The sequence below is a fragment of the Struthio camelus genome, chromosome 2, assembly GCF_040807025.1.
Source record: "Struthio camelus isolate bStrCam1 chromosome 2, bStrCam1.hap1, whole genome shotgun sequence".
NCBI classification, from domain to species: Eukaryota; Metazoa; Chordata; class Aves; order Struthioniformes; family Struthionidae; genus Struthio; species Struthio camelus.
The window spans coordinates 80,835,793-80,979,971 of NC_090943.1; the positions used below are offsets into that span (position 1 = coordinate 80,835,793).

General features: G+C 41.1%; 2 protein-coding genes across 2 annotated transcripts; one reads left to right on the top strand and one right to left on the bottom strand.

Annotated features, from left to right (window-relative positions):
* The first annotated feature begins 1,680 nt into the window (after nucleotides 1-1,680).
* ANKRD33B (ankyrin repeat domain 33B) lies at nucleotides 1,681-61,215 on the top strand. Its single transcript, XM_068933745.1, has 5 exons — nucleotides 1,681-1,812; nucleotides 16,750-17,211; nucleotides 42,170-42,299; nucleotides 49,518-49,658; nucleotides 55,086-61,215. Exons 1-5 carry the CDS (start codon nucleotides 1,681-1,683, stop codon nucleotides 55,934-55,936), a joined length of 1,716 nt encoding a protein of 571 aa, XP_068789846.1. The 3' UTR covers nucleotides 55,937-61,215.
* Nucleotides 61,216-75,145: 13,930 nt separating this feature from the next.
* On the bottom strand, nucleotides 75,146-123,263 carry DAP (death associated protein). The gene is made up of 4 exons (XM_068931420.1): nucleotides 123,033-123,263; nucleotides 117,057-117,153; nucleotides 80,525-80,567; nucleotides 75,146-78,047 (listed from the first exon to the last, which is right to left on the bottom strand). The coding sequence occupies exons 1-4, from the start codon at nucleotides 123,085-123,087 to the stop codon at nucleotides 77,928-77,930; spliced, it is 315 nt and encodes a 104-aa protein (XP_068787521.1). The 5' UTR covers nucleotides 123,088-123,263; the 3' UTR covers nucleotides 75,146-77,927.
* Between the last annotated feature and the right edge of the window lie 20,916 nt (nucleotides 123,264-144,179).

The window sequence follows — 144,179 nt, forward strand, 5'->3', positions numbered from 1 at the left end:
CAATCAGTTAGTAGCCTAGTCATCTTGAAAAAAACCATGCAAATCTGATCTAATCCTGCTGTGAGGAATTCCTTTCCAGAGATGTCAAGGTCACTAGAAGCTGCATATGTTAATGCCGTTGACATTTTTTGTCTTCAAGGTTGTTTACGGTTTTATGAAAATCTTCCTAAGATCTCTCCTTGACTAGTTAGCAAAAGTTACAGGTGGTAGGATTGTATGCATGTGGAACGAGTGCTCATTCCATTGCTTCTTTTTCTGCTTTTATCACCTGCATCTTATTTCCTCTAAATCTTGTCATTTTCTAACTTGATTTCCTGCAATGGTAATTTTTCTCTTTTGAAGACTTCTTTCTCTCAAGACAATACAAAGACATCTTTGAAAAGATTCATACAGAGAAGCTTTGCAAATCGACTCTAAGAAACTTAGTCCAACCTAGGAGTCCAGTACACTTACACAGGAAAATACACGAGCTCTTGCAAGCCAGCCACATTCTTAAAGACTCTCACTGTAGGAAAATGAGAAAATAAACTACTTAACTGCACAAGTAATTTCAGCTGGAGCCGATTATCCATCTGCTAATGCAGCGCAGCCAGGAAGCTTTGCCAATGACAGATTAAGGTCAAACAAATGATCATTCCTAGGAGATACGCTCCTTTTCTACATGTATTTTTCTTTCAAGATGTTCTGCAGTGAAATCCTTACCAAGGAGCCTTTAATAACATTATATTGGTATAAATTTCTCCTAGTGAAGCTAAGGCAAGTTTTAAAATAACATTGGGGTCCAAACAAGCCAGACAGACAGTGTGTATATGAGACAGACTCTGGTCTAAAGAGCTTATAGGCTGAAAAGGTAAAACATAAGAAAAACTGCAGAAAGAAAGTGTCATATTCATTTTATAGGGGCAGAACTAAAGCAGAGGCTTTGTGGGAACAGACCGTGTTATGTGTGCAGACACTTAAAGAGTAATGGCAACTTTAAAGCCTGTGTCCAGTGACAGAACTCCTCCATGATATGCATAAGGATACAAATATTTTCTCCTAACTGCAAGCTGATCACTTGATCACTTGTTTTTGCAGAAGCACTTTTTCCTGAGGATTTTTAAAGATCACCTTGAGACAGCGTTGAAAAATTCAGCCCGAACAGTTGCACATACAAAGTCTTCAATCTTAATGTGAAAAGCGTTAAGCAACCTGAATTACAAGTGCTGCTACCTATGCAGCTCAAAATGTAGCAAGTTGGAGGGAAATTTTCCCCACTGAAGTCCCTTTTGGCATGATTATCCACCATTCGCAGAACATACAGACAGCCGGGTAATTAGTATTACTCCGTTTTTTGACTGAGGTTAAACAAAGGTCATTCAGGCATGTCTCAGGCTAGGATGCAGGTCTTAAGTGCTGAACGGGTAGATCTCATTCACTCAGGCACAGTGCTTTTCAACTTCAGAGTTTTAAATCTCTGTACAGGCTGTCCTGTCTTTTACCACTGCGCCGACCATTACCAAATGCTCTTTTCTCGCAGCCAGAAATAGAATATATAGATTGAGGATAATAATACTGACCTCTTTTTGTGGAACACTTTAATATCTACTGATGAGAAGTGCTATGTGACCACTGTGTATCATTACGCAAGCCAAGCATCCCCATTCCAGTAATCCGCAGATGTCTCGCAAATTCGCAGTAATGGAGATGCGCATGGAGCCTCCTCTTAAAGAAGCTGCTTTGCAGAGAGGAAAAGAGCAGCAAAGGGTGTGCTCAGGGTGTCTCCAGCAGCTGAGTGCTGGTGGTGCTCCATCCGGGCTGTTCACAGCGCCGGTAAGGAAAACAGCAGCGTGTCACTGCCCAGTTAGGGACTGCATCGTAATGCACCCGCACAAGCGCTCAGGCTTAGAAATGTTTGCTATGACACTTTTGGATGGGGCTGGTAAAAACAGGAGTTGGCTGAAAGTGAACTCAGGCTGGCAGAAAGTCAGGTTTTGTTATATTTCCATTTTTTAGGGTAGTTTGGAAACTATTTTAGTACCATCTCTCCGTATCTTTTATTTTTCCTGGTAAAAAAGAAGAAAATAATGGGATAGTAGGAGAAGTGAGGTAAAGCCGGACTTTTTAAAGAGAATGTTTCGCTGTGAAGCAAATCTTGTGACACACACAAAAATTCTTTTTAAAGCAGATGAAGGCAAAAATTTTAAACATATTTAGACACCTCTCACACATGCTAAGCTACCCCTATCTTTCCCTTAAGAATTTTACAGGATTCCAGCTCTCTAGAAATTAGATATGTTCCAGCTGCAGTAGTAAACGATCAATATTTTGGAAAATTATATCAAGAACATCGAAAAGAAGGAATCAAGACCCTCCAAAACCAAGGAAAATACAGCTAGTGATCACTAGTCTGCTTGGTTCAAAGGACCAAAAAAGACATCTCTTGGGGAAAAGCAGTCATCAAAACATTTAAGGAAAATCTATTTTCAAAGAGGACACCAGAATTTTTTAGCACGCCAAAACAAAACACTTTTCCATGTTTTTTCCTTGGAGGTAGCAAACTGTGATTTAAAAATTTAAGGTAAATATAAACAAAAACATAAAAGCAACCTTCCTAAAAGCTAAGCAGTTTTGCCCAATTGTTCTGAATTCGGCAACGTTGTAAGGAACAGATAACGTTCCTTATAGTGGGAAAGCGTTACGCTGCCTTACTTACATCAGAAGGACCCAAGAGGCTGAATTTCTGTTGTGGAGGACTTGATATTGGTCACGGACTGCAGAGACCCCTCTCTTAAAGCCCAGCACAGATCAATATTTTTTCCCTGCTGCTGGAAGGTTGATAACTCTCATATGAAAGGACTTTATTAGGTCTTTGGGCCGCACATGGAAAAGCTTGCAACGCAGGAACTGAAATTAAGGGTAGAAAAAGAAAAGACACCAATAACTTGGTGGGTCGGAGATGCTGGGCTGCATATTATTTTTAGAAATATGGTGCTGTCCAGAGGGAGCACCCACTGTACTGCCATCCTCTAAATGCAGCTATCAGCCACGTGCGCTACTAAACTGCTGGTTCCCAACTGTTTGCTCAGTTTTAAATTATGCAGAGTTTTTACTAATTAATAGCCACCTTACCAAGTCATTCTCCTTTGATATCACTATAACCATCAGCAGGAATTCAGAAGGTGGGAGCTTTATCCCAGATTCCCGTAGAATTAGCTCAGGCAGGCCATGAGTGTAGGGGCTACTCCCAATTTGAGCACCTTTTTCTAGGAAATGCATCATAGTAGATTAATTGATTTCAAGGACTGCCACGCTTAAGCATTCAAAGATCATATACTCAACAACATAAATCACAAGATAACCTTCAAAATGATCATACTTTTAAATTAGCATGCTTCTTACTCCTTTTGTTCACCTTTTTAGTTTAAAAATGTGATTTTCAGATGAACAGATGATTCCAGGAGCTTTGACTTTCAGCAAGAAATTAGAGCATCATGAAACTCAGTTGCAAACTGAGCAAATTGGTTACACAGGACCTTGGCCTGTTCCTTTTATTCCCAGAGGGGTTTCCAACTAGTATGTATGTCCATCTCAAGAGTTACTACCACTGGACCTGAGAACTATACAAAGCTCATCAATATATCTTGCAGCACCACACTTTGCTCAGCAGGAACCTTCAGTTGTGCCAATACCCTTCCTTGGTGCATAGGCCTGGGCGTCACTCAAAGGCCAGCGCCATCCCTGACGCCACCTCTCCACTAGGGGCTGGAGGGTCCTCGTAACCCAGTGCTCCCTGGCCAAGCTGGAGAAGTTCTGTCTGCCCTTTCGTTCTTACAGGTGAAGTAGCCATTTCCTTCCCCTTAATTCATCATGCACCTCCTCCCCTTGGGAAAGTGTGTTTTAGAAGAAAAAAGGGACAGTCCGGACTGATACAAATAATCAAAGAAAAGGAAAATAAATTTAGATCCTTCCTTGCCTGAGGATCTCAGTCCAAATGCTGAGCAGGACCTAAACACAGCCATAACCCTAATATCTCCAGAGGGCAGTCATCTAGGATCATCCATCTGTCCCCACCCTCCTCCTATTTTAAAAACCGAGCTCTGAACTTGCTGAAAATACCACTCTTGAGTGGCCTGTCCCTCTTTCCATACATTTTCTGACCATTCAGGCCTTTTCCCCATGGGCTGTATTTCCTGACAGAAGTAAGGAAGAACAGGTAAGCCCTATTTCGGAGTCTGCAAGCTGGGCATTTATCAATATCGACAACCTAGAAAGCGGTGCCCTCCATCTTCCGTAAGAGCTCTGCGTTCTCCAGGTGAAATCAGGAACCGCTGCTAGCACCATGCCTCTGACCCACGCGGAAAAAGTCATCAGAGGTATTTGCCTCTGCTCTAGATTTCTAACTAGCTCTGATTTCATAGTTTCGAAAGCACGTATCTATTTGTTTAAAGAATGGTTTGGAGCAAGGCCGGAAGGGCCAAATTCGTCCAGCAGTGTTACAGACTACACACGCTAAAGAGTCTGCCAGCACATTTCCCAGCAGAGTTTGAAAGTTTATTTCGCTGCATTGATGGAGAAACAGGAAGATGATTTATTGGGGAGATACGTGGAGGCATTAAAATTCATTTTCTCTCAAATCTCTACTGACAAGTCGTGTGTATCCCTGCTGCCTCGGCTCTGGCTGGCCTGGTTCAGCAGCTGTGGTGCTACCCTCTGCCCGCGGAGGAGGTCAGCTCACTCCCTGTAGGACGCTGGTGTTTTGCTGGCGTGGGGGCTGTCCCATCTGTTCTCAGCGGACACAGCCCCACGCAGAAAGAGAAACCCTGCCTGCCGCAGCGCTTGCCTCCGCGCCCTTGGCGCATGCCCTATTCAGAAGGACTTGCTCCAAAAGCCATTTAAATAGAGAAATCCTACGGGAACCCAGCTTGGCTCTCGCTGATCTGCGTCTCTCACAATTCTGAACTGTTTAGAAAGGGTTGTTAATGCATTTGTCTTTGTCGCTAAGGGATTTGTGATTCAAAGGTGAACAAAGCTTGGGAGAAGAGCATGGCATCTGCCCCTGGGAGGAACCCTAAATCCCAGCCAACAACAAGGGCTTTCACTAAAGGAGAACAGTACCTTGCGTGCATAAAAACAACAGCACCTCACCAAACGTTATGACAAGTCTTCCTTTAAATGACATTATTTCTTAGTTATTTAAAGGGCATTTCATTATCTTTCACAACTATCATCCTAAAATTTAGAAACAAAAAACAAAAACAGGAATGCAGGGAATGCTTTTGATCCTTACAAAAGGAAAGGTTTATAGGTAGTACAAATCTAGAGGTAGGTATAATACAGGTAAGCAAAAGGTAAGTTTTTAAAACTAAGTGTTAGATCTCTATTTTGTTTCTATTTTCATTATTGAAACAGGTATTTTTAATCTAGTCAAGAATAAGAGAGAGGTATAGCAGAAGGCTTATTAAATTAAAGGCCACTTGATTATTTTTAATTGACTGTCTTTCTTGATTGATCAGATGGATGGTTCAAAAACCCAGTGTAACCTTTTAAAGACTCATCTCTTGCGGTTTAATTTTACAATATGCAGTACAGCATAGCACAATGCAAAATATTATTACAGCAGTGCTGACAGTTTTGTAACAGCTAGAATGGGTTCCCTTATCACAGTAACCATATCTGAAGATTTGTATCTTCACTGCTTCAAATCTCAGACAACAAAAATTAGCAACAGCCTTTCTTTTTTAATTATGTAGTAGCCTATTTTTCCTGAAACAGCCTTTTCTGACAGTCGATAATGAAATGAAAAAGATTTCAGCAGAGTTTACAATCAAAGCACAGCTCAATTCGCAACTCCCTGCTGGTGAAGCACATTGCTAGGTGATAATCAAGATACCATTTTTTTAAACCAGTCAACAGAAAATTAGATCAACTTGCATGCGAGTTGTAAATTATCTCCCAGTGTTTTGTAAACACACTCCCTCCTGGAAATTTCTAGGAAAAGTCAAGGTTTACTTTTCCTGTACGTATTCTAAAACGGCCTTTTTTTCCAGATCAATTAGTTCACACTGAGCATTTGTACTAATTACACTTCATTAGGTTGCTTGTAATGCTAATAAGCTTACCGGTGTAATGAGATTTTATATTAGTAACGTAAGACACCATGTTCAAGAGAAACGTGGACCTTTCAGGGAATGCCAAAATCCCACAGCTGCTGTTGGGAGGGCTCTCAGGTGTCTCAGCAGCAGTTCGGAGCTCGTGCTCCCCCATTAGCCCTCCACGTAGGGGGCCCGACGTGGTCAGGATGCTGCATGCGTGGGCCTCCAGGCCAGACGCGCCACAGCTTGGCCGAAAAGACATTGCAGATACCTGGCTCGGCTCTCACTCCTGTTCCAGGGAGCTTTCCTATTATATCTGCTGAAAATGGGAAAACCGCTTCCTCGGCCACACACCTTAAACTCAGGGAGAGGAGTAAAAGGGCCAGTTATCCTAAACTTATAAAAAGCAAGAAACAAACATGTCAATAATAAGCCTTTAGGAGTCCTACAAAGTCCAAGTATTTGTGCTATGCATTTGGAGTGCCATCTGGTCAGCGCTTTGTTAACAAATTACTCATAAGGAAAAACGGACCCCCGTCACACCCTGGTCACCGCTTTCCACTGTATTCTGGACTCCCTTTCGAACGGGATTCTTTGGATGCAGAAAAAAAATCAAATGCACACACCATTCAAAAGAGATACATTCACCCTTCCCCTTCTCTGCTACTGTCTTCTGGAAAAAAACAAGTTGTTCTTCATAAGGAAAGTACATGTTTTCGTCTTTGCCACAACCACCCACAGAGGAGAGAATACCTTTTTCTTTCACTGATACAACTTAGCTTTAAGAGCAAATAAAATGTTTAAAGAAAATGTCCTCCCAAGATCTCGACGGTACTACACAAGCACAAATAAACAGAAGGGTGTAATTTAAATACAGATATTTACTGCTGAGCATAAGACAAAACTCTGAAAACTAAAGAGATTCAGGCTGTCTTTGAAACAGCCCTAACCATTAAAAAAGAAACGTTTAACTTGGTTTCAACACTTTCAGCGCGTAAGCAAGTGTCCCGATTTGCAGGATTCCTGAGAATACGCAGTCCTTTTGATTTCAGTAGTTTTAAAAGTCTGCAATTTATTTCACTAATTTAACTGTCCAAGGAGATGCATAGAGTCTAAATTGGAGGACGATGACCTTGATCTCTCTGGTTCAGTTTCACCAACTGACAAGTCGAGATAACCCTGTTTGCCTATCTCGCTCTGCCTTCTGAGTATCAACTGCTGTTGTAACGCAATTTGACTATGGAAATTTTGTCCCTCAGTGCTTTTTTCTTACAGAGAAAGATAACGACTTTCTTACTGCTGGATATGCAAGAACCAACCAAAAGGAAGATCACGCTAGACTTGTAGGATGTTTCCAAAGAAGGAAAACGCAACTACGTGCAAACATGTATTTCCTTTACTGACTCAGTAACAGATTTTTTGGCTTATAAAGAAAATATTTGCAATGAGAGCAATGCAGGAAAGAGATACTATACCCTTCTGCGGGGTAAACTGGACAGGAGTTTAGTCTGTCAGAAAGCCCCTCTGTAGCATAATAAGCTTTGAAGAGTGACAGCTCTTCCTTTTCATAGACTGTACCATACAGAAGAGAGCTGTGCAAGGTAACAGGTCTGAAACCAACAGACCTGTACAGAACTTACTTGCTACAAAAATGTAGTCAGTGTCGTTTAATAGCTCTCTTAACATTTTCTGTAGCACATGAATGGATTTATATTTTCTTAAGTGGAAGAGTTCTGAAAAAGAGACACAACACAGAGATAGATATTTAAACTTACATCCAGGATGATCACATGAGAGATACGTTTTCTAAGGGGACATGTCATACAGATAATCTTTGGCTTTTATTTGAGCACCTCCTGGGACAAGTCCCACGATGCTTGTGATCTGTGAAAATTACATTGTGCAAACCCCAAGAAACAAGGAAACCACTGGGTCTCATTTATTTTCACCTGATGATGTGGCAATTTATACGATTCCAGCAAAACACTGAATAAATATTATCCTTGAGGAACCCGGTATTTCTGCAAAGATGAAACTGAGCATGATCCTGTCGGAGACAGTGAAAGCTATCACTGCACAACAGTGTGCGTGACAGGAATGTAATATAGCCCCACAGTTATTCTAGGAGTTTCCACAATGTTTTAAAAGTACTCGCATCTTTGTCAGGCCGCTGATTCACCAAATCACTTAACTGCTTGCACAAAGCTTTTCTAGAATATTTAACCATATTTACCTTTCAATGCAAGCCTCGAGTCAATCGTGTGGTTGCATGCGCTGATGAAACACAGCCCCGTTACCTCAGGAACGGGCAGGAGAGGGGAAGAAGAAACCCTCTGAGCAGGAGTCCCTGTTCATACAAGGAATCACATTTTCAAATAGTGGGTATTATTATTTTGATACAGTACAAAGAAACAAATGCAAGCTCTGAAATGTGCTGAAACATAGCGTTCAGTGCAAGTTTTATTCTAACGCACTCCAAATTCTCATCAGAGGACAGATAATAAAATGAGATGGTAAATATGAATAAGTTGTGGCAAAAAAACCTCAAGACCTTCCCTTTAACATCTTCACTTTGTAAAATTACTTCTGTTGCTGGTGTTGTATCAGTGTTCCTCCAGTACTGAATTGCATTAGACAGCAGCGGCCAACTCCCAGTTTGAATTAAACAAAACTGAAATAGAAAGAGGATTAAAAACATAAGATTTCAGAAATAGCAACTGGGTCACATATTAAAGCTCTCTCTGGGGTCTGCAAGAGGAAGTGAATTAGAAAGAATTCAGTACTTAATTCTTTCCAGTGAACTGATGCAGGACAGCAGTAAGGACAGATGGGCATGTATCTGGGGTACTTCCATGGCTTAAAGCAGAACCCTTGCAGACATCCTGTAGATTGTTGAAAGGAGTACAGAAAAATGCCATTAATCTTGTTTGGAAGCATGCAAAGGCTTGAAGGCCCCGGAGTTATACCAGAAATCTGCAGAGGATGGGTGAACTGAACTTAGGTTTCAGAAGTAACGCACCGACATGGTTTGTCCACACGGACAAGCATCAGCAGGGTTATTCATACCAGCACCAACATGATCTATTTTTGGTTGCATAATTTTACAGTAAAGAGGAACTACTTTCAGCAAATGTAAAGCTAAGGCACGTTTTATTCTGTGGATGCAGAAAGAAGTTCTTTTAGGGATTTTGGTGTAAGGCTAACATTTCTTATTTATTTTAGATGCCCAGAATGAACGGTACATTTTCACCCACATAGGTGGGGACTTCTATGCTATGCTAGAGTTTAAAAATAAAACAACAGTTCACAAATAAATTCTCATGCACGCTAATCCAGCTGAAAGACGGATGATCCAATAATTATAATCTAGTAATGGAATATATATGAGATTTTTTCCCTAATCATTTTTATATACATATTCATTTCTAGTATTGCACTATTTTGTTAATAGGTATTAAAACCCAAAATGAGAAAATTAAACCTATCATCTGAGAAACAGTTTGCTCTGCTATCCTCAATCCAGTGAAAAAAACAGCAACTGACATTTCAGACAATGAATCTTTCCACATCATTATGTGCATGAGTGTAAGGTTTGAAGAAGTAATATGCAAAGTAACCGGGAGGAAAAAAGTATTTTCAAGTGCAGATTTCGGTAATCCACTCTTCAGAGGTGGCAAAGCCCTAAAGAAAGATTTTTTGTGAACTTCTATTTTCCCTCAGGATTTTGATAAAACAAGGTATGAACAATAACAGTACATTTTCATAAGTTTTTTCCCAAGAAATTCTTTAAGACAGAAATGAAGAGAAATATGAAAACAGAAGTTCCATACAGGAGAGTTACTGGAAGCCTCAAGGATCTTCATCATTAACATCGAGTCTACAGTAACATGTATTGGAAGAGAGCAGCTACGTGTGAACTCCATCTCCATCCCCTTCAGCTGCATTCGCTCCTCCACATCCAGCCTTCCATCTACCTTCATCAAAATATCAAAGCAACATACAAAAACACAGCATTAACCTATTTGATATGCCTTACCAGAAGCCTTCTACAACAGTGCTTTGCAGTCCTGAAGAAATAGTGCAAAAAGAGAGTTGATTAAGTAACTTCCAAACTTCCTCTACTAGAGGTGAGCCCCAGGAATCAGTGCAGAGTGGACAGGTGCCTTGTAGAGGCTACTCACTGTCAAAGAACCCGGAATTTACAAAACATAAGTTAATCTTAAAATTAGAACACCAATTTTTTCCAGGCACAGCCAGTAAATGAAATTAACAGAAGCGGCATCAAGTCTTTACACGTCTTGGGTCCCTTCATTGGATTAGCTTGAGCAGAGGCACCAGCGGGCAGGCTCTACAGATGTCTTAAGCAGCATTTCATCTGACTGAGCACCAGCTGGGAAATAACAGCAACAGACAAAACACCAGTATTTAGCAAGATGATTGCTAATATTTCTTGTTCTCTGGCTTCACTCTCATTACTCAGCTCAAGCCTTTGGTTTCTAGGAAACATGCTGCAGTTTCTACCCATAGCTCCCTAGCAGCTATTACTTCTCAGAGCAGGTAGGGTTTCACCCCAAATATTGGCCAGAGCTTAGGAAAACTGAGGCTCCGATCCTGCTCCTTCTATAGGGCTTCACAAGTGGGGCAGCCCTCTTAGCAAGCGCCGTGAGGGTTACTTTGTAAAAGGGATCCCCTTTGCCCTGTCAGGTGAATACTGAAACAAATGAGGCCTTTCTTTGGGTGTTTCTGATTTGACCGGCAATGTCTCCTCGGTGAGCTCTTCAACTCGCTGCTTAATCTTCATCTTGAATGTCTTCTTCACACATATCTCATCAGCAGCAATATTCAAATGTGGTACAATAGCTGACTGCTTTGGACCAAGTTAATCGCATTCTTATACTCCACGACAGCTAGCTTTTTTACCATCCTGCTACAGCCTAGCAAAGTATCCAAATACAAAATATATGACTTGGTAAAACAAATGCCGAGTTGGATTCATTGGTCTGCAGGACCTACCAAGAACTCTGCAGCTCCAGAAATTAGTTGACTTACCTACACGCCTATATAGTGTAGAGTCTAATTTCAAGCAGCTGTTTTTTGAAACTGTGACCAGTCTGTTTTGAAAAGCAATACGAAGCTGGAGAGCAGTAATCGCACATGGCCCACTATGTCCAGAATTAAAAAGACCCTATCATTACAAAACAGCACCCCATCTCTTTTAGTGCCTTGTTTCCTGTAATGCCTAAATTTCTAATGCAGACATCCTTATGGCATCTGTGGTGAAGGATGCCTGCTGACCAGCTTAGTTTTCGGGTTTTACTGGTTCAGTCAGTTGACCAAATCCTGCCTGATTTCATTTTGCTTCGAATTGGTACTTTTTTAGTTAAAGTAGAAATACTGGCAGAGCATTTTTGGCACCCACTGACACATCTGTTATTTTATTTAAAAAAAAAAAAAAGAGTGTGTACATGCCAGTCAGTAGCAAAGGAAAGTAAAATAGCTAGGGGGCTCTTAAGCGTAACAGGGCGATATCACTGCTATTGTTTGTATTGTCGTGCAACAATGTAATACTCGATTCTTTTACGTAATTCCAGCAGAAACCTACAAAGCAATGGGTGTTGAGCCAAGTCACTACAGCAAATTCTGCCCCGTGTGTAACTGAGACTTTACAAGACCTTTAAATCACTGAAACCACTTAAATTGCTAAGTTGTGATCTGAACCTGGAAGATGCGTAAGCAGTGTTAAACGCCTTACAAACAAACACTATGCGAGGCTCAAATTCTTTGTTTCCCTAAGTTTCTACAGACAAAGGAGGAGAGAAATGCCTTCAGAATTTCAAAAGTGGGTACCCAGACATGAGGCTGGCAAAAATAAAACATAGGCAGGCTTCTTGTTAATCACGAATTTTGGATATCTAAATAATGGACACAAACAAAGCCAAATAATTTGCTTTTACAATGATGGAAACCGATGTTTTTGGTTCTGACTAGATCTCCTTGTTAAGAATACTCCTGAGATGCCCCGCGGTTGTGGCATCTTTCCTTAGGTTAAATTACAGAACGTGACAAGGACACGTAACACTCAGTGCATCTTCATGCTAATTTTACTTTTGCACCTGAGTCTCGTTCAAACTCCAACCCAGACTCATTCGTAAGTGAAATGACTCATGAACCTTAAAGAGGCAAATTGGGAGGGCCCAGTGCTATAGCCGCTAAAAAAACCAGTTTGTCCAGTGGAAGCGTTGCCTGCCTAGGGACAGGTGGGATCTGCTCTGGACATTTTAATTTCCTGCCTGGTTAATTCCCAGCAATAAATTTTGACGAGATGCTGATGATGGTAAGGACAAATGACACTGAGCTGTTTGCTTTAGGATGATCATCTTGTTTTCTTTGCTTTTATATCAAATTCCTGAACACCAGCATTTAATTTCAATGACATTAACTAGTACCTTTTCTAGATGAAAGGTTCGAGGCCGTCCTCTTACAAATGCCTTGAAAATAGCTTTTTTTTTTTATTTTTTGGCAATTCGAAAGCATTTTCAGACTTATTCTGTGGCCTTTCTTTCTTCACATTGTCTTCATTTGATTTTCACAGTGAAGCACAAATGACAAAAAAATCTGTTTGCCATACATAAACTGTCTCACTGGAAAAAAAAGAGTAACTTGGACACAATCTGTATTACATATGCAACCATACCCATCCATTTCGGCTAGTATTGGTCAGAGCTTCTGTGCTGACAGGATAAATGGTTGGAGGATCATCTCTGGAAGCAACGTTAAAATTTCTGTCCATTTAGATACATCTTTCTGTAGCAGCTTACCGTTCATCATCAAGCGACACAGGGATTAAATAATTTGAACTATAGTCTCAACAGTGGTGGTTAAAGTGATAAATTCAATGGGAAACACAGTGCCTGCTGTGCATTAGTCAGACACTTTATTTTCAAAGCTCACGAAATATAGCACTAGTCTGAAAGAAAGGATGAAAGTGTCAGGCTCAGGTGAGAGCAAACAGTTTTTATCTGTCTGGTCCCCGCAGAATCTGCACATCTTTGGGAGGAAACTGGTTCACTTCTGCTTCATTAAGAAGCTGATAAGCTAAATTGTGAACCCAGAAACGTTATCGCTGCCGAAGAGAAAAAAAGCATGAATTTTCAGAGTCAAAGGTGAGTTTGAGCCAAGGGACATGGCAAAAAGAATCATCATTGGATTCCCGAACTGAGCAGACTTCCCATGAAAAGCCAGGGGAGACAGAAAAAATAAAGAAGGCATTATTATTTTAGCAAATGATGGCTACTGCTGGACATCAGAGCTGTAGCACTGGGGCTGAAGACTTCACGGAGGAACCATTAGATAATTAACCTGGCTTGCATTTTCACTTTCAGGTAACGTTTTTCTGAATACTTTATGTTGTGGGAAGAGTATGCAAACCGTTTGTAAGTATCAACTTTTGGAAACTATTTGGAAAAACCGAAGGAAGCTCAAGAGTGGTACGAAGAAGAATCAGTATCATTTGGAGTCATGACAGGCAAGAAGAAACAAGCCAAATTACCTTCACTGAAGACATACTAGTTGCGCTTCTCTCCAGAAACAAAGTTCTCGAGAGAAAACCCACCTGAAAATCAATAAGGAAGGATACATGGCCTGGTAAAACAAAATATTTTCTTTCACAATCAGCAGGAGACAGGGAAAGGTGGGCAAATGCAGGTAGTCCCTGCTGAACTGATGTATTCTCTCCAGCTGCATCTTAATTCGCCCCAGCCTGCGAGGAAAGCTTTGGTAGGCAAGAGTTTGTGGTCGTTAATTCCACCAACGCAAATACATCAACAAGGGCAGCTTTGAAAGAGTGGAAACAGAAAACTGTATTTAATACCACACACTTCTGTACCAAAGGTGGAGCGTAACACCAGGTAACATCTGGTTTGGTGCCAGTGCCTACAGCCTGCTCCTAAGAGAAGCTCTGGTGAGATTTTGGCATGGCAGATTACTTCTTGGCGTTCAGATGTTACATTTAACTACTTTTTCTGCTTCGCAAGCATGGAGGATGACTTCATGCAAACTCAATTTTTGGTTAATGAAGGGATTTTTGACACTGCAGGTGCTTGTCCAGTAACACATATTTTTTCATTATTCCCCTTTCTGTTCCAGCTCCATAAAGCTGTGGCTCCCGAGTACTGTTATAAATTAAGTCCGACCTTTCAAATTGTGCTCCAGCACCTCCCTTCTCACTTTAACGGTGTGTCTTCCTTCGGGGGCTTGGGGCTCACCTCCTCCCCGGCTTTCCAAGTTCTACACTGGATATTTGGCAGCTTCAGACTTACGACAAAAAGCCATTAATCAGACACCAAGCACATCCGACTTGGAAAGAGAAAAAAGGAATATATCATGCCAAAGCAGCTCTGTCATGAGATGTCAGATATGAAACAGGCTAAAAACTGAATCACTTCCCTAGTAATTGTTGTACCTATCCACCCTTCAGGTAAAATGACGTTAGCATCTGACACAAAAACGTATCTTACAAATATTTTTTCCTGAATTGAAATAATTTGGTTTTGTTCCCCTCTAGTTAGATTTTTTTTGTTGCAATTGACTGCATATACATTTTACAGTAAATCTTTACGCGTGTGCGATTATTTTGTGAAAGAGAAACAAAGCAACTATATCTGAAGCCTCAGTTCTTACAAATGAGGTGAATTGTCACCTACACACTGCTTAACATGCATCAATCAAGCTTTGTGGATGAGCTAGTACCTCTTATTAAACTAAGGTTTATAACTGAAAAGACAACAAGTTTTTTGGAGCCAAAAGTCTGCATGAGCTCTAAGCTTTTCTGGTAGGTTCAGGTCGAGAACAACGCAAATGTCCCCTGTCAGCTGCCGCTTCTCAAGGAAAAACGCGCTTCTTCCCAAGTGCAAGTGGTACTCTAAGACATAAACATACTGCTGACCGGATCAACGGTCACACTGAGCAGAAAACAAAAGGTGAACTGAAAGCAGCCCTGGAGCTTTGGGAATTCAAAGCAAAATACTCAACAAACTGACCAGTAACAAGAAGAAAAAGCCAATGCTACAGAGCTATCCGGCTGAAATTAAAGTCAACAGCTGAAGCAGTTGATCTGTGGGCAGACGTGTACAGCAGTCTCAGGGAATAAGGTCCTTCCTTTCTTTACGTGTAGAAATGATGCGAGACGGGCAGCATCAGCATGAACAGTGCTTGTTAGCTATGATCTCAGAGGTACCTGGAGGTGAGAGAATAGTTTAATCCCATTTCTTCACAGATTAGCCTCTTTGCAGAAGCAGGCAATCAGGGAGCTATTTATTTCTAATTCTGATTACAGATCTCCTTCTGCTAGACTCTCCACTAACCCCACCGACTGATGCTGCCCGGAGCATCAAGAAGCCACTGGGCTTTTGATCACCTGTGTCGTCTGGTTCCCATGTTTTCCTGAAAAACTGTGAAGGCCAACTACTCAGGCCCCTGTGCTCGTATTTATCTTTCACTTTTAATTCATATCTTACTTTAATTAAAAAAAAATGTGCATCATACTGTACTCCACCTCATGCAGAAACATGAGCTTGTTTGTCTCCCTTGAAACAGATGAGGACTTGGACCCTGGACATTCACCTTCTGAAGCGTATGTACACGGTGTTCACTTCAAAGTGCTGTTGAGGAAACCAAATATCCTGTTTTGCTGGCTGGAGGGCATTCCCCACCGCTTCCCTGACAGAGAATTGTGCTAATCCATGGTATTTGAAAGGGAAAAAAGGTTACAGAAGAACTGTGACAAAGCAGGAACTCAGTTTAGACGTGCATTATTCCTCTCAATCTAATCTTTAAATATTCTCCCGAAAAAATATGTGCCTGACATCTCTGCGTCTGGTGAACTGTCGGTGCTGCGTTATGTGATTCGATGAATTACCATCTGAAAAGTGAGTTCTCCCCCTAAGCGTTCCAGTTCTGTATAACTATTTCCCTTGTTTTGAATGGCTGCAAAAGCCGAATCCTACACATTGTAGTTGTATTCCTGGAAACTCTCAGACACATCGCTGCAATCACGGCTGTCGGGAAGCCAGAACTTGGGCTAAACAGGTCGTTGCAGCCTCTTTCTCACCTGGCCCAGCTCATGGACAAGGCCCTGCCTCTCTCTGCCTGCCTCCTCCGGAGGCGAGCGGTCTCGGGGTGACCTCTTTTTGCAGGCGAGCACTAAGACTCAAGAGCTGCAAACCCGCTGCTTAGCCGAGACGAGCAAAGGAGGTGAGGGGAGGAATCAGGAGGCGCCCCCGAAAGCCGCCGCTCTCCCCTGCCCAGCCGCCGTTTCGCCGGGCGGCGCGGAAAAAAAGCGCCGCGGGCGGCTGCGCGCTCCCCCAGCAAATCGCTGCTCCAACGCGCGCCCCTGATGTCAGCGCGCTAAGCCCCAAGCCCCAAAGCTTCTCAAGGGGATGCTGAGCGGATTAAGGGCCAGGAGGTTTTTTAACTGTCCCTGCTGCTCTCGGCGGGCGCTCGGCGGCGGCGGGGCGGCCCCTGCGCGCCCCGAGCCGCGGCATCCCGAGCGCAGCGCCAGCGGCCCCAAAGCCGCGCAAGGGGGAAGCGCGGCGGGCGGCGAGAAACCCCCTTCCCGGCGGGCGCCCCCGGGGCTGCGCGGCCCCCGCGGGCGCCTATGGGGCGGCGGGGCCGCTAGAGCGGCGGCGGGCGCGGGCGCGGGGGCGGGCGCGGGGCCGGGCGGGCGCCCAGCACGCTGCTGCCGTCGGGGCACGGCGAGAAGCTGGCGGGGCAGCGGGAGCAGCCGGCCCGGCCGGCCGCCGGCGCCGAGAAAGAGCTGCCCGGCGCCGGGGTGGCGGGGGCTGCCGCCGAGGGGCAGGACGAGGAGGAGGAGGAGGAGGAGGAAGACTGCGAGGAGTACGAGGATTTCTCCGAGCTGCCCGACACCTGCAGCATCGCCTCGGACGACTCCTTCTACCCGCCGGGCGGGCTGGTGGACGAGGAAGAGGAGGGCTGGCCGCTGGAGCGGGAGGAGCGCCGCAGCCCCGAGGCGCTGAGCTTCTTCCGCGCCTGCTGCACCAACAACGCCGTGGTGCTGCGGGCGCTGCTCCGCCAGGGCCCCGAGGAGGACGAGGTGCGCGAGACCGACCGCAACCGGCGGGTGAGCAACCAGCGGCCCGCTCCGCGCCCCTCCGCCCCGCGCCGCCCTCCGCGCCCCGGCGCGGCCGTGGGAACCGCCGCGCTCGCTCTCCCCTGCGGGCAGCCCGCCTCTTCCCGCTCGGCACCTCGACACACCTCACGCTGGGGCAAAGTTCCTGTTGCCCTCTACTTCTCGGCCTATTTACTATTTTCTCACTTTGGGGGGGGGGGGGGGAAGTAAGCGCTCTCCGCGTTTCTGCAGTACCCGGGAGGGCTCACGGAGTTCCTCGCTAAAACCAGGCTTTTCACAGGTCCTGCCGCAGTTGGCTGGTGGTGACCTGCTTCCGTCGGTGTGGGATTTGAGTTTTGGGCTGTCCCTCACGTCGTTGTAGGGACGGAGGTGTATCTCCCCAAGTCAGGAGGCAAAACCCTGGGTGCAGCTTCCTGGGTAACACGTAGCTGGCACGTTTGAGTAACAGTATTAACAGATTAGCAACGGTCACTCCATTCGCTAGTGTTGTTGCTTATATTACAACTGAGAAGTTTTTACTTGTGGCTTGCATAAGCAATCAATGTCCAAAAAACGTTTCCAGTTGAAATTTCCTATGAGTAGTCCATGATGGGAACACTTTGAAAGGAAGCCTGAGCAACTTGAAAATTCTGGCAAAGTCAGTGCTATCTTTGTACGGAAAATAGTGCAAATAGTTGGTTTGAGGGCTGTTTGGAGAGGTCTTTTTTTTTCAGTCTTTGATGCATGTATGCATATATGCACGTTGGTTTACATCTCGTTATGAACTCTCCTAGAATCTCTTGAGCTTTCTTCGTGATTCCCTGGACTGTGAGGTAAGAGGGAAGAAAGAACCCTTTAAAAGCCTCAGGAGGAAAAAAGAGACTCTAATTACATATATAGCTAATGGTATGCTGGAGTGGGAGAAACTAGCTCAAGAAATTCCTGCCCTTCCCCTTCCCTCCAGCCCAGGCTGCTCATTTCCAGCCTCATGCTCCAGTTTGTAGTAGTTGTGCCAGTACTAATCTTTGTGGGAGCTCTTGTAAACCATAGCATCAGAGTGCTATAGATTGATGCTATAGCATCCTCCTCCCTAAAAAGGATTATTTTTAATGCAGATTATTGCAATAATCTGATTTACAGTAAAGCTCCAGAAAAGATGCAAATAAAAAAAAAGAGCGTTAACACATCAGGGCGGGGGGAGTAAACTATGGCCTGGAGGTAGGAATGAGCAGCTGAGGGTAGCAGTGCCTTAAATTGACTTTTCTGCCAGAGCCAACGTATTTTGTAGTTTAAACTCTTAGTAGGTAATGCGTGAGCCTCAAAACATGCGTTATGGATGTATATGAGGGCTAGGCCTGAACCTGAGCCGAAACTCAGCAGCCGCACTGTATGAACGCTAGCCTCCTTTCAGGCATGTTCATTAGACATGCCTAAAGCGTGCGGCAGTGGAGACAGTTTGGGCCCACCGTATGTGTGGCATAAACAGGTCAAGTGCCCCACAGCCGTTCTGTTTGAAAGGGAGGTCTTCCTAGCATGTCTTCATCCCCTGGAGGCAATGGAGCTGCTGGCATTGTGCACCTCAGGGCTGGCGTTGCACAGGGTTGCGTGAGCGGGTGTGAAGAAGCCCAGTGGAGGCATCAGCTAGAAGCCCACACTAGCTCCTTCTAGAGACCTTATCAGATCAGGGCTGTGAAAACAGCGTACTCCTTTGGACAACTCTCCCTTCCCTCCCCCTCTTCCCAAAAAGCAGATAATTCCTCCTCATCTCACCTGCCTTCCAAAAAAGAAACAAATTTTTTTTGCTTGAAACCTAAATGAAAGCTCATAGTATTTGTTCATAGTATTTGTTCACACTATAAAAAAAAATTACTCTACTTAAGCAAATACTCCATTTGACCTGAAATTAAACTTTGGCATCAAATTCTATTTTATGCATTTTTAACGAAAAGGAAGGAAAAGAGGTTCTGGATTCAGTGGCTGCTAGAAGCCTCATTAGTGATATGGGAGATGAATTCAACGTCTCCTGCTGCCTGAGGGCGTATGAACCCTCACGGAGACGCCCTGATCGCAGTGTTATGGCGCAGGACAGTCTAACTTTTTCAGGCAGATGTGAACAGGATGGAAGAAACCTTTCTGCAGGGAAGCTCCAGCTTCGGGTTTAGCTGCAGTTCTGAAATCCTCACAGCAGAAAATCCGGTCAAATTCACATTATTTCGCAATAATTAAGCCACATCTTTCAGTGGACTTTATCTGACAAAAGAAACATTTCACTCAGCTCTTTTAAGGCCCTTTCTATGGAATTTATGCAGTTCTTAAATTCCTCTGCTATATAAAATCGTCGCACATTATACATAGACAATTTTTTTCTTATAGCTCATTTACAGAAAGAAGTAGTATATGCCAGATAATACATCTACAGTACAGTTTCATTTTGATAATTTAAAAATTACTTTCTTTTAAATAGACAAAACCTATAGTCAGTTATGATAATAAGAAATACCATATTTTGATTCCAACAGTAATTAAACTCAAATCTAAAAACAAATCTAAAAATAAAGAACAAAATCCTAATTATTAAATTCTTAAATTAATCTAGGAGAAGACAGCTAGAGTTTTATGATTCTTTTTGTTTTAAATTTTGCCCTCTGCCCTAAAGCAGTTCTATGTGTAAATTTAAGGTTATGAAGAAATTATTTCTGAAAATGCTGAGCTACCGTCTGCAGGTAACCTTATTTATTTTTCTCCATTCCCTTTCATTGAAATCTGTCAACTCTCCCTTTGGAGACAAATTTCCAGTCCTGAATAGTGACTTTTCATATGGTTCCTACCGAGGCTTCATTTCCGCGTGCTCGTTTACGACCTGCAGCATCCCAGCTGAGGAACCACCTGCCAAGCACAGCCTTTCATTAGGTTCACCCTCCAGCAATAAACCGAACTTCCCGTTTATTAGTCATCATACACAGCCTGAAGACCCGTTCTTCTCCGATCTCATTTTCATTACTGTCAAGGCAATAACAGTTTATATATAAAACCTGTGTAAATTCCCCAAACGATCGGTCTCCCCGCCTACTGTTGCGATGCTGTCTGTGTACAGAATCCCGAACGACTTACCTGATATTGCTTGTTTCCGCTCCTTGTTGAAATCTAGTACCAAAATATTTGAAAAATAACTATGACAACTTATAATATATTAAAAGTAATTGCAGTTCACGGAGGACTGCCCCTCAATTTGTTTCAAAAGCTGATGTTTTCTACCTACAGAACGAAAGCAAAGACTTTAGAAATTTGTCGTGACAATCGAGAAGGCAATAAGGGACGGGAAAGAGAGGAGAAAGAAGGTGGCAAAACCCGTTCCCATAACAGATTTAAATACTTGCTGTAGCTCAGCCTTCAAAAGGTTTTGTGTTAATTATCTGTGCGGCGGAGTCTGTATTAATATGCTTTCTGTAATGCCATATTTTAGGGTTGATTCACGTACAAAATATTCTATCGTCTTTTTCGGCATTTCATTTTTTATGTAATTAATCTTTGGGTCTGTCGTCCTGTTCCATACAGGTCTTGGAACCAGCGCTAGGGAAATATATGCAATTAGTTTATTGTTTAAGTGCAGGAGTATGCAGGGGAGATTGTGTGTTTGTGATCTTAGTGCTGCCCATAAAAAGATGTGGACGTCAGAATTTGTCTTTGCCAGCGGGCTGCGCTCCTAAAATAGTGCTTGGCAGGGAAGGACACAGACCCAGTGGTTCCCACTTTCCTTTAACCATGGTGCTTTTAAAGGCAGAGGAGGTGACAGCAGGGACATCCTAACTACCAACATCGCAGGTATTATTTTGAGCTCGGATTGCCATAGCTGCCAAGCTTAGCACTGAATTTGCTATTGTCCATATCTTTTAGACAAACTCAATTCTTTAGAAAGGCGCCCAGCATGGAGCAGGTGTTTTTCACTTTGGAGTATAGGTGGACATCTCTGGGAAACTTCTAGACCTTCAGAGAGGCATGACATGAGTTGGCTTTCTTGGGTGTCAAACCCTATGCCTGAAATTTGTATAAATCAGAATTTAGGAGGAATTTAAGAAGTTCGTATCTTTGTTAACCACTACCCATTTCTTGAAATTGGAATAAAAATAATATGATTTTTTATATTTAGTCAAGAACCCCTAAAAAGCTAGAGGTTGTGTAACACTCTGTAACACCTGTGCTTGTCTGATTTTTTTTTTCTTACCTTCAATATATTACCTTCTAAGAGGAAAAAAAACTAGAACTGCAGCATTTTCTGGTGAGACATAAAGCTCTCCTGGAAAGGAAAGGCTTACCACATGCTGCCTTCCACATAGCATAAGTGATCCCACATCAGATAAAGGATTCAAAGAAGGTAATCTGCTACAATTTGGTGGGAACTCTTCATATTTTGCACAGGCAGTTTCGGTTGTCTCATACAAGGTATTGAAACAAAAGTTGACATCATGACATGAAACCAAAAAAGGGTTTTTTTTTAAAAGATGGAAAATAGTTTCTAAAAGACCCTAAAGATAAAAGTAGTCTATTTTAGGTCCTTGAAAATAATACAGAAACACCCAAGTACACCAAAAGAGTCCCTGGAAAAATATACAGAGACATATATTTAATTTCAAAAAGGAAGTAAGCAAGTGAGACAAGGCAAAGGGTATTAGACGGTAAAATGCAGAAACTGCTCACACCAAAGTGGCAACCCTTCAAATACGATGATTACGGCTCGAGGAAAGCCATCAGAAAGGAGCACGTAAAACATGTAAGATAGGAAGTCAATTGACTAAGAGGGGAGTCTGGTGAGCTAACGAGAGAGTGGACCAAATTTACATGGACAGGTGCTTGGTGGCATGTTCAGAAGGGTGTAGACAGATTAGATGTCCACCTGCCCCAGTCAGCGTTCATCTGAACAGTTAGGTGATTAATGCCTTCCTAAATCTGGCACAGAAACGTATCCTTCAAAATAGCTTCTTACCTGAAGATGAAATAAATGCATGGACCGTGATTTCTAAAGAGAAAAGAGGACAATTAATAAGGATTGTGAAGGTGCTCAGAAGTAATGAATGCAAATGCAGGACTTGATCAGGCCACTGGAAATGCACAATCAGACCTGCTGCATCCTCCGTGCAATAGACAGATAGTGAGGCATAATTTGTACTTAGTGTCATAAGCGACATTAGCTAACAACTGCAACTCATTGAAATCAATAGACACGGATTTGAAGACCTCATCAACATAAGAAAGTTGTAAGTTGTGCAAGTCTGATTGAGTTTCCACCAACGTAGCTTTTAGAGGAACTAAATGAAGAGCAGTTTCCTTGTAAAATTTTGACAAATTGCTTCATGCAAAGTGTATGGAACAGGAGAGATTTCTTTAGCTTGAATGTAGCCTAGATGCAAAGGTCATAGCAGCTTTTTTTTTTTTTTTTTGGTTCTAGTTTAGACCATGTTTCACGTTAATGTCTTAAATGGCATATTTGGACTTACAGAGCTCTTCAGCAAGGCAGGGATGATCCTGGTTACCCAGCTGAGCACAGGTTGATTCCAGATGTAATAAAATATGGCTACATTTAAAATCTAATGATATTCGAACAAGACTGGTTGTCTGGGACATTTGTCATTAGTAATTAAGACAGGTCTATCATGCTATCTTTAACAGAATGTATCTGTAGCACAGCTATGAAATATAAACTCAGTATGAATATTGGCACTAATTTTCTCATTTAAAGGTTACTACATTCCTTTCCTTGGAAATTTATTGAGGCATAAAATGCTGTCCAAAATCAAGTTTTAGGCAAATTTGGCGTTCTTTTAATTTGGTATTTTAAAAAGGTTGTTTGAAGTTAATGCATAGGCATAGCAGATATCTGGCCAGCCTCCGGACAAAAGGTTCCTGCTGATGATAGGACCAAAATAAAACAAGCTGTAGTCCTGTGCTGCTTTGTGGTGATTTTTCAGCATTCAGTTTTGAGCTGTTCAACCAGTTTCAGTCTGCACTGACATAGTCCGTGACCTTATAAAGAATCCCTGCGTTCTTTTGATCCCAGCAACTCTACTGATGCCTAATAATGGAAGCGACTGATCTCTGAGCACCGTTGTTCTTCTGCCTTCCCCTCCTCAAGGACAAAGCTGTCTAGTCTACAGGGGAAAATAATTAGTTTCCAGTAGCACTTCTCTCTGAGTTTTAGGTAGCACAGATGCTTGACCTTAGGGGTATTTCAAATCTTTGGGTGGGGAGTGCTCTTGAGTTAGGATACTAGAATTTGTTGTTCAGGCCTCATGCCTGACCTGAAGTAAAATGCATGCCACTATTGTTTTTCTGGAAGAAAATGAAAGTTGAAACAGATGGCACTGCTGAGAAGCATCTGATTGCTCTGAAAAAACTGGGTCCTGTTCAGTTGCAGTAGTCTGCAGGAGCTACAGCATCTTAGGAAAGGGAGTGGGTCCAAAAGTCCAAAAAGTCCAAAATGCTTCAACTCTGAGCTGAGTACCAGTAAGGGTCATTGCCTGGCTGCTTACATATGAAGTTCTCCAGGCAGGGTCTCTGAGGAAAAAAGAATAAATAAGCCCATCTTAGGCTTTGGATTCAGAACTTTCTTCTAAAAAGCACTGTAGGAGCAATGGATTTAGGATGAGGCTGTAAGTGGCAGCTGTTCCTCAGCTCCACACCATTCACAGTCAACAAGAACTCCACCTTGAGTTTCCTTCACATCCTTTGATCCTGGTAGTGTTGAATGTTCTGAGTCAGGCTTTGCTTTCTGGAGGACCAGTGTCACCGCGTCAGATCGAAAGGAAGGGCTAGGTATGCCCAGCACCTCCCCACTGGAGACTTTTCTTTCTTTTACTTCTTTTAGCATACTTTCCAGAGACCTGAGATTTGTTTGGCTTTCACTCAGTCTGGCTTTCACTGGGTTTCAGGGGACAATTCCAAAGGCTTTCAAAATATGAATTAGTGTTCACTTTGCATATGTGGCACAGGAACCACTCACTGCCATATTAATTTTAGCCACGTGGCGTTGTGTATGTGCTTGGGACTATTATAATCTATGGAAATAAATCCCTATAAATAATTTACAAGGAATACAAGGAATCAAAATATTTACTTAGATCTCTCCAGCCATTTCAGCAGGCACTATTGTGTTTAAAACCTGTCCTACTACTCAAGAAGAGATAGACTAAAAGATAAGAAAGCAAAGCCCTGTTACACATTTTGGTAATGATTACTTTGTAACAGAGATGAACAAAAGACAGGTGATTTATAGTACTACAACTGTGTGTTAGTGGTATTTCATTCCCCTAAGGCAGAGTGATAGTGAGACTGAGCAGTAACCCTTATATGACTTCAGAGGTGTTGGTTGCTAGTGTCCGATAAGCCTCGTGTGCGTCGGGTGTGTTTTAAATTACATTTCTTTAAAACACACTTTCCTTCCTCTCAAGAAAAATGATAGATGCTCAGTAACTAGAATTTGCTGTTAGTTTGGCAATAAAGATTAATTTGGGAATCAGCAGTCTTTTAGTGGAGGAGATTGCAGCAGCTAAGCACAGGCCTGTCCGCACATGGCAGGAGTAGGAAGTCTCCAGGGGTCAAGCGAGTGGGCAGCTCGGCTCACCTCCCTCCTGCTCAGGGGCAGCCCTCCTCCAGCTGCACCGGCAGCGTCCACACGCGCAGCACTTGGCCCAGGTCTTTGCTGAGCCCCAAGTGGTCCTCCTCCCGATTCATCATTTTCTGGAGGCTTTTCAAGTCAGAGTGCACGAAGTAGCATAATTTGAAAGGAACGGTGATATTTCCAGGTTCGTTACAGTTTTGGAAATCAGAACTGCACTGACACTGTGTGCTACTCTGATAACATCTGTTTCTGAGTGCTATACACTTATTTCAGATATGATTAAGAAAGCTTTCAAATAGGATGATGTAGATAATATGATGTTCCAGTTTTTCTCAATGGATGTTTCTGTGATTAATTTCAGTACCTTTTTCAATTCTCATGCTTATTAATACAAAAATCTGTCCTGGATGGTTTTTTTTTTTAACAGATAACGTATGCAGGATGTTGTCTGCTACCAATATTTCTGAGCGTTCTTCCTGCATTACATCCGTCTTGTCTTGCAGAATTAGGTTGAATTTTTGTGACTGAGATATAGTTGCATGAAGGACACCCGCTGAAAAGTGCTGGTAGTTTTCTACATAGAAAATAAAATTTCTGGAGTGTAAGAAAGCAATGAAGAACTCCCATTGATTTTACTGGGGACAGCAGTTCACTTTTAGTGCTTAAATAAATAAAGATATTCTTAGAAGGTTATCCTTTTAAAGTTTTTGAAATGGTATGCCATATAGCTTTGAATTTACCCATTTCTAAGAGTCACTCCAATGAAACAAAGATGAGAACCCTCCAACCTGGGCAAAATACAATTTTGTAGCATACCCAATGTGTCACAATAAGAAATAATTGAGTAGCATATGAAGAGGACAGTTGTCACAGAGCCTGCAGTCGCACAGCTGGCAGAGAATTAGCAATTCAGATCGTATCCACTGTGGGAAAAACCCACAGTGTGGAAATACTTCCCATTTTTCAATGCCATTATTTTCTATTATGTCTGCTGAGTTAGTTCCCCAGAGAATAATTTGAAAGCAGGCTGATTCAAAATGTGCATGACTCACGGTCAGGCTTTGGCTGCTTAACACATATCGCATGTATAATGTTTCAAGCCCGATCCTGTGATGGTTGTGAGGCTGATCTGGCAATATGTAAAAAAATCTCTGCCATGTGTGCAGGATTTTGTGCCTTTGGGCATGGCAGCCCGTCTTGCACCCGCTGCTGTCGGGAGACTCTGTGAACAACCAGCCCAGTTCAAAATTAGGCCCCCAAGGGAAGTTTTGCCTGTCTTACTCCTACAGGGGCAGACTTACATATGAGCTGGCGTTCCCTTTCTTTGGAAGGTGCTGAGGTTGTTCTGTGTATTTGGAAGTATCGTACAGGCTTGATAAAGGCTGGAAGAGAGAAGTTGTAGTCACAGCTCAGGTTCATAAAGGAATTCACTTAAACCATTTTTGTGCTTCCTATAAAGAGCATTAAATAGGAATAACCTTTTAGATGGGCTGTATAGAACAATGAACATTGGTCGGTTTTTGAAAAATGAGATACCACAAATATTAATGGAGCCTTGGTGTTCAGACTTACGGAGCCTATCCAAGCTAGTAAAAATTGCAAACATAGTAGATGAGTTTCCCAGTTACCCTGAGACAACCTTTACTGCATAGTAAATGCCTGGTTATATTGTGCCAGAAGAAGCCTTCAGCTGAGAAGCAGCAGCTTTTTTTTTTTTTTTTTTTCTTGCTGCCTTGCTGTAGGCAATTCTTCAATATTCGATTACGAGAACCCTGTCTGTCTATACGGGAAATTGAGCATCGTAATTATATCAGGAGACACTGTTCTGCTGTTGTTGTTTCAGAACAGCCAGCTCCCCATGCGGAAACACCAGTCTGGAATAAAAACTACTTGAATATTGTATATTCTTGAATAGCGAGCGCTTCCTGTGATTTGACAGAGGGAGCAAAACTGCCGTTTCATGGGTGACAAATAAAGAAACCACTCTGTTTCAAGGTCCCTGGGAACGGAGTGAAAATAGCTCCTTCATGCCGTGCTTTGAAACACCAACTCCCCTATCAACCAACCTCTCTGTCAGCGCCAACTGGTGGGAGCCAGGTCCACTTCTGGCTGCAGCCCTGTGGCCACCTACTTGGGGTAGGCTGAATCTTCCCTACCACCTATCTGTCATGTATGGGGATGGCAGAAGGGGTTTACCGTTTCAGTTTTACTTTGGTTTACTGTTTCTGGAATTTATCATATCTTCTCCTGCTTCTGAATGGATTACAGACTTAATCTCCCAACGCTGAAATTAATTCTGCTCATGAGAATGCACCAAGGCTACCCACGTGTAAAGATATTCACGAGCATAATTGCTTGTAGAATAGAACCCTTAGTCGCGCTAGAACAAAATAGAGTCCTGGGTACATAATAATCCTGTTGGTACCTTGCTTGAATGAACATAGCATGTATGCAATTTACTGAATTCTGATGTCCTGGTACATTTACAACATCGGTCATCTCCATACACGTTCCATTAAGTGCATTGGATCCATCACATGTATGAGGAAACTTCTGCCTGCAAGTAAGATGATTCAGTGTGGCACTCAGGACCTGCCTCACTGAGATACAACTGTTGCAAAAAATATAGTTGCTTGAAGACTTTGAAAAAGTTGCTTTTCAATTTTAAAAATATAAGCAGATACCGCAGTTCTTTCCCCCCATACATTACTGCCCAATCACCTTATCAGTGATACAACATGAATCAAATGTTGACCTATTTCGTACTGAAAAGATACTTCAGAAGCAATAAACAATACCAAGAATCCAAAGGAAAAAGAAAAAAGGGGAAGAGACATGGTAAATAAATGTCTGCCTTTCTCTTAAAATTTATCACCCTGATTATTTTTACTCTAAGATGCAGCACTGTGAAATGTCTTTCACTTACTATTACAATTTTGTCTTTCTGTGGACATTTTTAGATTGGCCTAGGTCGTGCTTGTTACAATAAATGCGGTTGATTTACGGGTTGATTCCAGAAATCCTTCTAAAAGGACTGCGTACAGCCACAGTGCAGGGGGCAGGCGGAGGGAGTTGTGCGCTTTTTAGTGTGCAGCGATGCGCTTGTCACTCTGCATCTCACACATCACATATGTGGCATAAACGGATCTCCCTCCAAGGACCTGAGTTGAGAGATAGCTTCAAATAAATCCTGCTCACCACCAAAATAGAGGGGAAGAAGCTTTTAAAATAGGCATCAGGTACCCAGTTCAGATTTTGAATACCTATCTAAAAATACCATATTTTCCACTTCCTTATGTAGTTTCTATTTCTAATATAGTAATTGCATCTCTTCTGAGTTATCACTAATTTAGTTATCACTAAATACATGATTGTGAAGTCTGCTTGTCCTAGTAGGATTTTTAGGATTATTGGAAGCAATATTAATTAGTATAATTGTTCTATTGACCACAGTTCTGTTGTGGAAATAACCAAAATAAGGTTTCCAAATATTAAGGGAAGAAGGTGTTTTTTGCTTGCAGGATTTTGATGCTAATGTGTGAGTTACCTTAGTTAAATACAGTAATCCTTTGTTTTGGGTATTTGCTATCGTTTGTATCTTTCTAGAGCTGGATTGAAGGAGTCTAACGCCGAACGTAGCAGGAAACATCCGGCCCGCAATTTTGAGGTAGAAACACAAAGCCCTGGTGTTCTGCCCTTAAATAGGCGTTGCAGTATTACTCAATAGCATACTCTCAGTTTATGTCAGAGAAATAGAAAAACAACTCGAAAATTTCCTATCTTTTTTACTTCAGTGCGACTTTTCTACGCAGACTTAAGTCACCCTAATTCCTATTGAATTAAAAATAAATGTCAGCGGAAAGCGACTGCTTCACAGCCTGTCCCCAGATCAAGGCATTTCGAAAGAGTGAGGAACATTTTAGTAGAAGTGATAGAAGAACCAGAAATGACTTTGAAATTTGCTGATATTTTCTCTGAAAAAAATTTAAAACTCTCTGTGTGCACTGGAATTTTTGTCCATAAGTAAATATTCAGGCCGGAGACATCTGGTGAAACAGAGAATCACATACTGATGAAATAGCTCATGCCACAGTTTCATTGGAATGGATGAAGATATCTGCAAAGTAAAATGCTATTAAATCAGGACTTTTCAAATGTGGGCCTAAAAACTATTTTCCCTGCACATGAGCTGAAAAAAGAGATGGAGACAGTTCACATCTCCTTTAATTACTGCTGCTGTATGAATCAATGTCTTTGTGTAGGTGCTAGCATTACATCTGAACTGTACGTCCTACCTGAGGTGTGGAAGGGGTGTTTGGGGCTGATTGGATAGGTGTTGGGCACAAAGTCTGATGAGCTTCTGTGGTGTGATTGAAATTCTCTGTCAAATAAATGGCACTGAGTGGAAGCACTGAAAACTATGTAGTTAGCATGTCACTTCTTACCTTCTCGTTATTCCTGTTTACTGCTGATGATCCTGGGCTGGTACAATAGTTAAAGGGAGCTTCCTTTGCTATTATGTTCTTCATCATTATGAACGGCAAGTATTGCACAAATATTAATGAAACCATCTTTACAATATTTCTGCAAGGTAAATATGTTTCATTTCTTAGCAAATAGGTTCCCCAGTCCTATGGGGTTGGGCACCACAAAAACGAGAGAGAATTACATTTATAGGCCACCTCTGCGCTGCTCTAACTGACTAATGTCTCTAGGCAACCAAGCCCATTTTAAGCCAAAGGTTTTCATTTTCCACCTAGAAAGCTCTGCGGCTGCTGATATCTTTACACCTCTAGCAGAAAAACGTGCCCCGTTTCCTGAGCTTGCCAGTCTTTTTGCTTAGACGGAGCTCACGAATAGCAACGAATCTTCCGTGGCAGCTTGTGTGGCCCAATGCAGAACTGCGCTGGTGGCAGGTGTCTTATTCTGATAGAAGAAGGCTACTGGTCATTTTCTGCTGTGGTGGCAAAGTAACCGAGAGGGCTCAAGGATACGCAGGCCCATTCGCTAGTTCCTGATTAGAAGAGCAGATGCTGGAATTTTTTAAAAAACTGAAACAGCGTTCTATAAAGTGGATATATTTTATTAATGACTTAGTGTTCTGTTATACAGGCAGGTCATCTCTAGTCATTCTAGAAATTTGAATATAAATTTGAAATGATTCCTCCCACTTTTTTGTCAGATATTTAACTCTATCTCTTTAAATTCAAAGTCAATAATTTATTAACGCTCCATCCCTCCCTACATTTCTGTATTACCTAGATTAATGGGATGTTTTCAGCAGCAGATCTTTGATCCAAATACAAGAGCAAAAATTGCTTTCCTTGCATGAAGCCAGACATTCAGCTGAGATGAAACAGTCTGATGTAACTGTGCATAAGAGGGAAAGATGGCACAAATAGCAGGTGGAACTTAGCTCTTGCCCTGAGGGCAATGGCATATGGTACAAACGTGTGCTGTGTTTCTTCTTTTCTAACTCCAGCAGCAGTACTTCAGTTGACTTGAGGTAGACAAGACTGTGATGCTGCTGTCTCTCCCTTGGATATGCTAAATACAATTTGTACCATAGCTGAGCTGTCTGTCCGTACCTTAATACCTTTTACAGCTGCAGCAGATGATGAATCCTTATTTAGATAACTGAGACAATAAAAGAGAGAAGTTGTATTTGGGATTGCATAGTTAAAAAAATGCCTTAGAACATTCCTCTTCTGTTTTTTTTTTTTATGTTTTCAGTTTAATCTACGAAAAATAGGGAGCTACCAGAGGGAAAAAGGCCTGTCTGGATAGATTAATCCACTCTCATGGTGTGTGTTTGCTCAAACGAAAAATCAGGCTAAGCCTGGTTCTAAGCAGAACCGTTATGGATGAGCCCCTTCCCTAAACGCGATGCTAACTTAATGTAATGCTGCTAGCTAGGACTTGAAAGTCAGCAGCAGAAGTGTGCTTGATTTAGTTGTGTGCTAATTTGATATCTTTCAAAGGTAGAACTCTCCCCTTTGTTAAAAAAGATGCACTTTTGATAGAGCAATGCTAAACCTATGAAGAAGTAACTGTTCCTTAGTGGGGAGTCTGATGTACGCTGGATTTCAAATCCAATGGTCATATGTAGTCTGTCAGTTGCTTGGTCATATGCACTCTATCAGTTTCTTTCTTTCTAAGACAGAAGGAACAGTAGCTTGATGGTTTTTATCGTAGAGGTAAGTTCTTGCTCTAACAAGTCGTGAACGCAAGTCATGAGATCACAACCCTGATCCCTTGATCAAAGTGTGTTTCTGGGGAGATAGTCTCTGCCTCTGGAGGCGGTTTTGAGATGTGCATGTGCACACCACCCTGTATGCTGTGTAGGTTACCGCATGTGAGATGCGAGGTGGGTGAGAGTTGAAAGGCCTGATTCATGTCATGTACAAATTAATTCTTCCAAAATCAAATTCACACGCACAAGTTCTTGTAGAAGTTTGACAGCATTTCCAGGCTTCAGCTAAGCCCTGAGACTGGCCTCGCTGTTTTAGAAGAATATTTATGGATATTCATTTTGAAATTTGTACAATTTTATTAATTTGATACAATTTTTTTCACATTCTAACATTTATCAGTCTAATTGTGCATGTACCAAAATGTCAGCACGCTGAACTGATGATCTTACTGAAGCTTCTGGGTGCTGGTATAGTCCAAACAGAATGTGTATGTGAAATAATCAGAGGACACAGTACATGCTTATCTGTTTCTGAACATCTATAGTCCAGTTTACATAAGAACTAGAAAAATGTTGCTAAAACTTAATCCACCACTGTTCTACTGTAATTTAAAATGTGACCATAATCATCAGTGTTTCTAACAGTTATCAAAAAAAACGAACAAACTTGGGCATAAATTTTACATTCTTTAGTATTAGCAATGCTGATTCTCTGTGCTTTACTTGAAGACAGCATATTCTGTCTGAAGGTGGTATTTTCACTTAGAATGGAAAATCTGCCATATTTAGAAAGTGTGAGTATACGGAGGCTATGGTCAAACAATGACCTCTTCTGTTTTCTTGTTGAGAGCCACTTTGTGGAGCATTAGTAATTAGCTCGGTGTAGGTGGGAAAGTGAGAGAGTTTGTGGGAAGTTAGGAACTGTGGTACTTTCCTCCCAGTTTCACAAGGCCAAATCTGAGGAGTAATGCTTCTCAAAATCCAAACTGTTAGCTTACAAATCACTAGCATGGTGTATGATGTTCCACAATAGCTGCATTGCATGGATCTGCATGATTACAGGGTTGCAACTTTTTAGGAACACTTTTTGAGAACCTTTTAGGTGATGCTGATCTATACGTACCAAAAGCCATATTAGGTCTCTGAGTGAAAAACATACTCGTCATCCACATCTGTCCACAACAGATGGCCTATTGCTCAATAAGTTTGTTTATTTTCCAAGGAAGAGTAGGAGACCTTTTCCATATTTGCATGTAAAGAAATCTTCTGCCTTAGTAGAGCTGTGGAGAAAACAGGAAGGGTTACAACCGAGATGAACGTCAGTCTAGGCAAAACCAGATACGTATCCTAGGTAAAAGGTATTTCCTTATTGTTGGAGGTTAATGGTAAGGGCTTTCAAGAACCTGGGCTCTTTGATATCTGAAGAACCACTGTCCCTTGCACTAGTTGATGGTAAGCTGAGGAGGCAAACTGACTTCTTTTTCTTTGTTCAAGCAAAAAGCAATGCTTGAGATGAAAATTATATTCATATCGGTGGACTTTTGCTTGAAAGAAATAAAATAACTCCTAATCTCCCCCTGAGCTGGAGGATCTTTTTCATTTCTACCAATAATGTTTCAACATACATTTCTTCCTCAATATCACTGTTCAACTTGCATTCCTGTGAACAGCTCCTACTGGCGGTTGTTATCATGTTATTTTCTTGACTGAAAAAGAGATGCTGTCTAATGCTGCGTGATAACACATGTAGAGTGAAGCATGGGTACGTAAGGGGAACCCAAAGATAAGCTCCTGTAGGCTACGTATTAAAACATCTCAGTCGTCTGAGACTCATGCATGGTCAATCTCACTTCATCTTCTGAAGGACTCTGGAACAGAGGGTACAGAGGAGTGGGACCACTGTAGTATAAATACTTGAGAGCGGCCTCCAGCTGCCCTCCTGTAGTGTAAGGGCAGCTGACGTTCTCCCCTCTCCTTGTGTCCACAGGGGGAGAAAGTTCACCGCAGTTTCCTGGTCTATCCATGTCCATTCCAAGATTAATAACGGTTATTATTAGAAGTATTATAGAAAAAGAAGCAATGATGTTCAGAAGACAGAGAAGAGGGGAGGTTGGGAAGAACAGACAATGAGACTGCTGTTTATCCTGTCATGTCATTGCAAAATTTACTGTCAAATGGCAGACTAAGATGGAGATGGGGCGTATTACTCTTGTAGCTTCTTCAGGTCACAGGGGCAGGAAATAGATGAGTGCTTTTGTGGGTAGAAGCGTGAGATGCAGACAGCCCTCCCGCTCTGATATCATAAGAAGGGTGTGCAGTTGTTCTTCCTTGTGAAGGCCTTTGCAAGGAAGAGCTTCCACCCTAATGGATTTTCCTTCAAGTTAGTTTCTTTTTTGACGAGGGAGACCCTTGTTTTCGGTGGCAGATTAACCACTGATGGACAAGCCATTTCCTGGACTCTTTACAAGATTGGGGTCTGGTGCGATTCCACCGCCAGCAGCCTTCAAGAAACACAAGCAAAACAAATTTCGTTTAACTCTAAGCCTCACCCATCCCGACAAAAAATACTGCTTCACAAGAAGACCAGAAATTCTGTCCTAAGCAGTATGGGTACAGCAAAGAGCTCTTTGTTCCTTTTACAGAAGTTGGAGGAAAGGAACTGAAAGTTCTTGGGAAGGGCTTTCTTTATATAGCTGCAGGAGCTCAGTGCCACAGGAGGGGGGCTTGCAAAGTCGTCACTGGCTCTCTGTCTCTGCAGAGAAATCCCCAAGTGAAAATGCACTGAGGTCTTTAAATTGTTGAGAGATTAGAAACAGTGATAGATTATGAGAAAGTTGTGTATTTCTCTCTCAGCCAGCACGACACTTAAACTTACTGTTCACAAAATTTTTGTGGATCATTATTTTTGGAGAGGTGTCATGAAAAAACTGTGCATTCAGACACTGTGGTTAGCCTCTTGCAACAGATATAAGCTGCAGTAAGCCCACGTCTGAAAGAACATGACAGAAAGGAAAACGTATGTATAAAACATGTAGAAGAAGAGTTGAATAGCATGCCTTAAAGTCAAAGGAAATACTGCTTGGTAGTCTCATGTCAGTGCACAGAATGTGTTTCACGTCGCTTCTGGATGTGCTATAAAATGTCTCCAAATGCTACAAACTCTTCTGTTTATCTTAAATGTGTGTGAATATATGTATATATCTGTGAATATATGTATATATCTAGAGGACAGAAATTACAGCAGTGTCCATAAGGCCCAAGACTTGGAGTTCAGCTCTCGATCAGTCTGTGAACTTTCCTAAAGGTCATAGGTGTTGAGAGAATGCATTGTACTGAAACGGTTGCTGCTTGATGCGTGAGGTGTGGGATGTGCCCCGTCTTAGCTGGTCTGCCTTTGAGTACCGCTTCGTTTAGCTCTTAGGGCTTTGGCCTTGCTGAAAAAAATATCGTACTATTGTGCTTCAATAATGCAATCGATAGGAAGATCATTACTGTAACTTTAGGTATACATTTACATTGCCTCCCCCAGTCGTCTGAAGTTATGGTGTGGGTTGCTAATGGTTAGAGCACCTTAATCTGTAGGCTTGGGATTTGTGGTGGAACTGAGTTTTCATCAGAACTCCCTTATTAAAGTTAAAAGTACCTCGTTTACATTATCTTCTAAAATCTGACTTCTCACTTCTTTCTTATGAATCTCTTCCCTTACCTCTAAGTCAGAGACGAGAATGACCTGAGTCTAGCACAAATGTTGAAAAATAAACATAGCAAAGGCGGATGTACAGATTTGGCTGCCATGTATCATGTATTATTACTGTCAACACTAGCAAAGTTTAGCACTACCGTTTGACAATATTAACACTGATTAGTAGGCGCTATACAGACAGTAAATTTAGGACTAGCAAGGCTGCATTATTTGTCAGGAATTGTCATTATTTAGTAGTTGTACCCAGCATGACAATCTAACTGAACTGAAAATATGAAATTCAACTGTGTGACTTCACCTACCGTATTCCCACAGTATTTTGTGTCCTTCACAGTCAGGCCAGCCACAGATAGGATAGGGAACTTTTTCCCGCAAGTGGAATCCTCGACTGATTTGCCATGTTGTTGAGTGCAGAGGTAACTTCCCTTTAATGTACGGCTAATGGAAATAAACCCACCTGAGGCAGCTCCACTAGGTGAACTGTCAGACCGTTTGAAATATGCATTAGTTTTGTGAAGCAGCACTTCCTTAAAGTTTCCCTACGCATTCCCTCTCCTGAATTACACCTCCTTTAGTTCGGCTGTGACTAGCGATCTCGCATGCATTGCGGAGCTTAATTTTGTCCTGATTTGAATACATCGGGTGTCACTTCTCTTGTCAGCTGCAGAACGCTCCCAGCCTCATCATCCTCTCTTTCCATGTGAGCACCTTTATTCTGTCTATTGCTTTTATTGCACAGTAGTCTACTATCACTAGCAACAGCAGTTCTTCTACCTGGTGAAACTTAAGACCGATGGTGTGGTGACAGGTGGCTGAGCAGCCAGTTTTTTCTCGCACACAAATGAGAGAGTTTTCCTCACAGGAAGACAGGGAGGATGCAGAGTGGTTCCCTGCAGGAGTGAGAAGAAAGGAGGATTGTCACTTTTTGTATGACGCTCCCGTTTTCTCTCATCAGGAGAGTCATGCCAGTGTTATTATCAGGCGAAAGCTTCTCTGGTTATCTGATTTACTGCACAAGCGGCACTGGTTTTATTTGTTGTGTAACGCAAGATTTTGCAAGCAGGGTAAAATGAACTTTCCTGAAACTATTTTTAGAGGTGATTACAGTAGATTTAGATTAGAGAAGCTTAAATAAGGACTCTTGCAGAGATGATACATATACTAAGCTGTACCTTTATACTGAAAGACATGTAGCCCTGTGGATACAAGAAGCGTTTGTGAAATAAGCGAAGTAGAGCATCTCTCACCAAATGGAGGGGAAAAGCTGTGGGTTATCAATCATCTGCGTATCTGAAGACGGGCGCATGTTTTTATACAGCGGCAAGGAGTTCACACGGCGAAATGAGTTTTGTGGTGCTGGTGATGCTGTCAAGTGAAGGCGAGGTTTTTGTGCCTTCAGTTTCCAGGCCCTGGAATGGACAGTGGCATTTAAGTTGGCTCTTGGAAACAAGCTTCTGCTTCAGGCTGCTGCGTGCCTTTGCAGAATCACCACATTTTACACGTCGCTGCCTCAGTCCACACTGGAATATGCTTTTGCACTTGTCTGACCACTTTTCCCGGGAAAAGCAGCATCTTCCCCCCCAGGCACCTATGTTTTTAAATTCCTGATTCTTTTTTGTCAGGTTCCGGATATAAATTTGCAGGTGAATAGGTTGTTACAGTTCTTGCTCTAAAAGGTCAGCCTAAATTATTTTGTGCATATAATATGAAAGCTTGTGTGCCTGATGGATTTCTGTAGCACGTAAACACCACTTCTCATGGGACTGCTGACCTGAATAATTACCTCATCTCCGTTGTTGTTGATCTAATCAGCTCAACCCAATATAATATAAGCTCAAGCTATTTGGAAAAGTTTCTCAGACTGCTTTATACAGAATGGAAGGTTTTAGATAAATTAGTAAACAGCAGATAGTGATGCTTAGCACTAAATTTTGGTCTCTTTTACTGTGATCTTACTTGGAATTTCTTTGTTAACTTGAGTTTCACACAGTTGCACTGTTCTAACTGAGAGCAGAATTTCCCTCAAGTAGGTTTGGGAGATTTTTTTTTTTTTTTAAATACTCGATCCGTTTTTTTTCTCTTTGTGTGACAGTGAATTAAAAAAAAAGATAAATGTTAACATTTGTGTAACATGACATATTAAATTTATAAATTATTATTATTCTAGTAAGTTAACAAGAAAAAGTTTAAATACAACTTTTTTATTTCTTTGCATTTCATTTTTCATCCATTTCTATTACTTAGCATTTTTCTTTTGTGTAACATGCTTTTAACTCAGACATAATTATCATAATTCCCCCTGCATGCATATGCTTATGGATTACAATGAATCATTACTTTATTTAATTCAATTACATGCTGTTTTAATCACTGCTATTAAACTACCTTTGCAGATTTGTCATGAATGCTTACAGACTCTACACAATGCCAAATGGACAGTTGTTTTTCAAGATGCTTATAAAAAGCAATAGGTAATGTCATTTTAGTCTTCTGTCAGACCCATTTTTTTGCCTGAGATAACAGGCCAAAATGTTCTAATAAGCTCTTTTCATTCTCCACCTCTTGGTGGAAAATAAGTTGCCCGAAGAGAATTTACTTAAAGCTACAATAATTGCATGCTGTATGTGATTTGCTCTGCTGTTCAACTTGAGTTCATTATTGATCCTCTGGCATTTCTTGTGATCTCTATTTTCCGTAACCATCTAGAGTACAAATAACTTTACATCTGTAATTCTTTTCATAAAGCCTGATGTATTAAATCGGCTCCTATCTGTGATCACACTTAACCAAACACATTGGTATGTCATTAGCCAGCATGGCTGAGCAAATCAGAGTTTATTTTTGCACCGGCAGCACTATTCCAGTCATACATTAAACCCAAGGCCCTTGAAGAAGTATCAGTTTAAAAGTAATCAAAAGCGCTCCAAGACTATGTTATTCTGTTGTAAGCATGCAAATTTCCAATGTTTATTTTGGTAGCAAATTTTAAACTAATATAATCCTATCTGGATTGTAGAGAAGCAATCTACAGCAAATTGTCATGTAGCCGATGTGATCAATGAGTCATGCTTTCTTGTTTGTCACACAGTGTCTTTCTGTGATACTTGGAAAATGACATAGGATCTGTTGCAAAACTCAGAGACGCCAGCAGCCCCAGTCTCCTACCATAAAGGAATCGCTTTTGCTATATTCCAAATGCATCAATGCCCATACATACATCAATATGTATGGCTATTCCTTCTAATGATTAATAATTATTATGTGGATAAGCCTCTAATGAATACGAACAGTCTGAATCGTTACCATGATTTCAAATGAATGGTGTTTGGGGACGTACGAAAGGGAAGAGAGGGAAGGGGAGGGCTGTCGCAGATGGAGAAAGGTAGACGTCTAGAGAGAGGACATCCAGTCAAGAATTATCTATATTTCATCTTCTAGAGCTTTCGCATGCAGTGAGTATGTCTGAGGACTGATCTGCCTGACTGAGCAATAGTGGGAGTCTACTTAAAACAATCCTGTTCCTTTTTTTTTTTCTCCACGTAGACTGAGCACTTCAAAATTGTACTAAGACCCTTCGTACTAGGAGCAGAATAGCTGATGCCTTGGTCAAACTTTAATGAGGCAAAATGTCTTATCCTTTATGAGGAGAACCAGAACGTCATATCTTTTATGAGAATAAGCAGATTATTCAGGTTCAGGATTTCGTAGCTAGAATTAATTTATCTAGCTTTATGTTTATCTTTTAAAAAGACATTAAGCACACAGCTGTACGTTAGGGCAGACTGCTGCGGTACAGCCTGCTGCTTTGCCAATTGCTTCGGGAAGCAGCTTGCTCGAAGCGATTTTTTATCATTTCTGTTTATTAATTGAGATTGTGGAAAGAGTTGAGAACAGATTATGGCCGTGGTTAATAGTATTTATCGGTAGGTAAAGTTAAAAATTCCAGTCTAATAACTCATGCTGCTGCCTCCTACAAAACTGAATTGGCGGCTGATTGATTGTGTGCCTGGGGCGATCTGCTCTCAGCAAGCAGAGTACAAGCAGAGGCGAAGGCAGAAAAGAAAAGAAAAATCAGCCTGCAACCTCAGTTTATCCTGTTGTCATGGCACCAGGGTTGGGGCGATAGCAGTCGTTTTCGTGACGGCGCCCGCGCCTCCTTGCGGGATGTGAAGGACTCAGGAGCGTCGCGCAAAGGCGAAGAGCCCCTCAGCCCGACGCTGTGCCACCGCCTACCGATGAAACGCCTCCCCGGAGCGCGCGCGTCCTCAGCTTCGCAGCCCTGCGCGGGGCTGGGAAGCAGCATCTGGCCGTGAAAATTGCTTGGTTTTGCATCCTAGGGAGATTACTCATGTGGTTTCTCCACCGGAGAGTGTCGGGTACGTTCAGTCGTATGTTCGGTTTTCAGAGTCTTGTCTGACTCGCTTCAAATTCATACATCAGTGCTTAAAAAATGATGTACGGTATTGCTGCCTCGCATAGTCCCACATAAAACTCCTACTCTCCAATGTGTTTCCTTATCCCTAAGTAAGCAGTCTTTGCTAGCATCTTTGGAAAATAACCTTTAGAAAATGTTTGCATCTGATTAATCTTCCTGGTTTGTACGCTCGGTGTCGAATTAGATGATCCAGCTATCGCTTTTATTCAAAGGCCTCGTTAGGTAAAGCTAACCCTATGTGTGTTTGCACTCAGATCACTTAAAGCTCGAGCAGCAATTTGTGGTGGGGTGGGAGAGAAATCGGTATTTGTTTTACCTCAATGGCACTGCTACTGCTTGTAGCTTGTTATTGTTTTTGTTATTCGCCCTACTGCTTTAAAGAGAGAAAAAAAGAGCAAATACACTTCTTAAAATTCAGTAAATATTTTAGAGCACAGTATCTGAAAACATGCTTCAAATACTGAGTGACAGTTTGTCCATTGGAGAGGATAACTTCTCTGTTCTCACGACTTGTTGAAAATACCAGTCTCTAAAACTTGCTGTGTCTTTCACTACACAATAGAATCCCCCTTCCTACTCTTAAAAACTTTAGGTCTCCGAATATTTGTATACTTAGTTTGCTGATATCATTAGGAGTTGCCATTTCTCTGCATGATTAGGTAGCGTTGTTAATCTGCAGCATTTCGGCGTTGTAGGGACCTCTATCCTGAACATTAGATGAAAAACGAAACTATTAAGAACTAACTTTATTTTAGTTCTTTACTAAAGGGATTGTATGTTACTATTAACCACTTAATTTTTTTTTCAAGTAAGAATGATTATATTGAGGTAAAAGTTGGGTTAATCTGAACAATCCCACCAGGAGAGTAGGTATTTTCTAATAAGTATTGTTTCAGGTCATGTGCGACTAAGAAAAAAAAATTATATGTATGTAGAGAGAGAGAGAGTTATATATCCTCTACACAGAATCCTCTATACAATCCTAAAAGAATGGTTTAAAGTATTACAGGTTCTCCACAAGGAACGTGAGATGCTCTTTATAAAGCAGGTGGATCCAGCGTACTGAAGCCCCTGCTAAGATGTCAGTTTATACATCATCTTTACACAGGATCGTAGCAGTCTGGAATCTGCTTAAGAGAAGTGGTCCGTCACTTCTCAGTCCACTTCTCCTCCATGTTGCTGACAGTCCGAGCATAGTTTGGGCCTGGAGCATTCACGTTAGGTTTAAGAAGACCTGAGCTCAGCTGATCCCTTGTAACACACTGAGCCCTGCCATGTCCAAGCTTTCCAGGGTGCCCAGGCTGCAGGGCATACACTGCGCGCTTGTGGATACAAACCAGGATGATCAGGAAATCTGGACCTGAGCATGATCTTGGTCTCTGGCTGACCTGATTGTGCCTGGGGACAGTTGTTGACCATTGCCCGCCTCTACAGGTACAGTCAGTGAAATCTTCAGTGGTGTGACTGGATTAATACTGCTAGCTTCAACAGGTGCTATGCCAGCTTATCCACATGGCAGGTCTAGACCGCTGTCTTTCTTAGGAAGTAAAATCAAGGGGAGATGGTTTCTTCAGAAAGCTTTTCACTACACATGCGTTCGACATATGACTGCAGTAAATGCATATGTTTCATGTTGACCTGCATATATGAGAAGCATCTTCTCCATGTCCTGCTGTGTACCCACTGCTGTTTTAACTTTCTCCAAAGGAAAAATAATAGACAGCAAGGGCCAAATTTGGATGCACCCTGTTGCTCTGCCTGCAACATAAGCAAGGGAGGTGTCTAAAAGAGGATTTTGCTCATATTTCTTTGTTCTAGTATCAGGTGGAGTATATGGGAAGCTGGCTGCTGCTCCAAGCCATACTCAGTCCTTGCAGATTCTGCAGGGGCCAAGGAGGGTCAGGGTGGGCCCCTCAATCTTTCACACCTAGCAAGGTTTCAGTGGGGTTTCTTTTATTCCTTTTCATGACTGTTATCTACTTCTTGCTATGCATTTGTGATTATGAACTTGCAGCATGTCTGTGTGAGGGCACTTCAGGCAGGCAGGGTTTCCAGAGAGATTGAGATTTGTGTCTCTGGCCTTGTCTTTTGAATAGTTAGATACCGACGCTGATCTCGACAAAAGTAAGAGTCGTGTGTGGACAATGAAGAGGAATTGCAGGAAGCACTGATTTATTTGTAGCTGTCCTGCTCTACACTCATCAGTCTGGCGCAGGTGAACAGTGGGCTCTACAAAAGCAATCCTGAAGAACAGGAGATAATGGTGTTAATCCTAGCGGTCAAGTGAGCTATCAGGGTTAAGTACAGTAGTTCCATTTAATTAATGGCAAGTGTATTTTGATGTATTTTGGGGAAGCTGTCGGTTCATGGCTTCTGAGTGAGACACTAGCTGGATACCAGGCTGAGTTGTAAGGTATACTTCCTGGCCTGTGCTCCTCCTGGAAGTTTTACAGCTTCCAGCTGTCATGAAGTACCCTAAGCAGAAACAGAAAATAAAATATTATTTTATGTATGATTATCTAAAAACGTGATTTCGTTGGAAAACTCAAATATCTAAAAGGGGCAACAGGCATTCTGAACACGACTCCTCCCTGTCATTTCCTCTTCCAGAGAACAAATGTTTGTTTTTCGGAGATAAATATTCAGGTCTGGCCCCATTCATCTTATCTACCAGATTCATTTTATTCTATTAAATAATTGAATTTATTTTCACTTGGTTACAGATTGTGTAGCCATACAAGTATAAACCATTTATAAACAGTTACTTTCCAAGTAGCATCATGTAATACCTACCCTCTTAAGTAAGAATGACAAGAGTTACTCAGGCAAAGGGCGGAGATAGATAAAAAATAATGTTTTGGGTCTGAATATGGAGTTGTCTGGAGCTAATCGCTGGACAAGATGCTGATATGATCTCAGTTCTTGGTTCAAAAACAAAAGAAAAAAATTAAAAAGCAGACAAATATGCTTCCACAATGAACTATTCTGAGTCTGGTAACTAACTGTCTCTTTTTATTTTACTTACAGAATGGTCTTATCGTTGCCTGTTACCAAGGTTATGTGGATATTGTAATAGCCTTAGCACAATGCCCTCATCTTGATGTAAACTGGCAGGACAATGAAGGGAACACAGCTTTAATTACAGCTGCGCAGGCAGGTAAGGCTCTTTGTTTCACCTCTTGCATACAGGGTCTAAGATGAAATGTGTCCTGTGGCTATTATTTTGAGGGGGGGTTGTCGAAGCCTGCAAAGAAATTAGACTGTGTAAAGTAATTCTGGCCATGCCTAATCCCAAATAAGTCTGTCATGAATTTTTTCTTTGAATTAATTAATCTGAAGCAATATTTACCTCATGGATTAAGAGAGAACAAGCCATTCACTTCTAGTAGATGTCATTAAATATTTTAACTTCGAAACAGAGATCGTGCCCCAAACATGCAGTCCTATACTACCTTGTTCCTTTCAGCTTTTTGCCCTCTATTTGCTCTGGCAAGCACAAGTCAACATTGTGGTCATATGGTGCGCTATATTAGTGCTCATAGCTATCTCTTTTTCTCATATTTTTTTGCGCCGACCTCAGTGGGCCTGCAGTAATTGCTGACTATACAAAAATGTATCATTATTCAGAGATGCTTTAGCTGCAGCTATGTCATTCAATCCCCCCCTGCCTAGCTAAGAGCAGAAAAATACATGCATATAGTCTCAGCAGGATTCAATTTTCAGCAGTGCTGATTTTAGAACAGGTTGACAGTGCTGACCTTAACCACGTTAATCCTGGTGCAGCCTGGAATGAGAGCAGAGTTCTTCTCTGGGTTTTCTTTTGTCCCATCCAGCATGGTAATGGTCTGTGAACAAGGTCTTTATCCTTTCTTCCTGGCAGTGGAGAATATGGGATGTCCATGAGAGTGAGGATGTTGGGCATGGGAGGGAGATAGTATTCCCTCCCTGATCCTGTCTGTTCTTCTCTGGCTGCCTGGAGGAAACTAATGGGCCTTTCCATCAGACAGGCATCACAAGTAGTAACTGCAGACCAGAGTGATTAGATTTTTGCTTTTAACTATTATTGCCACTAAACATCTCAAGGTGGTGCTGAACTTAGCTTTGCATTGTACCGAAAAATGAAGTCCACCACAGAAATCACTGTAAGATAAGTCTTAAACACTAGGCAAATTGCTACCAGAGTTGCCAGCTTCACAGTGAAGTCATCGTTACAGTAGCTTTCTAAAGAAAGTTGAGAAGTCTTCAAAACTCTAACCTACTTCTATTTATCTCCCCTAATATAAATTTGAACTATAAAAGGTTTAACATTAACAGTGACTCCTTCTAGACATTTATACTTAATGATAATGAGCTCAGCATTAATCCAGAGGGCTGACATTGACTTGACCCTGCCTGTCGGTACCTGCTGTTGATCTCCAGAGGAATGGGAAATAGCAGTAGTCAGCAGAAGCTTATACAAACTTGGAAGAGCTTGGACGTTTTCCCCTGCCTGTGACAATCCTGAGCTACAGTGTTGACACCAGTTATTTAATTCATTATCACTACATACTAGAGGTAGAAGTAATACCGATTATCATGTAGTTAGTGTTGCAGCCAGAGGAGTTACAGTGCAACAGATGCTGCTTCATTACTGCTGAGCTGGAAGAAGCCATAACGCTCAGCAGTGTATTGTAAAGGACGGAAAGCAAAGCTTATGTGAGCTTTAATGGAGATTTTATTCATATTTCACATGCAGAACTTTTAAAATGGAGTTTTAAAATGAGCCTTCCTTTTTTTCTGCAATTTGGGGCTGTTGCTGCTTCAGAAGTCTTCCGCGATCTGGTCCATTTTCTCTGGTCCTCACAGCTTTCAGTGCTGAGTGGGTAGACAAATACATCTGCTGAGTGCAGTGATAGGTCAAAATGAATTCTTTTGAGTGGTGTCCAGTTTGTGGTATGTCATCCCTTCCCACTGGGCAGCCTCAAGACTGCTTGATGTCATTATTTTCCAGGTATTATACTCCAGGCTGATAGAGTCTATTGCTCTTCAGCTGGTTGGGCAGTGCCAGCATTACCTGCCAATTCCTGGCAGTTTCAATAAGATGATATGGCACACTTACCAGTTCCTAAGTTGTGTGAGATATAATGAAAGCTAAGAAGCTTATTTGTTTTTTTCCTGAACTCACTAACTCTATGAAGCCTACAACTTAGCTTTAAAGAAGCTATTTGTATTTATTGCTGGTGAAAAGTATCATCAAGAAATGATGTCCTCTGCGTATCCTGCAAACACCATCCCAATCAGAGATAAGAGACTCAGCTCATTCCACAAAGTTCTTGGAATTCATGCTGAATCTGCCATTTATCAAGAAATGTTCTCAAGAGTTTGCAGCAGGAGCTGAAACTGAGATCCAAATTGCTTTTCTCTTGGGGGTCTACAGACAAGAAGAGCTTTAAAGGTCTACGGAACTGTGCTGAATTTGAAGCAGTGGCCCAAGAATGAAAGGTTTAGTTGATTATTAGCAATTTTTGGAGGCAACTGCTGGCTGAAAAGGTGTCATGGATATATTGGGAAAAGAAATTCTACTGACTTCTAATTGCATTTTTTTTTAACGAGGGCCACCTTTGCACAACCTTATTTGTGCAGGCTGGTTCTCCCTAGCCTCCCTGCTGTGTGGACTGCCGTTATACAACGTTTGAGTAGAAGATACCAGGAATTATACTCCCTGGTTTCCTCCATTTCTTCTCCAAAACCATGGCATTCTGAATGGTGAAATCTTCAATGAAGAGAAGGTCAACAGGAAGTAAAAGCACAAGAACAAGTCTCAAAGAGCAGCAGTTATCACTAAGTAACCTTTCTTTTTCAGTCAGAAAACCTTCAGAAGTGCAGTGAATCACCTGGCTTATTTGAAGTATAGGAAGTGTTGCTGAGTAGTTGGAGTCTCTCCACAGCAGGTTTCTTTTGATTCCTCCGCTGGGATGCTCAGAAGGCTGCCACCTGGAGCCTGTGCAGGGTTGTATTCTTAGAGCTTTTAATATATTTATGAAATCACTAAACATATCATCTATTAAGTATCACATTCTTTTTAGAATTAAGTATCTTCTGTTAGTGTGGCAGGAAAGGCATGTTGTTGCATGTGGTTGTTTGCTGTATAGTATTTGTACAATCAATTTCAGAATGCTTTCAGGCTTGCTAGGTTTTTTAAAGTTCATGGAATTTTGTGGAAAAATGATTTCAGAAGGAATATGGATTTCAAAATGCCTGAATTTCCACAAGAATTAGGCATTCTGAATTTCAGCCTGTCCCAGTAATAACCAAAGCAAACACTTAGTTTTGAGCTACAGTTCCATACTGTTGTCCCCAAAGCCAATCTTTAAATGTAGAAATGCGTGGCCACCTTGCCACCCGCTTCGCTTGTACTCCTCTCTTGTACAAGCAATTGCAGAGATTTTTTGTTTGTTACTGTAGCATTACCAATCTCTCTGCGTTAAAAATTGCGCATAGTCTTTGTATTCTTTCTTTTCTTTCCACAAAGAATAGGAGGGGAAGCCAAAACAGAAAGCCAAAGTGTTGAGAAATTCACAGAGCACAAAGCCAAGGCTTCGTCAAATATTCAGTCAACTGATCTATCCACTGGCCTGGATCCTCTCTCCAAGTCATTAGAAAGTAGAAATATTGGAAAAATTACCCAGTTTCAAACTGAATAGCATATTTTTCCTAACTATGTGATATTCACTCCTCAAAATTACTGCCAGAACAAACTCTTAGGCCATGGAAAGAACAGTACTTTTGCAAAATAAAACAAATTATTCACCAAGATCACTGCTGGTTATAGCAAAATTACTGTTTTTCCTGTAGACGGTCTAGTGGCACATTCACGTTATTTCAGGCAATTGTACGGTCACATCAGCTGGTTCCAGCAAGGACTAGCATTTTTGTTGTGATCCGCACGGGCTGTTCATTGCTCAGGGCCGTCCCATGCGGCCTGACTCCAAAGAGTACCTGCAGGGGATGGAGGCTGTGGTCCCGTGGGATCGCTCCCTGTGTTTCAGTGCCTGTGTCTGTAATAACGTGAGGTACAGAGAATAAGGGAGACTATAGGGAGGCTTTCTTATTTGGGGTAGATGCAGTTAAAATCCACACTTGCTCATGAAATTTTGTAACTGCTTACCCAAGCTGCTCAAATTCGAGCATCAGTTGGAATTGAATAGAACTGTTTTAGATGCCGGCTAAGGTCTTAGGAGTAAATTCAGTTCCTTATATCCATTTGCTTTTGGTAATTTTAGATTCACATTTTTCCAAGAAAGCATCTAAAGCTGAAGCTTTTCTGAATGGGCAGATCTGAATAACATACGGTGGAGGGATCAGTGAAAAGCAGTACTTTCTTAATAAGCTTATTAGTACAGAAAAATAGCCAAAACCAAAGTACTCAACTTAGGGTGTAAATTTCAGTTTGAAAATTGGCCTGTTTCCTTGCCCTGTCTCTCAGTATTTCTTTCAGACATGGGATCCTTTCTCGAAGAAAGCTTGCATTCCCAAACTGTCAATTTGTGACAGCCTGCAGCAGACGGTGCCCCAAAATTGGTGATGCAGCTAAAGCAGAAGCAAAAATCATTAAATGGCAGTCCAGGGGCAGTGCAGAGAGGATGGGAGATTGATGGAAATGAAAGCGAAATAGCAAGAAGTAGAAAGAAAGGAAGGAGAGTGGCAACCAAAAAGGGAAAATGGAGGGAAATTGTAGTAAATAAAAATTGTTAATCCTCAGTCCTGCTGTTGACTGGGGAATAGCTACATCAGTGCAAGTGTGTGGTAACTGGCATACAGTGGTGTTTAGAGAGAGTTGCATTTGCCCATTTTTGAAATATATGCTTGGTGTCCTAGGGACCTCCCTGGAGCAGTGGTGTACAGCCTTGAACACAAGGTCACAGATTAACCCAATTTCTTTTTATTAACGAATATAGGAGAGCTCAATCACCTAAAACCATAAAAGATCATAAAAGATAAAAGATCATAAAAGATACTGGGCATCTTCAATTGCATTTGTCTGGCAGAAAGCATTCACTACCTATAGACCGAGTATAGACCATTTACAGGCACAATTCACTGGCCAAATCATGATGCTACATGACAGAGCATCTTCCTTATTATGCAGATTATCCTTCTGCCTCTATTTCATAGATTATTAGGTAATATTGTAGTCATTATATGTATTTCCTCTGTGGCAGCAATTAAGTGAACTTAAGCTACGTGCAGACATCTGTCCTTGTCTCTAAATACGGCTCAGAGCACAAAGAGCCGTACCCTTAGCACGCTAGCTACGGTGGAAATACATCTGGCTTACTAACAGCAAGTGCCTGATATGAATTCAGCATGACTAAAGTGGCTAAGGCCAGGCTAGTTTATTTTAGAGCTGCATACAGCTTTCGTAGCAGACTTTAAATCACACAAGGCTCACCTCGTTTACGATTTAGATAGATACAGACTTTTAGGTCACCCAGCTGCAGGAGAAGTGAAGCAAATGCTCTGGCCTTAAATCCAAAGCGTGTGACACAGTTTGAGCAAAAAACCTGGCAGCTCTGAGTTTTCCTTTGAATTTGATATTTGTTTGAACTTGAAATTTGAAGGAAAGCTCAGAGGACCGAAAGTCCCGCAGATTAAAACTGAAGTGGTTTTTCAGGAATCCCTGTGACGGGAAACTTCTGAGGAACACAAACCTTTTTTTGTTTTGTCTTTAGTTTTCTTTCTAATTTTATTGCTGATTTTTTCTGTATTGTTTGAGGACACTTGTAGTCCCCTGGTGAGTTTTGCCTGAGCAAGGACTTTCAGGATTGACTCTTAGGATCATCCCAGATTTCCAAAACCTCTCTCACTGTAGCTACACTTTTGGCTACAACAAAGGGAACAACATCTCTAGTCATGTAAGAAATGATGGAAAATCTTCCATCTTAGTATTTCTGCTTGTTTCAGTTGCTGTTTTGAGGTTAAAGAGCAGCACTGCAGCTATTCCGAAATTTACAGGGGGAAGGACACTGTACATTGATGGAGCAGAGCATATCCTGCAAAACATTTTGAGCACAAAGACCCTCCTGGTAGTAACTGATGCCCTGTTGGGATTTGATTGGACGCCATAGAGCCAGTGAAGCCGAAGCCTCTGGGTTCAGTCAGCAGGACTGGGTCACTTGATCCTGCTGCAAGCCCAGGTCACTTTTGCTTTGTTCAGCGTGTTGCCGTTTGCCGTAGCTTTACATTTCTTTTGCATCAGACACCGGGAGCTCCTTACCTGGCTTTCTCTGCCTCTGCCATTGCTGCACTGTCTCTACATCTGCCCCGGCTTCGGGAAACTTCCCAGTTACACAGCAAGGTAGCAGAGCCCAGGAAATTATAGGAGATGAAGAGCAAGACCAATAAAACATCTCGGAGTTAAATACCTTTCAAATTAATTGGCGGAGATTTTCTTAACTTGCTTTATAAAGTGAATGCAGGACTGTGTTCGTGCAAAGCAACTGCTGATGAAAACTGCACCAGATGTGCCGCTGTAGACTTTAAAAATTGTTCTCTGTGAATTATAGTCTGCCTCAGTAACATTTTTAGATGAATCCGAATGACATGCATCACAGAATATTCAACTGGACTGCAAAGTGAGATGAGAGAAAATTTTTACAGCTCATAGTAATTAAATTGTGATTTTTGCAGCTGCCTGACGGACTGCATTATAAAGCATCAAAACAGTGTAAAATGAATGGCAAGTGAAGGGAAAGCTGTTTTGAATGAGTCATAATGGCACTGGATATTTGTCTTGTTCCAACAGTCCGATTATAAAGAGTTGATGTTTTAATCGGTCTTCCAACCACTTAGCCAGAGACATCTTCAGCTATTCAGAGCACCCTGGCTGACACCAGTTGTCCTGGCTCACAAGGCAAACAAATGGCAATGCCAGTTGCTTTTAGAAGCAGGACTTAAGTCATTTGTTTTACCACAAAACCAGGAGAACAGCCCCATTGTCCTGTTGCTGGAGAGGTGACAACTGGCTTTACACTGCCAGAGGGAAAAATAAATAAAATAGCTACATGGGATTATATGCAAAACATTTCTTGGTCTAGTATCAACCAAGGCATGGTTTGTTAGCGCTGTTGGCTGGTACTACCGCATGTAATCACTGTTTAATACGCACCACGATTTTGAAGCTCAAATTTACTAGGAGAGTGAAAAAGCTAAGCCTTTGCCATTAGGTCCCACTGGTAATGGGCCTTCCATAAGCTGCAGAAATTCCCCTGATATCTTATTAATTTTCTGTATTTTTCAGTTCTCAAACCTGCAGCAGTGATTAATATTCAGTTTTATCTTCAAACTGTCCCTTAATTTGGTGGTGCATTTTCTCTGCTTTTTCCTTTCCTTCAAGGGCACATCACCATTACAAACTACCTGTTGAACTATTTTCCTGGACTTGATATTGAGAAGAGGAATGTGTTTGGATTTACCGCCCTGATGAAATCTGCGATGCAGGGCCGCACTGAATGCGTCAGAGCCTTGATGCTGGCAGGTATGCCAAGGGCTTCACCTTCTCATCATCATCAACCTGTAAATACTAGATAGTCCTGTGTGGAAAAAAAAAAAAAATTGACTCAAGGTTTTTACTGTCTCTCTTCACACCTGAGTACAGGAAATACGTTTCTTCCAGTTGGCCCTTGACTCGTTCACTGAGTTTCCAGCTGTGTTCCTAGAGGGGTGAAGGGTTCCTGGAGGGGAAACTCTCAAGGGCAAGAGACACTGGGACAACATCCACTAAAGGAGCAGGACCAGACCACGGGCAGGGCCAAACACTGTAGTGGTGTTTTTGCAACAAGATTGTGTGTTTTTCTTACATGAAATAAGGAATATGTAAATTAGTAGTTAATAAATAACAAATAATTAGTACAAATAAATAAGTAAATACTATAACTATAGTAATATATATTATTATAATATAGTTGCAGATATTTAACACAAACCGAATACTATGGAAATAATAACAGACTGCATTGCCATTAGCCTGGATCCAGCATCTGACAGATCCATTTCATTACAGACTTGAGATCTTGAAGAAGTACTTAATTTCAGCCATTTTGCTGTCACAGAAGCCTTAACCCTTCAAGATGTGGATGTTTTAAGTAGACAGGCATTTATCAAGCATGGTGATATTACATTCATCCATTTTCATAATATCCAGCTTCTAGATGTCGATATGACATAGAAAATGATCAGATAACTGGGAAGTTATTTTTTGCAAGGTTCTCTAGCCTCTTATGCTGGAATTAGCGTTTTGAAATCAGATCATTCATTTTGCAGTTACATTTTTATGAAGAAAAATTGTAAAAGGACTGTTAGAGCTAGAGTACTGCTCGATACAGATGCTCTTTTCTGAATGCACTTCGCGCACATGCCAGCTCAGAATTTTCCAATGCTAGTTATAAATTGTCAGTTAAAATGAAACTTCGATCCTGAGACCTTATGGCTTGTCAGATTGACCTTCAAGTATCATGACTTTCTATTATTGTCACTGAAGATTTGATGGAAGCTTGTTCTTTCTGTTTTGGTCACTAGAAGCTATGCCCATCTTTGCTGCCCATCTTTGCAGGTAACTCAGTCTTAGTTATTAAACTTTTTGTACAAAAAGGGTCAGCATCAAAGTTTAGTAGGTGGTTGCTGCCTTTCGGATCTGAACAGCCACCTTCTCCATCATGACTCTTCTTCATATTTCATATATGAGCAAAGAAAACATTGAGAGGGGAAACAACCTTGAGCCAACCAGGAAAATGGCTTTGTTAGGCTCCATATAGGATTTACTTACGTCAAGTTGTACCTTCCTGCTTGTGCATTAGAGACAGCGAGGACATCAAAGAACATCTGTCAGCTAAAGAGGTATAGAGCTAATATACTCTGAGTTCCCAAACTGCAGTTTATTTATAGGTTTTAGTGGGTACTTTGCAGGCCTGCACGTTTTCAGCTCAAAATATGGCCCCCAAAGAAAATGTGGTAAATTACCTGCAGCCATTTTAATGTGTGGATTTTTTTTTTTTTTTAGCACTGCACAGTCTGGTGAAACATAGGAAGGGAGCTGTTTGTTCAGAATGGATTTAGAAGTAGTGTGTAGTTTAAGGGATAACGAGTGACTGCTAGTTTGTTGAAGAAGATGAACGAATTGTTGTTGAAAGATTTTGGAGGAAAAGAAACAGCTCCCAAAGTTCCAGTAAAATTCTATATTAAAAAGTAAGACATGGATACATAGGGAGAAAACATCCACAGTCAGCCGTGAGCCTGCCTGCCTAACCTCTGACTTTTATACAGCTACAAAACAGGTGTGTGTATTTAGAAAGAATTAAATCAAGGCAGTTTTAAAATCCAGTGTCCTTCTAGTGGCTTGGGTGAGATCTCTAGGGACTGGCACCTCCTTATGGCAACGCAGGAGGTCCGTAAAGGACAATAAGTCACCTTCCAAGCTGCTTAAGTGGTGGTTCAAGAGTCAGACAGGGCAGAGGAAGAGGCAAAGAGCAACAGACAGTTGCAACTGGATTTTCCAAGCGACTGCTCTTTCTGACACTTGAGCTCCTGGAGGGTGGCCAAGGTCAATCACTGCAAGATTAAGGCACTCGGAGATACTAGACGCTTGGCCATAACGTTTACTCTTTCAAAGTGAATCTTTAGCGCATGTGAATTTGTGATTTCTGAGCGCAAAGGGAGCAAGAGTCGCTTGGCTGTGTTTCATCACAGGCTGCGACGTTGCCCGCTCCTCAGTGCTGTCAGCATTCGGCAAGGAGCTTCCGCGGGTGGGAGCATGGAAATGCCAGCCCTAGTTCACATCTCCAGCCCAGCCATAATCTCCAGTGTAAACTCAGTGCTGCCTTGCTGAAAGCGTTGGAGAGGTTGTAGATTCAGAGACTCTGGGGTTTAAATACTGTATATAAAATAGCTCGCTGGCAGATGCGTGCCCGCCTTTCACTCCCAGTCTGAAAGCTCAGCACTTCCCAATGGGCTGGCCACTCCTGCTGCCGGCTTTTCCCTCTCCTTTGTAAACAGCTGCCCTCAGCCACTTGCACCAATTCACTCCTGAAAAAGGTCTTCTGTGGTTTTTGCTTTTTTCCCTCTGTTCTGATGCTTATTCCTGAAGCTCCTGCTAGGAGCTGCCTAACCCAAAGTCCTGCTTATTGCAGGTCTTCTAAGTTTTCACTAAATGACCCACTGTGACTCTTTGCACTACTCCTTTCTCTCCCCTAGCCTGCTAAGCAAGATAGGCAATGTTACTTGAAGGTGCGCTATGTCTAGTTCAGCATTTCCAGGCCCATCATAGTATTTTTGTGGGGAATATAGATTGGCTCAAATCCCAACTGTCAGTCGGAGCGTCAGTGGGAGTCTGAAGGGGAATCACAGAAGCTGATGTTCTTGAAGTTATCTCTTTCCCTGGGTCCTTTTGTATTGCAAGGCCAAGCAAAAGGAGCATAGTTTTCCCTCAGGAAACCCCAGTAGGGTCTCAGATTCAGCTGAGCTGGACAGCTGACACTGTGGTTGTCCAGTGCAAACATATCAGAAAGGATGTCGGTTTTGCAGCTCAAGGGACATTAGACCTTTTTAGTCAAACAACATACTGATATCCCAAAGTGGCAGGTATATTGAAACTAGTTTTGTTGAAAAGTGGTGTTCAGGGCAATTTTCCTGGAAAAATCAGGGCACGTGGCTGATGCAATTTTTCTATAAGAAAACCTGTAGGCCGCACTTACGTTGGAATGACAATAACAGTGCTATAACATTTTAAAAGGGACATGACTATGCATGTCTCATCCAGATGAGACATTCTTCTAAATGACAAGTTTGTTTAGCAATGTCTCTGGATTTGTACAGAAACCATACCACTATAACAAACAGAATCACAGAATCACAGAATGGTTTAGGTTGGAAGGGACCTCTGGAGATCCTCTAGTCCAACCCCCCCCTGCTCAAGCAGGGTCCTCTAGAGCATATTTCCCAGGATCGCATCCAGGCAGGTTTTGAATATCTCCAGCGAAGGAGACTCCACAACCTCTCTGGTCAACCTATTCCAGTGCTCAGTCACCCCAACCATGCCTTAGAAGAGATTTTCTGATACAAGGTATGAAGTCAGCATTGATTTCTGTTGAAGGAGCTGGGATAGAAAGTTTAGGTAGGATGGGTTCAAACCAGGCTAGTCAAGCAGGAGGAGAACACGGCTTAACATCAGGGTCTTGGTTCCATCCACCCTTCACTGATATTTGTCTGTAGCTTTTGTTGCCATGAGCTTCTTCAAATCTTGCTGCCTTTGAGCTCTCACAATCCCTTTCTCAGTCCACAGCTAGTGAACTCTTTTATTTTATTAACTCTTCCTCCTCTTTGCTGCCTCTCTGCCTTCCAGTCTGGGCCTCATGCTTGAGTCCCTGAAGTATCCCTATACTTGGTCTCTGAATGATCCTTTCTGCAAACTTCATTTAAACTGAGATCATGCTCATCAACCTCTTTGCTTAGGCTGTCTCCCTCCATTCACATTGACTGTTGGACTATTTCTCTAGCATCCTCTTTTCAGGTATTTCCTCAGGGGCTCAGGAATCAGCTGGCACATAATAGAGTTAAAACCGAACTTCTGATCGCTTTCCCCTTACTCCTTTTTCCTATGATTTTTCTGTAGTGACAGAACTTCATTTGTCTGGAATGTTTTACTGGAGCCATTGTAGACTGGTTTCTGGTTGCCATTCCTGATATGTAGTCCCCCTCATGCCAGTTTGAAATGTTGTCATCAAGATAATCCATGCTGAGAAAAATAATTTATCATGATGTTTCTCTGGCCCTTTACTCGGGTCTCACTGTCTGGACGATTCCATCTTCCAAGGCAATGTGACAGAATATCTTTTCTTTTGTGGTGTAGGTCAGTTTTCTGTTGGCTGTTTGGAGTTGGTGCTTCAGCCAACAGAAAAGTCCTTCAAGAAGTCAGAAGTTGTTCATATCCCATCTTAAAACTTAAAAGAAACTCAGAAAGTAGCTACAGGGTTAGTGATATATGAAAACTGCAACTGAATGGTTAAAGAGCTCAGTTAGATTTAAAGCAGCTAGGCAAGGGGCCAGTGCCTTCCCACTGATTATAAGGCAGTTTTGTAGGACATAATCTATATTCTGGACCATGCAAAACTCTTGTGGCTAGTTCACATGGGGAATAATAGCCAGCTTTTGATAACAATTGCTTCATTTGCTCAAGGGTGGAAGTCTAAGCTGCAGGAGACGAGCTGTTCTGGGGTCAGATTGCAGGTTCATCTACTCCCTTATCCAGGCTCTGACATGTATGGAAACTTTCCTTTTATCTGATCACCCTTGTCACCATCCTACTGATGGACACAATTCTACTGTGTCCTTTCAAAGAAGAGACAGAGAACTTGAATTGTACACATATTGTTTTCTTTCTCTTTCTCTCTCTCTCTCTTTTTTATGCCCTCCTAGTAATTCCTTGTACTCTATTTGCTTTTTTTGGCCACTGGTGAGCATGGAGTTGATGTTTTCATGGACCTCTTTATCATTAGTTCAAGATCTCTCCTCTGAGTGGCAGTGATCAGTGCAAAGCTCATTAATCTGTAAGTGAAGGATTTTTGTATATCGAATTGTTTCTTTCCGTGCTCATCAGTCTTTCTTACAAGCCTGAGTGAATGGATTTTAAAATGGCAGATGAAATTCAACACAGCTGAAAATTCTTTATGCACTTTATGTGCATTGTTTTAAGAGAATTTCAGATATATAACTTTTTTTTTTTTAAGTATCCATCAAGATTTCAGAAAATCAAGAACCACAATCTCTCCTTATTGCACGTTTTAACACAAATATTGTAGTATGTCGTGTGGGATATTTTCTTGAAAGGATCTGCCTGATGCAACTCTGATCATGGCAACAGAAATACGGACACTGTCATTAATTAACATCAATTATTTTTCTTTTCTTTAAGGGGCAAATGTTCACGCAACAGACCCAAGCCGTAGACTGACTTCATGGGAATGGGCTTGTTACACAGGAAGGTCAGAATCTGCTTTCATCATGCAAAAGCTGATGGACAGGCCATGCCCAGAACAGTTTTGTGATCAGTATAAACCAGAATGGCCAAAGATGAAGGAACTTCTTGCTAAGGCTGCAGAGCCAAAGAGCTGTTTGCAGAGGATTTCAGAGTGCATGAGATCAGCAGTCTCATTCCGGGCTTTCCGTGGCCCAGAAGAAGATGGGGTCCTTGATCACATGGTCCGGGTGACAACAAGCTTAGGCAGTCCTTTTATTGCTCTGTCATGCAGGACTGTGTGCCCAGGAAGCCCACCTTCTGTGGGAAAACGCAGACTGGCCGTGCAGGAAATCCTTCGGAAGCAGAGAGCCGAGCAAATCCGATCTCAGGACAAAGACCACGTTAGCAGCTATGAGAAATTATTTCAGAACTCCAAAGTCACGCTGATCCCCAAAAAGAAAGACCGTCGAGCCAGTCTGCAGCCCGCTAGCCTTGTGGTACCTCAAGTGAGCACTGTAGCCCTCAGGAAAGCAAGCCTCTTGCCGCTCCACCTTTTGAGACGGAGCAGTGTGAGACCAGGATTTGTCATCCCCAAAGTCCGCATCAGCAAGGCACCTGCACCCACCTACCAGCCAGAAAATGCAAGACGGAGGAGCAGCGCTAAAGATGACCCGTATTTGCAGATTCCTAAATGGAGATACAAGGAGCTAAAAGAGGAACGGAAGAAGGTGGAGGAACTGGAAAAGAAAAAAGCAGCAGAGGCTCAAAAACAGAGGCAGGCATCTCCTGCCAGGTGCAGGACCTGATTTATTGGCAACTGCACGTAAGGTTTTATGGCCGTTAGTCTTGTTATCTGGGCAAGATAACAGACTGCATGCCACCGCGCATGCGCATTATGCCTGGAGCTGGAATACTGAATAATGGCCGTTAATGGTGCAGTACCAGGGCATGGGCTGTGCCACAGTATGTCTGCTGGAGTGCGAAGGCACTTGGGGGTGGAAGACATAGGAGAGTTCACCTGTCTGTTGTTGATAACAAGTTTAAATGGTGCAGTCCCTTTGTGGTTTGCTTTCTTCCAGTTCCAGGTGAATGACTGAGAAAAACCTTGACATGAAACGAGCCTGTGTCTGAAAGGATCATATTTTGTGTTTGTTCATTTTGTAACAGACAAAATTAAGGAGTTGTGCTCTTGACACTAGGTATTCTTTCATCCCCTTGTTTAGGTAGATGTGTTGCAAGGTTTTATAGTAATGATGAGACGTTTTAATTATACCACGGTGTTCGTGGCTAGTGAAAATCCAGGTCTACAAATTGATCTGAAGATGCTAAGCACTTTATGGCATTTTAATTCCAGTGATCAAAATTTAAGATAGGATAGGTATTAAACTCTGCAGCTCTACACAGTCTGTACGGATGCAGTTCTTAATGCTGTTCTTTGTTCTATTGAATATAAAAAGGGCTGTATATGAAATATTTCTGCAGTTTGAGGTGTTGATATCCTCCGCAGGTATAAATCAGGTGCAGGGCCTGATTTCTATTAGACCATCAGAGAACATGAGCTAATTTTGGAATGCTGCGGTCACCTAAGATTTACCTCTCCCATTAAGTTTCCTTCTATCTGCTCTCTGTTGTCTCCTCTTTAGTCTCAGGGAATTTTTTGTCATTGCGTTTAACTGTGAAACAAGGGAGCTGGTGAGCCATAGGCAGGCTTTGTTGTTGTTGCTGTTGATATTTAAGTTCCTGTTAAAAAACAGACCAGGTTTATTGTGAACTTCACCTCTAGGACCTTTCCAGGTTATAGCCACGACAGGATAATCATGCAATTTCCAGAAATTGAAGCATGCATGAAGTACAGCCATGTGCTGTGAAAATCCAGTCAGAGATGCAGGATCAGACAGCTCAGCCACTAGGGATTGGAAACTTTAGCCACTCGTCACTGTACACTTTGATATTATGCATCTGAGTGCCTGGAGACGACAGTACCTCACTCCTCTGTCTCAACACAGGGAAAAAAAGCGTTCCTCAATGCTGAAGTTAGAGCAGGAACAGGCCATGCTCTTCCACAGAGGAAGACTGCCATGTCTGTCATCCTGTCACAGACTCTCTGGAGACCATGACGCTAATCGGACATGGGGGACATACTGCCCTCACAAGATGAAGGCCTTCAGAGCAATTCTCCCATCCCAAGCTTGATCTAAACTGCCAAGTTGGTGAGAGTAGCACTTGGTACTACAGCAACACATCACTGCTTGATATGCACGAGCACTCTTGCAAGTGGTAATCCCCACTGGTTGCTGCAGGTCCTTTTGGTCCATATGAGGGCTGTCTTTGGTTTTACTCAAAGTCAGTCATGCTAAACCCTGGCAAATCCTGGTAAGGAAGGGCTCTATACTTGCTGCTTGCTGAAGAAGGACATATTCATAAAAAGTAGAGGTCAAAGGCAAACAGCAGATCATACAGGAAATACTCAGCCTATGTTTTTGCTCAATTTGAAATGAAATGTGCTGTTGTGTGTCCTGCTCATGGCATCACTCTGCTGGAGTCTGAGTAGGCCTTAGCTGCTGCTGTTGACATCAGCTCAGTGCATTTCATAGGCACTAATCTTGTGCTGGATTTCGTCTGACGGGAATATAAGGCAGAAGCTGATACTCACTTCATTTGGGGAGAGGGAGAATAACGTTTTAGCTCTCTGTGGCAAAGCCGTCAGGATGGATTTTTGTTGTTAAGACAAGTGTATTGAACGGTTTAGCTGGTAATTTTTGTTTACTGCCAGCCCAGTGTACTTAATATTTAGCATTCGGATTCAGCAAAAGCAACCTGTGCTGCAAGGTGAACCCTTGAAATTGCACTCTCAGTATCACTTGCAGGAGACATACAGTTGACAGGTGCTCTCAGGGATTAACGCACCAGATGTTAAAATTAGGGGCTGATAATGAAGCCTGTTTTCTAACCCTTTGTACTTTATGATATATGTGTGTATAAATATGTGATATTTCCATTAAAAGAAGCACAAGCTGTGAAACTTATTGGAGACCTTATTCTTCAGAGACATTTGGGGATGTTGCCTTTCGCTTTTCAGCAGACTGAAAGTTCACTCCCTTTCACCAGCAAACTAATCAGTAATATCTGAAAGCAGTTCAGTTTGCCTGAAACGAGTTGACTTCCATGCCTCGTGAATATTTCCCTACGAATAAAAGAAAAACACAGCATTTGTCCCTGCATTGGGCTTTGGTTGGCTGTGTCTCTGCAGAGAGGAGCAGTTGCTTATATGACCTGCACATTTTTTACTGCAAGTAGACAATACCCTGGTGTCACTAGAGATGGGGGTGACTGAATTTTCTGTAGCTGTTTAAGGCTTTAAGCTTCCTCGGTTGGGAACTGCAGGCACAGAGCTCTCGAGGGCTGCCCCGTGCGTGATGCTGCATCCTGCTGCCTGATGCTCATGGGGGCAGCCTGATGGGCTGAATTACTTCTGCAGTAAGCAAGAGGGATTTAAAATAACGATGATGGAAAGCGACAGCCCAAAGGCTTCCCGGCACATGCTAAAACACTATTGTGCTCGCTTTTCCCTTGAAAGCTATGGTGTGGCAGTGATGAGACTATCAACCCCAGTGGAAAGCCTTTCAGACAAGAACACAGACTTACATGCAATTGGCTCTCTGTGCCGCTATACAGTACTCATTTACTTTTTATGCCAGCAAAAACTGTTCCTTAGGCCTTGACAAAAATCCTCACTGGGCATCTATCTCCATCTCCTTTTTTCTGGAAATTTTCTTAATGGTCCTGCATGCTCATGTTGTCCTGTTAAGGGACAGCACTTACAGCTGCTGGTAGAAGACACCTTGCAGAGAAAAATGGCATACAGATTTGTAATATCCTCTGAGGACTTTTTTCTTTTAAATATCTGCATTTCATCAAGAAATTTCCAAAAACTGTAACTGAAATTAGGATCCAATATGCCAATTTGGAGCTCCCCTTTGGAAAGACTGAGCAAGCACCAGGGTGCGGAGCTGCCTAATGATGCTCACTGACTTCAGCCATAAAGTAGGGCAGAAAGAATTGTAAGAAGTGGGAATTGTCTTACATTTTTCTTTTCTTCTCTTTTAAATTAACAGAGGTAGCATTACAAACCAGGGCAGTCATTTGGGTCAGCCATAGAGCCTCTTCATTACTTTGCTAATTACCCAGCAAGAGGGTGTATTCAGCAGAGATACCGGCTGATGAACCACCCAGTAATCATCTCAAGGCAAGCAAAATTTGGATTGACAGTTCTGCACACTCTCTGTATAGTAAATTTTGCAATTAAATCTTTGAATTCCAAGTCTCTGAAACCTGCTAAAGAAACATTATTAGAAAAGTACCCTGGGCAATTGCAAGAGTGGACAAGTCAATGACGGGGGAGGAAGGAAGGAAAATATGGTGATGGTTATGCTGTGTCTTTGATTTAAAACAGGATGGGCTTTTGACTCAATTTTTTCCGACTACTGTGTAGACAAGAGGTAAAAGCAGCAATAAAGGCTTCGTCTGATCTGCCAAGGAACGTATTATTTAAAAAGAATATGATTCAGTATGAGCCTCATTCAATGACTCCTGTTTTTGGAAATTGGCTTTCCTAGTTGTTTTGAGTAGCTGCTTTGGAACACATATGCGCACTTTCCTGACTGCAAGATATTTGGTTTGTACACCATATGCAAGCAGATTTGCTTACTTAATTTGAGGTAATGATACGCATATTAAAATGCTTTAAGCTTCTTTTTGTTTTGTTAATGAAAATCCTGCAAAATGCCACAGCAATCAGGAGAAGACAAGTGTTAGTGTTACCAAAAAACCTCCCCACACCTTCAGTCTTTGGAATTATCAGTTGCTCTCGTGTAAAGTAACTGCAGCAAATATCCCACAAAGTAGTATAAAACAGAAGAAGAAAAAAAAGGAAACAACCAACATGAAGAGAAGCTTTTTCTGAAGGGCTGAGGTATCCAATTGCACCTATGTGTTCAGCAGGCTACCTCTTTGTGTGCTAACATGGATATTAAATTTTACAAGACAAACTGATTTTGTCCTTATTTATGCCAGAAATAAATGGGCTAATAGCTTGGATGAGGGCTGCAACATCTCAGCGTTCCCCTTTGAAGCTTTTTATCGAGCAATAACTTTGGACAGAGAGCTGTAAAAGACTCAGTGTGAGGTTTACATGGGCAAATGCCTTCAACAGTTTATTGAAAATAAGGCACCTAAATAAATCTATCACCCAGCAGGCTGGCCATCAGGGCTGCTTTCTAGACTGTAGATCTTCTAGTCTTACCAAAATGTTATGGGTTAAGGTGACTACGAGCTCAAAATAATAATTAATCTGCTGTTTTGAGAAGCATCGCTTCAGTATTGCCAGCAGTGATGGTGTATGTTCACATAAGTTCCCCTATTGCCATGAAGAGGTAAACAAATTCTTAGAGCTTTTTAACTCACAAGCAACTTCCCGTATGTCATTCTATGAGCACCTGTGCTCAAAATGTTCAAGACTACCAAGCTTGCCCTGTCGGCCAGAGGAGTTTGATACACAGACAGCCCACAGAATAGTCAAGAGGCCATTTCTAGGGCAAAAAAACACAAATCAGGGCTTCAAATATGCTGTGGCAGAGAAACAGGTTCCTCAGAAATACCACTTTCCAGCTGCAAAATTCACACAGAAATAGTTCTGCATCAATCCCGCCTGCTGGATTCTTCCCAGGATCTGTAAATATTTTCCATTTGACAACCTGGATTTGCAGAATGTTGCATGGCAGATGCGAAGAGCCAAAGCGCATGGCTTTGGAGAACAGCAATTTTCTTCTGCAGATTTCTTATGTAAGGCTAAATATGGCATTTAAGGAAAATGTCAGCTGTAGACCCTTTTGCCCTTGACTGTAGAACTGCTGAACACTGAGAAGCACAAATAACTCTAGCCAGAGCCACAGAGTGTTTTATAATGCTAAATAAGGACATCCCAAACTTGTCAAACTGGGTGCCCGAAACGAGTGAATACCTTCATTTCCTAGCTATTAAATAACTATATAATTAAATTATATTAATTATACATTGTAGTAAATAAAAGCATACTTATAAAACTACTTGTAAGTAACATAATCATACATATATATCATTTTATACATAAATTATATAATAAATGTTATTTTTATCATCTTATGTGTTTATATATAAACATACTGTTTTAATATATTTTATATGTGTATATATTATGTATTATTTAATATTCCTATAAAATAATATTTATATATTTTTAAATACATACATATAAAAGGCCTCTTACCTCCCAGGGAGGATGTGAAGCACTCAAATACATTAGTGATGACTGCTCTGCGACAACTAGCAGTAGTTAATTTTTCTCTAAGAGTCATTCATTCAGGGCATAACAGGGAGGCTACAAAGAGAGAGCAGCTGCCTGCTGCCTGAATACGATGAAGCTTTTGCGTGGAAAAATCTTCTGTGAAAAATCATGCTTGGTCATGTAATTAAAGTTAGTATGCATATTAATTTTGCCTAGTCAGGTGTGAATTTGGCACCTCTCTCTCTCTGCACATTTGCAATGTTCGTGGTATTCTTTTACATCTCCAAAACTGTGTAAACGTTTGTGGCCAGTTAGCACGCCGAATGCTACTGTTTTGGTCTGCTCTAAGGAAAGCAGAAGAGATTGGGGAAGGAAGGGCTTTCTGGTGGTTCCTTCTCCCTTTCCCATTGTAGCAGCTTCCAACATGAATTACAGTTTGCTACTTTGCACGCGCTCCCTTGCCACAACCCAACAATAAATACAACCCCTCAAGAGGCGGATGTGCAAAATCCATGCTAGTGGGCGCTCCCCGAAATGCATTTAGTGATTTCTCATAAGGCACCAATCAAACTGCGAACACTTGTAAGCGTAGCTCAAGAAACAGGCCCACGAACTGTACAAACATGCCCACTCTGTGTGTGCATATGTATGCGTGTGTGTGTGTGTGTGTGTGTGTGTGCGCGCGTGTGTGTGTGTGTGCATGTATGCACACGTGTGTGGTGTTTAACTATCAGCGCAGTAGTAACCAAAAATCAGTGCAGGGCAGCATTAGCCACCACAGATGCTTTCGGCATGAGCATCCGCAGGCAGCCTTCCACTGACAGAGGTGATAAAATATTTCCATTCTCACTGCACGCGGCAGAGGGAGCGAAGGTTTCCTTGCGCTTTTTGCCCTTATGTTGAAGCGAGAGTCTTGCAAAAGGCACTTGCGTTGGGACGTTCTGCATTACCCTGTGGCAGTGTTAACTAGAAACAAATCGGTATGTGATTCGGTTAAGTAATTGTCCCACGAAAAGTGCTATTCTGACACAAGGTGAAACAGAGTTTCAAAAGGCAATGCAAATTTAGTTGTACAGGCAACCGACATGTTATATTACCAGCTTGGCGGCTTTCCCAGGAAAGCATGGCAAAATAGTTGTCACTCAGCTTTTGCCCAGGTTTCCATGCAAGGGATCTTATAATAATCTAATAATTAGTTAAAATGCCTTACACACGTTTGCTTTGACTGCCTGACATCTCTTCTCAAAAGCTGTGTTCTCAGCTTCCCAACGTGTATTGTTATGAGCAAAATAAAACACCACTGTTTTGGAGAACGGGAGAACTGCACAGACCAGTCAAATTGATTTTCCTTTGTTTTGCTCTTGAAAATTCGTTCCACAAGCTCAAACTATGAATGCGCTCACGTTGCAGATATTTCCATGACTGTTTTTTCACTTGTGGCTTGCGAAAGCTGTGGTTTGTGTCCTTCATGTGCTTGATCGCACTGGCCCCTTTTTACATTCACGCCCACACTATGCAGCGCTTGCATGTGGTTTCCCAGTCGAGATGAGGCAGCCTCCTGTAAGATCCTGTTTTGGATCGCTTTGGACCAGTTACACACTCAAACTGAATTCTCCGCTTTCTTAGGTAATCACCTGCCCAAACCACCCACCCATTTATGGACCTCAATAGGTTCATGCTTAAGGTTCCCATGACCGACTAAGCTATCAAAGAAAGCCAAAGATAAAATGCAGGGCCTAAACTAATACGGAAAGTTGCCATTTCGTTGCACAGAGGGGCTCACGCTTCGCGTGTGTCAAGTTCTCGCTTGAGCTTTGTGCTGATCCCTTCTGCTTCGCTTGCAACGTGCTTTTTTCCAAAAGGACACCAAGTTACTTGTGTCTCTTCTAAAGCTTTTTTATTGGTGAGCTCTTTCATACCCGACAGGGTCAAATGGCACCTCCTGGAGCAGCTCAGTGCCTTTTACTCACCTTGAGCTAATTAGCAGTCTTCCTTTGAAACGCCTTGCAACTACCAGTGACCTTTCCTCTCTGGCAGTCCACAGCACCCTGCTACAGCTTGGAGTTATCATTCGGGAGCTTCAGACTCTGGCGTGCAATGCCGGGTGAAGAACCGTATCGTAATAGTTCTCCTTGGAGAACTGCTCTGTTTTTCCGTCAAGTAAAACACTGGCTTAATCTTTAATTCAAGGCTGTCTTTGGAGGATCACAGCCCCGGCTTAGGAACAAAGCGAGCCTGACAACAGCACTGTCAGAGGCAGACGATGAAATATGAATCTGTGCTTTTGTGACCTCCAGGCTGGATTATAGTCACTCCCTCTTTGCGAGTTTTCCCAAGGCCTGCTCTTTACAAAACACAGCTTGTACTGAATTCATCTGGTGGGATTTAAATGTGTGATGCAGACAAACAGCGAACCTCCCTGCCACCAATAATACAGCCAGCACAGTAGTCAGCCATGTTATTTGGACGTGAACTTCAACATGTTTTCTGCTGCCTTCAGCTTCAGTTTTAACAGTGCTGCCAACCGTTATCTTCAGGTTTCACAATCAACAGCCCCATTAAGATGCATGAAGAGTGCTTCTGTCTCAGAGATACTGTTGCAGGCTGCCTGCAAACTCATATATCAATGCACTGGTGACATTGCTGACATTTTAAGACAAGGTGAAGAAAACTGTGGTGGTGGGAAGGAGGGGAAGCTGGAGCTCTTGAGCATGAAGCTGCACCCAGAGCTTTGCAGCAAAAGCTGTGCCTGTGAAATAGCTTGGGTGCTGCTCATGCCTTTCCTAGCATTCCCTAGAATGTGTTTCTGCTAACATTAATTATACAGGCCTCTTTCCCTTGACTGAATATCAGCAAAAGCTGGGACGCTTACAGGGCAGGGAGCTATTTAAAGGCTTTTTCACATCTGTTTTCACAGGCAAATCTTATGAAATTGTTACAATAACTGCCAGCATTTTACTGGTAAGCAATCAGTTTTCATGATAGCAAGGACTTCCTCTGAAGTGGGCTAGAAATTCAAATCTCTCAAAATCTGAGTCCATATTCTAAACACCATGCTCTAGGCATTCGTGTAAACATTGCTTTCTGAGGGACCTAATGGGCATGTACATACTTTTTATGCGGTTACTCATATGCATTACCAGAAAATCGTGTTCTGGCCCCTCTACAGTGCTTCACGCTGTCTCCTCACTATTCCCATCTTGTCTGCAGCACCCGCAGGCAAGACAGTGACCACACAGCACCTGGCTGCCCCTAGCGAGGTACCTGCAGTCCTTGCTTGCGCTCTGGGCTTCGCTGCATCACAGGGCTCTACCATGAAGTCCTGTCATCAGTGTCCTCCTTGGATTTCACCACTAAGCTCTTAAAAACATATAAATCAGATAGCAGCCTGGGCTTTCAGCCCAGCCTGGCCTCCTCTGGAGCTGGGCACCTGCCCCAGGCTGCCTGACTCACCTCAGCCTCAACGACTGTGAAAGACAGGCAACGTGCAGAGAAATGCCAGTGGCAGCAGCTGGCCAGACTCCTCCATTGGTAGTGTTTGGCTCTAAACCACACAGACCCACACTGAAGAAGCCTACACACCTCATGTTCTGGTCCTTCAGGCTGGTCCCTAAGAAGAAGGGCTGTCCTGCACCTTTCATATAACTGACTTGGACAGAATGACACCCAGAGACTAACCTCTAACAGGAGAAGTTGTTGAAAACCCTCAGAAACACTTTCTGATACGTCATAAGCTCTTTCAGGGTTTGTGGGTGTTTGTCGTTTGGCTGCTCAAAGGCTTGAAAAGCCATTTCTTTGAGTAACTGTTTGCTTTTTTTCCTGATGTACAAATCTCTGTCATCCTCAGGCACTGTCAAGTCAGCTGACTCCAGGGGGGATTTCAGTGCAAGCCAAAGGTGCCTTCTCAGCATCTTCCCTCGTGAGAGGCATTCCTCTAGGAGGCCCACAGCAATAACACACAACCAGGGGTGTCTCTCCAGCTCTTCCAGTAGTGCAGCTCGAGTGAGGATAAGTTACAGGGAAGTGGAACAGGGCTGTTTGGGACAGGCATCACTAGAAGACACTGCGAGGTAGGCTGCCTACCTCTTCCACAAAAGCTGAAGGGAAGGGAGGAGAAGATGGCATCTGTGTTACAGAAATGATGAAGCCAGGCAAGCGAAAGCTGCTAGTCACTCATGCATATATTTTCTCTTTGGTATAGTTGTGGCACCTGCCAAGTATATGCTCATGACTTGCTTATTCTGAGTGCCTTAGACAAAAGTAGTCCTGGCTTAATATGTGAGCTGTATTCATTTAATTTTTTAACTGGACCTTCCTTAAAAGATCCTATTTTTGTTCCTCCCAGCCCCAACTTCAGCAGGGCCAGCACATGTCCAAGAATGCAGCAGCATTTCTCTTTCAGAAGATCAGCGTTAGATTGGCCCAGCGGCTACCATGAGCTTACCATGAGTAAACAGCATACCCAAATTCTGCCTGTCTGCCAAACCATCCCCGGGGGGGATCCAAAGAGGAAGGCCTACCTGACTGTTAGCATTCAGCGGAGGGTTTACTTTTAAGGAGTGAAAAGATGCGTGCTCAGCTTGAGGTCTCACCATGGATGCTCTGCTAGCCACTGCTTTGAGACACCAGACCATACCTGGACATGTTCTCATCTCTAGGAAGCCTAGCCCACAACAAAACAGTACCTGCCAGTATAGTGAACTTACTCTAGGAGTTTGCAAGGCACAAGTGGGAGCCAGGCCGGAGCATGGGTATGACAGCCTGTCATTGAGGTCAAGAGTGGCTGAGCTGGGAAAGGAGACACCAGTAGACGGGACACAACTAGGTGTCTCGCTTGCTTCCTTGACTCCGAGAAGCTCCAGGCAGAATGTGTATAGCTTACAAGTTACATCCCTCCTCCTACCCCTCAGTCGCTGGTTTTGCAAACCAGGTGGTGGAATGTGAAAACCTTTTTCTTTCTCTCTTATAGCTATTAATGCGAAAGGCTATAAAGCCAAATAACTGTCCCACCCAGATCTGTGTTGATCCCGTTGAATTTATGCCCCAACCAACTCCAGCAGATGTAGTCAGCAAGTTGCATTTGGGGTAGATTAAGGTTTTAAGAAGTAGTTCTGTTAAATTTGCACAGTAAGAACAAGGCCACCTCTCTCTTCACATTTGAAGCTGTATTGTTAATGCCAGCAAACATGTCTAAAAATACACAGGGCTCATATTCATTTCTTGTAGCATATATTATCCTTTAGAACTGTAAAGCACTCAAAGTAATATTCTCCATTTACATCAGCACTAGCATTTTACCTTGAGTACATATTATAAACTAGCAAAATACAGTGGCCCATAATGAGCACAAAGATGGCATCTTTATTTAGGCACTTTTCCGAGTAGTAGCAGTAGGTCACTAATGCTATTTAGAGTTGCCTCTCAGGGTAAGTAGTACAGCTCTTATTCCTAAAGAGCTGCGCTTTAATCTTTTCATTACATAATCTCAGCTCCTTATAAACAGCCAAAGAAGTATCTGTATTTTCAAAATCATAAAGGATGACAAATCAAGAATGAAGCCTCTGCCTAGTTCTGACTAATAAAAGCACTTCAATAATACCTCGGGGCTAAGCAGATACCTTGCCAATTGCTTTGCAATCTTGTTTGGTTACAAGAAAAGCAACACCTGAATAGAGCCTGAATCTGGGAGAAACTGCAGAACAGTAACCTTGGGATTGCTTCTGTAAATTAATATGTTTTTAATAGCATTCCTCAAAGAACGACTTAGGTTTCTCTTGAGGAATACAGTAACCTTCTCTTAGGCACTGCAAAATCAGGGCATTTCCCCATGGTATTAAAATCAGGTAATACTGAATTATGCAACATGTATACATAAAGATATACATATACTCCTGTATGTTACAATAGTGATTTGTTTTCCTTTCAATACAGTAATCTAATTTACACCACAGCATTTCCTTCAACCATTTTCAGACTGACTCAGGCTTTCACCACTATCATCTTTGCTTTCAAAATCCCTATTCCAGCAAGCAGTACTGCAGAGACAAGTGCTTGCTACTGCAAGGAGCTCTGCTGAACTCCAGCCCCCTGCTTTTGAAGTCCTGAGAGCTGCACAAAGGCAGCTCGGGATCATTTGTTGCACGGCAAATTTCATCTCACTCCCTGAAGACAGGCCATAGTGATTCTCTTCACATACACTTGGCAGTCAGCAGAAAGCCAAGAGACCAGTAAAAAAAAAGCGGTTTAGTAGCCACCAAGTACCAGAACTGAAGACAGGACGTAAAGCTGTCTAATACTGACACTCTTCTGCAGAGCTCCGCAAAAACTCACATAAAGTAAAGGATCTGCTCCTAAGTCGTCTTTTCCACCGCTTTTTAAGGTTGATATGCCTTACAGCATCTGAGGAGATAGACGCTGGGTGGGCCCTACCTTGGTTCACGTGAAAGATCTAGTTTAATAGTCCAATCCTGCAAAATAAATCTGAAGTGAGCTTTACACCTTGGAGAGTATCACCGAAGTGAACAGGACCCAGGAACGCTAAGTACAAATCCTCTCTCAAAGATTCGGAGCCTTCACAGGATAAGAAAAAGCTAATTTGCACTAAAGTAAACAAAATCTGTAGGAGATCTGAGGAGAGCTCTGCTTAGACTCCGTTGCTAACATTTTCTATACCGGGGGCTGGCACAGGTTTCTGCCTTTTAACGTGCTCCCACTGAACAAAGGACCTGCTCCAAAGGCCCCACCACGAGACAGAGTGACTTATATTGCGTGTACTGACAGCCAGGAAAAAGACTATGTCTATAAACAAACTAAGTATATGAACCTAGGAGAGAGGAATAGTGTGAGTCATGATAAATACTCAGCTCACGCTCTACACTTTCCATAAATATTTATCTTAGAAACAATTGGCTAACGGTGAACCAGCTATTAGCATGTAAAACAGAGCTCTTGTACTATAAAGTATAGGTTTCCAGTGTGGACAGTCTAGGAGCTATTTGGCACAGCAAAAAGTGAAGCTGTGTGTTTAACAAATGTCCTCATAACAAGCTCAACGGAAAGACTTTCTTAAGGTTTCAGCCTTTCATTCCAGACCCCTCCAGCTGTCACAGTTGTCACACCAGCAGTGTTTATTCTGTTCTGGATGATAAATCAGACTGTAAAAAGAGAAAGAAAAAAAAATCTTGCATTTGCTATTCATTATGGTTTTTTTCCCAGCGAAGAGGAATTGAGTACGGACTCAGCTTCTAATGTAATTTTTCTTTTATTAGCATCTCAGATTTAGCAGTGAAAAGCTACATTCAAAAAGGATGTGAAAGGTGTCCATTCAAACTATGTGCTCCATGAAACCTGATCTCACATTGCTTAATGCCTCTGGGATGAATAAAATATCAGATCTTAGATTCTAAAACTGACTACTCTCTTTCTTTGTAGGCACACACACTAGAATATTAATTAGGTCTCATTTCAACTAAAATATGTCTCAATTCCACAGCCTATATAAATATACACCCAGGGCTGGCTTTTACAGCGTAGAGAGATAATATGTATTTCTTTATACTAAATCTTGTAGGTAAAAAGAATCAGAAATTTGTTAAAATACACATTTGCATTGATAGAATAGGTTTGCATTCCTCATCTGAAGTTCTCCTCCATGAAAATGATTCAAGGACATGTACATTTACAAATCAATGAATTGTACGTTCAGTATATAATTAGTTGGTGGAAATTGAGGTCACTGAGCAGCACAGGAAATGCTCCAGTTCTTAAACAAGATGATAACTGAGGTTATTCTCTATCATGGTCTTCTAACGACACTTTCATAGAACACTACTGAATTCGTTTTTGTGCTGATTGGCTTACTATTCCATTCTTAACACTTAAAAGAGTTTACTGTCGTATTCACAAGTCCTACTTACCACAGATTTTAATACTTAAAAAAAATAAAACTAAATGTGCAATATTCCCCATGTATGTGCCCCAATCTGTTGGCCTTCAAGAGACAAAGTTACAAGACCCTTCGCTTCCTCCAAGTCCTCCATTACTGTATCGTGAACTCACTGCTGATCCAACATACTGCTAGTGCTAGCCCTGCTCTGAGCAGCAGGTTGCTCTAGAGCACTCTTGAGGGTCCATTTGAGCAACATTTCTTCATTCTCTGATATCAGACCCCAGAAACAGCAGAAAAAGGGGTGAAAAAGCCCAGGTCCATGCATCTCCTCTGCAGGCTCAAGACTGTAACAGACCCAATCCCTACCACCGTCCCCCATCTCCTGGGCCTTCTCTGGCAGTCGAAAGCTGCCAGCTATTCTATATCATCTGCTTCTCTCATGAACTACTTGTGTGGGCTCTCCCTTTACTCTTTCACCAGTCTGCTAGCTTAGCCCTAAGGAGTCCCTTAGCAGGAGCTCACTGTCTGTGGCTCCTGTTTGTGAAAAGCTGCTTTGAATTCATGGGCATGATCAAAGTTGTTTTTTTTTTTTTTTTTTTTTTTAAGAATCATGAAGTCTGTAGAAGTCAAAAAAGTGGCACGCTAACCTTCACTGCAGAGAGTGATGCATCACTGCAAAATGAAAGCCTAAATTAAATGCACATGGCTTTAGAAACATGAATTTTTAAAATGTCAGGCAAAGTTTTCAGATAAATACAGGAGGTGCACAAATAAATGTAAAACAGGAGAAAACTGCCATACCTCTTTCTCCAGACCAACTCCTCCAAGCACTGGCACATTGGGGTAATTTTGGTCAAAAAACCATTGAACATATCCTGTGTTTTCAGTCAAATCTGAAACGGAACTCCGAGTTATTTCAGCCTCTGGCAAATGCACAGATTAGTAACTAACCTTTGCTTTCCATTTTAATTAAATTTCCTGTTTTGCATTTCAAGAGGCATTTCTGTTTTAAGAGGAAATTCAGGTTAGTTGCTGCGCTTTTCAGTTCATTTACTCCCCCATATATAGAAAAGTGATATCATTATCCTCTCTTACGTGGTGCACGTGTCCATCGACACATGAGACAGTCTATCCAAAATGACTTGTAGGAAGTTATTTTATCTGCTTTCATAACCTGCCACTTGTTTGCTCGCCAAAATGAAGGATAAAAAACATTTTGCTTTAGTCACAACACTGTGAGAGAACAGTAAAGGCAATATATGAGTCCTCACTATTGGCAATATAGAGCTCACAGCTCGTTAAGAGCTAAACAATTTTTATAATCCTTATAATCACTGTGGATTACAAATGTTTTTCTTTCTAAATGCTGTGAGCGCTCGATAAAATGCTAGCCACTCTTACTTTTCTAAAAATATCTCAACACAAGCTGGGCAGCAGAGATTGTGTTACCGAGGTGCTTTCAAGGTCACTCACAAGATATACGCTTGCAGTGGGTTTGGTATCCGTGTTTCCGTTCTGTCCCTGGCAGGGCTGGAAGTGCATTTTGCAGGAATGATCAGCATCCATATGTGCCCAATAGCTCCAAGCAGTAAAAAATTACCTTCTCAGAAAATTGTATTCCTTTTCTCACCTCAGCTCGGGATGCTGAAGGAAAGGGGAGAGTCTTTGTAACAGAACTCAGAAGTCTTCATTCACGGACTGCTTTGTATAAACCCACCTTTTCCATCTCTCCTTTCTGGCTTCCTCTCTAAACACCACTGCTATCATTTAATGAGGAGACACAGAGAAATAGTATTTAGTAGATGCAAGTTTTTCAGGATAAGGACAACCAATGAACAGACGTTCCTGACAGAGATCCACATACACAGCCACAAGCAAAATACAAACCTCCACGTTCTCAGGAAAAAAGCGTGCATCGGGGGTGACAGAGCAATTCAGAGGAGAAAAGGCAATGCTCTAGGATAGTCAGACACCTTTATTAATTGTACATAGCATTATCATGCACAACACTTACCTGTAGCTACAGCTACAACACTGGAAATTTAATTTTACCCATCTGTTGGAGAAGCCTGATGAAGATTTACCACTGCAGGCTCGATTTGGTTTCTTTTCGTCCAGGCTCCTCCAGCCACTATCATCTGGATCCCTCTTTTGCTGATAGATTGGATAATGTTAGGCTAATGTCAGCTCTCATCAGCTATATTTAAATGTCTTGTTTCGTGAGGGAGGAGGTTTGTGTGCAAAGAAAATGAACTAAAACTGAGATTTCTCTTCCTAATTCTTTCCATCATTTTGGCAAGTGCTCTGATCAGCAACATCTATTACAGCTATAATGGCAATCGAACCCCTACTGGCACCCCCACCTTTTCCCTGTTGCAATTAAGAAAGGTTAGACAACATTAATAAATCCCAGTCCTAAAGGCATTGGCCTCGACTTCAATCTCATTTTAAATTTGATATACTCAAATCTGAAGGGGACATGAGAAGTGGTTTATAACACCCACAACTTCCTCCTCCCTGAAGATAATGACTATACAGAACGTTATTCCACAGGGACAAGGACATATGCCCATACCATCCCCTTTACCTTTCTGTGAGATAGATTATTATGAATATTTTCGTTACATAACCAGGAGTATGTGACAATCATACTACCACAGGTAAACGTACAAGTCTTATGTTTCAGGTCATCCAATGAGAACAGGGTAAACTATGCTGTTGAAATTAGACATAAATAAACGCTAATTACAAATAACCTTTGCAATGCTGCAGATAACCAGGGCTGTGGGGGTTTACTACAGGCCATCTGATCGGGAAGAAGTCGTCGATGAGGCCTTCTACAGACAGCTGGAAGTAGCCTCACGATCACAGGCCCTGGTTCTCACGGGAGACTTCAACCACCCTGACACCTGCTGGGAAGGGAGCACAGCCAGGCACACACAGTCCAGGAGGTTCCTGCAAAGCATTGATGATAACTTCTTGACCCAGGTGGTGGAGACACCAACGAGGAGAGGTGCAATGCTAGACCTTGTACTAACGAACAAAGAAGGTCTAGTTGGAGATGGGAAGGTTGGGGGCAGCCTTGGCTGCAGTGACCATGAGACGGTGGAGTTCAGGATCCTACGAGGAGGGAGCAGGGCAATGAGTAGGATCGCAACCCTGGACTTCAGGAGAGCTGACTTTGGCCTCTTCAGGGACCTACTTAGGGGAATCTCATGGGGTAGGGCCCTCGAAGGAAGAGGGGTCCAAGGAAGCTGGTTAATAGTCAAGTATCACCTCCTCCAGGCTCAAGACCGGTGCATCCCTCTGAGAAAGAAATCCGGCAAAGTGGGCAGGAGACCTGCATGGATGAGCAAGGGACTCCTGGCAAAACTCCAGCAGAAGAAGGAAGTCTACAGAACGTAGAAAAGGGGACAGGCCACTTGGGAGGAATACAGGGACGTTGTCAGAGTGTGCAGGGAAGCGACAAGGAAGGCTAAGGCCCGTTTGGAATGAAATCTGGCAAGGGATGTCAAGGACAACAAGAAGGCCTTCTTCAAATACATCAATAGCAAAAGGAAGACTAGGGAAAATGTGGGCCCGCTGCTGAATGGGGCGGGTGCCCTGGTGACAAAAGATACAGAGAAGGCAGAGTTATTGAATGCTGCCTTTGCTTCAGTCTTCACTGCTAAGGCCAGTCCTCAGGAATTCCAGACCCTGGGGACAAGAGAGGAAGGCTGGAGAAAGGAAGACTCTCCCTTGGTGGAGGAGGATCAGGTTCGAGATCTTTTGTCCAAACTTGACATCCATAAATCCCTGGGCCCTGACGGGATGCACCCACGAGTGCTGAGGGAGCTGGCAGATGTTATTGCTAGGCCACTCTCCATCACCTTGGAAAGGTCCTGGAGATCAGGAGAGGTGCCTGAGGACTGGAAGAAAGCCAATGTCACCCCCGTCTTCAAAAAGGGCAAGAAGGAGGAGCCAGGAAACTACAGGCCTGTCAGCCTCCCCTCCATCCCTGCAAAGGTGATGGAACAGCTCCTCCTGGAGGTCATCACTAAGCATCTGGAGGACAAGAAGGTGATCAGGACTAGTCAGCATGGATTCACCAAAGGGAAATCATGCTTGACCAGTCTGATAGCCTTCTATGACGGAATGACTGGCTGGGTAGGTGAGGGGAGAGCAGTGGATGTTGTCTCCCTGGACTTCAGCCAGGCTTTGGACACTGTCTCCCATCACATCCTCCTAGGTAAGCTCAGGAAGTGTGGGCTAGATGAGTGGACGGTGAGGTGGCTTGAGAACTGGCTGGATGGCCGAGCTCAGAGGGTTGTGGTCAGTGGCGCAGAGTCGAGTTGGAGGCCTGTAGCTAGTGGTGTCCCCCAGGGGTCAGTGCTGGGTCCAGTCTTGTTCAATATATTCATCCATGACCTGGAGGAAGGGACAGAGTGCCCTCTCAGCAAGTTTGCTGATGATACTGAAGTGGGGGGAGTGGCTGATACCCCAGAGGGCTGTGCTGCCATTCCGAGGGACCTGGACAGGCTGGAGAGCTGGGTGGAGAGGAACCTCCTGAAGTTCAACAAAGGCAAGTGCAAGGTCCTGCCCCTGGGAAGGAATAACCCCATGCACCAGGACAGGCTGGGGGCTGACCTGCTGGAAAGCAGCTCCACAGAGAAGGTCCTGGGAGTCCTGGGGGACAACAAGTTAACCATGAGCCAGCAATGTGCCCCTGTGGCCAAGAAGGCCAATGGTATCCTGGGGTGCATTAGGCAGAGTGTTGCCAGCAGGTCAAGGGAGAGTCCAGCGGAGGGCTACAAAGATGATGAGGGGACTGGAGCATCTCTCCTAGGAAGAAAGGCTGCGAGAGATGGGCCTGTTCAGCCTGGAGAAGAGAAGACTGAGAGGCGATCTCATCAATGTGTACAAGTATCTGAAGGGAGGGTGTCGAGGAGATGGGGCCAGACTCTTCTCCGTAGTGCCCAGCGACAGGACAAGAGGCAATGGGCATAAACTGAACCACAGGAAGTTCCAGCTGAACCTGAGGAAAAACTTCTTTCCTGTGAGGGTGACAGAGCATTGGAACAGGTTGACCAGAGAGGTTGTGGAGTCTCCTCCGCTGGAGATACTCAAAACCCGTCTGGATGTGATCCTGAGAAATATGCTCCAGAGGACCCTGCTTGAGCAGGGGTTTTGGACCAGATGATCTCCAGAGGTCCCTTCCAACCTAAACCATTCTGTGATTCTGTGGAGCTTGGAATAAATATGGACAGCAAAATCAACAGCATGCCTGACATCATGCCCATGTATTTCCCCAAAATTTTAATGAAAGAAGTCATTTAAAAAAAATACAGTACATCATCATGTGATTGCAGATCCTAAGGCTGTTAACATTTTAGCAGTCCCGGGCAGTAAATCTCTCTTTATTTGTACTGTGAGGCATCAGATATACTCACTGTACTACATACGCACCACTGATATACTAAATACAGGATGTCAAAAATATCAGAAAGCTTCTAAAAACAACGTGGTCATTTCATTCTAAAACCTTTTTGTGAACCACTTGTGCTAGGGTATGTAAAATGTAATGTTAACTGCAGTCTTAAGAGAAGTAACAGCAACTCCCCTTCTGGTTGGTAGTGCCTAGCTTTATTTTAAATGAGATTGGACTATTCAAAACAGCTCATCCACTGTGTCATAAAACTTCCCAATAAATATCACTAGCTATAAAATGTTGATTAGTTGTTCTACATTCTGAAATAAAACCCCATAAACCCCATAAAACCCCACCCTGCAAATTTACATCGTGCTTGCAGAAAAATGAGCCCAATATACAACCTCAGAGCCGTGTTTTATTGTTGCATTATTGCCATATTGACAATTCCAGAAAATTTATTTAATAATCATTTCATGGTAACCTCTAAACATCTGCTAGGCTTCTATGTTATTGTAACATGTTTATTTATTAAAAATGTATCGATAATCACCAGTAGACAATCCAGATCACCAGTTACAATTCTTTATTTTGGGGAAGGTAATGCTTTGGTAAGGACACCTATGCATAAACATGGATACCTTCCAACAATATACAGTATACTTTCATACAGAAATGTTTTCTAATCTTATAGGAATTGCTGCACCCTAAAAGCCACTAAAGCTATCTTGAGAGTCATATTCCATGGTAATAACATATCCATCTAAGTGATCAAAGACCAAATTCAGATATTGTCTATATAGATGCTGCATATATAGAATTAGCAGCCAAAACATCCATGTTCCTAACTTTTAATATTGGAATTAAAATGTGGTGTTGCTTTCAGAAGGTAGGAAGATATTTGTACCCACTGCTACTAGATATAGATGAGAGGTATCCAGCCCATCTAGTTCCGTGCATCTGCACTGAGGTATGTGTCTCATCTTCCACTATGGGAGTAAGATGAGCTCAATCCCTCTCGACAGGAGACGCTTCCCTTTGGTCAAATAACTCGTACCTACGCTCCACCGACTGCTTTGGCTATATCACCACTGGCTACAGACTGGACACCACTTCAGATGCAGACACAGCACTAGGGGATCTGAATACACCCAGCTCATGACGAGCCAGCAGCTACACTGCATCAGGTGACTGTGATGATTTGCTGTTGCACTGGCCCAGCAGACTGACAATTATTGCCTGTACCATTCATGAGATACCACTGTTTGCTGTCCTGAATCTGCAAACACTCCTGCAAGCAAATTAGCTCATGTAAATATTCCACGGGGTTCAACACTCTATCTTTATTCATCAGTTACTCGTGTGAATCGCTTGTATACACTCATGAGTGGCCACCAAGAAGGCCTCAGAAGAACTGCCACCAGAAACAAAAAACGTATTTTACAAATTATGCATATTCTCATATACAATAAATGTAATAAACAATGTTCATTTCTTAAGGCAAGTACAGTTATCTAATTAAATTGAAAATAAGGACTGCATGTAAAGATTGTACAGCCTTCCTTGGGTGCAGAATACATTTATCTGTGCATATGAGGTGAAATACCCTCCTTCGCAAAGCATCCTTTCCATTTCAAGCCTACTGAGAGATGGACAGGCCATGTCCACCGCACCCACAGGGAGTGAGTGAAACGCGTCATATTTCATATCATTTTGGTTTTTTCTTAATCAGCTACTCATGGGAAAATTAATCTGCAGATGCTTTAAAAAAGCATATTTTTAAAACTCTCCTCACTGTTCTTCCATACTATTTGATTTTAAACATAAATGAACTAAATAAGCCCCAAGTGACCCCAAACTTCCCACTAATTTGCCAGATGACTGACTGCAGCACTAGCTCAAGTACCTGCCTTTTTGAGGTTGTTAAAAGTTTTATAAACCTAGAGAGTACAAAAGCCTGCAGTGTATTTTCATTCAGTTAAAAACTGAAGTACACTTTAAAAACGTAGGTTAAATGTTTAAAAAATTATTTTTACCGGTTTTATAAAGATGACTTGTGGAAGGAAGATAATTTTGAACAATGCAATCAAAAAGATTTAATTACATGGCAAAACCTAATCAGATTGCTCTGTTTGTGGGGTAATTTTTTTATTTCACTTGTATCATTACTTTCCTTATTCACAACAAAAAGATTAGGAAAAACATATGGTGCACAACAGAGGTTGGGTCATAAAGTCAAACACATTTACTAGTGATATCTCTTACTTTCCAACAATAACTTCAAACTGCAAGTTAAAAAAAAAAAATAGATTTTTCTCCAGTTTATTTTTAAGTTCAATTCTGGAAGGTCTTGAACTCCTTCAGCTTGCTATTGCAATTCAGAAATGATCACCTCATAAAAATACAGCCCCCAGTGAGACAAACGAGATCACAAATGGGTTGCATACAGCAGCAGTGTTTCTGAAACACTGATTTCTTACCCCTGTTCATACCCACGAAGCTGAAAATGTGCAAAGCCTGCATGGAAGAACTTCAACAAGACTGGGTGAGCGCAATGTAAGTATACGGAAGATTCGGCTCGATTTCTCCCCACTTGAGAATATATTTGGACCCTTTTATCATCTTATTAGTTGAAATCAGATGGAACTGCTGCTGAGGTATTACAACTTAGGATACTGAAGTCCGCAAGGGTCTATGAAATCAACGCAATCACCAATTTCTGCGTCAAACATACACAACAAGCTCTCTCCAGATAGCAAAAGTACCAGTACCCATGGGTTATTCTTCCTTACTGGTTTAGCATTCATTAAAAACTACATTAACTATGTGCTATTGCGATGCCAGAGCTAAAAGTAAAAGTTTTAAATTCATTAACTGTAGTATTCATTTTGAAGTTTTGCCTTTGCAATAAAAGAGTCTTATACAAAAGGTAAATTGGAGAAACTGAGTAATATCCCTGATGAGCAAATACCTAAAAGAGAAGGGGGAAATTTTCCACCTGGGATAAGAATGGAGACATTGTTCAGTTGTTATTAACCCTTGAGAATTAAAGTAAAAGAAACAACATATTATTTCAGAGGCCAATTTTACTGATTTGGTAGTGTGAATCCTAAAGGGTTTTCTTCCTCTCTTGAAAACGTATTCATCGATGGCATTTTAGCTGAGACTTTGATGGAGAGTTCACTTGCGAGGTTGGTGGATATGCTGGTTGACATGCTGCGGATGAGGGAGCTTTTCCACAGAAGGATGTGGTTTCTGGTGAGCCACCTGAGCTGCAGCTGGAGGGAAGTCCTTATCACCCTGTTTGAAGAACACACCCGGAAAAAATTAAAGAAATCTTAAAAGCCCATGTCACAGTCAAAGTGGACATAAGTTTTTTAAAAATGTAAAATGCAGATGGGAGACGGCGTTGCATGGTCTTCTGAAGTTACCCTGCATGCATTCTATCTTGCCATTCTTTTAATCCACTTCAAAATAACACTTACACAAATTTTACTTCTTCCTATTATACAAAGCATCTTAGAACACAGTACCTTGAAAGTGACCAGAGAGAAAAAACACATTTCTATCTTTAGCATCTCATAGCTCCTTGTGCTAAGTCATTTTTACTGGCTCTACATGGTCAGAACTACTTGACATGTTTGCTTTTCACAAAGCAAAAAGAAATGGGAGATTATTTTAAAAATAAGGTAAGGCAGCTTGAAAAATTACCTGCACAAGAAAATCAGTTGTAGGAATACCAATTCTGCAAGAAGAAAGGCATGATCTAACACTACTTTCAATTTTACAGCTGGCTAGCTTTTAAGTTTAATATGTTCTTTTAACAAGGTCTGCTACTGTTACTTCTCACTTGCTACTGTCCTACCGTATCAGTCACTGTATAATACTTCTGTCACCCATTAAGAACTATCTTTTGTCAGGTCAGTCCCATGAGGTTTTCACACAGCAATGGGAAACAACTATTAGCAGTGCTCAGTTACAGAGAGACGAGAACACAACTTCGCTGCTTAAAAATTGGGACAAACATATTACAAATCAGAAACATGCTGTATTTCACAGGTTCGCAGGGTGACAACATTGCACAATGTTGACAATGTTGCTGATGTCTCAGAATGTCTCTTTCACACCTGGCCCCAATTCAACCTATTCCTAATTCTTCCTTTCTAGTCTGACAACATCTTTTTTTTTTTTTCCTCTTGATCACTAGGTTAATGTTGCACATTTTTTCTTTTTTTCTCCTCTTTCGTAAAGATGTTTTCTTCTCAGACTTGACGTTTTCTACCTTCTTTCCCTTCTGTGTGGTTGTTTGCCTCTTCTATACCTCTCTGACCCTTTGCACCCTGTTTTCTCAAATAGGTGATGTGAATACAGCTCTTTTATGACTTGTGGGGACTGTAGCAGTTGAGCAGATGACAGCGCCAGACTGCAAGTGTTAGCCAGATATGTATATCTCAGAATCACACAATAATTCAGGTTGGGAGGGATCTCAGGATGCCTCTAGTCCAACCTCCTGCTCAAAGCAGGGTCAGCTATGAGGTCAGACCATGTTACTCAGGGTTTTATCTTGCAAACCTCCAAGGATAGAGACTGAACAGCCTCTTTGGGCAACCTGCTCTACTCCCTGACTGTCCTCACAGTGAAAAAGTTTCTCCTATGTCCCGTCAGACCCTTCCATTTCATTTGCGTCCATTGTTTCCTGTCCTCCTGCCATGCGCCACTGTGAACAATCTGGCTTCATCTTCTCTGTGACTGCCCATAGGGTAGGGGCAGGCTGCTGTTAGGTCCTCCCAGAGGCATCTCTTCTCCAGGCTGAACATGCCCTGGTCCCTCAGCTTCTCCTCACAGGGCAAGTGCTCCCGCCTCGACCATCCTGGGGCTCTTCACTGAATTCACTTCAGCTTATCAACATTCTTCATATAATGTGAGGGGTCCAAAACTGGATGAAGCGGGGGGTCCTAAAGAGGACCTTATGTGGTCTAATGAGCACTCAATAGAGCGAGTTAACCACTTCCTTGATCTATCAGCTGTTTTCCTGTTAATGCAGCCCAGGATCTAATGCCTAATAGGCATCCACCTTGGTGCAGATGAAGGTCAAGGATATACACTAGCTTCACACTGTCACTAGTGCCTTTCTACTACCCTGTCTTTACCACCTACGTGATCTGACGCAGCCACAATATCTTACAGGCAACCACATTACACCCTAGTGATCACCATCACGTAAGGCCAACACAAAAACCCTGTCACAACGCGTAAGGCGTGAATTACTGATCACACAATTAATGGCTAGTTAATACTAATGTTTTAGCTTATGGATTTCCAGGCCTTGCTTACTGTTAAAATCTAGGAAACAACTCCTAGAATTCCAATTACCTCAAGGCACATATGGTACCTCACTATTTTGAAACATGCATCATCGCAGGCACAAGCATCCCTCCTCATCACAGATCAAGCTATAGCAGCAGACTTGCATGTAATTGCTTTCAAAGAAAATGAATGTAGTAATATTTAGCCTAGATATGGAAAGAAGATCCAATAATCTTTAAGTGCTTAAATTAAAAGTAAAACAGTAGAAGTCATTTCAATAAATAATTTCAATTTCACACTAAACCAAAAAGAACGCTCAAAGAGATTTAGACACATATACAAAACATAAAGCACTTTCTCATAAAAGAGGAAGGGGAACGAAGAAGATTAATCTTGCTCTGATCAGTGATAATTCTGAAAAGCCTACAATCATTTTTCTACGTCTGAAAGAAATTTAACAGTAATCTTACCCTTGCAACGACACCAGAGATGAACACAGTTGGTTTAGGTGGGCTGAAAAAGATAAGAAGGATTATTTTTATGTGTTGTTCAGAAGGTAAAAATCAGAAGTAGAAGGTATATACAATAAAAAGTGTCATTCTTGGCAATTAATGAATGTTTCAAATAGACAAGACAATTTCTCTTCAAATGTCCCTTGCCATACTACTTAGTATACTTCAGCCACAAACACTGATACAGACCTGTGGGGTTTGGCTGCTACTACTTCAGGTTAATTGATAGAAAGCAGTAGAAGGCTAGTCCAACAACACTGTTCTTTACTTAAAGCTGAGAGTCTTGGTTGGTTTGTTTGTTTGCACTGTTTTCTCAATTCTCAAATTACATATAAAAGCTGCCAGCAGTATTTTAGGCTTAGTATATTTGTATTGCAAGAGATGATGAAATTAGTAGATGGACTAAACTTCCTGCTGTGATGGAGAATAAAACAAAACCCAAGTTTATTTCTGTCAGTCAAGTGGATTAAGATTCTGAGTTTCAGAAAAATACACACCCAATACTTTAATCACAGATTTTCAAGCAGATATTTACTTACTCCAATACATGGGATAATCATGTCTGCAATAAAACAAACAGTAAAAACCATAAAGCAAACTCTGCCCTTGTTTTTTTCACATGCAAGCTTCCATTCACGCTAATAGGAACAGGCTCAAGGACAAAATTCAACTCTGAAACCCGGTCAACATCAGGGATCAAATTCCCAGGGCCGCTGATCTACTAAACCAGCAATGCCTGCAGGGAAGCCAAAATGCAGACAGGCTGCCACGCATAATACTGTATCTTCATCCTTGGTAGTGAATGCTGCCATAACATCTAAACTCTAAATGCTCAGCAACTAGGTCTTCTGGACAAGTAAAACCATGTATTCATATGAAGTCTGTAGCAGGGTCAAGACAAGCAGTTCCCCAAAATCTTTGCAACAGATGTACATCTGTACATTAAAAACATACAACCTGAGGCAGTGCCAAGGGGAAGGAGGGTGTGGAGGCAAAGTCACACCTCCCTCTGAGCCTGTCCATAACCAGGGACTCACAGCAAGTGGTTCATTAACATGTTCAATGAGAAGGGTCCCAAACCCAGGATATTACAGCTGACAAGGGTTGGACAACACAAACCAAATGATTTATTAGGGGAATGATATTGGTTATTATGACATACTTTACAAGTACACAGCTTGTAAAGATTTATTAATATGATGCTATATGATGTTAAGGTGATAGCACACTATTAGATCACGATATAATGGTCTAATAAATATCGTCTGAGCCCTGATTAAATCATGGTATTGCTACATTCCCCAATTCTTTAACAAGAACCATCATCCCTTCTAGAAATTCTTAAAACATCAGAAAGACAGAATTAGATCACTTACAGAAAAAGGGAGAAAGAAAGGAAGTTACGCTTTAAGAGACTTCCATTTAAGAGTACCAGTAATATTTCCTGTAATGAGAAAGAATATTTTGATAGCTGCATTAGCACTTCTTCAATATAATTTTCTGTCAGTATAAACTAATAATAAGCAAAGATCAATACTCAAACACTTTTGTTTTACCCTAATTGTACCGAGCCAATTAGTATGTTATATTCTAGAGAAGATTTCCTGTATGCTGACTGACAAAATCAAATAAATAACTCTGAGAAAATACAGATGAACTGCAGTGGCTGAAGGTTCTGTTTATAAACTTAACACTAGGACACCATAAAGGAAATGAACAGTAAATGGAGAAAAAAGTGTGTTGCAAGTTATCCTTTAATTATACATGGAATGTGACTTTAATCACACTCAGAGAAAGTTATTTATTTGACATTACGTTATTAAAAAGTTTTTCTTATGCTCTTACCATCACCTTTCAGTGTTCACAGTGCTCGGATGATGCATAAAATTCCAATCAGTATTTCCTGAAATGAGCCTGTATTTGTTCAACATGGTACGGGTTGTTTGCTTACCACCATACACCGAATCCCTACTGCCAGCTTCTCAAACCATGCCCTTCTGTGGACCCAAATGAGCTCCCAGGAAAACAGTTTCATAACCATACTCCAAGACATCTAGTGTGACTGTAGTATTCCCGTATCACTCACTATCTTTCGAATCCACCAAAAACAGAAACGAAAAGAGACAATATGTGTAGGCTATTATCGCCACATTTGTGAAACAATTTCAAGTGCTTTAAATTCGATTGGTGATTTATGTAAACCATAACCTACATGTCTCGTATTTTATAAGCTGTGATGGTTGCTTTGAGGATATACTTAATCTGATGAAAATCGGTTTGACAGATGTTGTTTTGAAGATGCAGCACTCCTTTGTCTAGGCGTCAGTAAACAAGAAAGCAAAAAAATATTACTTTCTGACTAAAAGGCAATTCTTGTATACATATAAGGCTTTAAAGCCATTTAATGGGCACGTTTATTTGAAGTTAAATAATAGCCACAGCTGATATTGTGTAAAGAATACATGGGTATATTTGGCAAGACTGCTTTGAGTGTGTGTCAATACTTTCAGAACGAACACTGATTTTATTATAACATATGGAGAAAAAGAACACATCTGTTAAGATCTGAACGTTCAAAGAACTTATTCTGATTTTAGATGTGCGACGCTGTTAGGAACTGCACCTGTTTAACATCTCTACTGGATACATTTATCCTGACTGTATTCAAATAAAATAAAGACTTCCAGTAGGTCAAATATTAAAGCTTAAAGAAAGTCTTTATCTGAGATTGCAAGTAAATCACAAAGAAGATGGAACACTTGAAAAGATCATTAACTAGATGAAATGAGGCATTAATAATACTAAAATCTTACATCTTCACCTCAGAGGGATTGGCGGAGCTCAAGTCTGACAGACATACCATAAAGACAAACACAATGACATTGGAATTACTGCAAAATTTCCTACAGGCCACAGAGAATACACAGGGAAGATGATGATTTATCCTACTCTGTTTAAAAGAGAGAAACTGAATAAATCAGTTTTCTCAGTAGTGAATTTTATATTCATTAACTGTATCTTTGTACATCCCGCAGCTGCGGAGGTGAGCGATGCCTGCCAGCCCTCTCCTGCTTGCAGCACCCGAACTGCCCGTCACGCCATTACCCGGTGGACAGGGTCCAAGTCCAAGGCCCTGCTTCCAGGGGCTGCTGGAGAGGCAGCTCTGATCCGGAGCAAGGACTATTACCATCCTTCAAAGTGCAATTGGGAACAAGAGCCTATATTTAAAAAGTTGATTAACTAGGAAACTGAACTGTGCATGTGCATCTCTGTTGTCTACATGAACTGTAAAAGCTCGTGCAGGGGGAACAGCTCTCGCGGCCTGCAGCGCAGAAAGCTAGCGTGCTGTGTTCACTGAGGATCACAGAATCAAAAACGTATGTTAGGACAAATCAAGATTAGAAAAAAAGCCAATGGCAAATATAGTATCTCATAGTATTACCTCATTTAAAATATCACATTCAGTCCAGGACCATCATAACAGAAGAATTAGAGCAGAAATAAAGATGGAAGAAATAACTGTGAGAGCATAGACAACCTTCTATATGAGGTACGAGCTAAGACCTATTTGTATGTAATGTACAAAATAATGGATAATTTTGTTCCCAGTTACTGTCATTACAGTTTAAGTAGGAAGCGTCAAAGAAAACAAAGACATATTTAAAACTTATAATAGCAGATACCTTTAAAACATCATAAAATTAAATGCACAACTTCCTGAAAATAAGGCAATACTAAGATCAAGAGCTTAGCAAGGTTCAAAAACAGAATTAGACATTTATATGACTTAAACATGTTCACATCAGTTAGGATAAAAATGTCTAAAAGTTATACAAATCTTCATGCTCTGGGGCTCAAGTTCATCTTAAACTGATATGGACTACAAAGAAATTTCTTCTGAGCAGAGGCTAAACTTTGATATGTCATTATCCCTTCTGCGTTCAATTAAATATCACAAGAGATTGTTTTCCTAATACATCTGATTCATCCAAAATTCATCTAAGCACTGTAAGTCGGCGTAGAAGCACGGTCTCAAGATTCCCAATATGCCAACATTTAAACAGGTTAGCCTACTTAAAAAAAGGATAGAGCCACACAGATGCAAGTCTTTTGCTAGGCTACGAGAGTTTTAGTCAAAATAGGGACAAAAATGTAAGTGCATTAACATTTTAAAACTACACTAATCTTCCACACGTGAATAATTAGTATGTTTGTCTTTTCATAAAGGTGGGAGTTGATTGTTTGCCTAGTTATTGGTGATCATCTTCTACTGTTTAAGGGGGCCTGGCAAACTGAGACATATGAAAAAATTAATGCTGTGAGGTGCTTTTCAAAGACTTAGGAACCACAAATAACCTGACAATTTTGAACTACCAAAAAGTAACAGTGGAATCTGTAATGTGGTGCTTTCCTTGTCTTAATCAAATTGTCCATTGGTGTGAACAGAGACCTATATCTGGCCTCTTTAGTTATGGGTTGTAAGGGACAAATTCCTGTGAATTGAAGAGGCACCTAAATACAGGCTCAAGCTCCACTTCGTAACTCTCAACCACAGGGCAAGCAGGCAAAGGCAGCGTGCAGACACCATACACGTTGCCCCTCAAGCACCCAAAACCAGCAAAAATGTGCAGAACCGAGCAGCTTGGATTTTAACTGCCTTGCTCCTTTTCCAAGTAAAGATATCATTCACTCTCTCATTAATCAGTTGCTTAGGCAAGCAAAGTGAAAAACACACTTTAAATAGTATGAGTTGCTACTACCCACCAAGTGTTCCCCAATTAAAGCAGGCTGAAGTTTGGCCATTTTACACTTTGCCAGAATATGTCCTGCAATAATATTCAGTGTATGAATCGAAAGTTCTCCAGATGTTCTAAGCAGACGTTCATCTTCAATCAACAAAATTTTAGACTTTAATCCTGCCTTATCTTTCTGGAATAAACAGTATTCTAGCAGAATTCTAGCATTCTTCCAACCATCTAGCTTAATCTTCAAGGTTGCTTGGGAATTCATATTTTCTAGTTACAAAACATGAGAGTTAACCATTCCTAGTATCAGCTTAGTGCCTCTTTAAAGACGTCCAGACACATCTGCATAGAGGTTCTTATTTGAATTTACTTGGTTGCCTTTGATTTTGGCATTGTCTGTGAAAATAAATTGTGAGATGATTAAAAACACATTTCTCGGCAATAGGGTAAGAATAATAAGCACACTGCTCATCAGCTGGCCTGAAATATTTTGCAGTTGGTTATAATGCATTTAGGTTATTAATTTTCCGGGCAGAAAAGTAATAATTAGCTTGGCTGACTACCAGAGGGAAATGTTCCAGTTGATTGCACAGGGCCATACAATATCTGATATTCTATGATAATTTATCCTGTTGAGGTCGTTTATTTATCTGCCATAGCCATGCTTTCAAACCTTTAAGATCACCCACAGGATGGCACTGTTGAACCTCTGAGAATTGTTTATGGTAACTACAGAACAACCTCAAAGAAATTCCAGGTGCTGTGGCAAACACTAATACAAGGAAAAGCAACGCTTCCCTTTGATGTAAAATCTTGATGAAATGCAGTATATACACACAGACAAATTCATACACATAGCTACAGTCACTATTTTTGGAAAACAATTTTCTTGTCCCTGTGCATTAGTCTGCATTCCAATAAATCCCATGAGATAGCTTCCACTCTACTGAATTGCTCCTCTTCCTATGCAGGCAAAATTAATGAAGTTTCACGAGTCTTAAGGAAGAACTTAATGCCCTATCAGAACATTTTAATGAGTATTTGTTTTGCTATTCAGATACAAGCAAATTGGGTGTCCTAATCTTCTAATGAGATGGTAAATCACTGCCCATTATATTTAATCGCAACTGATTGACATTCATTGTTTCTACATTCACTGCCAAGTTATTGCAGCGTATGGCCTGATTAATCTCACCAGTCTCTCATTCATCTTTGTTTTCAGTGCATGCATCAGCCATAAAAGAAATTTCTTTCAGAAAGATATTCATCATCTCTTATCTACGTTGTTGTATATGACATCGCTATCAGATAATAAATTTCTTTCATTTCTTCCTCTGATCACAGAACAAAGATTTAAATATTTCACCCTTTCTATAGACTCAGAGGATTTATAAATAAACCATAACTCTCCTGCTGCTGGATCATTAATTAGGGTTCAACTCTGTCATCCCATAGCTCTCAGTGAACACCAACAACAAACTCTGCACAGGCAGTAGCTGCAGCATTAGCCCGCTATAGCCACTTAACTGTGGAAAAATGATAGCTGTGAAAATCAAGTAAGTAGTATTTAAACAGCAACAAAACTCAAAAGCAGCTCTAAAATAAAGAATGAAGTAGGGCAGGCTTTAAACACCCGCAAAAGGGTCAGCATAGATCATGACGCACAGGGGAGAGAGGACTAAGTCTTCCATGTACTAGTCACTTGCTGAAGTGCATCTCTGTGTATGTTCCCATGACAGTAATGTGCTTCCACCCTGAGGACAAAAAGACAGGAGGACTTGTCTGCAGTGTCTCAGCTACCGGGACCTGTTATCCAGTTGCGGTGCTGCTGCAGCTCCTCCATTTCGCAGCAGCTAGAAGATGGGGTGCAAATGGAAAAACGCTGTGACACACTGCTAGGAATATATGATGGCAACATAATGAAGGAGATGCAGAAGGTACAAGGTAATGAGAAGGCTAAAATCTTCTCATTTGTGTCCTCCTGCTCCGGTAAATTCATGGTCATCTCAGAGACACGCAGCAGTGGCCCAGAACGTCCCAGCTGTCTGGACCACTGAATCCCTATCTGAACCTTGCTTTCCTATCTGTCTCAAGCCCTTGTGCATCCAGTAGATGTGTACCTTTCACTCTCCTACTGCTTTGCACAATGAAACGCACATGCTTCTTATTACTCCAAACCATAACCTTACGCCAGGCACAAAAATGCAAACATGGATGCATGTGTGTGCAAGTGTACAAATCCTACATCATGTTCTACATGCTCAACACTATTACGAGGAGCCTCCTTAATCCAGTTTCACACTTTTCATTCTTTATAGTTTCCATTCTGTAGTAACAGCCCTGCTCTGCCTGGAAGCTCTCCAAAGCAAATTCAGCCTAAAACCAGCATGACTTGCATGACTTCCATGCATGTTCACAGCTCCCCCTGCAGCAGAGGAGATAATGACCAAGTTCATGTACGTTTTGATGAGCCACCTAGCACAATAAAGGTATAAGGGCATCCTGGAAGCTCAGTATCAAATCCCATCTGGAAGGTTGCTGTGCAAACTGTACTGGCCAGGAACTTGCTTTTGTTTAGACTCTGCTGAAGTTATTGACACTCTTCTCCTTATTCTCCAGTGGTAAGTGGCATTTCCATAGGGAGAAATCCTATCTTAAGGATAAGAGACTAGTAAGTCCTTGAACCTGAAATTCCTCTTAATTCAGATGTAGAAAACAAGTAAAACATTCCATTAATATGCAGTCTTATATTTAGAAGTCATAAAGGAGCAACAGAAGACAGAACTAAAGATTTTTTTTTCAACTTAATAGCTTATTTTTAATACTAAAAAACGAACTAGTCACTAATAAACTTAGCCAAGCTAGGTTTTTAATGTGACAAAAGACAAGGAACAAAGTCCTCTAAAAGGGATTCTGACAGGAATGGGTCTTTGCTTAAGTGAACTTTGAGAAATTATATTCCTCCACAGAGAAGAGGTGTCAGTCAGGTCAATGACAGGAAGCAACCACTTCGTTCCTCTGCTGCCACTGCTAAGCTTGCTGCTGAACCGTGCAGGGAAGAATGGCAGAATTGTCATTTTTCATCCGGAAATGTCCTGCCTCCTGAACAGAATCAAAAGCAAAAGATTGCTTCTTCCTTTCATACTTATCTTAAGGGCTTAATCCAGGGGGTCAGCATTTGATATTACTAAAGTCAGCTGCAAAACTTCTGCTAATGGCAAAGGGCTTGAAATTTCGACAATAAGAAAATACACAGAAAATAACCCTGAAGAACTCAAGAGAAATGGGATTTAAAAGCTTTACAATCAGAGGATTTCAAGAAGAGTTTTTAGATGGTAAACTCTCACTCAGTGTGAAATAAATGTCTAGCTTTGTAAGTGATAATAAAAGCTGTGACAGTGTAAATGGATAACAAATCAATGTGCTGTTAAATCTGAATATGGTTATATAATAGCTCATTTCAACGGGATGTAGAAATCTAAGGCAACTACAAAGTCCTGAAAGTCAATACCACTAGTGATTTTTCTCTTAATCTAACAAAAACAACTGCTAATTTTCTAGTTCAGTCTGTTAGATCTGTCACATCTCAGTGTTTCTTTTGTTTAAATGGCTTTTAATTGCTTTACTAATAGCTAAAGCACTTCATTTCCTTAAAGAGATATTGTAGTACCTGAAAAATAACAGCTAACCACCCACCCGTATTAACTTTACCATACAGAATGAAATAGCCACTTGTTCATATAGATCAGTTTCTTTGAAGAATGGAAGGAGAACAGCTGTGCACAGTCCCAGCTGGATTTACCTTTAATAAACAGCAGTACTGCTGTTAGTATGCTATACCGGTAGTTCGTATTAGTGGTATTTTAAACTGGTAGCTTCTATACAGAGGACAACAGAAATAAAAAGGATTGTATATATCAAATGACTGAAATGGAAAGATGGTGGAAGCTTCCTCAGAGACAATACTCCTGTGACGATGACACAAATCTGACACACTTTACCTTTCCCACTACCTGGTGGCACAGTTCTGGCTCCAGAGCTCTCTAAAGTTACGTTCTCATAGTTCTAGCTGAAGGGTGCCCTCAGCAAGAACACAGTTTCTCCAAAATAGCTGCCTAGCGGTAGTACCTCTGGCCATCATCTGTATATTATAACAAGTGACAATATAATAACGGGAGTTGCTTTAAGAAATCATTATCTTCAACCTTTGCAATCAGCAACAATGTACAGAACTAAAATGTACTTCTTATTTCAAAAATAAATTGCATCTACCTGAGCACCAATTTAGGTTAAATTAGCAACAAGCGCTTTTCTGAAGATCCCTTGATGCCTTTGTGTGTTTCGAAAGGCCACTTCTGTCATCCTATGTGTACTCGGATACAAACTGTAACATTTTAATTAATAGTTGTTTATTTCCTAATGAACCAGGATATAGCTTTTATAGAACTCTATTAACATGCAAATGCAGAGATCTCTCCTGATACAGTAGGTCATTTTTACTCTGAATAGTTCAGAGTAATGGAGTCCCAGTTACATCAGTGTAAGAATTAATAGAAACATACGACATCATAATCCCAAATTTTCAAGCAATTAGAAAGCGGAAAAAGTAATTGCCACAATAAGTACACCTTCAGTAATATGCACAACCAAGTGTGTGCATTCGTAAAGGCTATGGGGCCTGACTTTTCATAATGTGATGCAACTTACTGACAGCTTTTTTTTTTCCCCCCCCAAAGTTTCACATTTTGAAAAAACATTTTGTAAACATAGCAGATATTTCCACTACAAAAACATATTTCCCATTTTTAATCTCTCGGTTATTTTTCTTATTTCCTTTTCCCCCATTCCTAACAACCCCCCCCCCCACACACACACACACCCCTTCATTTCTACTACTCCCATATCCCCATTCCATATCCCGCTAGACAGCTAGGGCTTTCAACTGGGTTATACTTGTCTTTATTTTAAGAATTCAGTATAAAACACCTCTCACCTCTCCATCTAGTATTTATCACAAAAGCAAGTGGTTGAAGGGAGCTCACCATTTGCAGGAGCAGGAAGCAAAGGAAAATTTTTAACTTTTTTTTTTTTTGGTAGAAGCTGCAGGGGAGCTACTGATCCTATCGCCCTGCTCTTCCCCCAACATCTCTAGCCACTTCTAATGCCCAGCACATGCTTCATAAAGATAGAAGGAGTACTTCTCAAACTGATAGTTTTCTGCTCGCTTTTAAGCTACCACCCTAACTGTGCACTATGACAGGTTAATTAAAGTGTTTATATTTTAAGGAGCGATGGCTTAGGATAACAAATCCCCTAACCTGCTGCTTTTCTGAAAAAAATCTCTCTGTAACTTGCAACATATTCACTTCCTATGTAAACAGAAAGTACCAGGAATTTGGAGCTTGTAGTAAAGAAATTTTGATGCAGGCTGTACTGTGAGATGGCATGCTCTCTGGTTCAGCCTAACTCCTCTGAATTCATATCATTTTAGAAAAAGTGGAAAACCTCTGCAATGAAAAGTCTCAAAAATACTTCAGAGAAGTCCTATTATTCTGGATCTTAACTTTCTTTCTTTATGTCAAAAACTTAGCGAGAAAATTATTTATAGATATACTGGCCTGAAATGGTTATGCCATAGAACGGGCTCAAGGAGAACGGAGAAAGGACTCAAATGGTTAACCTGATTGCATTAGGAAAGTGTATCGTGAAAAAATAAATAGCAAGAGGGGCAGAAACAGATATTTTTATAAGTGCAATTTCTCCTGTATCTGAGAAAGGTCTCGCATTCCATTAAGGCTCTAAATTTTGGGTTGATATCTTACAATACAGATAAATCTTAAAAATTGGACACTGAAGAAAAGTCTGGGTTTTCATTAACTGAAAATTAGGGATATTATTTGAATTTATTATTCAGATAAGGCAAGAATTCTGAAACATAAAATAGGAAAGGTCAACGGAAAACAACAAGGCTAGGTGCAATCGTAATATATTTTGAGAAACGGTGTCCATCACTGGTTACTTCGCCCCAGTCTCATACTGATTCCCAGAGCATGTTCCATATGGTAGGTGCAAATGAAATGTTGAAGCAGGACTGCAATTCAAACTGCTCCTCAACTCGCATGATGCTGGGATCCTATGCAAATCTAGTTTCTTGAAGGGTTAAAAAAAAAAAAAAAAAAAAAAGTGGATTGCTGAAGGTTTTGGGTCAAAATATGACAGCTACATTTGCGAAGCCAAAATAAGAATATAAGAACATAAAATAATACAATTATCTTTATTGCTTGCCTTTGAATTTACTTATAATCCTTCTCTCACATTCTTTTCTGAGATGGCATTTTATAAACTGGTATATATAAACTTCCCACCAGCAGACAAGTTTGCGCATTCTTTTCAGGTCAAATACCTAACCGCTCCTTTTGGGTTCATTACGACCAGAAAAGCAAAAAAGATCAGGTGTAAAGAGAACATCCTTAATTTATTAAAAGATCAAACAATTTTCTAATCTTCATTCTCTACATTTACGGAAAAATTTTATATTGACCAATGTGGCATACCCGTTATGAGCCTGCACATTCAAAAGAGAAGACAGACCTCTTGTGTATACCTGCTTTCAATATTTGCTGCTATGACATTAACATTGGCAGAAGGGTATTGGGCTCCTGTCATATTTATTTAAAATCTTTATAGAGAAGTTGTCCATGGAGATGTACCCTAGGCAGCCAGACGACAGCAATGCTATTGCTGTAATGTAATGGCCAGCTGCAAACCGAGATTTAATTTCATTTTTGTCTACCAGAGGGTTCTCTTCTAGCCACTTCCAGTTGCAAGGAGGGAAATTTCTCAAAATTTTACTGTAGTGATTCTTTTTCATTACTGTAACATATCAAGGGAAGTAGAAAGTAAAAAAACTGTACAGGAGCTTTAAGCAAGAAAGGATTATGAAGCTCTCCTGTACAGAACATCTCCTGATGCAACATGGAGAGGATACTAGCATCATCCACAATTCAGAAAATCCACAGTGCAATCACGCTACTTGATTTGTTAGTGTAAATAAGAAGAGGAAGGGCTCATTTCTCCCTAGGACCAGATAGCTCAGGAATTTTGTGATTACTGTGCAGGAAGTACAAGGGGAGAGGAACCTGTAGGGCCAAGAGGGGAAAAGGAAAGAAAGAAAAGAGACTGTCTTGGGATCTCTGCCTTCGGCAGTACTGCTGAGAAATATCAGGAAGAATTTCCTACAACACAGTGGAAGAATAAGCTCCTATGACAGGCCTAAATGACAGGACAGGAAGAGATATCCAGGTAGGTGTTACTTGCTACAAGAACTAGGGACTGAAACCCACCATGTATTCCCACTGGAAAGTAACCAGGAAGGTCACTGAAAATCCAAACATCAAAAGCGAGGACCACTAACATCCTGCTAAGCAACAATTAAATTGCCTGCTAGGTCCAAAAAGGGGGTGAAGATCTCTTATCCGGATAACGGTGGAGTGGGTTGAAAAGATGCCTCATCCCAATGCCAATGGCTGTTAGCAAGGGGTGTAGGAAGGGAAGGTAACTCTCTCTCCTTCGCAGACATACATAGCCCACCAAAAATTCAGCATGGTAAATGTCAATACAAAAGGAAACACCCACATGTCCAATGCTAGTTTTGCCGGAAATTTGAAAACAGGGAGTTCGATCTACCTTTGACCTCAGTGTTTTGGAAAATACAGCCCTATGCTGCAAGTTAAGAAACTTTGTTGCTTAACGTAAAAATCATTATTGACTTCAACATATGAAGCTTTGAGACATTTTGATCTTTCATTTTACATTCATAATATACTTTTAAATACTAATCAGTAGAATTGTTCACCAGAGATTTTATGTCCAAAATCTGTTGCTTGAATTCCCACAAACTCTATATCAAAATTTTTCATGGCTGTCAGCAGCAACAAGCTACAGAGAATCCTGATGAGGTGGAGGATTACACCTTAGCCTTTGATCCTGCTGCTAAAATTTAATTGATTCACCTTTCCAAATACAAGGGGGTGTATAATCATAACCATAATCATATGCATATATAATTATGCATATATCATATATGCTTATATGTATAATCAAATAATTATTAATCATGAACGTACCTTCTGTTGTAGATAAGATAAATAGAGAGGGTATATAAAAATACAATGCAAAATGCTACTGACTGGCCCATGAAGTATTCTGATGTAGATACAGTAGGCTATCAGTAACAGGCATATTGCCATGGGCTTACCACCTGAGGCAAAAAGACAAAGAAATCAGTTATGACCCTGTTAAGTGTACAAAGAGAGACAACAGTTGCACACAAACATTCTTTTTCCTCTCCCTCTGCTGTGTGGATGGGCTGACTTCATATACATGCAGATAATCTCCCCCACAAGTGTTGTTAATGTCACACGAAGAAATAATCTGTTTTGTAGTCTATGCAGAGAGAACGAGCACTCTCACTCTACTGAAAGAGAGCACAAGGCAGGCATTTGCAACTCCAGTGAAAACAGTGATAAATCATCAGCAATAAGCAATCAGCAGGCTTCTAGGTATGAGGTCTGGTGCCTCGGTTATTCCCAGAACTCCAGCTTCCACATAGACCACTGGAGATCCTCAACCTTTTATGACTCACAGGGTTATGACTTGAAGCATTTGAAATAGGAAGCCCCCACCTGTTAACAGTAGGAGAAAAATGCATGGGAAAAATCACACAATTTCACAATCTGTCCTGTTCTGGCATGTTATAACCCTGATGAACGATGGGAGTGATATACCTATACTTCTGTCAAAGGCTCAAAGTTTGACGTTACGAGAGCCAATTAACTATTAAGTGTACCCTGAGTCCTTACAGTAGTTTTATCTCAATCGTTGTTAGATCTCAGAGAGTGGCAAGCAGTCTCCTATAACCTTCTCATCAGTCAAAGAACGTTCAAAAATCCTCATTTTGATTTTACTTTTCTTGGCATATGAAGCGATCTGATCAGCTGTTATTAACATTCCTTCTAGGTGTGTGCCTAATCTTTAGGAACAAATAATTAAAAACTTAAACCATGCTGAGAGGTGTGACTACTCAGATGTTCTTTTTGTAAATGGAGATGCTTTGCTTCCTGATGGGAAGACTTGCAATTATTTCAGGTAGGTCAGCTTTTCGATCAGATCGAGACACTAGCGTAGCAATGTGAAGCTGTAACGTGGCAGTGTTTACATCCTTGGAAAATCTCAGGAATCCCTGTGTGATAGCTCAGCTATTGTGCACAGAAAACAACAGTCTCAAAAGCAATTTCTAAACTCGGAAGTCTCGATGTTTACATTAATATAACCAGGTATATTTTTCAAAAGGATTAGGCATTCAGTCCCATTTGATTTAAACAGAACGCTGAATCTCTGAAAATTGAGTCAAGAGTCTCAAGGAGGAAACTTACACTTGAGAGATCACTTCTGAATTTTCAGTGGAATCTGCAACTTGGCCCCTGTAATCACTCTCAAAGTAGCAGGGTGGAAAGGGAAGTATCTCTCATCTCATCTACATTATCCTTGAGAATAACGTGAAAGGAATCTGAGGATGAATGCACTGATTGAAGAGGACAGAACATAAGCAAGAGCTGGTTGCCCACCACCTCACACATGACACTGATTTCGTTCCTAGTCCTATCAATATTTTTCAACAGCTAACCATTTTTGTTTATAAACTATTTGGCTATATTTATAAGTAAATACAACACTGTAAAATAGGGACTTGACAGCTCAAGAGATCATAGTCCTCTTAAGTACAGAACAGGCAAAGAAAGCACAGGCCAACTCAAACACCACTGCTAACGTGACCTTATCCCTGTCCTGCGCTCCAGGGTCTTCCCTGGTGGTTTGTCCGACTGCTAGCTTAGGCTCTGTTAGCAGTGCCAATAAATAAGACAGTTGGCCAAAGATAACACCTGCATCACGACAGTGCTGCAGTGGTTCAGGGCTCAGGGCAGGATCTCCAGAGGTTCAAATGCCCATGGCAGTTTGCAGCATGTTTCACTCTGAAGATCACTGGCTTTTTCTTCTTTTGCGGAGCATACCACCATATATGCATATTTTTTGCACAGATACACATAAACACACACTCTTGTCTCCCAGTGGTACTTTGTTGAGTAGAGCTCATTTGCAACAGTTTGGTCCAGCGGAGCTCTAGAGAGAGCCAAGAGGTAGCTCCCAGTTGCCCCAATTTGTAATATCTGGGGATGCCTGCATGAGGCTTCACCCCAAAAAGGCCACGCAACTCCACGGCATCACCCAGTCCCTGGGATTTGCTGCTCATTTGGCTCCTCCTGGACAGCGGCACGTAGGACAGGTGCTTCCTCTCAGATCACCCTTACTTTATAAAGGCCTGTCACGACACTTTTGGTGGACTGAAAGAGTTATATTACTCCTTTAATCTGCTACAAGTCTCTTAAGCCTGCTCAGAGTATTGTAAACACTTGGTTCTAGCCTGCGAATATCCCTATTTACAGAGTTCATAAAGCAGAACTGTCTTAAATGATTCTGCAGCTCATTTTGGAGGACTACAAGAACTCTACAAGAACCACCAAGTCTAAGGGACACAAAATACACTGAAATAACTAATAAAACAAATTACCGGGCTGTAATTATGGAGAAGTCCATTCAGGCCAAAAGTTACACAGATGATCTTCTGGTGCTTATAAATACGAGGAAATTTCTTCTTTCCTTTGTTTGAAACAAAGGAAATTCTTACTCTACTGGGAGTTTCTGTTAAGCGCTTCAAGAAAACAAAAAAGCTATTGCAGGAGTAGGACTGAAATGTCAAAATTCCCAATATGATTTTTACTCCTAAAAATGTTATTTTCATTTATTTCAGTGAATTGGTTCCCAGCTTTTAACTTAGCAGAACTGAATCTTTTCAGTGCCAAACACAGAGTCCCATATAAAGCAGTTAAAGTTGAGTATTTCAAAAAGTTGAGTAAAGTCCGAGTATTTCAAACCTCGAAGTTGAGACGTGTACATCACATCATGCAGTATTATGGTGCAATAAATACCAAAGATAATTCCTGAACTATACACTCTTGAAGTGATTATGACATCCACGACATTTACTTTTTTATGCTTTAGGATTAACTACGTTCAGTCCTCTCCAAAAAGCAGCAAAACAGCAAATTTCAGCAATAGTATGTCTGCCCCACTAAAAAAAGCTTAACTTTATGACCTCGTCTAAATGACATTATCTACTCAGTTTTTACAAAGTGCTGTTCGCACAACAGAATTCAATTTCCTTCTTCCTTGCATTTATGAACTCGACTTCTGTGTAAAACAGAAAACATCCTAGTCTCCTCTGCCTAGAGCAGCAAACATGCAGTGGCACGTTGAAGTTTAGTAGCACCTAATTTGGACCTTGTTACACAGATAAATAATGAATGGGTCACCTGTCCTAAAAGGCACATTTTTGTCAAGTTTCATAGGAGGACCAAAACTAGTCTGATAAGCTGTCAGGTTAAGCCCAGGACTCTTACCCTGCCAATACATACTTCAGAAAGATATTCTGCCATGCCGGGAAAAGATTGTAGAGAGAGGGGTATACAGTTTTGCTGACCTTCCTTTCACAGCTTGTGTCAAACGTTGTACATTCCACCTCTAAATGCTCCCGCAACAATTTCTGAGTAAAGTTTTCGGAGAGGACTGTCTTTCTAAAATATATGATCCAGTTCACTCCCATGTTATTGGGGTTCATAGTGTCTGCTTATACAGAAACTGCCTCCAACATGTTAATTATTAATCTGGTCAGCCTGGGCTATTTTTCCAGTGCCTTCCAGTGATAAAATATATTATTAATGAGTACAATAACCTAATAATGGTGTGTCAGATATGAGACTTTTGGGGAATGGAAACTTCAAAAATCACTGTATGGAGAGGTATTTGAAGTGATGGGTTAACGTAATGCTAGAACATACTGTTATCATTGATGTAAGTATTAGATCAAAGGTTGGCTGGTTGCTGTTTAACCTCTCTCTCTGTGGGAGAGCAGTTGTCAAGGAGGAAGAAGTCAAGTCTCAGATTGTCAGGGTTAAAAATAATTTACAAATATAGAGCCTTAAAAACCGCAGTTTTGAGAGTGGAGAATAGGGAACCTCTAATAAAAGTGGTGCCATAAAAATAACACACGTAATAAATATACATAAGCATACAACTAGAATTGCTTAGTAACTGGCCCTCTTTAGTGAGTACTTTAGTGAGTTTGAGATACTTCACACTGCAGCTCAGACACAAGAGTAAGTAACATACCCTTAAAAATGAATACCTTTCACATTGACGTTTCCTCCAGTCGACATGATTTTCATACCCAGGAAAAAAATTCACATTTCCTAAATCAGTCTGATACTCATACTTTAAATAAAAAGTTTCTCTCACAGTAGGACATAGGGGCAACTTGTTTCAATGAAAAACATAAAGCTTTGAGTAAAAATTTCTGCCCACACCAAATTATTGCTGTTTCCAAAATAGTCTAGATCTTTAGACTTCATTATTTGAAAAAAAAAAAAAAAAAAAGGTACATTAAGGTGACTTCAGGCACCTTTTTCTTTTCTGTGTACTCGAGTACACTAATCCTTTGCCAAGAAACTTTTAGAGTAACACCATACCTTCAGGAAAGACAACAAGGCTATTTTAAAATTAGGCATAATAATGATATTTAAATAATGAAGTGATGTTATTCTTCTGCTCCTCTTCAGCAGCGCATAAGAAAGAGAAGACTTCAGTCAAAAACACTGTAGTGACAAACCCATCAGTGTATTACAACTACTCAATATTGGGTCTCCGAGGAAACTCTTGGTGTGAGAGACTATTTAAATGGTAGCAACTATTAAAAGACTATTTTAATGAGTACGTGGTGTGTAATAACATTTCTCTGGAGTCTCCCTTGAAAACAGACTGAAGCTCACAGCTTGGGCTCTCAACACTACAGGAACAAAATTCATGCTGCTGAACTGATGAAACTTGCAATATTGCTCTTCTATTCTCTCAGCATAAGAAACTTTAGAACTCATTATGAACCTTGAGATGATGTTTCCATGACCTAAAATTGTCATCAAGCCACAGACAAAATAAGCTGTAAGATTTCTTTTCAGAGTCTAAAATTACTAGCCACTTCACTCGAGAATCATTTTGATCCTGTTAACAGCTGGATGGAACTCCCATCTGCGCAACCGAGAAGTACTGCTGGAAGTCAAAGGCATTAGACAGCACTAAGTGACGTTAATCAAAGATGTAAACCATACTCTCTCTGCCCAGCAATGTTTTAACAGTGTAAGTTGATCCCTCCGGAGAAGCAGACTGGAAGCTGGGAAGTATACTGCACAGGCAGGTTAGCCTCAAAAGGTCATTTCTCTTCTCATTTCTCACATGCTGGCATCTGACGACGTTGTTTATAGACATTAAAATGTCAATTACCAATCCTAACAAATGACCAAAATATTTTCTAGGGGTCAGCCTCATTCTGCTTAGTCCAACTTCTACCAGCTAAATTAGCATTCTCCAGACAGTGTGACCAATGAACAAACCCTTACAATGGGAGAAATCTCAGAGGAGACGGGCAAGGGCCATGTGCCCGTGAAGCTTGGGGACAAACGTGGGGTGTGACTCACCACAGCTGGTGCACAGAAAGCTGAATTTATCTCAATCCCAAAGGGACTGAAGGTTGGCCTTTGTGTTAGATAAAGTCCATAGACATCAGTTGAGTGGATCAACTAGTTGTATAGATGTTGCTTCCGAGTTAATCAAAAGAGTGTGAATGTCTCCCAGAGCTAGCCAGACCAAAAAGGGTGTGTGTATGTGTGTGTACATGGCTCAGTCCAACATATGGTATAAAAACTGTGCAACTGACAAAAGAGCTTTGAAGAGAGCAATAGGCTTGAACTGGCCTCAACCCGCCTATTCCTTCCCAGCAACCGTGGACACCCAGCACAGTGACGGTGAGCATATTATAGACTTGTAATGGGAATCACACTGGTATTGTGATTCAATTCTATATTGCAATTGCTGTATTCCGCTAAGCGTAACTTACATTTACATTGTGATTTCAGTATATTGCTGTATCACTCTGCTAAATCAGACATGCACATAACATCAAATATCTTCAAATAAGTAAATCTGATACAAAACATTATACCCACCACATGTGGGATATCTAAAGAACCTGGTCAGAGAGTATTGGACTTTGCCAGACAGCTATTCCTGCACTACGCTTCAGCAACATTAGTTCATCTGCTGATGACGGATCAACATCTGTCTCAACGAGAATGAATCCCTTCTCCATGGCAGGAAAAGCTCTCCAAGACACTGAACTACTTAGTTACAGCAGATGGATGATAATCTCACTCTCTCTACATTACCTATTCTCTTAATTGCAAAAAACCTGCAAAAAACAGCTGCCTCTGTTTTTCCAAGATACTGTAAGATCAGTGTACTGATTAGCTAGGGGATGGGATGTTTTCAGGAAACATGTGGTTCTTAGAATTCATCAGCTACGGAAGTGAAAAAGAAGGGGAGGAAAAAAAAAGGGGGGAAGGGGGGAACGACCTTGAAGAGATGTACACCAGAAGTTACCGGGTAGGAGTGACATGACGTGATTCACTAAAGCACCTCTAGCTATACAGAGTCAGACCACATTATTTCTTAACTTTTGAAAAATTCATCCTGATACTTCTTGAAAGATTCATGCATGACTGACAGCAGAACGGAGACAGCTCCCAACGGGACTTGATTTACAATACAGCAAAGAGGCTACCCCTCTACAGGTAAGATAATTCCTTAACACAGAACGTGTTGACTCCTCAGAAAACAGGGATGGTAGTCCAGCTGTTTGAATAACTGTCTTTAGGGAAAGGTAAATCGTTCTACCACACTGAAATTGGAAAGAACTTTAAGAACCAGCAGCATTTTAACAGCTTAAAGGAAAGGTTTTAACTTTAGCTTCTTTGTCAAGAACACGCCTTCGAGCATCTAGGAGAAAAAAAGCACACAGTATGACAGGCCTGGAGGTAAAGCATTGTTCCCATGATGGCGTAAGGATGCAGACAAGGCAAGACATGTAGGTATAGGTAATACTATCAGTTTTGAAAGAGAAGTCTGAGTATTTCAAAACTCAAAAGGCCCATAGGCCCAAAGGCTCATCTACTTTTCCAAGTATGTTAGTTGGCCCAATAAGATACATCACCTCTACTCGTAGGCTATACTTCGAGCACAAATGCTTTCGTATGTATCCAGCAGGGATGTGCTAAAGCACAGCAAGTACAGTTCTCCCTCACTACATGATTCTTCAAAGTTTCACGAGCCAAATGTGACCATCCTGCAAATCTGGCAGACTGCAACGTCCCCAAGAAACTATATGTAAAATATTAGCTATGCTTTATTACCATTGCTTCTCTGGTGTCCTTACTATACCCAGTGCACAGAAAAGCCCCAAGAGAAAATATATGAACTTGACCGCCTAGGAAGAGGTGAAGACAAAAAGTCAAAAGACTGGGTCTTGTGAAAGAGAGGAGAAGACACCAGCAGCTAAGCTGGAGAGAAAGAGAACAAGGAGTGCTAACAGATAAAATACAGCCTATAGATGATGAGGCATCATCTCATGATAGAACATATATTTACTTAAAAGTAAACTTAACTTGAAAGTTTTCCTAAAAAATCTTACTGGCACTGTTGGGCATTTTTGGCTACTGTCATGAGACAAGAGCTGATAAACCTATGTCACTTCTTCAGGAGAACCTTAATCATAGGTAGAACAAAGCACAAAGATAAGAAACCAGCAGCAGCAGTAAGATAGCTGTCTACAAAGACAGCACTTAATCCAGAGTGTTGTCTGAAGTCTTACCTTTCTGAGAAACCATTATGCTTTATATTTCAAAGCCAGGCTCACAGCAGTGTTCTGGCAAGCTCCATTTCATTTTGGAGAGAACCAAGCACATTCTGTGACTGCCTAAGAGGTAATGTCTAATTACACCAGTTTGAAGTGATAAGAATAAAACTTCAATAATTCATAAAGTTGGTGCCAAGTATATCTATGTCAGTTGCCAGGCAGTTCTTTTGAGTTTTTGCTTTGATCAGAGAAAGTGACCTTGCTGTCCTTTCAACACCAACTGGAAAATAAGCTTGCAATTAGTTCTTTAAAGTTCAAATGATTCTAATGAGACCTCTTATGATCGAAAAATGCAAATTAATGCTTTAGTTCTACATCTTGACAGTTTAGGGAATTCAGATTGTATCTGGGACAGAGAACACCAGAGGTGCAGAAGAATATATTAGCAGTACCAAAAACATTGGGATAAACATTCTATCATGTCACCAAAACAAGCAATGTTTATATGCCTGTGTTAATTAGTAAAGGTTATGAAACAGAAGTACAATAGTTTTCAAAGCATTTGATGTAAAGAGTACAAAAGCTTGCATTATTTCTACATAAGATTCATTTAGCGGCAGTTGTTCCTAAAAACATATGCGTTTCAGCTCTTTCTTTCTCATTAAGTCAAACAACAGTTAGATAACAGGACTGACAATGATTTTGGCATCAATGTATTTATCATGTTTCCCAGCACATTGGGCTATTAGACATAACAATTGGTTTGCTTTCAAATCAAAACCGACGGTCAGTCCCTTAGTGAAAGAACGTGTACTAATTTAACTAAGGCACATACCTCTTTTCTTTCAAAATACCTCCTTTACCAAGCCTTTGCAACAACCTCTTTCTGCTAGGTGGTATTGCTCTTCCTGCTGTCCACAAATGCTTAATATGAACACAAACCTCTAACCCTAACTTACCCTGAGGCAGTACGCAAAACGAAAAATTTCCCCCTCCCTAAAGATGCACGCATGAAACCTGGAGCGAGGTATTCCAGTTATTTACTAGGATTGCAGCTAACAAGGTATAAAAACAGAGTAGAAAAGAGAACCTCTGCAAGAGTCTGTTAAGCGAGGATGTACATGCGTCTCCAGTGGCCTCTAGCTATTTCTAGCTATTTCTAAAAGGAGGACACCGAAAGGCAGCTGTTTTTGTCATATTTAAATGAAAAGAAACACCCAAAGAAACACAAGCAAAATTAGGCTTGAACACATCATCATTTTAATTCAGTATTAGGGCAATATTCCATCCAGCTCACTGGCTCACCTTGTCTCCAGAAAAGGTGCTAGAAACTCAGCAATAAGCAAATTAAAGAAAAATTTGATTATAAGGAAAATTCTCCCTACTGTATCCCATGGAGGTTGGTATTGATCAAGAAAGATAGAATGTGTATATGTATAAATACATATGTGCATATATATGTGAATAGATACATATATACACACATACATATATGTCCACGTATATGAATATATTTGTGTACGCACATACATCAGAGACATCCGTCTATACAGCTGTATCTCCTACAAGCCTTTAAAAACACATAAACAAAACAAACAAACAAAAACTCCCCACAGCTCTTGGTTGCAATGTTACCAAATTTTTAGGTCAACTGTGCTTCAATCAAATATTCTCATTTTTCGAGTAGGCTTTTAGAAAAACACTTACAGATGATCCCCTGATCTGAAATTCCACCTCACAGATTACAAAACAACACAGATAAAGCACTACTTGTAGACATAACCAATTTGAACTCATTCCTTCCTCTGCTCTCTTAGACAGGAAGTTCCAAAATACCTTGCAGAGCTGATCTTTTCCTTCTTCGCAAACTTGGAGTACGTCCGACTAACGTTCACACCCCCCTCAAAGTGCTCTTACTGGATGTTTTATTGAGGAATCTCAAGATGAACACCTATGGTTACTGCATGTCAGGTTAATGAAGAACAAAACCACAAAGCACCTACAGATGAAAACCATAAGTCCCCATTCAGTTCACAGATCTGCCACAGACCACTGACAACAGTTAACCTTCTGATGTGAAAGTGCACTTGATAAGTAAGTTGTGGAACAACGCACTGGATTCAGTTTCTCAGTGGTCCCTTATGGAGCATAAGCAACAAGGAGACACTCTTGCACCTTAGTGGCTATATCCCTGCATCAGGGAGAAAAGGCCATGCATTTAAAGGCAGATGCAGAGGGGAAGAGAGCAGTTCAATGCTATCACCTCCACAACTCAACTTGGACTTACTCTGCTATGGGTTCCTTTACTGACTGCCTCGCTGGGTTCCTCAACAGTACCTCACTTCAGCCGGGCTGAGTTGAAGACAGCTTGCTGTACCCAGGACGTGCCTTATTCCCCGCGGAATTTGTTCACACGTTACTCACAGCAGGAGACACGTGGCAGATCCCTATGGGTAACATCTATAACAGCCCTCGGGGCAAAAGAACAATTGTCTGCATTTCCTTTCCTGTTATCACTGAGAGGCAGGAACACAGCCCAACTGACCCTCCTGAGCAGTTTTTGCAAAGGCCACTGACAGAGCTGAACAGGTATGCTGCTTTAGTTTACTACAAGGAGACCGTAAGTTAACACAGCTGTCACCATTTCTAACTCAGGCTTATATAAACAGAATTGTTCAGCTTTAAAAAATGTGAGGCAAGAAAAAGAAGGCATCTTTGCCCTCCTCAAATGCTTAATGCTTTTCTCAGGGAGATCCCACAGGTCAGAGCTGGAGGGGCAGCAATAACATCTCTAAGCCCAAAAGCACTGGGAACAGGTTCCTAACAGGCTTTTAGATGAAATATAGGGCTCAAACTCTTGATGCCAATAATCTCAGATAACAAGTTCTTCCTTGCTATTGGAGGTGAGAGAAGGAGGCTGATTTGTACTCCTGGCTGCAGCCTAGATTTGAGTTAATTTTATCTGTTAATCCACACAAAACAGTGTTAGCCCATGACCAGGGCTCTAAGGTGAAGCCTTTAACAGAAGCAGAGCCCAAATCCAGCCCCTCTTCATTAAGTAGTTTATTTATCACATAACTTGATGGCTACCTTCCCTTAAAGTGCCTGCCTCGCCCTGCCCCAAAGGCTATGTCAAATGCATTTTGGAAACTCCAGTCCCCGATACCAATTAATTCCACCAGCCTCTGCTTCGCTAACATGCTAAGGTATGCTGGCAGAGGAGAACAGCTTGACTTTTGCTTTCTGAAACAACTCTTTCCTGTCATTTTGCCACTCGTCTGGAGAGGTTACAACATTTTTAGTTCATTTAATTAGTTTCTACAACTTAAAGCTAGTTCTTACTTTTCAGCCTAATTAGTTTGAATTTGAGGTTCTCACTAGCTTTTTTTTTTTTTAATAAAGGTACATTTGCTGGATTTTAATGAAGCAGTTATATTTTAATAAGGAGTTCTATCTTTCTACATCAGTTTAGACTGTGAGGGCCTAGAGTGCCCTAAGAGACCTCACCTAGGACCCCAGGTGGGAGCTCTAGTAATTTTGACTTCAAAAATCACTGGATTCTTTTGTAAAAGCTTTCTTTCCCCCCCTTGCCTGTTCCCAGTTTACTACCAATCCGTAAGTTCTCCTGCTTTTGATAACATACCATCCCCCTTAAAAAAAGATTTCTGTTTAGGAGAATAATCACAGAGATATTTTCCCCTAAAACTTACTTAGCGTTTTGCAAAATCTGAAATTCCCAGATAGGCTAACAAAAATAACACTCAATTCATACTCCTGCTCAGATGGGCTTAGCTTTATAATGGTGTTTGCTGCTTATAATAATAATAATAATCAGTTTTACCTCCCCAGTTTTAAGTTCTGGCCATGATTAAGACAGCAGTAGTTTTAAAAAAAAAAAAAAAAGAAAGAAAGAAATAAAAAGAGTACCACCTGAGGTTCTTAAAAGCTGCTAATATTCCACCCTTACAGGAAGGATGGGACCTGGGGAGGCCTCAGGACCAAAGAGAGCAGATATGTCCTTCTTCAGGTCAGGCCTACCAATCAACTTCACATGAGGTTCACACTTTGAACCTGGTGGTTTCAGTCTTGTTCCCATAACACACTCTGATTCGCATCACAAACACTGACTTTCAGCACTTAGCAGCCTTACTGGCAGTCTCAGAGACAAAAGGTTAAATGTCTTCGGAAGAATTTTCTTGCCTCAAAAAATGTTTCCATTGCTCTAGTGGACAAAGAGTCACTTTTCAAGAATGTGGAGAAAGCGTCTCTGGTCCAGTAAGACGCAAATAAGTGATAGATGTAAGTTCTGATAGTTGCAGGCTTGTTCATAATTACCAGCTCATGAGTGCTGCCATGGAAGCAAAAGTTTATTCCGTCAATATTACTCCTACCAAATCTGAATTCTTCCAGGACACAGACTCCAGAACAACGTCACTGACAAATTATTTCAAGACGCCTAGTAGCAGATGGACCACACACTTATATCCTAAATGAAAATTATCACTCCAGAGGTGCAGGGGCAGAGGGGTGAAGAGGAGCTCATTACTGAATAGGAAAAGTCATGAATGTCAAGTACCAAACACTGAATTCCAGCAACAGCACTCTGCATGAAGATTTTTCAGGCTTCCCAGTGGGAAAAACAATCCTATCTATACATCCATAATAACGGGCTTCAGGATAGTTATTATATTTGGAGAGAAATGTTGGAGTTGGAAAGGATTTCTGAAACCATCAGCTTAATTCCCTAATGGCAGTTAAAAAGGCAAGTGGAACACCAGAACAATTAGATGAATAACAAGCAGAAAAATAAGACCATGCCACTGTGCGAGTCTGTGGTAGGTTTTTACATTTAACATTGCAATTCCAGCTACCCCATCTCAAAAGCAAATGAAAGGATACAATAGAACTAGGAATAGTGGACAGGAGAAAGGAAAAAGACAACAATTATTCACTATTTCTTACTACTTAAGGCAAGCAAAACCACTTTCTACCGCATACACTAAACTGGTACTACCTCCACAGGAAGAATATTATCAAAGCAAGAAACATGTTTGCAAGGGGGCTAGAGAAATAGAAGGTAGGTCCACTGGCAGTAATTTAATAAGAACAGCAAATTCCTAAACGGTAATTTAGATTGCTAGGTGCCAGGAGAGTTCATCAGGTTCACGCTACACTTGTCCTTCTTGGACACTACCCCCAGGTATCATCTGCTACACCTGCTGCACAGAGACAGTTAGGAGAGACAAATCTTTGTTCTGACCCACTATAACCACACAGATCCTTTAAGATAAAAGGCGAAGAAAGAGATTATAAGGAGGGTATAACTCCCCCAATCCTTTGCTGAACGAATATTTCTTTAGTGTTTTAGAAGATACAGAAACAAGCAAGGAGAAGTATGAGCTACACAATGTCTTCAAAAGCTAATAAATCTACACGCATTTAAAAGATACTGGAGAGGAAGAGAAAAAACTGCTTTATGAAAAAGCAGAGAAAAAAGATATTGGAGAGGAAGAGAAAATCCAGTGCGTTAACTGTGAGCCATTATCTTCCTCTTTCTCTCCCTTTTTTGGGAAAGAAACAACCTGCATTAATTTGGCCAACTTTCTCTTTCTAGTAAGAGCTACAAAGCCAACCACAAAAATGACGTATAACTTTAAAATACACATTTCTACTACATTACTATTTCAACAAAACACAAACTCCGCTCCTCTGAAGTTTTCGAGATTCTGACTTTTTTCCCCCCCCATTGTACACTGAAACAAGGACGCAATATTCACACACCCCAGCAGAAACAGAATTGCATAACACCTGGAAATAGGACATCATTTCTACAGCACAGTCTTCAAAATAGTAAATATGAAGGCTAAATTTCATTTAGTCTAAAGCCTTCTCAATAGCCCTACGTGGAAGAATTTTCAAAAACTGTATTAGTGTCATTATAAATAGAAAAACAGCATACAGAGTTACATACACTTTTCCTCTGCAACCACAAGTTAGCATGATACCAGAAATAACAGAACCGCCCCTAAAGTGTAAAAAAACTCAATTCAGTTTACTGAAATTTCATTCCATCACCTCCAAGATAAAAGCAGCATTTTGCTGAACAAGCCAAAAGGGGTTGTGCATTAACTGGCCAGTCAATTCATTAGCACTGCACAAAGTCAGAAGTCCTTCAGGACATACTCAGGACACCTAATATGTAGTGTGCATGCATATGCACATGTGTGCACACATGCGCGCACACGCACAAACTCACAAAAAATCTGCCAATGGCAGCCTTAGTAACAGCAGGATACATTTCCCCTTCGAGCAGAGAGTTGCTGAATTCATTGTAGCAAGAGGTATGTATGCAAGGTACTCTTGATCATTCTATCAACAATCAAACAGTAAACAATTTATCAATGCATGTTCTAAATATTAATACGACAATCTCCAGTCAGTACTGGAGAACATCCATGATCAATGTCTAAGGAGTATGAGGATGGACACACTCAATAATGAAATTCTGCTTCACTGAATTATTCTGGAAGACTTAGTTGTTCTTAAATCTTAAGAGAGACACTGCAACTTAAGCTGTTCTAGCAAAACAGTCTAGCACTTCCACTACAATACCTGGAGCGCTCTGTTTCTTTTCCCAAAGAAGGCCTTAGAGTAGACTTTGGGAAGTGAAAACATTCAGTATTGCAAATGCATGAAAAATTGTCTAGCTTAAGTATAGCGTTCTGTATTTGTAATTTTCCCAGAATAAAAATTTAGAACTTGAGAAGTCACCGACGCAGGCACATCCTCAGGACTGCCTCATCTGCAAGCTTAATGCTAGTCCCCTCCAGCCTGATCTCTGACAGAATCCTAACACAATCAACAGGAACTCGGTCTGATTCAGTGTGTCTAGACTATTAAAAGGCCTTTTCCTGCCTGCTGCCAAAAGATAGCAAAGAAACCCAAAACGCCGGGACTGCAGGAATATCTGATTCAGTCCTGAAGCATGGGGTACTGGATTACACAAGCCATTAGTCTTCCCATAATTCAGGTTACAGTTACAGAGCTAGCCTTGTATTTAATCATGGCTCAAACACTGAGAAAAGTTGCATATTTGGAGATCACTGGGGAAAATAAATGAACAACCTGCAGTCACTTCGGTTGTACACTGCAGCTACTGAACCAGCTCCTCCAAGGGAAAGCATGAACAGGCTCAGGCTCACAGTACATACACTCTAAGGGATGAGACCCAGAGAAACTCAAACTCATCAGAATTAAGCCTTGCGTGAATGCTGCCTAAGTATTTTTTTTACAATTTCCAGTTTATTTAACAGGATGCATCTCACCTAGTTGCAATCATTTAAATGTTACAACATAATCAGAAGACAGCAAGCCTACTACAGTGAATGCATTCACATTAAGCAATTTGCTGCAATAGAGCAGCTCTATCAACTGCTACAGCAGACTAAATAAAACTCTCATGATAATTTAACAAATGTTTTCAGGGCTGTCTTTAATTCTCTCATATATCTCCTGCTTCTAGTACCCGTGTCCCGGGAGCAGTAAAGGAGGAAAATTCCTTCTCGTTTGGCCCAGTGACAGTCAACAAATAATGATAACATACAAGTTTACTTCAACATTAAATTCCTTGAAAGTACAGCGCCCAACTTTAGTCAGGCAGACTAAATTAAACAAGGGAGAAGAAGATGCTACCTGAAAAAACAGATTCCCCTCAGAGCATGCAGTCATTTTCACATCTCCTACCCACTTGTAGCTTTTGGTGCCATGATTTCCAACAGAGGTTTTTGTTTCCAAATGAAGTAGTAGCATATGGTTCTTTGGCAGCTTCTAGTACCAAATTCATACCCTTAGCTTTATGAAGGGTGCCCAGAGTCACAGAGCACTTAGGGAGTGGGAGATTTGGGCTTAGCTAGCATAACGAACACTGTTTGAGTATACTTCTGGTTTTGGAGATTTTTGTGTGCTATAAAGCCCAAAGGAAAATCTGCTTCAACAGTGCTTTAAGCTGGCACGGATATCTTCAACCCATATATTCCAGTATTTAGGAAGGATACCAAGAGGAAAACACAACACAAAATATCCCTCCCCAAGCCCATTAACTTAGATATTTTCCTTTCTTCATACCGACCTGGAACATCTTGCTAAACATGCCGTGACTTAGAAGATGCTACCTCCTCTTGCATCCATTTTCCTCTCACATATGACTAAGCTCGTCTCGCTTTCTTCAACATACAGAATACAAATGATAGACTTTCACTTCTTTTATGATCTTTTTCTTACATCAACTTGGCTGACGGTTCAATTCAGCTTGCCAGCTAATTTCATAGGATGGCATATGTTTCTTTGGGACTGAACTCCACTCTCATTGAGCTGGATGACATATCTTCTATTCACTTTGAGGGGAAAAATATCAGATCTTTTTCAGTTCTTTTCACAAACGCACACAGTTCTTAAGCAATATGAAGAGAGCTATCCATACAAAGTCATATTCAGCATCTACACTGATGGATTTCTGTATCGACTTACTCCTTCAAGCATCAAGACATACTGGGAGCATGAACCATCTTTCAGAAGACTTGCATCTCCCTGTATGAGAATGCTTCATTCTTAACCATGTCTAGCTTCTCCTCAGTTCCCTACATTCATGGGATTTTCATGTCTTAAACTGAGATATTCACAACCTCTTTTCTTGACTTACAGAAGACATGCATTTAAAAATGAGTATTCTGCATTTGCAGTTAGTTCTATAACCATATATGCATTTGTTACAGTTCAACACAGGTCGCAGCAATTATTTTGTCAGTTCTCCAACTAATTGGTCATCTGGAGATGGCACTATCCTGAAACCACAAAAAATCCTAACACTTTTTTAATATAGATAATTAAACAATTTATGTTTAATTGTAAATTGTTAATCATATTAAAATATTAACAATTAACTTTATTATACTTTCGCATCTGCTAATAATAACAACTATATTCAAAAGATGAAAACAAGAAGAGTCAAGTGGGAAAATGTGTTGTGTTGAGGGCAGCATCACTTACATAGGGGAGCAAAGTGTGATGCTATTAAGAAACCTTCCCCTTAACTGTGAAGAAAATTTCAAAGCATTGTCCAAATTAATAAAGATCGGTGGGAAACGGGGGGGGAGGGAGGCGGGGGGGGAAGAGAAGCACTAAGCACAGTATTTTTAGGCAAAGAAAGATGTTTTGGAGAAGGTAGGAAGATACTTCCTTCACTGTGCTAAGATGTTCTGTGCTTACCACCACCACAAAATAACAGTGGTAAATTTTTACAGTCCTTTTGCTAGCAGAACTACTTTGAGCCTTTGGAACATTTAACCAAGCAAACAAAAATTTAAAGTCACACCAAACTCCAGCGTGACAAGGAGCTAATACTCAACATTTGCTGTATTATGCATCTTTTCCCAGAAACTGCAAGCATGGAGTTTGTGGCTAGACTGCTTTTCCCATTGCATCTCCCCATTTTCCCCAGACGTTTCATCCTGTAAGGCTAACTGGCTCCAAAGCTCCGCTTCTGAGAAGACAGAGCTCTTCAGAGTCAAAGATATGAATGAAAATCCGTAAGGGTCATATCCATTATATTCATATAGTTAATTGGCTTTCAGTTCTCATATGGTCAAGGACAAAATGGCAATATATCCTCTCTGAGCATAATCTTCATATCAACTCACCTCAGCTCACAGAGCGTTAACAACACTTTACCAACAGTACAAAAGTTTAGGATGTATTTTACAGCCCCATAGAGAAGGTACATCTGGCATGTTGAAGGCTGAAATTACAACATGGAGATTAAGAAATTAAGACATCGCCCTGTCAGAGAAAACTGCAGTCTGAGAACCACTATGAGAGAAGAATGGCATAGCTAAATACTGCAAGCAAGTATCTCTACCTTCCACCACCAGCTTCTGCTGAGGTAGGACATCTGGATGGAAAGCTGCCCAATGGTTCTGATGTGACAGTGTTCTCAGTCAGAACCTCCTTCTCCAAAAGGAAAAAAAAAAAGCTTGGTCCCAAGTGTTTCATGTATAAATCTAAAGAAAAAAAAAAAACCCAACTCTGATATTCAAAATAAATCTAAGGGGAAAAAAAAAAAACACCCTTTTCCAGAATAGTCATCTACTTGTTTAAACAAAATTTTAGAATCCACTTATCCCATATTAAGATCATAAATCTACAAACAGGATCTCCAAAAACTGAAGAGGAAGGCATAGCAGCCTATCTGTCCTGAGCTGCCTTTTTTTCCACCTTTGAATGACTCAGCATGCTGAGTCAATGCCCACTTATTTTTCCAATGGTTTGTTTTATAGATACATGCATACTGGTAAGAGCTCTCTCTTCAGCTTTCTGTCCGTGAACCACATGTGGGAAACACTAATGGGCTATCCATTCTGAGTGTAAGAACAGCGCTGTACTTTACTCATGCATTTTACGCCACTGGCCTTATGAGATGGGGGGTTTGTTTTCATGTTTAACAAGTTGCCTTGTATGCAAGCAAAATGAACTCTGGCTGCCATTTTCCAGTTTTTGGCCATGCTGAATGGCAGCTATTCTCAAGTTAAAGGGTCAGTACTTTGACTCTACCATTCCTGCCTCTGCTAAATATCCAGAACAGGGTGAAATACAAAGAGCAGAGATGATTTCAAGCATTTCCATGTTTACAGTGCAAACAAATATACAAACCTGCTCTGATGGCTCACCTATATAGTCTACTTTAATTTTTTTTAATTCTGCCGGAAGTTTGCACAACAAGGGTCCTTACAAGGCAAAAATTAAATACGTTGCAATGACAACAGATAATCTTCAATAGCAAACGAAAAACGGAAATAATGCCCACAGCTTATTTCTTATCAGGTACAACTAAGTGAAGTGAGGGAAAGGAAAAACACATTTATTTCTGAATGAGAACGTACAGTGACAGGATAAATGTTTGAGATTTCCACAACACTTATGAAAGGAAAAAGCAGAGGTAGCTTAACCAGACTATTCAGTCTTAATAAGTAACACTGAGCAGTGCCTGAAGGAGACAAGGAACTTCAGCAATTTTCCTCTCTCACCATGGAACTAAGTACAGAGAAAGGCTCTTTGACATACGGACGCCCATATGCTTCGTTAGTATGGTTTTACTTTAGAGTCACTACATTCCACATTCGAAATTATCCTCTTAAATGTCCCTTCCCCCCCACCTTTTTTTGCGCAATCAATATAGCTAGGGCAATACACATTCTAAACTGAATTAAAATCCAGTCTGCATAATTTATTCTTGCCAGAGTCAAAGGGAAAGTCAGACATACCGCTAGATTCACAATCTCCAGAAAAGTTTGATCTTTAAGACACACAGCACACACAATTTACATATGTACACTGAGAAACCACCGTCCTGCATTTACATTCAGCAATTAAATCATTGCAATTAATCCACTCTATATCACAAATATAACAAAAGAGAAGGAAAGAGTATTTAATCATGAAAACCTCTGCAGTTTACCTGGTTTGTTAAAGGACAAAGTGAGCCACGTATTTGCTTTAAGTATTTTTAAAAATCGAAGTACTGGTGAATAATTCTAGTTTCTTCTTCTTGAGGTCCCAGAGTGACAATTAATGAAGCTCTTGTGCAAAAGTGAAAAAGCAGCTCTCACTTCAAATTATCTGTCTTTCAGGAGTATTTACTATGGTTGGAGTCAGATGCTTGCAGGGGACTTAGCATGATACTCCAAATCTCAGATAAACTTGCATTCTAAAAAAGTCCAGGAGTACGAACAGACTACTAACTCCAAATATTTTCTATGACAACAACAGTTTTGAAAAACAATGGTTTGTATTCATAGTCCTACTCCAAAGCTTTTCATTTTCTTACAATAGCACAAAAATACCCAGCAGCAATTAGTATGACTGCCAATTCAAACTGCAACCATAAACAACTGCAACCAAAATTCAAACTAAGCCTTGAAAAATTACAGAAAGATAAGAAAAGCAATAATGGATCAGACCAGAGGTCCATCTAACCTTTATCCTGTCTCCAACCAAGCTGATCAAAATCACTGCTGTCCCAAAGAACATGTGGGCCAAGGACCCGACCCTCACCGTCACATTCACCACTGACATCTTGGCCACGGTGGTGCCACTGGCTTTGGATACCACACACACTTTTTTTTTTTTTAAGTTCACCTAAACCAAAGGATGCCAACTCCTCCCTTCTTTCATTGAGCTCTTCTCCATATCATCATACCCAACCACTCCTCTTTAAGTAATATTATATTTATATCAGGGATATCTACAATTATTTCCAATTATTTCCAGCTGAAAACTGCCTTGTAGGAAAAGTTTAAAATTAGCATAGAATTAGTATAAAATCATCTTATCACATATTGTTTAAAGAGATGGCAAATCACCATTATGGAATGGTAGGCTGTCATAACAATTTTATTTAAGGAACTAGGACTGATTAAATACTTTGCAGAGTAAGTTGCAGAGATTGGATTGCAGGCTTCTGAACAGCTGTGAAAAAGAAAGGGCAAAGATGATCTAAGGAGTGAATGTTACTTTAAAGTAACCTTTATCACAGCCCAGTTAGTTACTTCAAAGGTCTTTACCACCATCAGCTTTGTTTGCATTAAGCCTAGAAATACTGACCCAATGTCCAGTTCTCCAAGCATACAGCAAAAACAATGCTAGCTGTCTCCAAAGCCACATGTAGTCTTTATGAAACTCCAGTAGAAAGCTTTCCTGTTGAGCAACTATTTAGTTGCCATACTGAAGCGTGGTATCGGAGAGACCTCTCCTGAAACGTTCCCAGGGAACTCAAGGAGAGCTTGAAATCTTCTGCCACAATGCACTGCCAATTCCAAATTTTGCCATCACTAATCTGTCCTCAACTAAGCCTAAAATGAGATTAGAATAATCACTAGGTCATCCCATCCTTCCTCTTACCATACAGAAATTATTCTTCTCCGTTTCATTATTTTCTCTTAAAACATTACTGGCTGCCGATATCACCTGATAAGAATTCCCTGCACGTTCTGTTTGCTTCCTTTGACTTCGAATGCAACAAGGAGTAGAGATTGCTTCCTGTCAAGAGCATTACCTTAAAATGGTTGTCTTTAAATGTCCAAGACAAAAAACTTAACAGTGGAAAGTTAAAAACACAGATGTCTCCTCCTCTGCTTAGTGAAGGGGCATAAAATATCAGCACGCAGTGACCAAAAAGTGTATTGATGTTGGAGAAACCAGAACTAGTAGAAGAGGCTAGTGGCCTCTTCTCCCCCTCTTGACAAACACATGGAAACCTCTCTCCATGGGCATCAGAAATTCAAATGTTTTAGAAGAGCACCACAGATCACTTGGAGCAGAGGCACAGAAACTCCAAGGGACTCCATCTTCCAGCATGAAAGTAGCTGACATACCACAAATGTCAATTCTGACAAGCAACACAAACTTCATATACCATGGCCTGTGGAGTTTACTCACTCTGTCTATGGCTAAATAACCTCTTGCTCAAACCTGCAGCTCATAGAGCCACCAGCTGCAGATGTACTTTAGCAGGAACCTCCAACAGACATATTAAACTGTTTTCCTCAGAGAAGAAAAGGTTTTCCACTTCTACCAGGAAAACAACTTCTTCCAAACTTGCAAACCAATTTACAGCCTTCCTTTATAACTCACGCTGATTCCCACCTATCCATGTTCTTTATGCCCTTCCTGCCACGTTCTTTCCCAGCAGGACTTACACTACAGAAAGAAAATTCAGACTAACGTTTTTTAGATTAAAACATAGGCTCAAGAATAACTCTATGTACCCGAGTGCTTAAGAAGGGCCAATAACGTACATTTTACAAGAAAATCAAAGTGAACAGCCCACTCCAGGTGTATATTTTGACAACACACTGAACAGGGAGTGCATTTCATGAAGTGCAATAACTAACTATTCTCTAGTTAATACGGAAGCTCTAGAGATCATTAAACTTCAGACCTCCGTTAAGCACAAAAACTGCTTCTGGACCTGCTTTACAACATTAACATAGGGTATATATTTATTAGCATCTTAGCTGGGATCAGACGTGCACTTCATCTCCTCATCATCCCGTTAGCCACACTTCGTTTTGCTTTGTGGAGCGGTCTCAGGGCACCTGAACTGGACTCCTTGCAGATGAAACTAAAATGGAACACGTCATCCAAGGGCACACCTAAAACACACCAACTATTACTGGTCTTTCAGTCCACAGGACCACACTAAGTAATCTCCTTCTCTAAAACACATACAGCATGAACATCAAGTCCTCAGGACCACTTCCCTCTACAGATCTGCTTCTATCATGCCACAATACTTGCTAAGACAGAGAGAGCCACAAACATCAAGGTAAAATTATAACTTTTCCCTACGCTGTTTTACAGCGAGAGGGGAAAACAATCATCCTATTTAAAGAGAGGACTAAATAGCTATATTACAACAGAGGTTTAGGTTTGTGAATAGGCATAAAAAGTCTTCTCATTTGGATCCTATCTCTAACTAGATTCCCTTACCAGGAGACTAGCACATCAACTAAATGTAACAGACAGAGAGAGAAAGAGAGGGAGAGAGAGAGTGTGTGTGTGTGTGTACGCATGTACACAAATACATACACACACACGTCTATACACATATATAAAAAATATCTTAAAGAAAATAATTAATCCCCAAGCAAAGCTTAAACTAGCTACAGGATATGATACCTTACTTTGGACAACACTTGACTGCACTACAAACTCTGTCCCAGCTTAGGTTCCACTGAACAGAAATACAAGATGACCAATTTGGTTATGGAAGAAGAGGCAGAAAATTCAGTTTTCCAGCCCTTCACCTGGATATATCAATTGAAACTACATTTTCCTTCTCATAAATGTGCTCCTTCTCTTGCTCAAGTTGTGATTTAATAAATAAACCACAGTTTGTTTCTATTCACGCAGACATCTCACAATGCCTATTTCTTACCATCGTTTCAAATGCAAAATAAGCATCATCTAAGTCAGTCTATTTACAAAAACACAAAAACAGCTGTTAGTGGTTTTTTTGTTGGGGGGGGTGTCATGGTTTTTTTTTTTTTTTTGCATTTGCTAATAGCATGGCAAAGCAATGTAGTAAGCTAATACAGAAATACTCCAGGTAAATATAGTTTTGACTTAAAAAAAAAAAAAACAAAAAAACAAAAAACCCACAGCTAGTCAAGGAAAGCAGCACAAAACTAGTGGTTTCTATATGACCAGCAATATGGTACAGTTCATTGAACTTCCCTGCTTTCATTTCCCCCCACCTGCTACTCAGCAGTTTTAAGCAGTTGAATAGCAAGGTAAGGATGTGTCTTGGTAATCTCCTCCACTAAAACTGGTAATTCCCCATCTAAAATTAAGGGGCTTATATTAATAGCATTTAATTTTACTTGTCTTTTCATGTCATATTGCCAGAAACCTCAACAGGAAGGGGTATGCACCACCTGGCAGAAGAAATCAACTAGCACATAGCAAGCAGACCTGATATGCAGATGGACAGCCTAACGTTTGTGCCCAAACAGGCCTGGCCTCTGCACTTCCACACAACCTGACATGATTTTCAGAGATCTTACGAAAGCTGAAGACTTACTTTAACTGTACTTTTTTCTCTAAATTTTTTTTCCTTAACTTGGCAGGATCATTTAACAGAGGCTCAGCAAGGTAACAATTCCTGAATTCCCTAATTCTCTCAAAGCAGCATGTAACTTGCTACTGCTTTAAATGAAATTTATCATACAAAAACAATTGTATCATTGGCTTGATAACTGCAAAGAAAACAGTTTAGTGATAATATTCAAGGTGATGGAAATTAGCTCTAACACATCCACCAAATTGGAATGCTCACCTGCTGGTTTCCCAGTCTTGATCATCCTTATCTTTTTCTTCTTTGGCATCAGAATTGTGTGGGTGTTTCTGGACAATCCGCATCCCACCAGCTTTCACTGGAGCAAAAATAAATAAAAAATAGATTAAACCTTCCCCCCCCCACACACACAAATAAACCTAAATCAAATCAGTGTAAGGGAAAGAAGGAGAACCTCAGCAAAGTTTTAAGGATGATCCCTGCCCGCCTCGGTAAATTTTTGCAGAACAGTTTAATAATCATAGTTGGGTAAACAGGCCAAAACTGTTTAAAAGTGGAAAATCTGTGGAGCAGCTATTTCAGGACTGCATCTCCCATTCCCAGTCACTTCATGCCAGCTGAGAACTAGCTGCTCATTTTACCACTGGCTTCCAATACTATTTTAGAAAGTTAAACTCTGTTATAACTCTCACCCCTATTCATTTACTGCAATCAGCAGAAGAAATAGAGGCCACAGTTTGCATAACACTACGCAGAAGGCCACAAGTTGGAATGTTAAATACTCCCATAAAACAGGAAGGGCTGAAAAACTTTAGTATTGTAATTTCAAGTTAAAACCTACAGCAATAACAATACTATTTCTACAGAAAAGTACTTCATGAACAGTGTAATAAAAAGCAAAGGTTAGGAGAACTCTTAATTTATATTGCACTGCTTTTTGTTTTGCAAAATATAAGCATTTACCACATTTCAAATCCTTGTCATGATTTAGTTTCAGAAACGATGTAAACAGAAAAGCACCCCTTTGAAGCAAAAAATGAGAAATGAAAGCAAATCCACTAAATTCATCGCCTATCCTCCTCTATGTGAAACACAGAACAGGAACTACGCCTAGACGCTAAACCCGCAGCAACTAAGTAGAGATCTATAGGCAGGCTCTTCTTGATCTGCTTTCCGTTTTAATATTTTAGGCTCGTGTCTGCTTCTACGCCTACTGTACACGATGATCACAGTACAACGGCGGGTGGAAGACGATGGCACTTCCCTTGCTAAGTGGGTGAGTCACGTTCCAATCGACAACCGTGTCAGCAAGCCACTAGAGCAGCCAGGCGTCAATATTTAAGATACCTACAGACTCGTTGGTTTGTGTTTCACGTCGCTACGACAGGATAAGGCTGCTGACAGCCTCAGCAGAGGTGCTGCAGGCTGAGCAAGTGCAACGCCAAAAGCGGGTGGCTCAAAAAGAGCTAAAAATGCAGCTTGTCAGCAGGGCTGAGGCAAGCTCGCACTGCTGCCAGCCCTTTGCATCCAGCCACAAAGAGATTAAGGCACTACACAACTGTTCAATACTATCTCTGAAACCGAGAAATAAAGAAAGTGTTTCTGGATACACAGGTTTCATTAGTTCTTAACCAGAACAGCAACGGAAAAGATATTCCTGCGTGTAAATTTTATAGAAGGCAGTAAAGAAACTTTAGTTGAAGGATCTGGCATAAGAGCAAGTGACAGGTGCTTGGCCCTTGACTTTTTTGAGAGAGACTTTACGCTTTCAGTGATATTTGAAAAGAAAATATTGATTGGATAAAGGAGAGTTAAGACAACAGCCAATATCAAATAAATAGGCTTTACAGCCTACCAAAAACACGTCACTTAGCCTGCCCTAACCCCCTCTTCCCCATTCCCTTAAGCATTTTTGGATAATCTTTCCAGCAAAAAATCTACAATACTTAAATAGTGAGAAATGTTGCACATGGGACAGGAAAAGCCAGAAAGCTTAGGTAAAACAAAGACATGTAGGCTTCAAGGTGACATGAAAATAAAAATTCCTGTTAATCTTTCTTGATGCAAACTCCTTACAAATTTCAGTTTGTAAGCGCAAACACTTCAAGTTCTATAATTTGCCATGTTGTTCTAACACCTCAATGTAACTTAGGTAATCCAAGCGATTAATACATCCATAAGCCTTGCCAACAAAATTAGAAACAGTACAGATCTACAGCAGGGATTTCTTTTTAATTCGCCATCTGACGAGACAGCATCAACCTGTAAAAATAAACCCTAAAATCCTTACTCACAGGAGTTGTTTGTACTTTCCTTACCTTCATTAGTTTTATTTACATTAATTTATTAATTTAACGACATTGCGCAATCAGTTCATTTTAGTTCCGTTTCAGATTACTTTCTGTGGAAGACGCTGGCTTATAAGTGGCACTTCTGGACAATATACGCATGCTTCCACGTTGCAGTGCTTCCCCATCTAATAGAAAACTAAAGAACAACAGCCATGGGTTCAGTACTAACCCTGTTGGTCTAAAACCTCTCTCCTCTTATATTATGTATCATCAGGCCACTCCTTTTGTGTCACCAACAAAAAAAAATCCTGCTAAAATTTACAGATTTTTCTATATGTAAGAGAAAATCTCACAAATGGGACAAAAAGGTAGAGTAGCCAATGACCAATGCTGCAAACGTTATGATCTTGCATGTCTGATTTTTTCACTAACATCTATTACTATAGGACAGTCACACAAAAGTACGTTGGCATGTAATGGAGCAATCTTTAGTAATCCAGAGTTACTGTGCTTACCTGGAAAATCAAGAGAAGCATCCAGCAAACAACTACAGTAACAATTCATATCTCTGAGAACAAAAGTGAAATCCTGCATCCTGTCCATACAGCTGTGGTACACCTATGCCATTGCAAAGTAATACCCAACCTAGCTTCAAGAGACTCAGGTTAAGGAGAGCAAGAATATCCTTGCAACATGGTTCACTTCCCTTTCCAAAAGTTTTCAACCAAGCTGCACTACCTCAGCCTAAGAGGGAGGGTGAACTGATGAATTACATCCCCAAAGCTAACAGAAAAATTTGTCCCATTTGTGAGATTTTCTTGGGCTTGGAGGATTCATCTATTTCTAACCTGCCTAACTTATACTACATAATTTGACAGATGCTTACCACTCTGATTTTGATGGTTAAAAGTCATTTTTAAAAGAATATGAATGCAAATTTCCTTATACTAACTCCTTCACAGAGTGGAAAGAAGATTTAAATAACTGAGAAATCACCTTCCAAAACATCGCCATAAATTAACGCCCAGAAGAAGGAGACATCAACAACTATATTGGGATTACAACCAAAACAACTCCGTTATCAACCGATGATAATGCTGCGGGCCTCAGACTGTAGTTATGTAGGAGAGTTAAAGCGGGACCTTTGTTAAGGGAGGGAGAGAGTTGGTGAACACCTCCATGTGGTGGAGAACCAACAGAAGTTATCAGCTTCTCAAGTATGAAAAACATAGAGGATGTCTTGGGTACACCCAACAAGAGAGGAAAAACAGTAAAACTTTGCTCAACCGCTGGATCTTAATTTTGGGTTTTAATTATCATTGGTCATGTTTTCCCTAAGGGACAGAGGAGTTGCCTTGTTTGCGCTATAAACGCTGACCTCCGTACCGCTCTAAAGAGCACGACTACTCCAGGCACCTTCTGGAAATTTAATAAACAACTCATTTAATTAATATGTGGAGTGCCTGAAATTGCTAAACATTCTCATTCTCTTTATTCTTTTTCCACAGTTGTGCTTTTTTTGGGACTGTACCTGGTTTCTGAGACTTAATGCTGAGATAAATCATACTAAGGCACAGAAATCTGAAGCACCAAGTATCTACCGAAACATCTCAACCCCACGACTGCTGAGACCTGAGCTCAGTCTGACTGCTGCCAGGCAGCCTTGCAGCCTGAGGCAGCGCTTTCTGGGCAACCTTGAAGTTCAAATGAAATCACTTTGCGCTTCAGAGCAACCACGAGCGAACTTTCAGAAAGCAACAGCATAACCCGGATCTTTAGCACCTTCCAGTTTTCCTTTTGAGCACAGTATTGACTATTAACACCAAATTTATTTCCTATGAACCACATAGTAATAGCTTTCATTTTATATCGCTAGGATGTATGGAAGTCCAAGACTGGGGGAAACTCAAAATATGCCCTTGTGTATGCTTAAGGAAGCATCTTTTTTTCCACAGTAATCTTGGCTCAGAGACAGATTTTTTTTTAATGACAAAAAAAAGTGCATAACTATTTTCATGAATCTTTTGCAAAGCTTCATAGATAAACTATTAACACAATTGCCTTGCTTTATGCATCTACTGTATCTATTAGAAGAAAAGAGTACCTAAAAACAGAATTACATAGGCCTCTAGAGTGACTGCAAGCTGCACAAACCTACTCAGCACTGTATTACAGATGCACTGATCTTACTGACAGACGGATATTTAAAAGGGCCACAATTTAAACTTTATTAAGTTTCAGAAAGCAGTTCAAAGACACTTCAGGTACCCTGTTACCAGCCTGAGGTCTTGAGAGGTTTCTTTCCATTTCATTAACCTTTCTCAAGTGTTTTTCTCCTCTTTTCTCTATGTGAAAGATCAACGCACAAAGGAAGCTAACACACTGCATGCAGTTAGGAAGGTTAGGGCTAACTGCTCATATGAAAAACAATGGATTTTCCAATTCTAATTTAATTCTATTTCTGATAACTTAAGTCTTTCCTATACTTTTATGTATGCATCTCATGCTCAGCGAGGTGAGACACATCCTCATTACAGGTAGGACTCCCTATATAACTGTATGCAGAAAATTAAGAGCTTTTTAAGCCATCAGCCAAGCAAATTTGGTTAGTCACATCTTCAACTTGCTAGCTACTAGCCTTGCTATTTACAAACACAACCCCCCCCTTTTTTTTTTTTTTAAGAATTCCTGAACTCAATTTTATTAAAAAATATTTGCAAACTGCGACATGGCATTACATTATTGTTCAAGGATGTAAACCAGCTTGGGACAGAGGATTAAACCCAAACTTTAGCCACCAGAGTAAACTTAAACTAGCATTAGTTGGTAAATTTCTTGTGGACGTTAAAGATCAACGTGCCAATGAGCCACTTTCCTCTGCCACCCTGTTCATAACCATCCTCTTCCCAAAACGACTTGAAGACACTGTCAAACATTTGCTCAGCCGGCCTCACAGGAAGACCCGGCGGTCCTCTTCTGCAGATTAACTGGTGGATCCTCACAAAGAACGTACGTAGCTGAACAAGCTCTTCAGCTCATCCGGGGCTTCATGTCTTAAAAAGAGGGGAAAACACCTGAAATACCCTGACGACTAGGGAAACCTGCATTCACGCTACGATTTTGCACCATGTTATTGCCCGTTTCTAGCACGGCCTATGGAAGCTCACTTCGGGTCTTCAAAAAGATTGCACCTGCTTAAACGCAGGTTTTGAAGAAGAACTCTCAAATATCTTCGCAACCCTAGCAGGAAATATTAGAGTTTCAGAGCATCTAACTGAAAACGTTTACTATTTATTCCTGACAGCAGAGCTAAACCCATCTAACGTGCTGACAGTCCCTTCGCAGGAAAACCGGCACCCCAAGGCGAGCCCGCTGCAAGAGCGCAGGCAGCAAGGGCTCCCGCCGCCTGGGAGGACGCTTTGGTGCGGCTCCCAGAGCCAGCTCACCAGGCCGGCCAGGAGCCAACCCCGCGGCGAGGCAGGCTGCAAGAGCCGAGCGGCCCTGCTCAGCCCGTAACGGTAACCACGCCGTATATGAAGTTTCTTTTGGGGGTTTTTTAGTGGTTTTTTTTTATTATTATTTTTTTGCCCGAAACACTGAAAAAGCTAACCCCCCCCCCCTCCCAAGAAACGCCGGGAGGCAGGCCTTAAACGCTGCCGGGCCCTGACGCTGGCTGTGACAACGACGAGGGGGAGCCAGGACACCCCCCCCCCCATCCCCGAGCACACGGCGGGCGGCATCTACCCTCCTGCCAGGCCGCAGCCCGCAAACGCCGCGCAGCGCAAACCAGCCCGGCGCCGGCTCCGTCTGTGGTCCCCACGCGGCCCCCAGGGCTCACGGCGGCTGCCGGAGGAGCCCCGCCGCCGCCGCCGCCGCCCGCCCGCCCGCCGCCGAGGCGAGTCCCCGGTGACCCCCCCCTCCCGCCGGGCGCGAGCGGCGGCAGTACCGGCAGGCGGGTGTCCAGCTCGCGTCTCTGCTTTCTCTTTGGGAGGCGAAGACATGGTCACCCGCGGCGCGACCCCCTCCCTCCTTCCCTGCCCTCGCTCGCTCGCTCTCCCTCCCGGCCGGCCACACCCCCGCCCCGCTTCCTCGATGCAGAAGCTGCCGCCGCTCCCGCCCTGTCAACGTGGCCGCCGGGACGCGCCCGCCGCGGCGGGGAGCGGCGCCCACGTGACGCGGCGGGGCGGGGCCGCCGCCATTACGCTGCCGTGGGCGGTGGGGGGGGGGGGGGGGTGAGGTGAGATGTCGGACCTGCGGCTGGAGGGTTGCTGGGCCCTCGGGGGGGCGGGGGGCGGCTGGAGCCTGTCCGGCCTTTAGCACTTTAGTTTTTATTTTATTTTGTTTTGAGTGCTGGTTTTGGCCACTGCGAAGCTTTGCCGTTGTTAGCTTTCAAACCTGCAGAAACTTTCCCTTCCCCCCCCCCCACCCCGAGCAACGTGCCTTTTTTTTTTTTTTTTAACGGTTTATTTTATTTTCTGTCCGTGGCACACTATCTTTAAAATCCCATTTGGCTAGTATGTGCAATTTTAGGAGCATAATACACCTTTTACGGTTAATTGCTGCAAGACAGCTGCTCAGTTACTTTGAGTTAACGTGCCGGTGAACTCCAAACCCTGCTTTTCCTCAGCCCCTAACGGGTGGTTGGCGGCTCCCAGGCCGTTCAGCTCTGTCAGACCCCGCGGGTGCGCGGCGGCCTGCGCCGTGGTAGCCCGCCTCGTGCTCCCTGTCGCCTCGCCTCGCCTCTCTCTTGGAAACCGCGCTGCTCGTTCCACCCAGTTCCAAGGAAATTTCCCAGTGCTTCCGTTTCTTGTTGAGAAACATGCAGGAATGGGCTGAGCAAAACACCCAGATTTATAGTATCGGGACAAAGCGTCATCCACGTGCGGTCTTCTGCCTTTCTTTTGCAATTTAACGTAAGGAAAGCGAGTATCCGAAAAAAATGATTGCGTGGTGGTGGCAAATTGAACCCCCAGAAGTGCTGTGGTAATGTTGCGCTTCGGGTGTGTTGTAAGCAAATTAATACAGCCATGTGGTGCTGCACGTTTTAGTTATTTGCTATCAGTGTTTGTTGCAATCGTTACACTGCTATTGTCAAAATGTAAGTGATGGATAAATGTGTATTTTATGGGCAACAGATCAAAATATAATCACCTTACAGTATCCTTAACAGTTTTAATAAACAAATGTTATGAAAATGTTGTAATTGGGTTCTTATATTTTGCTGCTGAGCAATTTCAATTTCTTACACGTAAGGCACTTTGGAGTCCCAGCTTATATTTTCAGCTCTTCAGGTCAGCTTTGGTGTGACCTGCAACAATTTACTGCAGTTCCCTTTCCAGGCTGTGTCTAGCTCTATTCAGATTATAAATTTTTCTAGGGTGGGATTATCTCCTAAATGGATGTTATAAAACTTCCTTCTCTGCTTTCCTCTTGATTTCAGTTGGAAGCTTCTATTTTCAGTTATTTGTGGTTTTCCCAGATAAATTTGGTCTGGACGTCTCTACCTTGGTTACTTCCGTTGGTATAAATTTTTACTGTTGTTGCAAGTTTTATCTAAAATAGCTGTTTGTAACAGAAATTAAAGAAAAGATACTTTATGACATGAAAAAAACCCCACAGCTTAATTTTCTTTTTCTCTCTGCGAGTCATTAATACCTTCATATTTCAGTGCGGGTATTTGATATTTATACGTACATGTGAGGAAGAATTGCATCAAATATGTGCTTTTGCTGTTCTTATGAGAGCTGACCAAATTTCATAACATTGTATGAGTTTACCGTTACCCTTAGTGCAAGTACTATAAAGGCTTATTGTGGCTTCACTGCTAAATATGACATCTGTCCTGACTGTTTCAGAAATCCATGGCTTAAGCAGGATATTTCCTGCAAACGCAACTAATCCTAATGCAGAAGGAGCAAAAACGGGCAGGAGAAGAGCAATGAAAACAGAGGAAATGCCAAGGTGCAGGAGGACTCGGTGGACAAGGAGACAAGGACAAAGAGTTGACTAAGAGGTGGTTGAGAGATTGAATGAAGAATTGTGGAAGCAGAGCAAGTACCAAGGTGGAAGATAAGAAATACCTATCATCAAGCCACAAAGTAGAAACCAGCACTTGTTGGATAGGAACAAGACTGGGATGAGAAGCCCAGAGGGAGGGAGACAAGATGGTAGGTCAGGCAGAAGAGCATGCATAAAGGATCAGGCTTGTGAAGGAGAGAGGGAAGGAGCTTTGCTGCCTTCCAGAGCCAGAAGATGCGTAAATCTCACTGTACTTGTCAGGAGGTATAATTACTCATTTCCTTGAGTGACAAAGGCCTGTGCGAATGTTATGTTTCTGTCCTTGCAAAAGAATTATGCTGGTGTCAGTATGCTGCCCTAGGACACAATTTCATTTTTCAGTTATTCATTCAATTATTGTTTTTATAATGCTGCAAGAGACTCAAAAAAAGAGACAAAAACAAACTCAAATATAAAAAAGCACAAAAATTTGTAAAATCAAGCACTTAAATGAGGAAATACCATAAAGGTTGCCAGAGTCGTGATTCTTTGAAATTTCACTTTTTTCTGAGACAATGATTGGTTTCTTTGCCGATCTAAGGCAACGTGCATTCCTTGTACTAGAGGCTTGGCCATAATATTAGCAACAGCATGCTGCTTCACTGTGCACGTGTACAAGAAGTGCAGAGGTAGATGATAGACATTAAAATGCCAAGAGTTGTCATTCACTTTGTCATTTCCAGCGTTCCGGCTATTTCTACCAGCGATGCATGAATGATAGCAACTATGGGAAATTTAAGAGACAAAAACAGGCAGAGCCTTTATGAAAGTTGGCAGTAAAGTAACCTGCTTTGCCAAGTCAGCCACACCTGGTCCTGACACCCATTTCGAAGAGATGTGCAATTTTTCTAGCAAAGGCAAGTCTCTGCTGGAGAGCTAGTAAATGACTGCAGGACAAAAGAGGGCACTGAAATGCAGAAGCACTGCGAGGGAAGGGTATTTAAATTGGACTGCTTAGAAGCTTTTTATTTCATATTTTAGCTTGTTTTGAAGACCAGTGGGTATTTTAGAATGACAGTGTTTTTGTGAAGATTCCCCTTCAATTAACAGAGAAGAGCTCAGAATAGACATCTTAGGTTTCTAGGACATTATCCAGCACAACCCAAAAAGAGCACTGTCCAACTACTACCAGTTTTAACTAAAATAGCAAGCAGAAAGAACCTACCCCTTTTGTGGGGATGGTGGAGGTAAAGAAAAAATCAGCTTTCCAGGTTCCATCCCATATGAAAAAAAAAAAAAAAAAAAGGCAAAGGCCCTTTACAGATCTTAAACGGAAGGTTTAACAGAAAAAAAAACACGTTAGGAGGTTAGACAGGAAAGTATGCAAAAGCATGCATATAACTATTTTCAGCTGGGCCTTCACAACAATTCTGGCAATAATACTAGGTTCCTCTTTTTATATTTTACATTTTTGTGCCTTTTAGCTTAAAGTAAATTCAGTAAGCAGTCTATTTTAAAAATATGCAAGTCTGTTGAACTGTGATTAGGACACCATTTCTGTCTCTTTTGAAAATATTCTACGGTACTTGACAGATGGCTACAATTTTCTAGTGCTTTCACTTGGGCCTGCAGCAAAGCTGTGTTCCTTCTGAAAATACTGAAGCATGTAGAAGAGCCTTTTCCGGATTCAAGTTGCGGACATTTAGATAATGCAGTCCAGGGTCACTCGACACTTGAAAGACAGCTGAACACTTTGCTGTTACCCTCTCAACTTCTGCCATAATCTGAAGCACGCACAAACGTATGTATGTTGTAAATCCTGAGGAGCATGATAAATTGCTTTATATTTACCTATAGGGTTGGCAAGTCTCTTTCAGTGAATAGGTTTTTGCCAAGTTTTGTGTGTGCGTGCAGAGTCCACCAAAGCTGCTGGCTGATTTTGATATGCATCCAAAATAGTTTCACCTGAAAATATTTAGTTTTTTTGAAAGTTGAATTTTTTTGTTTCACCAAGATGTTTAAAGATTTAGCTGTTTTTAAAGATAGAAACACTGAGAAACTGAATGAATTTTCTCATATGTTCAGCCAGTTAATCACACAATATCAGTTCTCCACATACTTCTAATCCTTTATGATATTTTTAGGATAGCATGATAGTTTTCTGAGATACAATAATAGACAAGCCAGAGGGTTCTCTTTGGAATCTGATACTTCATTTTTTTAGAGTTTGCAGATATTTTTTATAAATTAAAATTATCCACAACTTTAGCTCTTTTATTGCAAACTGTGTCTGGATCCTGGGAAACACAGTTATCCTCTGTTTATGTACCCAGGATCATCACACTCATTAATAAATGTAGATGACCTGTGTATGTTACTACTCACTAATTGAAACAAGGTGTTGACAATCTAATACACTCTTGAGATGGTAAAGTTTCTTGCTTTTCTACTGCCATCAAAGTGTTTAGCATCTTTATCAAAAGCTAATTAATAATCATTTCAGCCCTGTCCACTGATACCCTGCATTAAGAAGATGGCATAATTTTTAGTACCATGGTTTGCTAGGAAATCTTCGGAGATTTCATGGACTGCTAGCCAAAAAGGTGATTTTTGTGTTGTATACAGATCTAGGAAAACAATTTATGTTAAAAAAAAAAAAGTAAGTGCATGAATTAATTTTCCTTTTTAGCATTAGAACAGGTTCCCACAGGGGCAAACATAAAAAACTGCGAGTGTTAGAAGTTACTGAGTTGAATCATAATCTAATTGTAAAATTCAAAACCCTTTTCACCTTTGTGTCTTATTAAATTTCCTTGGAAATGTTTCTACTAAAAAGTCAGAGACAACAGGTCTATCATCAGAAAGATGGAATGGTGTTTTCTTACAGAAGCGTTGTAACCTTATGTTATCACTCTTATGCTGTATCTTCATGAAGTTCAGATTTCTGGGCTGCTAGCAAACATAAAATTAGCACAACAAACAATTTCTCAGTATGATGGATTACTGCTGGGATGTGAATCAAATTCGGGAGGAGTCTAGCAAGTGAAAAAGTTCTTCTGTAGGTGTATTTCACATAAGGATTCAATGTTTTTGTAAATAGTTATCTTATAATAACATAATTACTGCTTTTTACATTTGCTTCTCCCTGCTGTTGTTTGCAATATTATTTTAGCTGTTAAGCTTTTGACACAGTGCATGCTAGAGTAAGGTAATTTGTACTAGGTTTCTTTCATTTCAGTAACAGTTATGGGTTGTTATGTGCCGTAAGGCTGAAGTAGAACTTAGTATTGACTCCGTGGGAGAATTTTCTGCCTTTAAAAAAAAAAAAAAAACCTACACAAAATGGCCTTATGTCAAGCTGAAATACGGTGGTTTTCATTCAGATGTTTATAATTGTCTTTATTGCTATATACTAAAAGCAAAATAAAGCAAACAAACCTCTTTAAGTTTCCAGAGACTTTGCGCTACAAAATATCACTGCTCATTAGGTGTTCTCCAGTTCAGTGCAATTTAACAGCTCTACCTGAGAGCACTGCTCAGAGTGATGATGATAATACACAAGTATTCTGATATGTAAAATTGATATGGTAATTTACAGGTGTGAAGGAAGGAAAGTGGGAAAGAAGGAGAGAGGGATGAAGACAGAGGAAAAAGGAGAGAGAGGAAGGAAAGAAGAAAGAAAAAGAAGAATAAGAAAGAAAAATGGAAAAAATGAAAGAAGAAAAAGGAAGAAAGTAAAAAAGAAAAGGAAAGGAAGGGAGCGTGTATGCAAAGAAGGAGGATGCCTAGAGTAACAGGGAAACTAAAAGCCAACCAGTAGAGTTTTTTCACCCAAAGATCTCAAAATTCTGCATAAAGGCCATCATTTTCATTATTCACATCTTACAGTGGGTAAATGGAAGTTCAGAGAGAGAAAAAGAAGTTGCCAAAACCAAACTTCAGACTAGCAGCAGAGCTGAAAACAGAATCCAAGCCTCCTGAGGCCCAGTTCTCTCTCCAGTAAGCCTCACTAGTCTGAGAATTTTTATAGAAAACGGGTGTATTATCATTATGGATAATGGGTGTATTACCGTTGCCCAGCTTAGAGGGTCTTGTTCTTCTAGCTCTGTAGGTGACAAGGCTTCCCTTCACACAAGTGCGAGTGTGCTCAGGCTCTTGATAAAAATTTTGAGTCACATGGAAGCATCACTCTCTGTGGAAATGGGCATCGCAGTTGGCTCTGTGAGCTACTGGCATGATGCCCAAACGAGGCTCAGGAGAATTCTGTTTTTCTACTCACCTTTGGATCCTATGACTTCTCTGTTTTCCATCCTATTCTCTCTTTCGGCAGGCTTAAAATCTCTTTCCTATGCATCTGTAATGTGCCTAATAAGTTTTGGCTGAGACCACTAGACTATAACCTACAAAAAAATAAACCTGTGTAGTTGAGTTAAGAAAGGAACGTTTTAGAAAGGAACCATGAGATGAGATATGTCTCCCCTTTTTCTCTCTCTTTTTTTTTAATGATGATAACATAGCTTGGGATCACATCACATTCCTTTGTTCTAGGAAATTCTTTAAAATGAGATTTGCAATAAAGGCACAGAAGTTCATGCTGACAGATCTTATGAATCTCATGCACTCTGAGATAGCCTTAGATGCAACTGGAGGCTGCATCATCCTGTAAAAATGATGGAATGGAACAAGAAGGTGTTTTCCATAAAAAGGATCCATCTCACCTAGAGCATTAATGTGGGGGGGGAAAAATACAAAACCTATCAAACAGTTTTCATATATCCTAACAGTTCAGGAGCACAAAAAGTAGTGATAGAAGCAGGGTGAGCTCTGGAATAAATAACTAAAAGTCATCACATTGCATCAGAAAACGTCAGACAAAAATCTAAGTGCACAGACTATGTCACACAAGTGGTTGCTTTGGTGAGGATGTGCCAGACTGCAGCACGTGCATTGCAGTACCCATGGTGAGCACGTGTGCAGTGTGTCCACTGCGGCTTGGTCCTTTCTCCATAGCTTTGCGTGGGCATCTTGCCAAACCGCTAGGCTCCGCTACAGCTATATCGACCGTGTGCGTAACTAGACTGCTGTCCTGTACTCTCCTCAATTTCAGCTGGCCCAGGGTTCAGCATGGCTGGCACCTTCAATTTCCCCGCTTTTTCCTTTCTTTGTTGTCCCCATCTCAATGCTGCGTAAATGCTGGTTTTCATGGGGAAGTTCAGGAAAACCTTACCTCACTCCTTTAAAATTTGACATAGACTTTCATGAGCTCACACTGTCCCGTTTGGAGGCAGATGGTCTTTGTGGGTTTCACAAGGGTTGTAATAGAAACTGATTTGCAATCTTAGACCTGTGGAAGTTATGCTATTTCAATAAAGGAAAGAATTCATGTTGATTCACAAATGAGAATGAAAAAATTCAAACTAATTTAAATTGTTACTGTTTCCAATCTCACTGAATTGGAGAAGGGGAATGTTCTGCATTTTGTTTCTAAAAAACCATTAACATCAGAACATTTTTTTATGGTTGTGATGGGAACTGAGCATCATGCTGATTGCAAACCTTGAAGCACTCATTACAGAGGCGATAGTTGCTTAGTGTCCATATTCCGTATTTAGGGTCAGATGCCACATCCATGATGAATCAGACCAAACTTCATTGATTTCAGTATCTTCAGTTTTTTTCTATCCATTCACAGAAATTATTCTTGGCTTCAAAGGGTCTTGGGTACACACCCAGCTATGGACTGTTGCACCTGGCTCCTAGGAAATAACCATTCAAGACTGTAGGGTTTGACTGTAACAGGTGCTGAACAGCTGCTATTAATACGAGCTTGTCATAGGTCAGCACCTCTTCGTACTTGCCAGGGTGATTGTCTCATAGCTTAGGCACAAGTGGCCACTAGTGAGACATGAGTGAAGCTGGTATTCAGCTTCCCACAGTGCCAGCACCTGTCATTGGCTTTATCTGGCCCTTCTTTATTCATCCAAGAAATAGTCAGTACTATTCTAAAAAACACTTTCTCTCCTGGAAGAGCCTTAGTTTCAGATCTCTGGTACTTCACCTAAGATTTCACAGAATCACAAAATCACAGAATGGTTGAGGTTGCAAGGTACCTCTGGAGATCATCTAGTCCAACCCCCCTGCTCAAGCAAGGTCATCTAGAGCACATTGCCCAGGACCCTGTCCAGACGGCTTTTGAATATCTCCAAGGAAGGAGACTCCACAGCCTCTCTGGGCAACCTGCTGCAGTGCTCAGTCACGCTCACAGGAAATAACTTTTTCCTCATGTTCAGAGAGAACTTCCTGTGTTTCAATTTGTGCCTGTTGCTTCTCATCCTATTGCTGGGCACCACTGAGAAGAGTCTGGCCTCATCCTCTTGACACCCTCCCTTCAGATACTAGTACACATTGATCAGATCCCCCCTGAGACTTCTCTTCTCCAGGCTGAACAATCCCAGCTCCCCTCCGCCTTTCCTCATATGAGAGATGCTCCAGTCCCTTCATCATCTTAGTAGCCCTAAGTTAAGTTAAGTTGCAGCCAAATTTGTCAATCACAAAGTTCAGGTCTTTGCTCCAAGCTTTATTTATATGTTTTTCTTCCTGAGAACATTAGGTAGTAGACAACAAGAAATTATACATTGTGGTATATGTTTAGTCAAAACAGAATAATCTAGTGTAGAATAATCTTGTCTTTTTTAAAATCTTTACTGACTTAATACATAGCTCAGTTGTAAATCTTGCCAATAGTTTTCCTTTAGAAACACTACTTTTTCTTAGTACTAATTGGTATACAGCCAAAATCCCTTTCTAGTCCAATTCTGGCTGCCAGCTTTCCAACAATAATTGTTCTTCATTTCTTATTAGAAGAAATCTGAATGTGTCAGTCAGCATTCTCATTGATATTTTCTGCTGAATGCTTTGTTATAAACTGAACATAATTAGATGTAAGTAGACTGATATTTCATCACAGCTCAAGGGTATAAGGCTAAAACATCCTTTCTCTTATTATCTCTCTAATCCTGCTGCTTCTTACATAAAAAGAAAGAAAAGTACCCGAATTCTTCAGCACTGGGTAGTCTTCTGACCTCTCTGTAGGAAACTACTGCATTTGAACAATGATGGAAGGGTTGTTTAGTTTTTCAGTTGTGTTCCAGAATCGTATCAGTTTTAATGAGTATATTTTCAAAATACTTGTTGGCTCAGAACTAAAGGTTACAAGACATAGTTAAAATATGCATCTCTGTTTTATTTTTCTTGGCACAGATTCCGTTTGTTTAACAGTTTTCAATTTTTTCCACTCATCCAAACTACATAATTTATATTAATTTATTTTAATTGATAATATTGCAGTTCTTATCTTTTTCACAGAAGTGTAGTTTTATGTCCAGTAATTTTCTTATTTTGAGCATTTATCAGACTATAAATAGAAGTTTTTTTCTACTTCATGCAGTAGTGTGATAGCTTTCTTATTTTAGCTTACTTTCATTCTTCACCTTGTATAGTATTTTTATTGTATTTTATTAGGTATGGTTGCATATGTGTATATACTCCCTATCTAATTAAATCTATATATGATATACTGTAATACATTATACTGTATGCAGGGATGAAATTAGTAAAGCAAAAGTTCAGCTGGATGGGAAATGAACATGGAATAGGAAGGGCAGTAAGAAGGCCTTCTCTAAGTACATTGGCAGCAAAAAGAAAACTTAGAGAAAACTTAGACCTGTGGTAGGTCCCCTAGGTATGGGACCTAGTCACAAAGGACAAGGCCAAGGCCAAGGTGCTTTTTTACCTCCGTTTTTACTGGTAAGTTCTTCCCTCAGGAAGAGGTACACCTCAGGTACCCTCAGGTGTACCAGAACCCAAGCCTGTGGAACTGAAGCATTACCCAAAGTAGAGGAAGATAAGAGTTAGGAAATCACTTAAGCCAGTTAAACATCTGAGACTGGATGGGGTACCTCCAGCAGTGCTGAGGGAACTTGCTGCTGTCATTGCAAGGTCTCTCTATCATCTTTGAATTGTCATGGCAATCAGCAGTAGGTTTCTGAAGACTGGAGAAGGTAAATGTTGACCCATCGTCAAGAGGGGCGAGAAGGAAGGTTTGGGGAAATGCTGGCTGGTCAGCTGTACTTGGAAAAGTTAGGGAGCAAATTCTCCTCCTATTTCCAGGCATGTGAAGGACAAGAACAGGAAGCATGGATTTACCGAGGGCTATTCCTGCCTGACCAACTTGACTGTCTTCTATGATGAAATGACTGGATCTATGGACAAGGGACAGTGGATGTTGTTTACCTTGATTTAGCATGGCCTTTGGACACTGTCTCTCATGCTATCTTTAAAGCCAAACTGGTGAGATAGGGCCTGGAAAAGTGGACAATAAGGTGAGTGGAAAATTGGCTGGACTGCTGGGTTCAGGAGGTTGTGATCAGCAGTACAAAGTCCATCTGGTGGCCAGTAAATATGGTTTCCCTCAGAGATCAATATTGGGGCCAATACTGTTTCATGTCTTCATTAATGATCTAAACGATGGGACAGAGTGCACTCTCAGCAAGTTTGTGGACAATACCCAATTGTGGAGAATGTTCAATATTCCAGAAAGTGGGGCTGCTATTAAGAGGGATCTCGACAAGCTGAGAAATGGGCTGACAAGAACCTCAAGAAGTTCTGCAAAGTACGTGCAAGGTCATTGTTCAGCCTTAAAAAGTGAAGGCTAAGGAAATCTTACTGTTGTCTTCACCTGTGTAACGCGGGTGATACAGAGCAGAGGGAGCCACATTCTTCTTGCATGTGCACAGTGATACGGTGAGAAGCAAAGGATACCAGGCTTCCTCCAAAAGGAAATACTACATGAAGTCTCTGTTCCGTCTAATGGTAAATTAATAGAAATTTCTGTATGTGGATATGTCATAAAATTATATATAAACAGGCTTTTATGTAAAAGAAAAAAAATTTAGGATGCATAGAGGCATATGTGTGGTATTTATAGCAGGTATGGATATACCAGTTTGGAATTTCATATCTGGAACCATTTCAATTTCTTCTCATAACATCCAAGAACAACGAGATATGCTTTAGTATGAATCACACACTGCATAACTAATAGCCCTGTGTGAAGGCAAAGGTTCATCTAGCCTAAAGAGCGAAGCCCTATGATCGCCTGTTAGTATAGTCCTGTACTATCTTTCCACATTTCCAATAAATCTGGGTCTTTAGCCTACCTTATGAATTGGGACTCTGACACAGTTCTGTGAAATCCATCAGCCCTGTACTCAGAGCAATGGCTACTGACTGATCTTCTCTAGTGCATGTTGCCAGGCCCTGCCTGCTGAGGACATCCACCTCTAAGCATTGCAGAGGTCATCTTTTCTCCAGATTTACTTTTCCCAGGAACCTCAAAAACTCCTCAGAATGCACTTTTATAGCCCCTTTCCCCTGTATCTTTGCTGCAAAATAGGTCAACATCCCTTAACTTAATCCTTATTTCCTTTATCCACAGGTGTGAAGGCATTGCCCGGAGCTCTCCACTGGCTGAGGGAGCTAACTTCCCAACTTGTCATCCTGAAATTAAGATGAATTGTCTCGTAAAGCTTTATTCAGGCCTGCTATGTCCATGGTTTGGAATAAGGTGTTGTACCATCAGCACGCAGCCAGCTTAATGAGTTATGGTAAATCATGCTCACTAACAGAGGGGTCTCTTTTGCACAGGATCTCCTAATTTGGCAGTGGCTTGTGCACGGTGCCTTTGTGCAAGCATATTCTGCATACAAAATCGAAGTGTCCCCCAGCAATGCTTGCAGTGGTTTGAACGATCCTTCTTGGCCCCCTTTGCCTTTCTGTTTTCCATCCCCTCCTCCTGTGGCAGCATGGATTGCTCCTGTGTGCAGGTCTGGCTTATTTACCTTCCCAAGGCAATTTCTACATCGAAACCCTCTGTCCTCTTATGTGGCCGCAGAGACTTCATGCCTCCCTGCTACCACAACCTGCTTCCACATCTGCTGTTCTTCCTTCTCTCCCTTTCCAGCAAAGTCCTCTTTACCAGAGGCGTTCCACTTCCCATTTCACTGCCTATACTGCATTTTATGAATCACAGAGGGCTATACTGACCACTGAGCAACCTATTGACATAGCTTTCTGGAAGAAATACCGTCCCTGATCTTGAATCCCAGCAAACTGAAATCATGACGGTGAACTGGCAACAGCTGAAATACCAATTTGATATCACAATTTGCAAGCCATGCTCCAAGGCCACAGGAAAGAACGATTGATAGTGCTTGGTCAAGGAAAAAGTATTGCAGAGAACTAATTGAGGGTCACCACCATCATTTCTTAACAGTCTTCAAGGATAAGGTGGGGGAGGGGGGTTAAATGGATCGTTCTGAATTCATCACATCCTTTTGTCGATACCTGTCCTAGAGGAGTAAAGGGACCCATCATCATCCCTGTAGCCGCCTCATTTATTATCTTTTGATAGGCCACTTCTTCCTAGCCCTTAATGGATTTTAAATTCTTGGCTGTTACAGGATTTCTGATTCCCCCTTGAGGAAAACTCTGCTAGAAATATTGTCTCTAATGATGATCCTTAAGCACAGCCTAAAGTTCATAAAGATGAACTGGAGAAAGTTCTGCTATCCGAAATAGCTTAGTCCCCTGTCCGGGGATTAGTGCCCCTTCCTTGTGCTTTTCATCACCCTTTTTTCCTGGCACATACCTTGCCTTAGTTTCCAAACTTGCATTATGAACATTTATAAGCTGTCAAAAAAAAAACCCAACAACAACACCAGCAAAACACTGCTCTCCATTGAAGCTGAATTGCGTAAAGAATCTGGGAAAAAAACTCCTTCACTTTCCACTACCCTTCTCCCCACTACTTGCTAATGCAGACCTATTGTCTGAAACCTGTTGACCTGTTGGTTCTTCTGTAGTATATCAATAGCCACAAGTCACACTCCACTGCTCCAGGTCACCCGTTAATCCTTGTCCAAATTCAGACACAGGTTAAGACCCCATCTTCAAAAGATCTGGTATGGCCTGCCTCTTCTTCCCTAATGCTTGTGTTAGCTCTGGTTTCTCTGTTCTCTTACAGTCTTTTAGCAATGCAGCCATGAAAATAGCTCCACATATTCCTTTTCCAAATATTGTCTTTCCAAAAGATTAGCCACTCCTCCATACTGCTACCAGCTCTGAACATCTGATGGAAACCCCTCGGCCACCAGATTTTTGAGGAGGAAAAGCCATGTTTCTTTACCCTGCTCAATCCCTTTCCATATGCTGGTTAAATACCTGTTGTTTTTTCTGCCTTCTGTTCACGTAATCCTCTGTTTGTCCTTTGGAGACAATCCCGGAAGACAGTTCTGCAGCATCTAACTCACCCTCAGTGCATGAAATATATATGAAAACAGTCTAGCTTCTGTTGAGTCCCATGGGCGCTTCTCATATCTCACTGGTCCCTAGCCTTTAGGGAAAAAAATAAACACATACAAATCCCAAATAGAAAGCCTCGCATAACCCACAAGTGTTTCCGTTACATCCATTGGAGAGTTCTCTGTAGCCAGTCCCTGCACATCCTTGTCCCACCTGGGTACTTCTGCTCTCCTCTCAGCTCTCTGGGGCTTTGCTTGGCAAACACTGGGACACCAGTGAAGGGAGTCTGTGCCTGGGGACACCTCTTTTCCTGCAGCGGCTTCTGCATATTGCTGCAGTTTCTGAGAGGTGCTGAGTGTGAGCCTGCACACGGCTCTGACTCCCCTCTGCCAGTTCATGGACGGAGACCCAAAGTGAATCAAAGCTCATGCTGCAAATGTGGCTCTGAGCTGAGGATGCTTTTCAGACATCCCATGCCTGACTTACCCAGTGGGGTAGTGCTCAATTGCTTGTCTGGTCACATGATTGTATCTGACAGCCAGATGTGGCATAGTCCATTGGTATATTTGTATAAAACATGGGTGAAGCCTTACATGAAATTAAAGCTTCTGCATAAAGAGATGTGAGATGCTTCACACTGAGATTCAGGGGTATTTTGTTTTTGAGCAGGTAGGAAGAGAAGTGTATCTGGCAGCGGATTAAGAGTTTGCTAATAGTCAAGCCAAGGAGATGACTATGCCTGGCTGCCAAAGAGAAACTAGCATTTTCAAAGAGATGGGTGCAGTTAGTATTCCACAAGAAGATGCAAAGTATCTGCTTAAGAAGTGCAGGTTCAAAACTTTGTGGGAGGAGAAATTTGATTTTGAATGCATCCTTTAAAAGTATTTTAAAGGAATGTTGTATAAAAGGCAACATTTTTCCCTGAGCCAAGATCCTCTTCCATAAACTCAAGCTAAGAAACCCAGCCTAGGGTTATTTAAAGCCTGGATTCTCGGGCAAGAGGATGTGAATTTCTAACAGTCTCTTAGCTGCGTTGTAATGGGCAAGAGGAAACTTTAGAGCTAACATAAATAATGACTAGAGACCTGCACTTTGTTCGCCTTTTCCGTTTTGCAACCTGACTGTAGAAAAACTTGCAACCCTCTATTTTGAATACTGTAGACAAATGTTTTTCTTCCCTTTTACTTTAAACTGGCTTGAGTTAAGGATGATTCCATGGTCAATGGCTAATGACTTGTTCCTATAGGTGTGGCTATCCTTTGAACCAGGTTACTTGAATATTCTTGCAGTGCCAGCATCCCAGTGCATTTTTCCATTATGGAACTAGTAAGATAGGGGTCTAAGTGGAAGAAGTATTTTCTGGTGCGCACTGTTAAGCAGGGAAGCAGCAGAATAGTGGGGGAGGGTGCTTACCCTAAGTATTGTGTCAGTTTTGGTCTTGCTATATTTCCTAACACTAATGATTTTTTAAGTGGCGACTTTCATAAAACAGAAGGTGTGCAGCACAGTGAGAAACAGGAGGGAACTGATCCTTTATAAATATTTGTACTCTTGCTATGATAGCCTTTCTTCTTTGTCTTCCCCAGGATAGCTAAAACTAACATCTCTATTGAACATAAAGAACCAATCAAGTATTGAGCGCAGAGCGTTTGTAGCCCAGAGGAATGAATAATTAATATAGCCTCCCTAATGTGATATCAAAGGGAAGGAAAGGCAATAGCAACTACAGCAAATATGCCCATACGTAGTGGGAAGGCATAACACCAATCAGGTGTGCAAAAGTTGGTCATAGATACGAACCTGAGCTGAGGGTGCAAATTGAATTACCTAGGGAAAATAGGCTGTACTGAGAAACCAGAATAATTTATTTTGCTGGGAAAAGAAGTGAGGTGAAGGGAGAAAAGATTTCTGAGCTTGTTAAAAATGAAACAAGAAAAGTATTTCCAGCTGAAGATTTTGGACTTAGAGATGAAATCACTGCTGCTAAGCTTGGCTATTCTCTAAGGTAATGAAAGATTCAGGCTCATCATTGTATTTCTCTGACTTCTTCAGTATATCCTGACTCTGAATATAACTTAGGCAAATCTAAAGGTGGAAATCCATTTTAATTTCTTATTCACTGTCAGAATATTCCCTTTTAAAGGTTTTCTTGATGAAAATGTAGGAATATATCTGAAAAAATATCTATATTCTGAAGATTCTCCTGGTGTTTGTACTATCCAGTAGCTTGGTTACGTTTTTGAAGATAGATACTGTAGATTAAATGTTCGAAATTGCTCTAGAGCCAGTGCAATCCACAGAGACAGCGTGGAAAAAGTAGAGTAAAAAGAGAAACAGGAACCGGTGAATAAGAAAGGTAACCACAAGAAAATTTTTGGAGATCATTAGGGTCCCCAAAAGCTGCAATGAAGTTTATGCAAGTTTCTGTTTTGGGAACAACTCAAAAACTGCACTTGCTATTGGAGATAGCAGTGTGGAAAAGATAGGGAACTGACAGAATAGAGGAAAAAATGCTCTGGGAGACTGTATATACTTTTTTTTATCTTACTGTATATAGTTCAAAGCCTTTTCTCCATGAGAAAGTTGCATCAGTCTATTTAGGTAGGTGGTTTTAAATAAATAACATGGACAGTCCCATTCCAGCTTAAAACTTTTTTTTTTTAAGTATAGAGCAATGAAAAACTTGCATATGCTTTACCAAGTAAGAACATCTACACAAAAATTTACTTTAGTTAAATTAGATTGGTTTAAAATGTAGTTTAAATTAAATTAGTGCAGCTTTCTGTTGTAAGGAAGCCTTTAAGTATGTGTACTGTCTACTTTAGAGAGAAACCTGATGCAAAAGTAGTATGCACTACTTCGCTGTCAAGGAGATACAACTGAGGATTCATCTTTTTTGGAGAAGTATTTGGGAAAAGGAACTAGAATTAGGAGAAGCTGGTTACTTTATGGGAAAAAAGAAAAAAGAAAAGACAGGGAATTCCACATGAAATCAGACCACAAAATCAGGAATGAAAGAAGTATTCAAAGCCTGAAAAGAGCCTGTTCAACAGGGGTATTAAGGAAAGCCAGGAGCAGTGATGCTGGGAGAGAAGTGTATAGTATTTAGCTTGGGGAAGAAACAGTTGACAAAGGAAGAGAATTTGAAGTATGTCCTGTTTAGCACTGTGAAAGATGAAGAAAGATTCAGCAACACCTCTTTGTTTTTGATGGATTGAAGCAAAGTCAGAAAAGGCTGCTGAGTTTCCATCTCCTAGACAAAAAAGAGCACACATAAGGTCATGTTTGTCTCTGCTCTGTTCAATATGTAAAAGAACTGCAATCTGGGCTTGAAAAAACATAGTCTCACCCCCTGCTGTGAGATCAGTGGCTCAATGAAAATCTGTGTGGACAAAGGATATAGGACTCCTTTCACAATTGCATGGGATGGAGATTTTCTCTTCTCCAGCAGTCATGTATCTTTGTAATAATAAAGTAACCAACATAAAGGAGTCTGGGTAGAAGAAACACTGCACAGATCCAGAAAGCGATTCAAAGTTCAGAATTTGCAAAGAAACAAAGGGCAAATTTTGCAAAAATTTTCCTGAAAATTTTCCTCTTTTTTCAACCAGTTGTAGTCACAGAGGATACCATGATAGAAATATGAGAAGATAAAGCATATGGGATTTTTTCACTAACACTGACTGGAAGTGAAGGAAAAAGCAACTTTGATAATACATGTAAGCTAGGAAACGAAAAAAGGCATAACGGAGTAATAAGAGAATCCATGGACTAAAAATACCCAGTGGTAGTAGAAGGAGACCATTATGTGGCTGACTGCAGACTAATTGCATTTGCTCAGTCATTGTGAAAATGGATACAGATGGGATGCCCAAGTTTGGAAATAACCTACTGTTAAAGAGAAAATAAAACAAATGTTACGTGATAAACCATTACCTAAGATGATGTTGATGGGTTGAACTCAGAGGATCTAAAATATTCTTTTCTGCTTTAGTAGCTCTTTTAATTAATTTTCACTGATTTTTTTTCGTCAAAACAAAATATAGGGTGGTGACTGGAAGAAGAAAGGAGGCGGCAGATCTTAGCCAGCCATGCAGATTTTTTTAGTCTGCCACCGCTTGAAGTAACATAACACTTCCTTGCCTGAAACAGAAATTAGTTTTCTGAAAATCTGTTACATTTGGCTGCAGTATTTCAGCTTCAGTGGGCCAACAAGTATTTTGCCTTTTCTTCACCGTTATGGTATTGCAAGTTATGGTATTCAAGTTCTTGCTGGGAAGCCTTAGAAGGTACAATCCAGATTTTACAAGATTTTAGTAAGCAAATACAGCCAGGGAAATGGCAGTTTCTCAGAGGTCTGAATAAATTTCAGATAAAAAGAGTGAAAAAAGCCCAGACCAATTTTTTGTATTTAGTTTTCATATACTAATAATACACCTACTTGAGCCTGGGTCTCAGAGCTGTATTGACTGCCCTGGTTTCATTATGTGATTCCTGGAAGTTGCACAAGGTCTCAGTAAATTTTGCACTGGTCAGAGAGAAAGCATAAAGCAAAGAAAGTCTGTCTCAGGCTGCACAGACAACACAGTAGGATTCATACTTAGTTCTCAAAATAGCATGAGAAAGCTCATGTGTGCCAGGGAGGAAAATTTTTCCTTGCCAGTCAGTCTCCACCACTTCCCGCTGTTGAGGTTCACCAGTCAGAGAGGCCGGCCAGCCTTGGAGCCAGCTTGCTGGCATGTCATTCTGCGCAGCTAAAGAAGGATGCATGTTACCCTTCATTAAAGAAATAGAAAGATGTACTTGGCAGTGCATTCCTCCGAGCAGAGTGAGTACGACATCTGGTGTGAATCTATTAGAGAGCTGCTTCGCTTTCCGTCTCAGCACCCTAAGTTAAGCAGCTTTACTGCGTGCACATTTGCGTTTGTTTACCTCACAGAAATACGCCGACACAAAACTAGTAACGTTTTGCAAAATGCTTCGAGACTGCTGGATGAAAGCAGCATGAAAATGCAAAAGAAATTTTGTGGGTAGATGTAAGTCTGAGGATCAAAGTGCTATCCTGTGGTGAGCAACGCTGAGACATTGATGGTATCTCTTAAGGCTCTGTCACTTACCCTAATGAAGAGTCTGAAGTGCAAGCCCCTGAGTTCTGGTCATGTAACAGAAATTTTCATTCATTTTGGCTATATTGCTATAAACTAATGCAAGCCATATTAATTGGATAAGCTTAAGAAACTTTCTCTGTTAGAGAAGGAAGAATCTGTAAGAAAGAACCTTAAGACCTTTGAAGACAATTCGAGAAGAAAGGAACCGCAAGAAAGATTACAATGGTACAGAAGGAACTCAGAAAATTGAACTGCCAGGAAAAAAAAGAGCTTGAGGAAAAAGGAACAATAGGAAGGGGAAATGGAGCCAGCGATAATGGTTTCAATATCATTTAGAAGAAAGAAGAGGTCAAGTAGAGCAGTATACACCAAAGAATTATGTCTGAAGTTTCACAAGGCAGACGGAAAAGCTCACACGCTTGCTACCAGCAATCCACGTTTCTCAGGTTTAACCAGCAACAACCGGGGAGACTTAAAGCACTCCTGCAAGATGCATAGCTAAGACAGTGTGGAAACCATTGCTATTCATTCCCTGAAAGACAGATATTAAGTATTTAAATCAATTTAAATACAAGTCAAAGAAAATCTGTAAGTGCTTCAAAGACACACACGGATTCTGGTAGCAGACTTTCCAGTGAAAGGACTCAGAAAGCAATTACCTGGCGTGTCGTAACTAAACGTCTGTCAACCATATCTGAAAACCAGGTGCCTGAGTGAGTATGACCTAGTCAACGCCCAAACAAGTGAACTGTGACTGCTGAGGAAGGACTCCACCTGGAGTTCAGTGACTTGTTTGTTATGGGCTTTCAGCCTCAGAGACCTCTGTGTGACCTCGCATCTGAGCCTACAACGGACTAATTGCAGATGCCTGAACTGGGATAAATAGTCTCACCAAAATCATGTCTCCTCCAGCTTAGTGAGAGCAAAACTTCTTGGCTGGAACCTAGCAGTTGCTTGGCAGAATAAAGCAGTGTAAGAAAGAAACATTAGAAAATTGTTCCAGAAGTAGTCACAGGTAACACTTATAGTCTTAGCTGGTATATTGAGATTTGCACATTTACATGAATCTCATACACTTTTCACTCCACCACGTTTAGCTGACATATATATATAAATACTTACGTACATGAATCTCATACATTCACTTTTCCCTTCACCGTGTTTAGCTAACATAGATAAAAATATCAAATACATAAATGTAAAAATATATTTTATTGTGACTTTGCCGTCCTGGAACGATGTGCTGTCTGGGCTGGGGTTGGTGGTGGTTTCCTTAAGGGTGTGCTGAGGCTCTTTAGCCGGTGACCAGACTTATCATGACAGTGCCCACTGGGTAGTTATCTGACCGTCTTAAAACCTCTGTGAATTTCTGGAAGCAACTGTCTCTCTTGAGCGAGGAGACCAAAGGGCTTTCTCTCTCGTTCTGCTCTCCTCTTAGCCCCGCTAATGCAGTTATTTTTTTCCTTGCTTTCTCACTAACACACGCTGGATGACAGGAACCGCGGTGCATAGTGGGTTTTTCCTCCTTTGGTGATGTTTCTTCAACTGAGTGATGTGTATATGCTTGGATCAAACCGAACTGCCATCTAAGTCTCTGAATGTTTCAATAAGTGAACCATCCCCTTGGGTGCGCTGCAATCTTTTCATGAGTTAACGTCTGTTTGGTGGGGAAAAGTGGGAAGAGTAGTCTGTCTTCCAGAACTGCCAGATTCACTGTATGACTGAAAGAAGATGTATGGGCAAAAGCTGCCCAGAGGCTTGATATGAGAGCAGCTTTAACTTTTCCCCAGGAGCTGATGTATGAGCCTGATAGCATACTTTTGCCTGAGTCCAAAAGCTTATTTGGATGTGGAGCCATGTTGATGATGGCTTCTGGCAATCATGACAAATGGCAGTTCACAGTCAAGCCAAAATGCCTCCCTGCTCCACATAGCATCATCTGTTCATGATATTTACTGAAAATTTAGACTTTATGAGAAAAATTAATTTGTATTGTGTCTCATTATCCCTTTGACATTTGATTTATTTAGAGCACCTCCACGGAATATTTCATCGTCTTGCTTAATAACCCCTCTATAGCTGACATTTACAGCACTTCAGGGACTTCACTATCTTTAGAAAAAGCATTGACCATCTGCACTTTTTTAACATAGTAACACACTCTTGGAGTATTTAATTAAATACCCAATTAACTTAAACAGTGAACATTTAAATGGACCTTTTGTTCTCAAATTACTTTCCTAAATATTTATTATCTAGCTAAGTAGTTATTTAGGTAGTACATTTTATTTCAGAAAATTCTTTAGAGTAATCACTTTACCTGCTTCAAAGATGTAGTAAATACTCTATCCTTATCATTACATTGTACAAAACATATTTTTGTTGCGTTCATGGCATTTACTAGCTTAACTCATGGTGTGTGCTGTACTTGGGTTTTTTTTTTTTTGTATTAGGAAAGAGCCAAGATCACATCACCTACAGTTACATTAGATAAGATAAAGGCCATCAAGCTTGAAGTCATTCACTTGTGACTGGATGCTGTGACCAGTCGCAATGGTTGCAGCAGACACCTACAGTATGGACAGATTATTCTATATTTGTTCAACGTGGTTTCTAGTATTTTTTTC

Excerpts from the sequence above, each read along its gene's own strand:
- DAP (XM_068931420.1), bottom strand. The coding sequence starts at position 123,087 with ATGTCTTCGCCTCCCAAAGAGAAAGCAGAGACGCGAGCTGGACACCCG. Across the intron at positions 117,154-123,032 it reads AGCTGGACACCCGCCTGCCG|TGAAAGCTGGTGGGATGCGG; the intron begins GTACTGCCGCCG and ends TTTTTGCTCCAG. Across the intron at positions 78,048-80,524 it reads TCTCTGGTGTCGTTGCAAGG|GGTGATAAGGACTTCCCTCC; the intron begins GTAAGATTACTG and ends TTCTTCAAACAG.
- ANKRD33B (XM_068933745.1), top strand. The coding sequence starts at position 1,681 with ATGGAGATGCGCATGGAGCCTCCTCTTAAAGAAGCTGCTTTGCAGAGA. Across the intron at positions 1,813-16,749 it reads CCGGGCTGTTCACAGCGCCG|AGCGGCGGCGGGCGCGGGCG; the intron begins GTAAGGAAAACA and ends CGGGGCCGCTAG. Across the intron at positions 17,212-42,169 it reads AGACCGACCGCAACCGGCGG|AATGGTCTTATCGTTGCCTG; the intron begins GTGAGCAACCAG and ends TTTTACTTACAG.